The sequence below is a fragment of the Callospermophilus lateralis genome (genome assembly GCF_048772815.1).
Source record: "Callospermophilus lateralis isolate mCalLat2 chromosome 5 unlocalized genomic scaffold, mCalLat2.hap1 SUPER_5_unloc_2, whole genome shotgun sequence".
In the NCBI taxonomy this organism is placed as follows: domain Eukaryota; kingdom Metazoa; phylum Chordata; class Mammalia; order Rodentia; family Sciuridae; genus Callospermophilus; species Callospermophilus lateralis.
In genome coordinates, this window is record NW_027510148.1 from 1,375,993 (window position 1) to 1,501,583 (window position 125,591).

The window sequence follows — 125,591 nt, forward strand, 5'->3', positions numbered from 1 at the left end:
AAACATTCCTTTTAGGGTATGCAGTCAGTACCTTTCTGTACACTTATGATAACTTTAAGAAGACTGGTATATAAAGGGAAATGTCAAAAAGAAAAGGTACAATTATTATCTAGACAAAGGAATCTTCAACTTCATGGTGCTGAGCACTGAGTAAAAATATATTAAGGTAAAAAGTAGAAGTTTTGTAGAATGTCAGTCTCTAAAGACCTTACACTGATCTGTTGGAGAAAAAAATAGCCCCTGGGGGAGCTGAAACAGGTCTGGTGAGCATGTATGAGTTTTTTATGTTCATGATGATAAAGTCTCTGAAACCATACCTAAAAAAATATTTATAAATTATAATGTGAATTATTTAGTGTGTATACAAAGGCAAAATGTGGTGAATTTTTATTTATGAAAGACAATGAGGTAACTAAATTACAGAGCATTAAAGAACGCACTGTCACACAGGTGCTCAAACAACCGAGAAGGTGACCAATGCTTGCTAGTGCTCTGCATGGGAGTCTCAGGAGGATGGAGAACGCCTGATGAGGAGCTGAGGACAAGCTCTGAAGGTCATACACAGACCCTGGGCTTCGGACCTCCACTCCTGCAGTGGGAGTTGCACTATGCTTAAAAATGTTTAAAAATATCAGAAAAAAAAAAGAGTCACCTTTCCTCTGCAGTAAAGCTAATGCAAGATACAAGAAAACAATCTGGACATAAATATGTAAAATAATTGTATTAATTATTTTTTTTCTTCCTCTCTCATCTATTTATCTTACTAGGCAACGAGATTTTCCAGCAAATGGCCAATTCCACCATGGTAACTGAATTTCTCCTCCTGGGCTCTCCTGATGGCTGGAATCTGAGTTTTCTCTACTTCACAGTATTCCCAATGACCTACCTGGGTACCTTGTTAGGAAACCTTCTCATTGTCACTGTCACCACTGTTGACCAGAACCTGCACACACCCATGTACTTCTTCCTCAGGAACCTGTCAATTTTGGACATGTGCTTCATTTCCATCACTGTCCCCAATGCCTTTGTCAACGCTCTCACTATCAACTGGGTCATTTCAGTTACTGGTTGTGCAACGCAGATCTTCTTGGTCCTTTTTTGTGCATATGTAGAGATTTTGATTCTCTCCATCATGGCCTGGGACCGCTATGTTGCTATCTGCCAGCCCCTCCAGTACCCCCTCATCATGAACCGCCAGTTTTGTGTCCGCATGACCCTGGCTTTCCTGCTCAGTGGTCTGCTGTATGCAGGTGTGCACACTGGGAACACATTCCGGCTGTCCTTCTGCCAGTCAAACGTGGTCCACCAGTTCTTCTGTGATGTCCCCTCTCTGCTGAGGCTCTCCTGCTCTGACACCACCAGCAATGTGGTCCTTATTCTTGTCTCTGCTGTGGTCATTTGTGGTGGCTGCTTCCTTTTTATTGCCATGTCATACATTCACATATTTTCTGCTGTGCTGAAATTTCCCACCAGAGCCCCAGGGAAGGCCTTCTCCACCTGCACCCCTCACATCCTCGTGGTGTCCATCTTCCTCAGTTCTGGCTCAGGTGTGTACCTGAGGTCCTCAGCAACCTCTGACACCCTCCAGGACATGGTTCTCTCTGCCTTTTACACCATGATTCCTCCTTTCCTGAATCCTCTCATCTACAGTCTCAGGAATAAACAGGTAAAGGAAGCTGTGAGGAGAGTAATGCAAAGACAGTTGTTGTCAGGGAAATGATAAAGATAACGTTTCAGCATCATGCTAATTTCATTGATCATGCTTCTTAATTAGATACATACTCTTCATATTTGTGCTTTACAAGTTACATTGTCTACCTTTCTATTACATTATTAGGAGCTGAGTTATTTCATAAGGTATATTTCTGTGTCCTTCCATATCATTACCATGGACCTATAATAGAATGTGTAATTTCATCAATGCATCTTTTAATGATTAAATATAATTCAATATATTTGCTGAAATCATTTGTGGTTATATATTTTAAAGAATCATCCCACATGTCAATTACCTATATCAAATACTGACACCAAAGAAAACTCTAGGAGATAATTTATTCTTATGTAATTTGCTCTTATTCAGAACAGTGTAGAACCTACTTGTAAACACTGTGATACATAATTTGTCAATTTATTTACTTTTAAAATTATTTAAAAAATCAAATCCTAAAGAAGTTATAGCCAAAATGTAAAGAATTTAACAGTAATATTTTTCTCCATCTAGACCAGGCAAGAAGAAGAGACTCCTTTCTGTGAAGTAATGAGAGGGCCATGGTTAATGCACCCTGTGTCCCAACATTCACATCTTTCCACAGGAAACAGGAGCCTGTGATTCTTTGGCCATGACAGGGGCCAGTCTTTGATTATTTCCATGAATTGAGATCAGCTTTCTGATGGTTTGTCTTCCACACATCTTACTCCTGTAGTGTTGTGCTAATGACTTAGTCCTAATAATCATGGAGAAATGGACCATAGTTTTGTGGCACATGTGTCTGGGCCATGCCAACTCTTACATTTCTCTCACTTTTCTTGAATTTGTAATGTAAACTTCTATTGACTATTTGAGATAGTCATTTTGTTGTTTTTGTTGTTGGTAGTGTTTTATTTATTTATTTTTTAAAATTTTAATTTGTTATATATGACAGCAGAATTAATTATGATCTATACTGCACATATAGAGCACAAATTTTATTTTTTAATAAATGACAGCAGAATGCATTTTATTTCTTATTACTCATATAGAGCACATTTTTTATATCTCTTTGTATATAAGGTATGTTCGCACCAATTCATGTCTTCATACATGTACTTTGTATAATGATGTCCATCACATTCTGCCAACCTTGCTAACACCCTGCTCCCTCCCTTCCCCTCCCATCCCTTTTTCCTATCTGGAGTTCATCTATTCCTCCAATGCTCCCCCTCCCTACCCACTATGAGTCAGTCTCCTTATGTCAGAGAAAACATTTGGCATTTGTTTTTTGGGATTGGCTAACTTCACTTACCATTATCATCTCCAATGCCATCCATTTATCTGCAAATGCCATGATTTTATTTTCGTTTACTGCTGAGTTATATTCTATTGTGTGTACATGCCACTTTTTTTATACCTTCATCTACTGAAGGGAATCTAGGCTGGTTCCACAGTTTAGTTATTGTGAATTGTGCTACTATAAACATTGATGTGGCTGTGTCCCTGTAGTATGCTATTTTTAAGTCCTTTGGGTATAGTCTGAAAAGAGGGATAGCTGAGTCAAATGGTGGTTCCATTCCAAGTTTTCCAAGGAATATCCATACTGCTTTCCATATTGGCTGCACCAATTTTCAGTTCCACCATCCATGTATGAGTGTGTCTTTTCCCCCACATCCTCACCAACTCTTATTGTTGCTTATCTTCATAATAGCTGGCATTCTTAAAGGAGAGAGATGAAAACTTAGAGTAGGTTTTATTTGCATTTCTCTAATTGCTAGCAGTGATGAACATTTTTTCATAAATGTGTTCATTGATTGTATATCCTCTTCTGAGAAGTGTCTGTTCAAGTCCTTGGCCTATTTTTTGATTGGCTTGTTTGAGTTTTGGTGTTTAGTTTTTTGAGTTCTTTATATGCCCTAGAGATTAGTGTTCTATCTGATGTATGAGGGGTAAAAATTTGCTCCCAAGATGTAGGCTCTCTATTCACCTCACAGATTGTTTCTTTTGCTGAGAAGAAACTCTTCAGTTTGAATCCATCCCATTTATTGATTCTTAGTTTTAATTCTTGTACTATAGAAATCTTATTAAGGAAGTTGGGGCCTAATCCCACGTGAAGAAGATTAGGGCCTACTTTTTCTTCTATTAGTCACAGGGTCTCTGGTTTAATTCCTAGGTCCTTGATCCACTTTGAGTTGAAGTTTTGTGCATGATGAGAGATAGAGGTTTAATTTCATTTTGTTGTGTACGAATTTCCAGTTTTCCCAGCACCATTTTTTGAAGAGGCTATCTTTTCTCTAATTCATGTTTTTGGCACCTTTGTCTAACATAATTGTAATTTTGTGGGTTAGTCTCTATGTCCTCTATTATGTACCATTGGTCTACCAGTTTGTTTTGGTGCCAATACCATGCTGTTTTTGTTACTATTGCTCTGTAGTATAGTTTAAGTTCTGGTATAGTGATGCCACCTGCTTCACACTTCCTGCTAAGGATTACTTTAGCTATTCTGCATCTCTTATTTATCCAGATGAATTTCATGATTGCTTTTTCAATTTTTATGAGGAATACAATTGGGATTTTGATTGGAATTGCATTAAATCTGTATAGTGCTTTTGGTAGTATGGTTATTTTGATATTAATTCTGCCTATCCAAGAGCAAGGTAGATCTTTCCATATTATAAGGTCTTCGTTGATTTTTCTCTTTAGTGTTCTGTAGTTTTCATTGTATAGTTATTTCACCTTTTTCATTAAGTTGATTCCCAAGTATCTCTTTTATTGAGGTTATTGTGAATGGGGTAGTTTTTCTCATTTCCTTCTCAGAGGATTTGTCACGGATATACAGAAATTCCTTTGATTCATGGGTGTTTATTTTATATCCTGCTACTTTTCTGAATTCATTTACTAGTTCTACAAATTTTCTGGTGGAGCTTTGTGCATCTGCTAGGTATAGAATCATATTGTCAGTAAATAGTGCCAATTTGAGTTTTTGTTTTCCCATGTATCTCTTTAATTTCTTTAATCTGTCTAATTGCTCTTACCAGTGCTTCAAGAACAATGTTAAATAGAAGTGGGAAAGAGGGCATCCCTGTCTTGTTTCAGTTTTTAGAGGGAATGCCTTTAATTTCCTCCATTTAGAATGATCTTGGCCTGGGGCTTAAGCTTTGATAGCCTTTATGATGTTGAGATATGTTCCTGTTATCCCTAGTTTTCCTGGTGTTTTGAACATGAAGGAGGTGTATTTTGTCAAATGCTTTTTCTGCATCTATTGAGATGATCATATAATTTTTGCCTTTAAGTCTATTGATATGATGAATTACATTTATTGATTTTCATAGGTTGAACCAACCTTACATCCCTGGGATGAATTCCACTTGATTTTGGTGCACAATCTTTTTGATATGTTTTTGTATTTGATTTGCCAGAATTTTATTGAGAAATTTTGCATCTATGTTCATTAGAGATATTGGTCTGAAGTTTTCTTTCTTTAATGTGTCTTTGCCTGGTTTTGGAATCAAAATGATATTGGCCTCATAGAATAAGTTTGGAAGTGCTCTCTCTTTATCTATTTACTGAAATAAATTGAAGACTATTGGTGTTACTTCTTCTTTAAAGGTCTTGTAGAATTTGGCTTTGTATCCATCCAGTCCTGGGCTTTTCTTGGTTGGTAGTAGATTTCTGATGGTGTCTTCAATTTCATCACTTGATATTGGTCTGTTCAAATTGTGTATATCACCCTACTTCATCCTGGTTGGTAGTAGATTTCTGATGGTGTCTTCAATTTCATCACTTGATATTGGTCTGTTCAAATTGTGTATATCACCCTACTTCATCCTGGGAAAATTGTATGACTTAAGAATTCGTCAATGCCTTCAATATCCTCTACTTTATTGGAGTGTATGTTTTCAAAATAATTTCTAATTATCCTCTGTATTTTTGTAGTATCTGTTGTGATAGTACCTTTTTTATCACATATGCTGATAATTTGATTTTTCTCTCTCCTTCTCCTCATTAGCATGGCTAAGGATCTGTCAATTTTATTTATTTTTTCAAAAAAACAACTTTTTGTTTTGTCAGTTTTTTCAGTTGTTTCTTTTGCTTCAATTTCATCTCTAATTTTGATTATTTCTTGTCTTCTACTGCTTTTGGTGTTGATTTGTTCTTCTATTTCTAGGGCTTTCAGATGTAGTATAAAGTCATTCATTTGTTGACTTTTTCTTCTTTTAAGTAATGAACTTCATGCAATGAACTTTCCTCTTAGTACCACTTTCATTGTTTCCCAGAGATTTTAATATGTTGTTCTTATGTTCTCATTTACCTCTAGGAATTTTTCAATTTCCTCCTTGATATCTTCTGCAACCCATTGTTCATTCAGTAGCATATTGTTCAGTCTCCAGGTGTTGGAGTAATTTTTATTTTTTATTTTGTCATTGATTTCAAATTTCATTCCATTATGATCTGATAAAATGCAGGGTAGTATCTCTACCCTTTTGTATTTGCTAAGAGTTGCTCTGTGACAATTTATATGGTCTATTTTAGAGAAGTATCCATGTGCTGCTGAAAAGAAGGTGTATCCACTTGATGCCAGTTGATATATTCTATATATGTCAGTTAAGTCAAAGTTATTAATTGTATTATTGAGATCTATAATTCTTTTTTTATTCAATTTTTGTTTGGAAGATCTATTCAGGTGTGAGAGAGGTGTGTTAAAGTCATCCAAGATTATTGTGTTTGGGTCAATTTGACTGTTGAACTTGAGAAAAATTTGATGAACATAGCTGCTCAATTGTTTGGGGAATATATATTTATGATTGTTATGGCTTGTTGGTATGGTTCCCTTGAGCAGTATGGAATTTCCATCTTTTTCCCTTTTGATTAACTTTGGCTTGAAGTCTACTTTCCTGACATGAGGATAGAAACCCCTGCTTACTTCCACAGTCCATGTGAGTGGTATGATTTTTCTCAACCTTTCATCGTCAGTCTGTGTATGTCTTTTTCTAACATGAGTCTCCTGGAGGCAGCATATTGTTGATTTTTTTAATCCAATCTGCTAGCTTATATTTTTTGATAGGTGAACTTAAGTCATTAACATTCAGGGTTATTATTGAGACATGTTTTGCATTCCCAGCCATATTTATTTACTTTTGTTATTTAACTTGGCTTGATTTTCTTCTTTGATTAGTTTTTCCTTTAGGGTACTACCTCCTTCTGCTGATTTCATTGTTGTTTTTTGTTTCCTCTTCATGGAATATGTTTCCAAGGATGTATTGTAGTGCCAGTTTTCTAGCTATAAATTCTTCTAACTTTTGTTTAATGAAAGGTTTTTATTTCTTCATCAAATATAAAGCTTAATTTTGCTGGATACAAGATTCTTGGTTGGTATCCATTTTCTTTCAGAGCTTGATATATGTTGTTCCAGGATTTTCTAGCTTTTAGAGTCTGTGTTAAAAAAAATAATCTGCTGTTATTCTAATTGTTTTTCCCCTATTTGTAATCTTATTCTTTTTTTTCATGGCTTTTAAAATTCTCTCCTTATTCTGTATGTTGGGCATTTTTATTATAATGTGCCTTGGTGTGGTTCTTTTGTGATTTTGTATATTTGGTGTTCTGTAGGCTTCTTAAATTTGGATTTCTGATTCATTTTTCATGTTTGGAAAGTTTTCTGACATTATTTCATTAAATAGATTTTTTATTCCTTTGGTTTGGAACTCTATGACTTCTTCTATCCCAATAACTCTTAAATTTGGTCTTTTTATGCTATCCCATATTTCTTGAATGTTCTGCTTGTGGCTCCTTACCAATATTTCTGTGTGTACTTTCAACATTATATATTTTGTCCTACTTCATAGGCTGAGTAGGACCATTGAACTTCACCCTCACTGTGCAATAGCAGCACCCTACCTGTGTCTGGCCACCCACCATCTATCCTGGGAGACACATACATTTCCAGAGGAGCCAAGGCAGGCTTAGCAATAAGGTCATTTTACTAAGGGTGAGTGTGTTTAAGCTGTCAAGATGCTGATAGGGACCCAGGTTAACAGAGCCCTGAGGAGATTATGATGGAGCTGACCTGGGATTGAAGTGGTCTTAACTGTTGAACTATGAGGAAAAACTTCCTTTCAGTGCATTCAGTCAGTATCTTTTTGTATGATTATGATATTGTGAAGAAAGAAATATAGGGCTGGGTTGTGGCTCAGTGGCAGAGTGCTTGCCTCACACATGTGAGGCACTGGGTTCAGTCCTCAGCCCCATATGAAAATGAATAAACAAAATAAAGATGTTAAAAATAAAAAGAAAGAAAGAAAGAAACATGATAGAAGATGTCAATAAGACTAAGGTAAATTAATTTTTAGACAAAGGAATCTTTAACTTCATGGTGCTGAACATGAAAAAAAAACACAACAGGGTAAAGGTAGAAGTTTAGGAGAATGTCAGCTGGAGGCTATGAAGACCTTACTCTGATCTGTTGAAGAAGAAAAGAGAGCCCCAGTAGGAACAGGAATAGGTGCCTGTCTGATGGTGTGTGACCATGAGACAGCACCACTGATGTCCTGAGGAGCAGCAGGTAGTGTAGGGGACTGAACAGAAGCCAGGTGCAGTCAGGTCACTTCAGTTTACTATAACACCAGACCTGTGAGCTTGGAATGGGAAAGATTGGTGGAGAACTTTCCTCATCAGAATTTTTTTTTCATGTTCATGAGAATAAATACTAAAACATTATGAATCATTTCCTACCTATTTTTTTTAAAAAATATGAATTATTAAGTGTGTAAAAAATGAGAAAATAATTTGGACAATTATATTAGTGAAATAAAATGAAGTTGACTAAAATGGAAAACAAGAGGAATGCATTGTGACACACATGGTCATGGGGAAGAGGAGGTGGGCAACCCTGGAAGTGCTCTGCATGGAGTCTCAGTTGTCAGAGGAGGCCTGATGGGGAGCTGAGGACAAGCCCTGCAGGTCACACCCAGACCCTGGGCTGCAGACCTCCACACTTTCACTGGGAGGTGCACTCTGCTCAGAAATAATTAAACATATCAGAAAACCAAGAGTGACCTTCCTCTGCAGGGAAAGCTACTGAAACGTATAAGAAAACACATTAGACATGAATGTGTAAACTAACTGTATTATTTTTCAAATATGTTTTTGTCTATGAGCATTTATATTTTATTTATTTTTTTTTATTTATATGCAGTGCTAAGAGTCGAACCCAGTGGCTCACACATGCTATTCAAATTTCTACCACTGAGCAACAGAACCAGGCCCAAGCACTTGTGTTAATAATATTTTTGCTTCCTCTCTTTAATCTTTTTATCTTCACAGACAACCAGAATTTCCAGTAAATGGCCAATTCCACAATGGTTACTGAATTTCTCCCACTGGGCTCTCCTGATATCTGTAATCTGAGTTTCCTTTACTTCACAGTATTCCCACTAACCTACCTGGGTACCTTGTTAGGGAAACTATTTCTATCACTGTCCCCAGTGCTTGTTTCAACTCTCTCACTGGCAATAGGGCCATTTCAGTGGCTGGCTGTGCAACACAGATCTTCTTGGTCATTTTCTGTGCATGTGTTGAAGTTCTGTTTCTCACCATCATGGCCTGGGAATGCTATGTGGCCATCTGCCAGCCCCTCCAGTACCAGCTTATCATGTTTTGTGTCCACATGACCCTCGAGTCCCTGCTCAGTGGTCTGCTGTATGCAGGTGTGCACACTGGGAACATATTCTGGCTGTCCTTCTGCCATAAAATGTGGTCCCTCAGTTCTTCTGTGATGTTCCCCTCTCTGCTGAGGCTTTCCTGCTCTGACACCACCAGTAACAAGATTCTTCTTCTTGTCTCTGCTGTGGCACTTGGTGGTGGTTGCTTTACTTTTATTGTCATGTCATATATTCACATATTTTCTACATACTAAAATTTCCCACCAAAGAGTCGGGGCGGCTTTCTCCACCTGCACTCCTCACATCTTTGTGTTTTCAGTTTTCCTCAGTCCCATCATGTGTGTCTACAGATGGCCTTCAGAGCCCTCTGACACAGTCCAGGACACAGTTCTCTGCCTTTTACACCAGTGTTCCTCTCTTCTTAAATCGTCTTACATAAAGTCTTAGGAACAAACAAGTAAAGGAAACTGGGAGAGAGTGATGCAAAGACAATTGTTCTCAGGGAAATGATAAAGATGTTTTTCAGCATTAACCTCATTTCATTGAGTGGAGTTAAATGAGGTCAAATGGTCTTCTACCCTGCCTAACCTTACTAGAATCTCAGTGATTTTATAGCATAATTTTTTGTGATTTACCCTATTATTGCCATGGATCCTTCATAAAAGTTTAATTTTAACAATCCATTTTAATATAAAAATATGATCCAATATATTTTCTAAAATAATTTCTGGTAATATATATTAAAGGAAATCTTTACAAATAAAACCTGAAGATAATGTAAAGTCACATAGTCTGCTGTCAAACTGTGATACAAAATTGTGTCAATTTAATTGCTTTGAAAATATATAAAAATCTAATCCTTAAGACTTTATAATAAAAAATGTAGAGAGAATTGCAATGATACCTTTACCCATTTAACATATATAAGAAAAGAGAGACCAAAGGTTACATCCATCATGAACCCACAGTAAAATCCATCCACTTGGGAAGAGCACCTTGGGCTCCCCTGGCTGTTATGGCTACCAATCTTTTATTATGTCTATGAGTGGTCTAGTCTCGGGGACACATACTCGGAGCTGAGTTGCAGGTCAGCTTTCTAAGGGTTTTCATCCCACACATTTAACTTCTATAATAACTATGCTAATGACTCATACCTGATCATTATGAAAAAGTGGCCAGGAATTGTCTAACCTCACTGTCTGACCCATGTAAACTTGAAAATTTCTCTCAGTTTTTTTTTTTTTGGTTTTTTTTTGGTTTTTTTTTTTTTTTTTTTTTGGAATTTGTAAAGTAAACCTCTATGTGCATTTCTAACCATCTTTTTGGTTGTTGTTGCTGTTGCTGTGGTCAGCAGGACTAAACTAAAAAAAGGCTGCATCTTAGACTTTTTTATGTTTTTATTGTGGGATAAACAATATATGCTTTGATAAGACAAACTCCGTTTTACCCTGAGACTCCATTGCATATGAGAAATGCTTCTCATATGAGAAAACCCTGCCTAAGTAACCCACCTCCTGCCAAGCATACCTTGTGTGGCAACATATAAGGTTAAAAAAAAGTTTCAATTATTCTTTTACAGTGTATTATTAGGAAATACATGTGTAAATTGTTCTCATTTTAATTCCTATTTTTCTTAGGCTGCATACTGTATTCTGAACTGGGTAATTCTGACCCACTCTTCATGTTACTATGGTTTTGACTTATTGGTAGCTTGTAGTTTGGGGCTATAAAAATTTACCCTACCTTCTGCAAAAAGTTGAAGGATGCAGAGCTGACTTTTTATCTGCCATTCCCACCCACCATCTAATAAACTTAATATCCTACTTCAAGACTCACCCAATGATTTATTTCTAATGTGCCACATTGTATCACAGAAAACAGGGTCTTGCTAAGTTGCTTATGGACTCCATGAGTTTCTCAGGCTGGCTTCAAACCTGTGATCATTGTTCATCAGCCTCCTCATGTGTGGGATTGCAGGTGTGCACCCCTGTGCCCAGTTTCTGGCAGCTCACCATCTCACATGAGTTATTTCTCTCCAAATATTTTAGTATCCTCATTGTCATGTGCTTTGTTCATAGTTAATTATGACTGACATAGGCTCGACATCAAGTTACCTAGGAGTACTTATATAACAAAATGAGGAAAAAAAATATTTATACAAAAAACAGTCAGTGTATTTAATTCCAAATTCTAAATAATCAATTTTGTTCACCAATACACTAATAGGAAAATGTGGAGAAAAATAAAAATGTATTTATTACCTAGGAAAATATGAAAGCCTAGGTTGATTAATAAAGGCATTTCTTAAATTTTCAGACAAGGGATTACTTGCAGTAGGAGCCAATGAGCACCCCAGTGCTGCCTGATGCAGGAAGGTTTGACTTGCTCTGAAATGAGCCACCTGAGTTGAAGCTCCACCCACACACTATGTCCATGGCTTCTGGTTCTCACTGCTCCAATATTTCCTGCTAGAGCAAAGGACCTTTGGAGAACCCCAGAAAATTCTGCAAACTCCAACTTTACACACATTTCCTCTTCAACTATGGCTTACTAAATCTAAATTTATGAATTTTTCATGAGTTGAAGTGACCACATAACTGAAGTTTAAATTTAATAGGTAAAGTTGGAAAGAAATTGAATTGCAACCACCAGTCATATTAAGAGGTGTCCTTTGGGGTACATTTTTGGATATTTAACTTATATTTTATTTGAAAGACCTTGAGTCAAAGGAGATGAAGAAAGAAATATTGATATAAGTACTTTAATATAGCTCACATTGTGTGAGAAATAATGCAAAGCCCCATAGTTGGTGTGGTATGGAATATATGCAGAAAATGGCAAAAACAAAAATTTACTTTGTGTATTAGTCATGAGCCAAAGAACATATTTTTATAGTAATATCATCATGTCAAAGATATATTTTGAATAGCCAGCTTTTCTGAAATATTAGGTCTATTTAGCCAGTTTGCATGAAATATTAGGTTTACTATAATAAGGACACAATATTTAAGAGTACATATTAGATCCTTTTGTCTGACTATGTGCTACCACCTGCATGGCCATTAATTCAGATACCAGACAGAGATAACCAGAGACTTTTAAAAAAATACACAAACACCTTTACAGAGAATGCCAAAATCAGGCAGGACACTCATCTCTTTTTGAGATTAGTGACCCAGAGCTGGCTCAGCACATTTATTTTATTGGTTTTGTCATCAAAAGGTTATTTGTGGGAAAGTTTTAACAAAGCAGGCAGGCATGAGGCTCACAGCACCAATGAGACATTGTGGTTCTTGTTATCTTTCTATGCTCAGAATCCCCTATCCCTGGGAGATAGTATCTCAGTTTCAAGGTTCAAACTGATATCTGAGCCTTTGCCCTGATTTTTCATAGGCTAGTGTCACCATAGCAACTGGGAAATCTTCAACTCTGTATATGATCAGGGGCTTCCCAGTGCAGCAGCACACCACAACCATGAGGCAATCACAAACCTGATGCACATCACCATCTCCCATGGTTATGTATGTCAGTGTCTATGGGATGAAAGCTGCAGAAGACAAAGCCTTATCCCAGTACAGAGTTAGAAGTATGATGAAAGTTTAGCAATCAACAAGGCAATGTAGTAACTTATTCCATAGAGATTTTTAAGATAATATTCATGACTGAGAGTATTATGCCAGAACCATCAGACTTTTCCCAGCTTCATAAACCTTTAGAATATTTATATCAATGACGTTAGAATATTATATCAACTGCAAGAAAGCAGTTGTCTGTATCAGTAGAGTTAAAAGCCAGATTTGATCAGAATTTTAAACAGATCATTTTAAAAGTTGGATCCAAAGAATGAGTGGTTATAAACAGACTGCAGGCCCTAAAGATATGCTAAGTATTTCATACCTCTTCAATAGGAAAGGAGCTGAGAGCAACTAATAAATTTGTAAGGCCATACCTATTTCACACTCAAGGATGTAGAAAGGAAAATTCCATTGAGAAGTGTCTTGTGGCCACCCTGCTTGCACAAACGGCACAGGAAGTTGTTTTACCATGCTAAGCAAGGAAGACATTCAGAAAACACCATTGTACTAATTTTGGGGACCCAACTATGGTGTGAGGTGTCATCAGACTTTAGCATCATTTACATTGTGCCATCTCTGCAGGAATGCAGGGTGCTCCAATTAATGCCTTCCACCATCAATTCACAGAAAGGCTTGGTAGCCCAAGTAAACTGTAGCATAGTCTGAGGCCCTGCAGGCTTCCCTTGACAGGGTGAATAAGTGAAGCAGTGAATGTGAAGCCAAAGTTGGCATGGAATCCCAAGAAATTAATAGTTACCAGTAGCATAAACCCTCTGCCAATAAAAGGCAAAGAGAACCCCTGTGCTCTGCAACTGGCAAGACCAAAGGGCAGGAATTACCAGTCCTTTTGGAAATATTGTCTTATACTCAAGAGTCCTAATTGCTACATGAGGAATTACAGATGGAGTTGTTTTCTCAGCTGGTTTTGTATTTTCTCTACACCACCCATTCTTTCCACAGCCCTACTAAGTCCTCTTGGAAAAAAAAAGGTTTATGTTCTACAGTGGATATTGATCCATGTAACTTGCTTTTGATTTTTATGGGGGCTCAGAAATAAGATTTTACCTTCAGTTTTAGGTGAGATTTTTGGCTCAAACTTTATGGTAAAGCTGGAATTGTTAATACTAACAGACACTTGGAGATGGGCTAAAATCATTTTGCATTGTGAAATAGATATGAGTTTTGGTGGTCTTGGGTTGAAACATTATGGATGGGATTTGAGGTATCTCAAAAAGTTCCTGAATTGAGGCAAGAATTTTCAAAGGTAGAATGATAGGATTATGAGAGCTGTAACCTAATCAATCCATCTTAATTTGAACGAATTGACTGGGTGGTAGTTTAGGCATTTGGGACATTGCTGGAAAAACTGGCCCACTGGGATTAATCCCTGATAGCTTTCCTCTAATCCTAACCCTAAACTAACCCTCATTCTCCTTCCCTGTCTTTGCTTTCCTGGAGCCATATTCTGAGCATCTTCCCTCTGCTGTGTTGGTCCTCAGTGTGCCACCACCATGGGCACAAAGTCATGAAATTGGACGAAGATAGACTAAATCTCTGAACTCCTGAGACAAAATATGCTTTCCCAAATCTGGGTTGTTTTTTGTTTATTGTGGATGTGCTTTTTGTTTTTTATCCAAGTATTTTGGTCACACCCATGCAAATCTGACACAGTTCTTCATCATAATCACATAGAGTGCAGAGTATATACCAGAGATGACCAAATGGCCAAACTTATGATACACAATAAATCAGTCACATTATATTACCAGACTGAGGAGAAATAAGTCCACAGATGGACATGCTGATTTAAAGATCTGTGGAATGTACACGTAACAGAATGTCCTTTATCCTAAGGAATGTACAAACTATGCCTGTACAGGGTGGACTGATTTTGAAAAAGTTAGGGTAAGTCAAGCCAGAACATATACTGAATGATTTTACTTATAGGAAATTTCCCAAATATATAATTTCAGAGGTACAGAATATAACTAGAGTTTTCTAGTGTCTGTAAGACCATGTGTAACAGATTAGATGGTTCATCTGAAGTAATAAAAGTATCTGGGAACAAGTTGTAGTTGGATGTTCTACAACTTGGTAATGTAGTAAATATCACTACATTTATAATCATGAACTGTCACAAAGGTAAACTTTATGTCATGTGAATTTCATGTCAATGATAAGAAATTTTTCTGCTGAACTACAGTGTGAACTGTTTCCCACTTACAAGTTGGTGAGTGAGAGAGAGTTGCTCACCAGCCTTGATGTTACCTGATCCATACCAACACCCTTAATTCATAATGAGGAGAGCGGGGCAGAGATGAAAACACACAGGGAGAACCATAAGTCTTTTCAGTGTTACTCACTTCTCAGTAATGACTTACAGCCATGTGCGGCAGAGCAGTTCCACTGTCCATGCTGGCACGTGGCCAGGTCCTCTCTCCAGGGCTCAGGAGGAGCTGGTGCCTGGGGATGTGCTCAGGCCTCCTGCTGTCTCTACAGGCTGAGCTCTGGGCTCCCAGGGGCCCTGCTCCCACTGGCCAGGCACCGGGTTCACATAAAGCAGAGATGACTGAGTTCCTCACATCCTACATAGTACTGTGCTGATTGGACAGATTCACCCTGGCTGCAGACATCATTGATGGGAGAAGCAAGGGAAGACACAGTTCTGTTCCATGTTGACAACAAGTGACACTCAGGAGTGAGAAATAAGCAATTACAGTTTGAATACATCTGAGCTTCACTTTTATTCTGTTCAGCAAATTACAGTGTCATCCAAAGAGTCAGCTAGTCCAGGAAAAGGTTTCTTAACTCTGAGAAGAACACAGCAAGCATGGAGTGTCCTTAAAACTGCACTATGGTACTTGGGGTGATTGCCACTGCTGCAATAGGAACACAAGGGCCATGGGGATGTCTGCACAGTGTATGCCAGTATAGTGTGTGAAAATTCTTTATGCTGATTCTGGATGTTTAAAATTTTCTTCTTCAGATTACTATTCCTTATAGCATACTTGCAAAATTCCAGAGAAAAATAAACACATTCACATTAAGACAACAAGCACAAAATGCAAAATATGGTATAGGGTAGGTAGGTAGATAGGAATGTTTTTATACAACTGATAAGCATGCACATATGTCAATAACTGTGGGAAATAAGATATTTAATGTAGAACACAATTTTCATTGGAATATTTTGAACATTAATCTCACCCCTTTCTTTTGATCTCAAATACATTTTTTCACTTATTCATTTTGTTACTTTTTGTTTTGGGGTTTCAGGGATTGAACCCAGGTGTGCTTAACCACTGAGCCACATCCCAGCCCTTTTGATTATTTATTCTGAGACACAGTCTTGACAAGTTGGGATGCTAGCTTTGAGTTTACCGTCCTCCTCTCTCAGCCTCCTGATCTGCTGGATTACAAGCATGTGTCACTGTGCCCAAATTTTCAATTGTATTCTTAACATTTTTTACTGAATATATATTAAGTATGACTATAAGGATGTGTGTGTCTAGTGGTATCAATATAAATATAAAGTCGTGCAACATTTGGAAGCATATTTCAATTTTCAGATTATATGTACCTCAGCATTCCTCAATGGCTTATCAAAGATACTAATCAATTTCCTAATAAGGAAAATGTAATTTAGAAATAATTAATTCTTGAATCTTTCAGACCAAAAAATTTTTATCAGTTTTGAAATGATCTATTTATCATATATTTAATTATTTGGAACACTATTAAGAGAAATGCAAAAAATAAAACTCCTGGCTTTTCACTTGCACAGAAAGCACCTGGGCAGTCCCTCTTCATGTTCCCAGAGTTAAAACATGCTAGCTTCTTCTCACACACATTGTGCTGATTCTCACTTCTACCAATCCTTTTCTGTTATTTATACCTTCATCTTATTGTCTTTAATAGGGAATTTTCTATAGGTATTTTTTGCCCCTTAAATGAGGATGTCATATTGAACCATACTAAAATGTTAAAGTTGACTTATGCAACCTAAGCCATATTTAAAAAAAAAAATCCAGGTTCAAAAAGTCACCATAGAGATTGCAGCTAGACTGAGTAGGGGTCCTTGAAATTAACTGTGAAATTAACACCAATCTACCTGTGTCGGGGCACAAACCCCAGTCCATGGGGGACATGAAAAATTTAAGTAAAGGCCAGACAAACTCATGAGGAAAATTGGTTTTCTAAGGCTGAGTGTGGTTAACCTGACAAAGTGCTGAGGTGGACCCAGGTTTTCAGAGGCTGAAGAAATGACAATTTTGGTGATTTGGGATTGAATCAGTCTGAGCTGCTTCAGAAATGCTATAAATATGAGCAAAATCTTCCTTTTAGGGTATATAGTCAGTATCACTTTGTATAATCATGACATTTGGAGGAAAGGATTAAAATGGAAGGTGTCAACAAGAAAATGACAAATTATTATGTAGACAAAGGAATCTTCAACTTCATGGTGCTGAACACAGAGTAAAACCACATTAAGGTAAAAAATAGAAGTTTAGGAGAATGTCAGCTGTGCTGGAATCTGGAGCTTTAAACACCTCACACTGATGTGTTGGAGAGAAAAAGAGAGCCCCAGTGGGAACAGGACCAGACCCTATCTGAGATTGTGTGGCCTGCATACAATATCACCCCATTCTGGGGAGCAACAGGGAGACTGGGGGACTTCAGGAGAGTCCAAGTGCACTCATATCACCTGGGAGTTTACCACAGCACTCGTCCTGCAGCCCTGAAATGGGAAACTTTGAATACTTTAGATGCTTTCCTCTTGAGTAAAATTTTTTCATGTTCATGGAGATAAATATTCCTACATTAAGAATAGTTTTCTATGTAAAAATATTAGAAAATTAATTACAATTGGAATTATTAATCATGCATTGAATTATTTAGTGTGGAAAAATGGCAAAATAATGTTGAAACTGTATTCATGAAAGAGAATGTAGATAACTATATTACTGATCATTTAGAAAATAAAATAAAATAAAACATTGTCACATGCTCTGCATGGAGTCTCAGGAGGTCAGGGGAGGCCTGATGGGGAGCTGAGGTCAAGCCCTGCAGGACACATACAGACCGTGGGCTGCAGACCTCCACACCTGAACTGAGAGGTACACTCTGCTCTGAAATGAGTAACCATATCAGAAAACCAAGCATGACTTTCCTCTGCAGGGAAACCAACTGCAAAATACAAGAAAAAAATGGTGCATATGAATATATAAAATAATTGCATTCAATCTGTTTTCTTTCCACTTTTATCTCTTTATCATTCCAGTCAACCAGAACTTCCAGTAAATGGCCAATGCCACCCTGGTAACTGAATTTCTCCTCTCGGGCTCTCCTGATGGCTGGAATCTGAGTTTCCTCTATTTCACAATATTCTCAATGACCTACCTGGGTACCTTGTTAGGGAACCTTCTCATCATCAATGTCACCACTGCTGACCAGCACCTACACACACCCATGTACTTCTTCCTCAGGAACCTGTCCATCTTGGACATGTGCTTCATTTCCATCACTGTGCCCAATGCCTGTGTCAACTCTCTCACTGGCAACAGGGCCATTTCAGTGGCTGGCTGTGCAACACAGATCTTCTTGGTCCTTTCTTGTGCATGTGTTGAACTTCTGTTTCTCACCATCATGGCCTGGGACCTCTATGTGGCCATCTGCCAGCCCCCCAGTACCCGCTCATCATGAACCCCAAGGTTTGTGTCCGCATGACCCTGGCTTCCCTGCTCAGTGGTCTGCTGTATGCAGGTGTGACAAGGGAACACATTCTGGCTGTCCTTCTGCCAGTCAAACGTGGTCCACCAGTTCTTCTGTGATGTCCCCTCTCTGCTGAGGCTCTCCTGATCTGACACCACCAGCAACATGGTCCTTCTTTTTGTCTGCTGTGGCAATTGGTGGTGGTTGCTTTACTCTTATTGCCATGTCATACATTCACATATTTTCTGCTGTGCTGAAATTTCCCAGCAGAGAATCAGGGAAAGCCTTCTCCACCCGCACCCCTCACATCCTCGTGGTGTCCATCTTCCTCAGTTATGGCGCAGGTGTGTATCTGAGGCCCTCAGCAACCTCTGACACCCTCCAGAACATGGTTCTCTCTGCCTTTTACACCATGGTTCCTCCCTTCCTGAATCCTCTCATATACAGTCTCAGGAACAAACAGGTAAAGGAAGCTGTGAGGAGACTAATGCAAAGATAGTTGTTCTCAGGGAAATAAGAAAGATGCTTTTCAGTATTATTCTAATTTCTCTGTTTGAGGTTCTTAATTAGAGATCATGCTCTTCATAGCTGGGCTTCAGAAGTCATACTGCCTACTCTAATGTCACCTTATTGGGTCCTGGGCACTTCAACTTATAAAATAATTTTTGTTTTAATTTACACCATCATTTCTATTTATTCTTCATAAAATGCATAATGTTAGCAAATGCATCTTTTATGAATGAGTATAATTCAAGTTGTTTGCTATAATCATTTGAGGTTATATATGTTTATGATTCATCAAATAGTTTGTAGTACTTCTATCAAGTAAAGTCACAGATGGAAACCTTACAAATCAATCATGAGAACACCCTGAAATCATTTGATCACATTTAGTGATTTCATTTAGTGACATGTGAAACAAATATGAAAGGTCTATGGTACAAAATTGTGTCAATTTAAATACATTGGAAATACACAAAAATCAAATCCTAAAGAAATTATGACCAAAAGTGTACAGGGAATCATAGTAACATTTTTCTCCTTCTGGAACATAGAAAAAGAGGAAAGTCCTTGTCCATGAAGTAGACAGAGCATCATGGTTACCAACCCCTGTGTCCTGACAGTCAAATCCATGCCCTGGGGAAACCAAATTGCCTTCCTAGGCCTTGTTGGCTGCCAGTCTTTTTTATGTCCATGATTAACCCAGAGATGGGGACCAAACCTTGGGGCTAAGTTGCAGGTGAGCATTCAGATGGTTGCCTCCACCATGTAACTTAATTCTGTAATATTTAAGACTCTGTCATGTCTGATAAAATGAAATGACAGACACTAATTATCTGACCTAAGTGTCTCCCCTATGTCAACTGTCAACTTTGTATAAGTATGTAATGTAAGCCTGTATCTATACATGCCCTCTAATGCATTTTTGCAGTCTTTCATCCTCTCACACAGGTTATGTCTTTTGAAATATTTTAGTGACCTAACTGGTATGTGTTTTGCTACTTACTAATTGCAACTGACATATACTCACTGTCAAAGTATCTTGAAATTTTAATATAACAAAATAAGAAAAAAAGAGTTCATACATATTGCAGGCAATGCATCAAATTCCAAATTCTAAGAATGATTTTTTCACCAGTTCACTAATAAGAAAAAGTGGACAAAATTATTAATATATGTATTACCTAGGAAAATACAAAAATCTAAATATATGTGTATAATAAATAACAGCATCTCTTAACATTTGTAGACAAGAGAATACTTGTAGTCAGAACCAATGAGCACCCCAGACAATCAGCAGGAAGCCTTGACCTGCTGTAACAGGATCCAACCAGAACACAGACTCCATCCACTGTGTCTGATGACTGGGTCTTCCTGCTCCAATGATCCCTGTTAGAGCAGAAGGCCCTTCAGAGCACCACAGATGACTTCTGAGACCTCCACTTTTACAACAATAACCTACTGAATCCTAATGAGTGGCATTCAAAATCTTACATGAGTTGAGGTGACAAGTAAATTAAGTTTAACTTTAATGTATAAATTTAGAAAAAATTAAATAGAATAACACCATTCCTATTGAGAGATATCCATCTTGTTGAAAGTCGTTGGATGTTTAACATGTATTGTAAGATATTTTACACCAAAAAAAGCTGGTTGCAAAGGAGATGCAAATAACTAAATATTGGTACAAAGACTATATGGAATCCCATATCTGATGTCAAATTATGCAAAGCCATGAAGATAACTTCCCAAGGACAGAAAAAAGAGAACATCAGTTAAAAATAGATAATAGCAGCAGCTAATTAATAAGATATTTCTTTTGCATATAAAATAAAGGATTGTTTTAATCTATTTTCTGTGGTTCTTCTCTTGTTATTTATTAAATTATCTGCATCAAGAGACAATATCACCTTTACAGACATGGACATGGAAGAAGTACTAAGCATGTGGTTTAGTGTGGTCTACTGTTAAATGATTCAAAACAGAATGATAAGTAATGTCATTTTGACTTGGTGAAATTGGCCATGTGAAGGCTCAGACTGGGGTGACATAGGCATAGGTACTGAGTTTGGACTCTTGGGTTCAAAGGGCAAGTCTCAGCAGCATGGCTTGATGAGGCAGTTCCTAGGAGCAGACTGACAGCTGATGAGCTCACAATGGGCCCCAACTTACTGGATCTAATGAGTTTCCTGAGCAAATGCTCAAGTTACTCTGTTTTTTTGATTCTGCTTTCTTTCTTTCTTTCTTTAAATATTTATATTTCTTTTAGTTGTAGTTGCACACAATACCTTTATTTATACGTGGTGTGAGGATTGATCAAACCCAGATGCAAAGCTGGAGTGTAGAATATGACCAGGGATGGAAGTGACCAATTCAGATGTGTCCCAGTGTTCACTGAATCATCTGTGCAGATAGATATTTACATTAAGATCAATTCAAAGTTTTAGATGTTCTTCTAATTTTTGTAATTTTATGGATGCAAACATAGTTGTTCAACATTTAAAAAATCAGAGATATACACAAACTTGAGCAGAGAAGTAGAAGCAGAGTCTAGTAGAAGTGTTGCATCTCCACCTGGTCCAGCAGCCAATCATGCTTGAGTCAAAGATAGAAAGGTTCCTTTCTAATGTTCCAACAAAAGTGGATTTACTATGAGTAAAATTGCTCCTACTTTCATTTCAAGATACTGGTGCCAATACAATGGCATGAAAGGCCACAGACTTCTATAGGACATAAGATTCCCAGTAAGACAGGATGTTCTTCCATCTTAAGAATCCTGCATCATGTCCAGATTTGCTCTGTCAAACTAACATGGGTCCAGCTCAGTCTACTCATCAGGGTGAATATTTTATGGTGTGTGGGGCATCAGTGTCACTTTTCCCCAATTTAGCAAGCCTTATTTAAACTTGGAATTGTATAGGATCTAGGATAAAAGATGGGGTGCAGAGTTTCCTTTCAAAAGTCAAATTGTTGATTTTTAAACTGGAATTGAGCTTTTATCCTACCTTAGTCACATCCCTTATGATGAAAGTGCAATATGCAAGGCCAGTATCAGTCCTGAATAGCTTAAGGGTTGATGTGAGTCTAAGAAGCAATCCCTGAGAACTACCCCTGCCTGGTCTAGGAGTAGGAAGCAACATTTTCTCAGCTGCTGGGACTACATACCAGTCGCTGTGGAAATGCAAATAATTTATTTTTGTTAAAATACCTCTTTAGAATTGTCTAATAGCACAGTGTGGGCCTCACTTCTCAAAGCTGGTATTTAGGTGGAGAAACTTCAGGTAGAAAGATCAGCAAACTGAATTAAACATAAGTAGAAAACTGCAACTAATGAGTTTACTGTGAGGTTCCCAGATAGAAGACTTGAATTTTGCTCACTGACATCCACAGTCCCTCTCTAAGCTTCATTTTTGTGAAATCTGGAGAAGTGCTTCTAGCCCATGACCCATGCTGGCTTCATGAAAGAAGGCTCAAATTGTGAGAAAATGATAAGGAGTTTTAAATTAAAGAGACAAGACTCTAATTACCTTTAAAACCATCTCCATCCTCAAGCCACCAAATGTGGTAGGGAGGTTTACTGAAGAGGATAGCAAGAGAGAGAACATGTCAGGTAGTGGACTTTTATTGGGGAACAAGAAATTTTGGGGAAAATACCATCCAATGGAGAGTAAGGGAGGCAGCATCCCAAGGTCAGGAGTGATGATTGGACCTTCGGGCCTCTGCATGGACAAGCCTTCAGACCTGGAGAAGGGTGGGGAAAGTTCTGCACAGCTGTGTCTAAGTGCCTCTCACCCAGCCAGGGAGCTAACTCAAATCATGTGCGAGGATGGCCTACCACAGTGGCTAAAGTCTACAGAAGGCCCACATGCTATTTCAGCAGTCCCTCTCCATTCTGGCTTTTACTTACTGGGTTTCATGGAATTGCAGTCACATGCACTTAGGGTATTTTCATCTAAAATGCTGTATCCTGTTTAAATGGAGTCAGTTAGGAACATAAATAAATCACCGCCAAATCTTAGTAACAAGTATATCTTGGTGGCACTCAAAGAGAAATATGGACAAGCACAACATTGGCTTGACTGTTTTAGGCAGATCCTGAGTCAAATCAAACCACATGTGTCTTTTTTGTGGAGAAAGTAGGAACATTAAGAATAAGATGACAAGAGTGACAGGAAAGAAGAGCTCCAATTGGTAAAAATACCGTAATGCATCCAGAGTCTTAAACAGGAGGACAGCAAAGCAAAGAGCTCAGACAGGAGAAAGAGCACTCAGTCAAGGAACTGTGATCTGCAACTTCAGCTGGGGAAGGGGCCCGCTTGGTGTCTCAGGACCCTGGAAAGGCTTCCCTCTACATGACAGTGAACACTGGCTCTGCAATTACCTTTACAGAGTACAGTAAAGTACTCCTGGTTTGACAGCCTGTAGTCATTTCCAGGATGACTGCTTAGTTTTAAGTCTGAAGGAGGAGTCCACAGGGCACACGTCAGGATCTTACTGACACACTAGCTAACCACAGTTGATGAAGGCCCTTTTCAAATGGACCCAAAGTCCAGATTTTTCTGCAGCCTCTTCTAAAACTGTAGTCTCTTACCTGTGGGGAGCATTTGTCATTGTCAAGAAGTTTAAAACCATCATATATGAGCTCCTTACTGTCTAACAGCCATTCACTTGGTTTGACTCTCTTCTTTTTGGTGCTAACTATGAGCAAGCAAAAAAAAAAAAAATAAGTGTCATCTTGAAGAGTGATGTGGGTGTCACCCTAGTGGGATCCCCTGTTCTACTTTCCATGTCACTTCAGGAAACCAGTGGCCAAGCTCACAGCCACAGCAGAAGTACCATCCACCTTGTGTCTCCATGCACCTGGGCAGCATCCTCACGGGGAAGCAGGAGGCTGTGTCAATGAGCCCACCTTCACTCACAGGCTGCACCCACACACCCTCACCTCAGAAACACTGTCCTCTGTTGGGTTGGCTCCTGCTGTCCTTGTTTCAGTATCCGCCCATCAGTACCAACTCACAATCATGAGCCCTGACTGAGGGAACAAGTCTCCATGGAACCATGAAACCCCAGAGACCCAGCTTTCCAGCACATTCCTCACATGAGCCAGGATGCAAACCTTGACTCCAAGTGAATCTTAAGATGGGTTCTGTTAGAAAAAGCCATTGAAGTTCTGCCAAAGCTACACAGAAACTGTTAAGTGTTGCCAGCCATCTGGAAAAGACACACAGTCTTCTACCAGCATGACTGTGCACCAAGGAAAATAAAATAATGAGACTTTTTTGGGCTCTCTGACACGGGCAGTTGATTTTTTCCCACTATAATTTAGTACAGGCTACTGGAAGTAAACTTCTTTCACCTGGTAAGACCAAAAACACACCCTCAGTGTCCTGTCAGGTAAATATCGACATTTCAGCCTTACATCAGGATTTTTAGCAGAGACTTGACAACCTGCACCATCTCCAGGACTAGCAATTGTCGATTGTGAAATACTGATTGGACCCACCAAGCAAGAAGCAGGAACTGCTCTTGGCTGGCTGACAATAATTTGTGTGTCAGAAACAGAAAAAAACAATAAAAGCTCAGGGTCTCACATATCAGGAAAACAGCTGGGATATCATAGTCTGGGTCATTAGATTTGCCCTCTTATGTGAAGTATAAGTCATTGTATCTGGTCTCTTCTACAACTGAAAGGAGTCACACTGGGTAGAGAGCTGCTCTGAATTTGCAAGACATCCTACTAGTTGCATGGATATGCTACTTCAGCCCACTGACCAGGTGGCCATGAAGCTTCTGACTCTCAGTGGGAAAGAGAAGAGAGGGCTCTGTGGCAAGTCCAAGCTGGCATGCAAACTTCTCAGTCACTTGAGCCCTAGGCTCCAGCAGAACCAGACATGTCTGAAGTGACAGTGGCTTTCAGTGACACCACTCAAAGCATTTGGAAGGTCCCTGTAGGTGAAGCACACTATGGATACTTCAGTTTTTGTAGCAGATTCTTGCCATATTCTGTGAATACATTTCTTTATTTTAATTGGTATATATTAATTAATTTAAAATGGAGCTTTGTAGAGACACAAAGCACTACAGGAAACCAGCATGAAGAAATGCATGCTGAGCACCAGAGGATGAGTCCTGGAGTGAGGAAAGGAATCTTGAGTTCATGCACCTGCCACAGCCCAGAGGAGAAGAACTACAACCTCTGTTCAGACCAGTAATGTGCAAAGCAAAGGTATCTGTGGGAAGTTATGAAACAGGCATGAAATCATCTTCCTGAAACTTCTACTTAGCAAGGAAGACTTCAGGACAAACAGATGAGATAGAGCAAGAGCATGCATCCAATAGGATCGGGAGAAGAGAAATTGCCATTGTCATTGTCTGATATATAGAACTCACACACGCCTGTGCAAACACACACCCAAAAATAATAATTGCAAAATTGATAGTACATTTAAAATAAAATTTTATTTTATTTACTCTGGCTTGGGGTGGTGTGATATCTTTTAACCACTATTATCAGTCACATGTATCCCTGGTGCACAAAGAAAGTTAAATATATATGGAGAACTTCATCGTCTTTAGATCTGTATCATAAGTAAACATAGTTTTTGTTTGTTTGTTTTTATTGGTTGTACAAAATATTACAAAGCTCTTGACATATCATATTTCATACATTAGATTCAAGTGGGTTATGAACTCCCATTTTTACCCCAAATACAGATTGCAGAATCACATCGGTTACACATCCACATTTTTACATGATGCCATATTAGTGACTGTTGTATTCTGCTACCTTTCCTATCCTCTATTATCCCCCTCCCCTCCCCTCCCATCTTCTCTCTCTACCCCATCTACTGTAATTCATTTCTCTCCTTGTTTTTTTCCATTCCCCTCACAACCTCTTATATGTAATTTTGTATAACAATGAGGGTCTCCTTCCATTTCCATGAAATTTCCCTTTTCTCTCCCCTTCCCTCCCACCTCATGTCTCTGTTTAAGGTTAATCTTTTCCTCCTGCTCTTCCTCCCTGCTCTGTTCTTAGTTGCTCTCATTATATCAAAGAAGACATTTGGCATTTGTATTTAAGGGATTGGCTAGCTTCACTTAGCATAATCTGCTCTAATGCCATCCATTTCCCTGCAAATTCCATCATTTTGTCATTTTTAGTGCTGTGTAATACTCCATTGTGTATAAATGCCACATTTTTTTTTTATCCATTCATCTATTGAAGGGCATCTGGGTTGGTTCCACAGTCTAGGTATTGTGAATTGTGCTGCTATGAACATCGATGTGGCTGTATCCTGTAGTATACTCTTTTAAGGTCTTCAGGGAATAGTCCGAGAAGGGCAATGGCTGGGTCATATTGTTTGAATTGCTTAAGTTTAGGAAGATAAATTTAATACATAGCATCTGCTTTTTATCTCCAATATTTTACAAGGAGAAATTTTTTCAAAATTATAGTTGTATACAAGAGTAACTTTATTGATCAATGTAGATGTTAGATATTTTAAAGAATATGAAGAAAGAACTAAAGTTGAGGAAATTATGCTTCCTCCTGACTAATCATTTTCTTGTAGTGTCAGCTGCCGGTGGGCACCCATTGGCACCACCAATGAGGCCCAACCTGGCCAGCAGGTGGCCTCATACTGCAAGGTACAACACATCTACTTTCTATCTTCTGTGTCTAATAATCTGAAAATTTTCCTCCAAAGAATCTATAATAAATTGCATTTATAACACATTGCATAATACTAATTCATTTTCAAGCAATCCATTTCATGACACCAATGTGAAACTTTGACTTTGCATGCAGCTCAACACTGATTTTGATGTAGACTATCATGTTAATTTGAAGTCTGCTCATGAACAGTTAGATGAAAAAATAAACACTTGATCTTTTGATTTGGTATGCTGACATCTTTTCCCATGTTGCAAAAATCTCTCTTAAATGACTGGAATTTCATTTTGCTTTTTGGAAATCATTTTTAATATTAATGCATGCTATAATTTAACTACCTACACAATGTCTAGCATATAAAGATTGCAGTGAATATGTTAATCTAAGAAAATGAAATAGACCAATACTTTGAACTTCAAATCTAATTTTGACTCATTTCAATTTTTATTTTATTTTTTAGTTGAGATGTAGTGTCTGTATGTGTTAGACAGAACACCATGTTAACGTGATTCCCTGCCAAACGTGTGATGATCAAAACTGAGCAACCTCCTTAGACCTTTGCCTTCCTGTATGCTGGGCATGCAATCCTCCTCTTCTCCAGTCCTTCTGAGACCTCGCCCCACCTGCTCTCTCCAGTAGCTTCCCACTGCCCTAAGGCAAGTCCAGGGCCCAGTCCCCTCTTCTCACTGGCTGGGTGGCCACCCTGACACTTCTTTCTGTCCTCCCTTCCCAGGCCTTCCGTGTCTTAAGTGATACCACCCCGTTCTCTTCTTCCCTCAGATCTGCTTTTCAGCTTTCACAAATGATTTTGAGTGTGTGGTGTCTGCTTTCTGGGTCCACTTTATTCCACACAATGACCTCCCTTCCACCAGTCTGTGTCCAGCATCAAGCGACAACATTTCACGATTTTTCACCCTGAGTACCATTCTTTGTGACCATATTCCACACATTTCTCCATTCACCCACTCAGGGGTATCCAGCTGGAGGCCATGCTTCAGCTTCAAGGATTAGACCATCATGAAACCGTTATCGAGATGATGTTTCTTGCTAGCATTTTTCATACTCAGACTGAATACTGTAAGTAAAACACTGTAATAAATAAGTTCATAAAAAGATGCCTCGATATTTAAGTTTTTCTAATTCATTTTCATTATAAGTAACACATAATAATTTTGCCAGTAATGACATTCATTGTGAAATTGAATAGTAAATGTGGCTGTACCAGAAAACTTCTAGAACTAGTAAATGAATTCAGACAAGTAGCAGCATATAAAATAAACACCCATAAATCAAAGGCATTTCTGTATACCAGTGACAAATCCTCTGAGAAGGAAATGAGGAATACCACCCCATTCACAATAACCTAAAAAAAAAAAAAAAGACACTTGGGAATCACCTTAGCGAAAGAGGTGAAAGACCTATACAGTGAAAACTACAGAACCCTAAGGAGAGAAATCAAAGAAGACCTTAAAAGATGAAAGATCTACCTTGCTTTTGGATAGGCATACTTATTATTATCAAAATAACCATACTACCAAAAGCGCTATACATATTTAATGCAATTCTGATCAAAATCCCAATGGCATTCCTCATAGAAATAGAAAAAAAAGAAATCATGAAATTCATCTGGAAATATAAGAGACCCAGAATAGCTAAAGCAATCTTTAGCAGGAAGAGTGAAGCAGGTGTTATTGCTATACCAGACCTTAAACTATAGTACAGAACAACAATAACAAAAACAGGATGGTACTGGCACCAAAACAGACTGGTAAACCAATGATACAGAATAGAGGACACAGAGATTAACCCACAAAATTACAATTATCTTATATTAGACAAAGGTGCCAAGAATATGCACTGGAGAGAAGATAGCATCTTCAACAAATGGTGCTAGGAAAACTGGAAATCCATATGCAAAAAATGAAATTAAACCTCTATCTCTTACCATGCACAAAAGTTAACTCAAAAATGGATCAAGGACCTAGGAATTAATAGAAGAAAAAGTAGACCCTAATATCCATCAAGTGAGATTAGGCCTCAACTTCCTTAATAAGATGTCTATAGCACAAGAATTAAAACCTAGAATCAATAAATGGGATGGAATCAAACTAAAAATTTCTTCTCAGCAAAGAAACAATCTGTGAGGTGAACAGAGACCTACATCCTGGGAGCAAATTTTTTCCCCTCACACATCAGATAGAGCACTAATCTGTAGGATATATAAGGAAGTCAAACAGCTAAGCACTGAAAAAATAAATAACCCAATCAATAAATGGGCCAAGGACCCGAACAGACACTTCTCAGAAGATGATATACAATCAATCAACAAATATATGAAAAAAAACTGGCCTAGACATTCTTGACTGTCCAAATCTCCACTAAGCAAGTTTCTAAGCAGTGACTTGAGACTATGCAGGTTACTTGTTAAATGTCACCACTTATTTTTGGCCTCTCAATTTACCCAGGGGATCAAGTGATAAGCTCATGCCCCAGTGTTTAGAAACAAGCAAGCACAGTATCTCTGCAAAGCTATATCAATAATGCATGTGCCAGGAAAGGGCCCTCAGCAAATGCTGTTGGTCACCCCTCAACTGTCACTGATGGAGGAAATGAGGCTGAAGCCACCATCACACTGAATAGATTTATGCAGATTCTTCTCTGGGTGGACTCTGTGATTTAACTAATGTCTTCCCACGTAATCTTTCTGAGCAGAAAATAAAAACTAAAGAAAAAGAGAGGCCTCTGGAACACTCCTGTGAGAAAGCATGGTCCCAGGGAGCAGGGGAAGGGGAGGCCCTGTGCTGGGTGCATATGCCCCTACAGGGGGTGGCGCCCTCTACAGGCTGGACTTCAGCCGGCTGGCTTCTTGTGCGCAAGTTTTCACATATGGCCCAGGCCTTAAGTATATATTCCACTTGACACTTATATTTTCAAACAGTGAAATAAACATGGAAAAATCCAAAATTTCAAATGACAGCATTTTATACACTTAAAGAATGTGCAATTAAATATTACCTTTGCAAATGTTCATGAAAATTAAAGGATTAATGGAAAATAAATTTAAAAAAATCATGTGTACCCAAAAGAGTAGAGACAAAAATTCATAGAAGAAAACTACAAAATTGTTCAGGCAAAGATTTTTAAAAAGCAAACTATATTTTTACTGGAAAAACTCCATCTGGTGCAACAACAACTGAAAACAGGAGAAAACAGCAACTAAAGATAATGACTGACAGCCAGAAGTATCCAAGTCCTAAGTCCATGGCTCCATTCCAGTGCTGATAGAGCTTCATCAAATGCTCTTTCTTCAAAATACAGGCACTAGATGTGTTTTTGCACATGACAATAAATTGGAAAGCTTCCTTCAAACATTAAACGTGACTATAGAACTTGATATTCCAATGAAACCAGATGTCACTTAATATATAAAATATACAGAGAAGAAACTCACTTTTGAGCATCAGTAGAACATTCTACAAAATTCTAAATAAAGTGGGGGATGCACAATGACTCATATACAGACACACAAACACACATTCACACACATACACACACGCACACACAATGCAGCAAATTGGAGATTAATTGACAAAAATAAGAGGTGGCAGCTTTATAGAACATGATACAATGTGTACCTGGGCTTCTAAGACAGTGCCTGCCCTCCACATACCCAGTGTCCCTGGACTGAAACAACAATCTCTCTTCACCCTGAGGATGATATCACCAGGAATTACTGAGGGCAAAGACTGAGAAAGATGGCATCTCAGTTCAATTCCCATGCCCTGTGAACATATATGTTAATTCCATAAAACAAAATTTTTTGGATATTTCAACCAAGTAGATGTGTTGTAGGAAGCTATGGGAACATCCAGCAAGCAGTATCAAAGCTCAGACTACAGTCTTCATGTGGGTTTATCTCAGGTTAACTTCCTTATATTCTCTTGCTTTACCTGCTACACACCACAATGACCATTCTTTAATATTCCACAATGAACAAGTAAAATTCTTATATGGAACTTGAGTTATTTTTTAAAAAGTGAAAGAGGATTGGCATATATATGAAATATAATCTATATTGCTGCTGTTTTCATTCATTTTCATATTATAATTAAAAACAACTAATGCTCTGTTTTGAATGTGTTTTGAGTATTTCCTTTAAAATTTTATGTGCTAGAAGAATGGTCCTCAGTTAAACTATAGAGGTGGTGTTTATCCTAAAGAATTAAAGTCAGCATACTGCACTGATACATGCATACCCATGTTCATAGCAGCACAATCCACAATGGCCAAACTATGAAAACAGCCCAGGTGTCTCTCCTTGGACAAATGGATAAAAACTTTTGTGGCAATATATACAAAAATTTATTCATCCATAAAGAAGCATGAAATTATGGTCATTAGGAAAATTAATGGAGCTTGAGAAAATTAGATTAAGTAAAATAAGCCAAACTCAGAAAATCAAGGGCCATATATTTTCTCTCAGATGTGTAAGCTAGAAAGGACAAAAAGGTGTGTGTGGGTGGATCTCATGAAAATCAAAGGGAGATCAGTAGAGTAGAAGAAAGGTGCAGTGGAGGAAGGAGGAGAGGGAAAAGGAAATATTGGGTATGCTATTGACCAAATTATATTGTTGTAGGTACATATGAATCTGTGACCATTTATCCCATCATGTACCACTGTAATGCAACAATGAAAAATAGAAAACAAAACAGTTCTGAGGTGGTGAGGCCTTGGGTGATTCCATCATCTGAGCAGCACCGTCTGACGAGATTGAGGCAGTCCTATAGGACGAGATTCCTTCATGTGAAACCAGGTTTTTATAAAACAGTGAGCTCAGTTCCTTCCTTCCCTCATAATCCCTGGGACACACAGTGTCCCTTCCTGGCCTGACCAATTCTCTTTGTGGTTTTTCATTGTTTTGGCATATCCAGTGGTGATACCATGATGTTTGGACCATGATATCTGGACTTCCCAGCCACCAAAATGGTAAGCCAGTTAGTTTTGTTTCCTTTAGACATTACCCGAAGCTGTATACTCTTACAGCAACACAAGAACCAAGAAAACTCTTCTTTAAACAAAATTATGAGAAGTCAGCAAGATCATGGGCTATGAAGTCAGAAACAATCAATCCACATGGAAATATTGAAAATCTATAGACTGACCAAAATAGACTTTTGAGAATTATGGACACTCTTCAATGACCTATATTAACCCAGTGGATGTCCAGTCACCAAAAACACACATCAAGTAAGTTGGGAATTTTGTAGAGTCTTTTTTTTCTTTCTTTCTTTTTATGTTTTTTAATCTTTATCACATCATGACATAGACAAGAAGAGGTAGTCCAATTCCCAGTTTCCTCCCTTGGAAATAAAGGGACAGAATTTGATGTATTCTTTCATGTTTGTGGAATATCACAGGAGTTACTTCTATATCACTTGGCTCACAGGTCAAATTGTAATAGTGGCAAAGTTGGCTGCCAAAGTGAGAAACCTCCAATTGCTGTGACAGGTACAACAGGAATGAAAGATAAAGAGCTGCAGATATGTGAGGGCAAGAGATCTTAGGCCAAGGAACATAAAAGAACAATCAGTTACTGAGAAGAAAAATAGATAAGAATCTCAGAAAAATGAAGACATTTAAAGCATCCATGAACTTGGGAGGATTGTGGGGAGACATGTGCACAGGGAAGGGAAGACACATGCTGAGAAAAGATGCCCTCAGTGAGCCTTCAATCAAGCAGGTTTCTAGCACACAGAGAGCCAGGCTTCAATGACAGCTGATGTCTTATAGTTGATGTCTTATATAAAGCCCATTTGTCAACAAAAGATCACAAGACACATAAAGAAATAGGGAAATGTGTCCCATTAAAAGAACAAAATTAATCTACAAATACTAATGTAAAGACACTAACTTCAAATTTACTAGACAAAGACTAAATATCCATTGCTTTAAATAATTCAAAAATATAAGGGAAAATACTAAGAGAGTATGAAAGCAAAAAGAAAAATATACATAAAAAATAAGAGTACTAAGAATATTGTAGAAGTTATAAAGTAAAGTAAATGGAAAAATTCTGAAACCAGAACTACGAAATGAATTGAAAAATGTAGTAAAAGTTTCAATGTCAAATTTAAACACATAGGAAGAAAAATCAAGAATTGGAAGATGGTTAAATTGAAATGATCAAGTCTAACAAACAAATAAAAAGAAAATGAAAACAGCAAACATTCTTAGAAACTCACAGGATAATATCAAATTGTAGAGGAAGAAATGAAGACCTTCTAAAAAATAAAAAATTACCTATTTAAAGATATGATATGTACATCCAAGACATTCATGTACTCCAATAAATCCAGAGATGAAGACTAAGAGTCATAAGTATCAAAGCGTCTAAAGCCAAAGGTAAAGAGAATATTGAAAGGCATAAGACAAAAGCAGCTCATCATACAAAACTAATCCTCTATAATATTACTGGTCAGTATCACAGTAGAAACTTTGCACACTAAAGAACAGTGGTTTGATATATTTAGCACAGGAAAATAAAACCCATCAGTTAAGAATTCCCTATATGACAAAACTATCATCTATCTCCTTAAAATAAGAGAGAAATAATGATACTCTATGAAAAAAAGGAATCAACTTAATTAGTACTATACAGATCCAACAAGATATGGTTAAAATAAAAATAAAATGACTCTAGATAGTGATCTCTAGACATAAAAAAATAAAATTCTCTGGTAAAGGAAAATATAAAAACTATTAATATTGATATTTCAGTTTATTACTCCACATTTAACTTTTCTTAGGGATTAGAACACAAAAACAAAAAAATGATTTTAGGTCTGTTAATTGGTAGACCATATGTGACATCAATAATATAGTGTATAAGGTCAAAACTAAGAGAGTAGAACTTTTGTACATGATCAAATTTAAGTTGTTATCTGTTTAAAACATATAGTTATAAATCAAGATAAACTAAGATTGATAGATGTAATTCCCAAAATAACCACACACACACACACACACACACACACACACACACACACAAACAATATCTATATGTATTGCTTCAATACAAATGAGAAGTGAATCAAACATCACTACAAAAATAATCAAACACAAAGGATATAAATAAAGGAATGAATAAAAATGAAAAAAGCTCCAAGACATACAAAAAACAATAAATGGCAAAAAGAAGTCCTTCCTGTCATTAATATCATTAAAATTAACTGGATTTGATTGTCTAATCAAATCGCACACATCAGAAAATAGGATTTTAAATATCATACAACCTTGTTCTGTCTCCTAGAGTATTGACTCAGATCTTAGTCCACACATAGGATAAGACCAAAAGGATGAAGAATGCATAAACAGCAACCCAAAGAGTCCAGGGTGCTACAACAATGTAAGAATGAAATTAATTCAAGGTCAAAAGCTTTTAAAAATACAGTGATCATTACATAATGATAAAAGTGTTAATGTACAGGTGGGATTAACAATCAAGAGAACATACATACCATGTATCAGAGCTTCACAATAAATTAAGAAAGATTAGGCAGGAAGAAAAGAGAGATACAGCTCTGAAATAAAATTCATACACTTCAACATCCAACTCTATTCAACTAGTAGCTCCAACAGACAGAGAAGAAATAGGAACACAGAAACTAGAAGAGCCACCCCAGTCCTACGTACCCAACTCCACCCAGTAATGGGGAAGGCATGGACTTGGGTTCACAATGGATTGCAACTACATAGCGAAGACAGAATGGCAAAATATGGTAAATATACAAATATGTGTAAATTAACATTGTCTCCTACGAAAATAAGAGGTCAGAAAAGAAGCTGCCTTCTTTACCAGAAAATCTCCTTATAAAAATGAAGTAAAAGCACAACACACTGAAATTGAAAGGATGCAGAGAGAACAGTGGGAAAGGGAGATTTGTATTTGAAAATACTCAGACTCATAAAAGAAAGATTTCATATCAGTCACTTAACTTTACACACTGAAGACATAGAACAAGAGAAACAAATTAGACACGAAGTTAGTAGCAAGTGGAGTAATAGAGATAAAATAAAAGGAAAATAAAATACAAAATCCTCAAGAAAAAATCAATAAAACTTAGATTATTGATTCTTCAAAACAAAAATTTAAAGGAATGACACCAATCTTAGCAAATCAGCAAGATTCTCACACAAAAATGATAAAAAATAAAAACATTGAAAAGGCCTGGCGATGGAGCTCAGTGTTAGGGTGTCTTGTGTTCAATTCCTAGTACCACAAAAAAATAACTTTTATAAAACTTATACAAAAACAAAAGGCAGAAAATATATCCTAACACATTTTTTGAGACTAGTATTACCTCATAGAAAGCCAAAGTCAAATTAGGAAAATTAAACCCAAAACAGATAGCCCTTATGAGTATTTTTAAAATCATACACCTTGGTACTTATCCAAAATAACTAAAACCAGTGTACTACAATGAAACAGGTTTATCAATGTTTACAGCAGAGCAATTCACTCTGGCCAGTCAAGGACCCACCCAGAAGCCCACCAACAGATGACTGGATTAAGAAAATGTGGTACAAACACACAGTGGGGTTTGACTCAGCCACAAAGAGTAAGGATATCATGGCCCTTTCAGGTGAATGGATGGAACTGGTGAACATCATGCTAAGTGAAGAAGACAGACTCAGAATTCAAGAGTTGAGTGCTTTCCCTAATGTGTGGAAGAGCAAAATTAGTAAAAAAGTGAGGATATCATGAATGTAGAAGGAAATCTATAGAGTAAAGGTCAGGAGTTGAGGGGAGTGAGGAAGGATGGGAAAAAGATCAAACTATTGTATGTTCATATGTGAATATATCCTAGTGAATTCCACCTTCAAAACATCAAATGAAAAAAAAATGAATGGAAGGAATATCGGAAGAGCAGATGAAAGGGAATGTGGGGAGGGAGGCGAGTAGAGGAAAAGGAGACACTAGGGAGTGGATTAGAAGAAACTATGTCCCATGCTTGTACAACTGTGCCATTATAATCCCCAATATTATGAATAACTAGACTGCACTAATAAAATATTGAAAAATGATATCAAAAAGAGTTTAAAAGCACAATAAAAGTGTTACTCAGCAAAATAAGTGGTGTGTATCCCTAAATTCAAGAGAGTTTCAATACACACAAACACACACACACACACAAACACACACACACACAAATCTCTCAATGTCACAAACAGGCTAGGAGTCATAAGGAAGAGAAATTACTGATGATTCTCTCCACTGGTGGAGAAGAAGCACTCTGTAAAACTCAGTATTTTCATGATCAGATATTAAAATGGAAATTCAAGGAAATAGGAATCCACAAAGAGAAACATTAGGAACAGAGAAAGAATGTGAATCATAAGAAGTAAACACTAAGAAGAAAACTACCTCCAAATAGTTAGAATCTCATAGTAAATACCACAGCAAAGATAATGACCAACTCTGAGCATCTGGGAGGTTCTTTTAAGATAAGAATAAGACAAATTTCCTGCTTTCACTATTTTCACTTAATGAAGTACTGAATGTCACAGACAGAATTATGAATTAAATAAAAATAAATAAAAGACATCTGACAAAGTAACTGACAGAGTAAAATTATCTTAATTTGCCACCATAACATGATCTTTAGTGTTAAAAAAAACAGTTTTAACAACAAACTGTAAGAATTACTAAATCAGTGCAGCTAAGATGCAGAATACAAAACTAATAGAAACAGACATTTATCTCTATAACATAACCATGAGCAATCAGAGGAGATAAAGAATTCCATTGTAGTGCATCCAAAAAATAAACATGATCTTCTTTTGCTCAGATTTCCTTCCAATGTTGACTTGAGGTCTCTCCCTTGACAGTGGCCAGAGGCCAAGGTTGGCACTCCCTGGATGAGCTCTGACTGACATCAGGTTCAAGTGTGTCAGACAGAGGGCAGAGGGGGAAGAGAAAGTCCAGTGCACGACACAGAAGAATTGTACTGCTCTCCTATGCTCATGTCCCAGAGGTGTTATAGGTGCCCACTGAGAGTTGGAAATGACAGGGAGTTGGAGTCAAGTTCTAGGGGAGACACCATGGGATTCTGCCTTTACCAAGGTCAATGGGCAATATCCATAGGCTTCCCCAGGGTACTGGCTAATTAAAAAACATAATAATAATAACACATGCAAATGGCGACATTTGTTCACCTAACTGTGGTGCTGGCCAGTAGGTTGGTAGTTGCAGGGGTGTTGGGTTGGGGCTCAATGTGATGGGAAACCAGCTGCCTCATCTCCACGACAATATGAGGAAAGCTTGTTTCACTCAGGGCAAAGGCAGGGTGCACCTGGGCTTCAAAGTGTTTAAAAAATTAAAAAATGCACACCAAGGCAGCAACTGTACTAAGCAAGGGCACAATAATAAAACATTCAGGAATCAACTTGAACAAGGAGGTTACAGTCTCATGTGCAGAAATCTCCAAAATGCTACAGAAAGTAGTCACAGTAGACATGGATGAATGGAAATGTATTCCACACCCATGTAGTTGAAGACTTGAACAACAACTTTGATAGAAATGTTCAAATTTAATAGAAATTCAGAGAACTTTGATAGAAGTGTTCAAGTGACCTAAAGACATTTCTCTAGATGAGATAAACAAATTGATTATGATAAGTTCAAATTATAATAAATGCTGAAGAGGATATGGGTAAAGGGAACACTTCACACTGTTGGTGGGACTGTAATTTAGGACAACCACTATGGAAATCTGTATGGAGGTTCCACAAAAGACTGGGCATGGAACCACCATTTGACCCAGGAATACCACTCAGTATTTGTCCTAAAGAATTAAATTAATCACTCTACAGTGATACATGCAGACCCATATTTATAGCAGCACAATCCACAACAGCCATACTATGGAACCAAGCCTAGGTGTCAAACCATGGATGAATGGATAAAGAAAATGTGGTGTATGTACATGATGGAGTTTTAGTCAACTATGAAGAAAAATGAGATTATGTCATTTGCAGGAAAATGGATGGAACTTTAGATCATTGTGCTGAAGGAAATAAGCCAAACTCAGAAGGTCAAGGGTGTGTTTCTCTCATGAGTAGAAGTAGATAAAAAGAAAGAAAGAAAGAAAGAAAGAAAGAAAGAAAGAAAGAAAGAAAGAAAGAAAGAAAGAAAGAAAGAAAAGAAAAGAAAGAAAACATGAGGGAATCTCCTGAATATAGAAGGAAGATCAGTAGAGTAGGGCCAATATCATGAGAGGGAGGAGGAGGAAAAGGGAAATACTGAGGAATGATATTTACCAACTTATATTGTTATATTGTGTGTATGTGTGAATATGTAACAATGAATTCCACTAGTATGTAAAACTATAATGCACTAATAAAAACACATACAAAAGAAGATTAAATAATATATCATACAAACTCAATCCCAATTTACAAAATTATATTTAAAATTCTTTATCATGACAAAGATTGATTTATTATTTCAAAACATCAAATGTTGTTTAGTCTTATTTGAGAAGAGACATGTATCATAAGACCTTAGGGCTTCACAAGTCTAAAAATGAAGAAGCATCAAAAACAATAACAGAAGAATGTTTCCCATTTAGAAATATGGGAAAAGATAGATAATTTTGTATTCATAGAGAGTGAAATTCAGAAGTGTTTAAAACATACTTTTGAAAATTTAATTTTTTAAAAAACATGTGATTATACTATACAAGTTCTGAAATATTCATATGAGTATTAACAGTGCTTTATAGACAACCAGATTTCCATATGCAGAACAGCATGAACACCTCCCATCACATCCAATATGTATCAGCTCAACTGTATGAAAGACTTAATGGTTGGATAGTCTAACACTACCACACCAAGAATCTCAATCTCACCACTTCTACCACCCAGGGTATGGAAAGTACTAGGAGGAGGTAGCAGGCAAGAAAAAGGGATAAAAGTCACCCAAATTGAAAAGGAAGATATATAATGATCTCTGTTTACAGATAACATGAATTTATATTTAGTACATTTCAAAGTAACACACACAAAAAAAAAACCCCACAAAACTGTTAAGACTAATAAATACATTCAAGAAAGTCCTTGATACAAAATCAACATTAAAAAGTACATCTTGGCACAGATAATTACCTAGGTAAAAAAGACATAAAGAGAATAATCCCATTTATGATTGCATAAAAATAACTGTAGAACTGAATTAAGCAAGGAAGTGAAAGATTTGTACACTCAAAACTGTGAGAACTGGTAAAAAAATATACAAGGAATATATACATGGAAAGATAACTTATGTTCCTAGATGGGGAGAATATATATGGTAAAATATAAAAATAAAATATAAAATAACCATGCTACCAACAGAAATGTAGATATGGTGTAATCTTTATTAAATCTCAAAAGACATTGTTCACAAAAATAGAAAAGAAAATTCAAAAAAATTGTATGAAACCACAAAAACCTAAAATGTTCACAGACATGCTGGGAAAGAAAAACAAAGTTGGAGGCATTCCACTTTCTCATTTAAGGTATTTTTACAAAGTCATTGCAATCTACAGGACTAGCATAATACTAACAAAGACAAATTGAACAGAGTAGACAAGGTCAGAACTATTCTAAACATATGTAATCAGGTGGATTTCAACAAGGGCACCAAGAAGACACAGTGAGGAAAGAGGAGACTATTCCATACACATTGCTAAGAAAAATATAAATTTCCTGAAGTAAAAGAATGAAACTGGGTGCTCATCTTACTTCACATGTAAAATCAGCTTAAAATGGATAAGTGACATAAAAGTAATGCCTGGAACTACCAACCTTCTGGACAGGAACAAAAGGTAAAAATATCTCAATGCTGATCTTCACAGTGATTTTTTTATTTTTTTGGATTCCAGCCCTGGAATCTTACAAACAGCCTGAACTCAGAAAAAGCACTCCCAACCCACTCTGGGTACAGTTAGAGGGCCACACAGGACAGAGGCAGAATAATGAGCAAAACACAGAGATAATCATTGGCTGGAATCATGAGGGGAAGTTTGGAATCTGGCATATGAAATTTTGAAGAATCGTCATGGGACTCATTAAGCTAACAAGATAGAAGATAACCTCTGGGAGCTCATCAGAGCTCTGTCTCCTGAGCATCCCTCCCACATGAACCCTGGTGCCTCTAACAGACAACACCCAGAGGCATCCCATGTGACCCTCAGGTGTCTGATGCAAGCAGGGACCTTAAGGAAAACTAAGGAGTCAAAAGGACTGAGAAAATTAGTGCCCCAAAGCATGTTGAAAAGTAAATTGCCAAGAAAGAAGAGAGAGGACTGAGATGCTGGGCTAATTATGCTGCTGGAGGAGCACTTGGCTCCTGGCATGAACAGGCAGGACATTCCACGTTTCTGTGAGAGAATACAGTTTACCTTTCTATCACATTTTTTTCAAATAATGTGAAAATAAAACATTGATAGTTTATATTTTTAGAAGGATGATTTTGATTGGCAATTCTTTCTTTGAGAAATGAGATAGAGAGGTGATTTACTAGATAATTCTAACCAATATTTGAAGAATTTACAGCAATCTTTCTCAAACTCTTTTGAAGAACTGAAGAGAAGGTAACACTCTCACTTCATGCTGAGAGGCAAATCATTTCCCTGAAACCTTAACCATGGAAATTAAAAGAAAAGAAAGCAAAAGAGCAATATCCCCAAGTGACTAGTAACTCAAAAATTCTGAAGAATAAAAAAAAAAAAACTAACAGATTGAAGTGGACAGCACCTTTAAAAAAAACCATACTCCTGAGCAGATGGGATTTATACATGGCATGCAAGGATGGTTTAACCTATGTCAATCAATGTAATACAACAAATTTAAAAAAATGAATACAAAAACTATGATCATTAAAATTGATGTAGAAACATTTACCAAAACTGAACAAGATAAAAATGTACATTAAAGTAGGAATAGGAGGCAAATACATCAACATAGTCAAAGGCAGGCATAAAAAGCCCACAGATAACACCAAATGCAATGGAGAGATGAAATCTGTGCATCTAAGAACAGGAATAAGGCAAGGTCCCCTCTCTCAGCACTGTTGCATAACAGAACATAGGATGTTACATTCTATCCAGAGGACACAGATATGTAGAAGCAGCAGGAGGCATTCAGACACATTAGCACACTTACCACTTCACATAGTTATCATTATTTTGGTCTGTGGTGAGAACATTTAGGATCTGCCCTCTTCAACTATCAAGTACACAGTGCCCTGAGTACAGTCTTCATGCTGGGCAGTTGCTGACCAGATCTTACTGACCCCACACAACATCACTCCATTTCAGCCTCACATACTTATGTGGGCTCAAAATTTTCAGATATCACATACAAAAAGTTTAATTATAATTATCATTTTGTGCATACTACACATATGCCTCACAAGTACCTGAAACAGGTATATCTTATATACGTCTATATAACATACACATGTAATATATGTATGTAATAAAACATAGAAAAATTTCTGAAAATTTGTATGAAATCACAAACTTTACATGTTCACAGACATAATGGGAAAGAAAAACAAAGTTGGAGGCATTCCACTTTATCATTTAAGGTATTTTTACAAAGCCATTGCAATCTACAGGATAGCACTGGCATAAAACCAGTAACCCAAGCAAATGGAACAGAGTAGACAGGTCAGAAATATTCTAAATATATGTAATCGGGTTGACAAATTTTCAACAAGGGCATATTTATATAGTAAATGTAAGCAAATTTTGTTGTTTCATTATACATCTATTAGATGGAAAAAATACCACTCTGAATATTCTTTTTAACAGCACTCTTTTTGTTTCCTTTTTCCTACAGCTCAACCGAGGTGTGTTTCACCACTGAACTACGTTCACTGCCATTTTAATTTTTGACCTTGAGGCAGGGTCTTGCTCCATTGCCAGACTGGCCTAGAACTTTTGATCATCCTGCCTTAGGCTCTCAAGTCACTGGGATCACAGGCGTGCACCACTGCACCAGGCCTCAACTATACCCTAAAGAGAAACAATCAATTCTAACTCCTCACAGTTCTACAAAGTCACTGCAAATGCTGGATTCATAAACACTGCCCCGTTGCCATCATGAGAAATGCAGTTTAGGCCCTGAGAACTCTGATTGCAACTGATCACAGCCTTTTCACCAACCAAGTACACACATACCCTGTTCTGTGCATGTTTCTGGGAGAGGACCTGCTGTTCAATGCACCTCATCACTGTCAGCGTTGTGATGCAGGCCACATAAAGCTCATCCAATTGTAAGACGCATCAGAACCTAATAGTGCTCATGGACACTGGAAAGTAGGTGAACACCACACATGGGTGGCCTTCTGGACAGCAAGGCACCAAGAGCATAGTAACTAGAGCAGAGAGCCAGGACCTTGACAGAGAGAGAGGACACTGGTGTATGAATTGAGAGCCCAAATAAGAAGAAGAAGGCAGAGTCCTGCTGCATCCTTCCTAAACCAGGATTATTCATTGGGGTAACTAAAATAGTGCACTGTTCTTGAATTTTAGGAGTGGTCCTTAAGGGCTGCAAGTAGAGAGTCTGGGGTCACATTTGTGGGTAAATCACAACAAGCAAACTCACAAACACAGAATCTGCGAAGAAAGTTCAACTGTATGTGGTTTGATATAAAGAAGTCTAATAAATAAAATTATGAACCTATGACAAGAAATTGCCTCAAATGAAGAAACAACAAAAATTAGGGAAATTGTTTGCATATATCACAAATGTGCCACTAAAATGTTACCTTTAATTAAATTATATATATATATATATATATATATATATATATATATATATATATATATCAGGTGTAAGAATTGAAATTTTAAAAGAACTTAAAATATGTTTAGAGATGACAACATTTTACATGTAAAAAACCCTGAAAATTTACCAAAAAATTTGTTGGAACGGACAATTAATTCCAAGAACTCTAAAGATACAAACTCAACACTCAAAATTTTATAATTTGCATTAACAATAACAAATCACAAAAGGAAATTAAAAAAGTGATCCCATTCAATTATGTATCAAGAAGGATAAAGTACATTTAATCAAATCTTAATGATTTTTACATGAAAGTATAATAAAATCATTGTCCAAATAAATTGAAGTTATACATAAGTACAATAATGTTCCAGGCCTGTGGATAAGAAGTCTTAATGTTATTAAAATAACTTTAGTTTCTAAAATACTCTACAGATTCAATGCAATCATTCTCAAAATTTTTTTATTCATCTTTTTCTTTCAGAAACAAAAAAAGTATTATAAAATTCATATAGAATAAAACTGTCCTGAAAAGCTAAAATTGTCATGAAAAGAAATGAGCAAAATTAAAGGTCTCACACTGAGGTTTCCAAACATACAAGAGGGAGATTATTTATGACAGCACCTGCATCCCTCACACAGTGCAAACAGCAGAAGGTCCAGCCTCACAGCAGCCCTTCCACTCTGGGCCTGGAGATTTTAAATAAGGGTGCTGAGATTACCCAATAGGGAGTCAGGCTTCGCCATTGCATGGTACAGGGACCTCCGCAAAAGAGTGACTTGGGCCTCTATACCACACCTGATCTTAGCTCAAAATGCACAAAGGCCTAAAATGTGAGCCTTAAATCCATTGAATTCCTACAAAAAACACCTGTGATAAAGCTCCAGGACTCAGGACATGATCACAGTTTCATGAATCTGAACCTAAATGCAGAGGAAAAAAATGAAAAATAAACAAATGAAAACTACATCAAACTTAAAACCCTCTGCATATAAAAAATATTGTAAGATTGGAAAGGCAACCTGCCTGTGGAATGGGAAAGAGAAATCTGCATCTGATACAGAATTTTATTCTAGATGTAAGTGACTTCTATATTCAATCACAATGAGCCTGATTAAAAATGGGCAAGTGACAGATATTTTCTCCAGAGATAAAGCAAAGCACATCCCTGTGTGGGTGAACATGCACATGTGTGAGTGTGAGCATGCATGGGGATGTCTATCACTGGGCATTTCCCAGCACTGCTGCTCACTTCACGTGGTTGCTTATGAAATAGAAACATACCACCCTACCCTGCAAAATGTAGAACACATAGCACATGGCAGTTTTATTCAGACACATACAAAATTAACAGGAAGTTCTTCTCCTTCCTAATGACCTCTACCTTGGTAAATAAAAAGTGTTTGAGTGAGTCAATAACTCTAATTTATTTTCTCAGAAACTTTTTTCTAAAATTACTTACCAATTCACAATTTCCCAGTTTTATGGGATTTTATAAAATTACAATAATAGAATACTTCTATCCCAGCTACTTACGCTATCTTTTGTGATATCTTTCCTCCAGGCTCCAGGAGGAAAGACTGTGCTGTTTACTTCACTGTTCTAACTGGAGCAACTAGAATTGCATGTGGATGAAATACAAACATACCAAATAAAGTAATGAATGCTTCCTCCCTTCACCCCAGAACATGGAGTGGGTGCTACCCATTGTTATCATGGTGGACAGAGTTTGGCATAGATACTCACATGTGGGAAATGAAACTTCCACAACCTCAGCCTCTCAACTCTGGGGTAGAATGAAGCCAGTCACAGAGGCCTTGCAGATGAAGAGGGAGGAGAATCAGCCATCTCCACATAGCATAGTAGTCACAGCTGTGACACTGCCATGCATAATGTTTCTTCACTCTTTTCCATTAGATGAAGTAACCCCGATGTAGACAACACCACTTGATCTCAGGTGGTGAGGCATGAACCAGCTAACTCCAGAGCGCTGGGAGCGGTCATCTCTTCAGGGGCCTCCCTTCTTCCTGGACATTAGTGATGCAGAACCTCACAAAATGAAGGAAATCTCACCAAAAACAAGGTACAATTATGAACCTGAATTTTTTGATGTATTTGAGAACTTAATGTGCATGGCACGGATTATAATTTTTTTCCAATACAATTTTTGAATGTCTTACCAAATTAGCAAACCATGTAACCTTTTTAAAATTTTTTTAGTTTGTCCTCAAACACAATGAATTTAATTAATTTTTACTGAGAAACCTGTTTCATATTGTCCAAAATGGTAAACAGAAGATAAGAGATAGAGAAAATATAAAGCAGCCTGTGTACATTTCTATGCACACCTCCATGTAACTAATTAGGTGTCTCCATTTCCTTCCACATATGCAGATATAGCTAGTATACAGGTAATATGCAGATATAGCTCTTTTATCTACATGTACACAAACTATTATGGGGAAGACCACTCAGAAAACATAACATGTCCATTTTGTTCAAATTGAAGAGTGTTTATTTACCTGGCCAGCCAGCAACTGCTCCCTACAGCACCCATAACTTTTTCTGCAAGGAACATCCCCAAGCCTGAGCATTTCAAGTTCTTTAAAGGCAAAAAGTGCCAAAACTACATCTGGGTTGATGTAGCTGCAAGCAAGCAGTGGCACAGAAGCTACACTGAGCAGGTAGCGAGACAATGCAATGGGTACATTGGTATTTCCCATGGGACTTTCCAGGTTGGCATAGCAGCAAGCAAGCACAAGGGAAATGGTTCAAAATGACCCTAGTTGAGTACAATTTAGAGACTGGTTACTAATGTCTAGACAATCAATCTCTGACAGGGTACACTGCCCATGAAAAATGGGAACCAAAGAGAGAACAATTTCAAATTGTTTAAGAATTGCCAATTTATGTTGCAAACTTGCTTTGCTAAGCAACTATTGATAGGTACAGAGGCAGAGTGCTTCCATGGGAGAGGCATTTCTAAAATGACATGGAGTCTTAAGGTAAACTGGAGTCTGTTTGGTCATTGTCCATATAGCCTAACCCATAACACAAACAAAAAGGCACTGCTCTATATTTCCTTTAGCATATTTACAAGTAAATAAAGAAATTTCTTTGTCATTTGTAGTTCATTTTAAATAGTTATTACATTGCAGTTTCTAAATATGCATCAACTTCATTGGAACAATTATATATCTTACTGGATCCTAACTTATCAAATTTCTTCACTGTTGATTGTTACAAAAATTACTTTCAGATTTCACTACAATAACTGCAATTCACAAAGCCCACACTTTATACTTGTTGGTTATTTTCTAAGTTTCTAAAAGTGGAATTTTAATCAATATTGTGATAACCTACTTACACATGTTGCTTGACTTCTTAAAAATTGTGCCAACTTGTGTTCTAGCTAATATGATATGGATTGTTAATTTCATGATGTCATAAATCCTCAATAATCTTAGTATTAACTGATTTTCAAATGAAAAGCACATGGTTTTGTTCATTATGAAACAAAAATGTAGAGCAAAATAATGACAAAAATAATAATGTCCCTGTTTTAGTACATCCTAATTCCTGGACATTCTATATTTATGAATCAACTGACTATTTACTAGGAGAGACAAGTAAGAATGCTGCTTACTATTAATTTAGTAATAAGATCTATAGAATATGCATATTAAGACTGTGATTCATCTGATTCTCCTACTCTGAAGGCACAGGCATGAACTAAGCAAGCTGAAGAAACAATGTCACCAACAAGCAGAAGCTTATTCCAAGGGCTCCCCCAGACTACCCTGTATACATTCACTCTCATATAGCTATTTAATTAGACCAAAATATTACATGGTATTTGTACACAGACTTTCCAGTCATGGAAATGGAAGTACTGAAAACTCTAGTAACATTCTAATGCGAACTTCTGCAGATAATCAAATGGTTCCTTGGGTAGTGCAATGTTCACCTGAACTTTGTGTTATCTTTCTAGCTGTTGTGAGAGATCTCTGGACCCAATGGACTCTGGAGGTTCCTGGTGTTGTCATCTAGGGCTCCTGCATTCACTGGAAGCTCTATGTCAAGTCCTGTTGACCACATCAAAATTGATAAAGATAAACTGAGACCAGTATAATGTAACAAAGTTTATTGCAGAGAGAAAAAGGTCCTAGCACTGGCCAGCATTCCACACAGAAGGACATTGCTAAGGTGCCCCAGGCCTCACAACCAGGAAGACAGGAAATGGCATGCAGGGAGTCCCCAGTGGATGAGGCCTGGTCTTGGCCTCATTTCTGCATCACTGGACAGGCTTAGGCCTAGGATTGGCTGAAGCACAGTTGCTTAGATATAAGGACACACTGATGGGTCATGTTATATCCTGCTTGGAACCCAGCTAGGTGGTAGTTCACTATGTATGGAGGCTGGTATGTGCTTACTCATCATGAACACAGAGGCTTCCCTGATCTCCAGTTCTGCAAGATGGGAGGTATTCCCCTGTGTTACCGCAGGAAGCTGTGAAATGATTGGATCAGGAGAGCTGAGATCTAATCAGACCATCCTAGTTTGAATGGAAAGATATATCTTCCCTGAAGACTCTCCCCCTAACTCCCTCTGCTATGTGGCTGTCATGAGCTTAGCAGCTTTTCTCCACCACACCCTATGACCATGGCCCAAAGCATGGAACTGGTCCACCATGTACTGAACCTCTAAAACCAGAGACCAAACTGAACATTACCCTCTCTAACTTATTCTTGTTGGGTATTTTGGTCACAGCAATGAAAAACTGACTAACACACTACTTTTTGGCCATCCCCTCAAATAATGATAGATTTAACAAAACTACAGATGTGGGCAGTGACAGCACCTACTGCCACCATCACAGGCAAGCTGCCTGATTCCTATGCAGATTATGTCACAATGGCATTCCATTTAGGTGACTGTTATGCTCTCCTTTATTATGCCAGTCACAATAGCACCATGATACATGAGAGATAACTGCCTCTAGGTGTTCAACAGCTCTGGGTGATTACAACACAACCCAATATCCAGAGAAAAAATACTGAAAAATACACACTTCCTCATTAAGGAGAGTCTCCAGGATGCAAGCTAGTCAGTTTTCAAATTCCTTTTCATTACAGCCTTTTCTTGTTTAAATGTTAAACTTCTCTAAAAAGGAAGAAAACTGGCATCAAAAATATCATTCCAAAAGGAGAAGAAAAGCAAATCTGCTTCCACAGCTGGACAGTTGCTTGAGGTCAACTGCACTGGCCAACCAGGTTCCTGGAGCACCTCTCAGGTTTAAGGCTCAGAATATCTCCTCATGCCAATCCACACTCAGTCTTCAGAAATTCATCAGCATTGTCCTGTAAGTGTGCCACAGTTTATGGCCCCAGCAGCTCTGCACCAGGCAGCTGCTCTTGGCTGCCTATCTACTCTCCCCTATTGTATCCTCCATAGTCCAGGGAGGGGCAGCAGCTCTGCAGCCTTTAAACAAAACACTCAGGAAACTCCATTAGAAGCAAGTGACAGACGGGCACCCAGCTTCAGTGATTTATCATTTGACAAAACTCTGAATAAAGACAAGGCAAGCTTCCGTTGGACACTCTCCTCACCTGCAGAAGGCTTCCTGGGTCTGGTCTCACTTTTGGTTTTTCTCCTTGTCTTGCTTGTTGCTGTTGTGTTTCTATAGGTAACTCAGAAAATCTGTTGGTTACAAACAAAAGATATTTCAAGGGAGGAAATCTACAGACCAATGTCCCTGATGAACATAGATGCAAAAATTCCCAATCTTTTTCAGAAAACACATTTAAAAATACATAAAGAAAATAATAAACCATGATCAAGTTATTTTATCCCAGGGATACATGGGTGGCTAAATAAATGCAAATTAGTTAATGCAATACACCACATAAATAGAATAAATAGATTTAGAGCTATGGTAACAAAAAGGGCATGGTTATGGCACTAAAATAGACATGAAGTCCAATGGAACTGAAAGTAGCAGAGACAAACCCATGCACAATCGTCTGACTCTTGACAAAAGGGTCAAAAATATTTGTTGGAGAAATGATTGCTGTGTAAACATGGTGCTGGGAAAACTGAGTATCCACATGTAGAAGAATAAAATTATGTCCTTATATCCCACTCTGCACAACAGTCAGATCAAAATGGATTTAAGATGTAGAAATCCAGTCAGAAACGTGCAACTTCTAGAAGAAAGAATAGGGTCAGCAAGTATTGGTGCATCCACTGACTTCCTTAGCAAGACCGCTGAAGCTCAAGAAATAAAACCAATGATAAGTGAGGTAGCGTTAAATTAAAAAGCTTCTGCATAGCCAAGGAAATCATAAAGAGTGTGAAGAGAGCACAACTTCAGAGTGAGAGAAAATCCATGTCAGCTATTCTTCTGACAAGAAATTTATATCTAGAATATATAAAAAAGTAAACAATCTGAATACCAAAAAAAAAAAAATCAAATAACCCAATAAAAATTAAAAGAACTAAACAGATATTTATTTAGAAAAGAAATACAAATGGTCAGAAAATATATGAAAAAATGTTCAACATCTCTAGCAATCAAGGAAATGCAAGTCAAAATTACCTACAGATTTCATCTCATACTAGTCAGAATGGCAATTGTCAAGAATAAAAATAATGAATGTGGGCAGGATATATGGGGAGGAAAGGACCCTAGTGGGACTGCAAATTAATATAAGCATTGTAGGAAGCAGTATGGAAATTCTAGGAATGGGATCATGATATAACCCAGCTTTACCATTTCTTGGTATTTATCCAAAAAACTAAAATAAATATACTATAGAGATACAGCCATATCAATGTTTATGGAAGCACAGTTCACAATCGGCAGTTATAGAACTAGCTCAGATGGTTGTCAACAGATGCATGAATAAAGAAAATGTGATATATGTACACAGTAAATTTTATTCATTCAAAAGGAATAATTAAATTGTGGCATTTTCTGGTTAATGGATGGAAGAATAAAACATCATGCTAAGTAAAATAAGACAGACTCAGAAAGTCAAGGATCAAAAGTTTTCTCCCAAATGCAGACTCTAGAGTAAAGTAAGGGGAGAAATGGAGTTGGATATCATAAAGATATATGGAAGACCAGTGGAATTGAGGAAGGAGATCCAGAGAAAGGGAGAGGGATTGGAAATGGTCATGTGCATGTATAAATATACAACAGTGGATTTCAACTGTATGTGGATCTGTAAAGCACTAATTATTAATTTAATATAAGCATTAATTAAAAATAAAGATAAGGCAGACCAGTCGAATAGAAGATGGGGAATCAGGGGAGGAAGAAGAGGAGAGAAAATAGGGGAAATCAAGAACTATAATGCAGTAAAATAAGTTCAATGTACATATGATTATGTGAAAATTAGTCTTTACCTACAACTATAAAGCACTAATAAAAGAAAGATAAGTAAATAAAATAAAAAGATTCCCATAAAGTAATTCTGAGATAAGCAGTTACTACGTTTGGAAATGTAGCATATCAAGTAAATGCTGGGTACTAGGGGAGAGATGACCCCTCAAATCTTCAGAAGAGACTCCGGAAAGGAGCGTCTACTAGTGAACTTGACATTGGGGGTTCTGAGCTGGATCTCGCAGTGGCAGGATGTAGAATTCTAGTAGGGAACTGTGCCTGGCCAATGCAGGTATCCCTGAAGAGTTCAAGGAGGCTGGTTCTCAATATGACCTGAGTTAAAGAAGAATAACCCAATGACTGTTATTAACCACTGTTCATTACACACAGGGGAAACTGTAAAAAGAGACTCTCTAATACACTCCCTTCTCAGAAATTAATGGTGAAAACATATAGAGGATTGATATTCATTGAATTACAGAAGAGGGTGTGATAGAGGAGAAATTTTTGTGTTGGTGAATATGCCTACAGTGGCATTTCTGTTCATTATAATGTACTATCAAAAATCAATTAAGAAAAAATCATATTTACATTAGCATCAAAACTATGTATACACTTCACAATACTGTGATCCTGATTAGAATAAGATGTACTCCATGTTTCTATAAATATGTCAAAATATACTCTACTGACATGCAAAACTAAAGAAAATTAAACTATAGATCAACTATTTATGGAAAATTTAACCTAAGAGTGAACTATCTGTGGACCTAAACTACACAATATTGATGAGTGAAATTGAAAAAAAAATTAAAAAATGGTCTCAGGTCTCTGGACCAGGTGGTGTGAGCTGCTGTGTGTACAGCTTGGCCAGGCACTGAGGGCAAAGGGCCACCAAAGCTTGAGTGGCAGCATTCATGTCTGTTTAGGGACCCTGGGTCAGGCAGAGAAAAGCTGTAGACAGAGCAAAAGAGACAGTGGAGGAGATAAGATCCCAGAAGATATGCAACATAGTAGATTGGATATTCCTGCTTTAATACCCAGTGTGAGGACTCACAGTGAAAGGGGAGTCTCTGAGCCACTGTGAGGAGAGAGGAACGTCCCCTCAAGGTTGGTGACTGAAGGTGTGGGTCGTATTCAACATGAATAAATTAAATAAATAGCAAAGGAGAGTAAAATGATATTTACTAGCCATATACTTAGGTCAGTTTGTGAAACTCTTGTAGCTATAGTTGAGAGAAATCAGTGTACTCACATATTGCTGAAAAGAACAAAATTAGCTCAACATAATATGCACAAATTTGTCCACCAAATATTGGCATAAATGCATACTGAAACAATGCACAGAAATGTTGCCTGATCTGGGTACTTTGTATGTATTTTGTATGCGTGAAAATGCGTGCCATTTTATATTGATTGATCATTCTTCCATACTTCTGAAGCTGGGAAAATTTTTGTTTATGGACTTTTTTCTGATGATCAACTTCCTTTGCAAAAATAAAAAGTAAACTAACTTTAGAGACATTTGAAGACATTAGAAAATATTCATTTTACTAAAACTATTAATGAAAATGCAACCATAACATAGCAAAACCTATGACATTCATGAAGCACTACTAAGGGAAAAGGTGTAATACTAAATGCCTACATCAAAAAAGCAGAAAGTCTAAGAACAGATCCTACAATGACAGTAAAAAAGCAAACACAAACGACACTTAAAGTAAGCAGTTGAAAAATCAATGATAGATATTGGAGAAGAAATAAATAAATTAACACTAAATAGCAATACAAAAAGTATCAATGAAAGCAAAAGTTGTTTATGAAAATACAAACAAAATCAACACACCTTTAGACCTTTAGAACTTTAGACCTTCTACACTAACAATAAAAAACCCAAGGTAAATAAAATATCACAGAATAAAAGAAACCTTATAGCTGGTGTCACAGAAATGCCAAGATCATTAGCAACACTTTTGAACAACCACATCTCAACATATTGTAAAATATACAAGAAAAGGATAAATTTGGGACAAATATAGCATACAACATCTGAATTATGAGAAAATATATGACCTGGACATCCATAATGACCAGGAAATTTGAATCAGTATTAAATATTTCCGAGTAAAACAAACAAAAACAAAAACATAAAAACCTCCAATAGCTCATGGCTTCACTACTGTTCTATACTAAACATTCAAAGAGAGGTGACCCCACATGTCTCGAAACCACTCCAGGGAATTGAGATGAATTTCAACTCCTCAAGTCACGTTCCACAAAAAAACATCATTTCCCTAGTATAAGATCCAGAAAATTACACAAAAATCACAAAAAAGAGGATTACAGGCCCTTATCCTTCATCAAGACCCATGCAAGCATTCTCAGCAAAACATAGAAAATGAATTCCAACAGCACATCAAAAATATAGCACCCTTTGTACATATGGAATCTTTCCCAGAAGGGGAGAAGCTCAAAGACAATGACAAGCAATGCCACACTATGATAACAGAACAAAGGACCAAATGCTTATAGAAGGATATATAGACCTTTAAAGTTGCTGGTATACATATATAAAATGTTCATTCTCTAAAAGAATTAAATTGTAATAAACACTACAATGTGGATTAATTTGAAAAACATTTGACTGACCCAAGTCATAAAAAAGAACCCATACTAAATGATTCTACTTAACCAAACCTGCAAGACATAAATTTAAACATGGAGATTATACTTAGTGTCTTCAAGTGACTGTAAGTAAGGATACGTAGGGACAATGGATAGTGTTTCACTGAAAGTGATAAAAATATCTGGGAACAAGATGTATTTGGAAGTTGCACAATTTGTAATGTGGTAGATAACACTGAATTGATAACCATGAACTTTTACAAAGGTTAACATGATGTCATGTGAATTTTATCTCAATGATAAGAAATTTTTGCAGCAAAACTGCAGATAGTGTTAGAGGTTTCCCATTTACAGGTTGGTGAGTGAATGAGAGTTGCCCACTACTCTTAATATTATCTGACTCCCAAATACCCCTAATTCACACTGAGGTGAAGGAGGGCAGAGATGGAAACACACAGTGAGAAGCATCAGTCTCTCCTCAGTGTTTCTCATTTCTCCACTGATGTCCAGCAGAGGAATTCCACTGCTTCGTCCACTGTCCATGCTGGCATGTGGCCAGGTCCTTTCTCCTGGGCTAAGGAGGGATGATACCTGGTGGTGTGCTCAGGCCTCCTGCTGTCTCTGCAGGCTGAGCTCTGGGCTCCCTGGGGTCCTGCTACCACTGGGCAGGCACCAGGTTCACATAAAGCAGAGGGGAATGAGCCTCCCACATCCCACATAGCATTGAGCTGACTGCACACATGAACCCTGGCTGCAGACAGAGTTGATGGGAAAAACCAAGGAGAGATGCAGCTCTGCTCCCCCCAGAAAACAGGAGACACTCAGGAGTGAGTACTTGGCAGTTAGAGTCCAGGCACTTCTGAGCCTTATTTTCATGCTGCTCAACAAATTGCAGTTTCATCCAGATTGTCAACCACCCCAGGAAAAAAAATGGTTAATTCTTCAAAGAATTATAGGAACAATGAAGTCTTGTAAACACAGTACTATTTTCTGATTTCCAGTGGACTGGACGCCTGCACAGTGTTTGCAAGTAATACATGTGATAGTTCTTCATGTTACTTCTTATTGGTTTAAAATTCTTCTGTTCAAATAGCTTTTATTTACCACACACTTAGAAAATGCACAAAATTATCTGCACAGTTTTGATGGCTGACAAAGAAATATATTCAGATTAAGGCACAGGGACAAAATGCCAAATACATTGCAGATGACAGGGAGGTAGATATGAATTCATTTATGCAAATTACATACATTCATATTTTCCAGTAGCTGTTGGAAATAAAAACATCCAATATGGTATATAATTTTCATTGAAATATTTTGAATTCATCAACCTCACCTTTTTGTCCTAATCACAAATATGTTCTCATTTTCAATAATTGTTCACATTTTAGAATGAAAGCATATCATTTAATGAGGATGTGAGTTTAGTGGTAAAAATATAACTATAGGGTCATGCAGCTTTGGAAGCACAGTATGAGGGTCAGAAGTGCTAAAGTGCTCCTCAGCATCACTCAGTAACTGATCAATAAAACTAAACCATAATTGCTAATATAAAAATATGTAATTTAGAAAATAATTAAAACCTGTATTTTATAACACAAACAATCCGCTGCATTTTTTAATGCAATCTACTTATTTGATAGTTAAGAACTGTCAGAGAAGTACCAAAAGGAAAAACTCCCAGCTTTCTCCACTAACAGACAAAAGTATTTGCAGAAGCCCTTCTTCAAATTACTGGCATTAAAAATATGCTAATTTATCTTTATGATTCTATTCTTGACCTTTTTGTTTCCTGACCTTTGTTTTATTTATGTCACCAACTTTTGGTGTTTATGGGAATTTTCAATAAGCATTTAATTCCTTAGAGGACAATGTAGTTCTAAACATGCTAAAATTATGAGGTCAAACTAGAAAATTGAAGGCTTATTTCTTATTTTTAAAAAAATCTAGGTGAAGAAATTAATCACATTTTGAAGATCTACAAGAATACTTGGAGGACCCCAGGAAATAAGGTAGTGGTCCCATATTTATTTTGTCATATCCATAATCTGAAGTTTCCTGTGAGACTGATCCATGAAAAAAGTAAGTCAAATATAGAGAAGAATTTTTCAAGAAGTAGTTAAACACATAAGCAATGAAGGACATCAATTAAATTCATATGATTCAAACTGATTACTAGAAAATTTACTGAGTTCTATTGGAAAAAATAAAAATAGTACATGGTTTAGTATAAAAAGTGGAAACAAAAAAAGTCTCTGTAGTTTATGCCAACTTCCAGATCCTGAGCACATATTTATTTATCTTATATTTGACACAAATGTCTAGGGGTGGTGAGAAAGGACTCCTGTAGTGTCTGGAAGTCAGTATAAAAGGATGAAAACCTGCAAAGTTTTTAATATGCATTTGTCTCATCACCCATAACCTTCTGAATTTTTCATATGCATTTATATTTTCACATAATGTATTATTGTATTATTTCTCTTAGGGTAATCAATTTACTTGAAAATACCAATATTTTTCTTCTTTCCAAAACTTAACCATCAAAAATAGCTGTAGCCATAGTTGTGTCATTGGTTATGCTTCTTGAGCAATTACTGCTATAAAGACATCTTACCTTGCAAGTGCACAGGACACCTTCGATTGCATGACCTCCCACCATCCTGCACTGTGTGTGCTATAGTAGTGTAGAAGGGGCAGAGCCTGCTTGGGAGCTCTTCATCTGTAAGTCAGTAGCATAAAGAAATCCAGTCCAGGGGAGTGATCCGTCAACAAAGCCACCAGGCATTAGTTCATTACCACTGTGAATGAAGTCATGCACAAGCTACTAAAAAAGATGAACAATACAAGGTCCCAAATCAAGAAATTTGCACCAGTGATCTGAGTGATGAATACATACAGATTTAATTCAAGGCAATACAATATGTCTGTTTCTAACACTGTACAGAAGGGGGAAAAGTTTAAGATTGTAAAGCAGTTTCCAGAGGAAAAGTTTCATTTGAGCCTTCTTTAAAGCCCAATACACAGTAATGGAGAAAAGTATATCAAACTATGTCACAGTTAGAAAAGGCTTCTGTCAGCAAGTTCCAAGGTATGCTATAAACAAAGGGGTCATGTGGGAGTGAGTCAGGGAGGAATGGGGGATGAAGCAAGACAGTGTTCAGGTAGACAGAGTAGGACTCCTTGAACTTCACCCTCACTGTAAAATTAACACCAACCTACATGTGTCTGGCTACCCACCCCTGACCCTGGGGGACACACATTTCCAGAGGAACCCAGGGAGGCTCAATAGGAAGATCACTTTTCTAAGGGTAAGTGTGGTTAACCTAGAAGGTACTGAGAAGGACCAGGTTTGCAGAGGGCAGAGGAAATGACAATATGAGTGATTCTGGATTGAGTCACCTATGGGTGGTCTGAGCTGCTGTAGAAGTGTTGTAACTAACCATGGGAAAAACATTCTTTTAGCATATATATTCAGTACTTTTTGTATAATTATGATGCCATTGAGATGAAAGAAAAATAATGGAAGTGTAAACAAAAAAAGTATAAGTTATTGTCTAGACAAAGGAAATTTCAACTTCATGGTGCTGAACACAGAGTGAGAACATATAAATATACAGAGTAGAGGTTCAGGAGAATGTCAGCTGGACAGGGACCCAGAGGCTCTGAAGACCTTACCCTGATCACCTGGAGAGTAATAAAGAGCCCCAGCAGGAGCTGGAACAGGTCTGGCTGAGGGTGTGTGTCCATGAGACAGCACCACCTTTGTCCTGGGGAGCACCAGGGAGAGTGGGGGACTTCAGCAGAGTTCAAGGGCACTCAGGTCACCTCAGTTTTCCACAACACTGTACTTGTGATGCTGGAAGGGGAAAATTTGAAATCTTGAGATGGTTTTCTCATGAGTAAAATGTTTTCATGTTCGTAGTGATCAGTACTCCACATGATATATATAGATCTTTAAAAAAAAACAAAAAAATACAATATACAGTATAAGTTGAATTATTAGGTATGGACATAATGGCAAAATAATATTGAATTTTGTCTATGGAGAAGGATGAAGGTAAATAAACTACAGATCATTAAACAATGAACTGTCACACAGGTGGGCATGCAGGCGAGGAGGTGGGCAACCCTGGAAGTACTCTGCATGGAGTCTCTGGAGGTCAGGGGAGGCCTTATGGGGAGCTGAGCACAACCCGTGCAGGTCAGGCCCAGACCCTGTGCTGCAGACTTCAACACCAGCACTGGGAGGTTCACTCTGCTCAGAAATGAGTAAACATATCATAAAAACAAGAGTGATGTTTCTATGCAGAGAAAGTGACTATAAAATATAAGAAAATTATTTGGACATGAATGTGTGAACTAATTGCATTAATGAGGTTTTTTACTTTCTCTTTTTAACTCTTCATCATCTCAAACAACCAGAATTTCTAGTAAATGGCCAATTCCACCATGGTAACTGAATTTCTCCTTATGGGCTCTCCTGATGGCTGGGATCTGAGTTTCCTCTATTTCACAGTATTCCCAATGACCTACCTGGGTACCCTGTTAGGGAACCTTCTCATCGTCACTGTCACCACTGCTGACCAGAACCTGCACACACCCATGTACTTCTTCCTCAGGAACCTGTCCATCTTGGACATGTGCTACATTTCAGTCACTGTCCCCAATGCCTGTGTCAACTCTCTCACTGGCAACAGGGCCATTTCAGTGGCTGGCTGTGCAACACAGACCTTCCTAGTCTTTTTTTGTGCATATGTGGAGATGCTATTTCTTACCATCATGGCCTGGGACCGCTATTTGGCCATCTGCCAGCCCCTTCAGTACCTCTTCATCATGAACCCCCAGATTTGTGTCCGCATGACCCTGGCCACCCTGATCAGTGGTGTGCTGTATGCAGGTGTGCACACTGGGAACACATTCCGGCTGTCATTCTGCCAGTCAAACGTGGTCTATCAGTTCTTCTGTGATGTCTCCTCTCTGCTGAGGCTCTCCTGCTCTGACACCACCAGCAACATGATTCTTATTCTTGTCTCTATTATAGTTGTTGGTGGTGGCTGCTTTGCTATAATAATCATGTCATATATTCACATATTTTCTGCTGTGCTGAAATTTCCCACCAGAGCCCCAGGGAAGGCCTTCTCCACCTGCACCCCTCACATCCTCGTGGTGTCCATCTTCCTCAGTTCTGGCACAGCTGTGTACCTGAGGTCCTCAGCAACCTCTGACACTCTCCAGGACATGGTTCTCTCTGCCTTTTACATCATGGTTCCTCCCTTCTTGAATCCTCTCATCTACAGTCTCAGGAACAAGCAGGTAAAGGAAGCTGTGAGGAGAGTTATGCAAAGACAGTTGTTCTCAGGGAAATGATAAAGTTGCATTTCAAGATTATCCTCATTTCCCTGTTTGTGGTTCTTAGATAAAGCTCTTCACATTTGGGCTTTCCATCTAACCCTGCCTACACTGGGATTACATCATTAGGAGCTGATTTATTTTATAAGGTATATTTTGTGATTTACCATATTTTTCCATGGATACTTCATAAAATGTGTAATTTTGTCATTGTATACATTTTTATTTTTAATTATTTGTTTTAATTTGTTATACATGACAGCAGAATGCATTTTAACTCATTATTCTAATTGGAGTATAATTTCTTATTTCTCTGGCGGTATATGATACAGAGTTTTACGGTTTGTGCAACCATACATGTGTGTACATAGGGTGATAACGACTGCCTCATTTTGCCAGCCTTGTCCACCCACATCCTTCCTCCCCTCACTCCCTTTTGCTCAATCTAAAGTTCCTCCATACTTCCCTATGTTCCCCCCTTTTATGGATCAAAACTGCATATCAGAGAAAACATTTAACCTTTGGTGTTTGGGGATTGGCTTATTTCACTTAGCATGATATTCTCCAACTCCATCCATTACCCGAGAATGCCATAATTTTATTTTTTGAGGCTGAGTAATATTCAATTGTGTACATACTACATTTTTGTTGTCCATTCATCTGTTGAAGGGCATCTAGTTTGGTTCTATAGTTTAGCTCTTGTGACTTGAGCTGCTATAAACATTGATGTGGCTGTGTCATTATAGCATGTTGTCTTTAAGTTCTTTGGGTACAAACCAAGAAGTGAGATAGCTGGGTCATATGGTGGTTCCATTCAAAGTTTTCTAAGAAATCTCCATACTGCTTTCCAGAGTGGTTGCACCAATTTTCGGTCCCACCAGCAATTTATGAGTGTACCTTTCCCCCACATGCTCACCAACAGGTATTGTTGATTTTTGTTGATAATTTCCATTCTGACTGGAGTGAGATGAAATATTAGAGTAGTTCTGATTTGCATTTCTCTAATTGCTAGAGATGTTGAAAATTTTTTCATATACTTGTTGATCAATAGTATATCCTCCTCTGTGAAGTGTCTGTTCAGTTTCTAAATCTATTCATTGATTGGGTTATTTGTTGCTTTGGTAATAAGTTTTTTGAAGATATATATATATCCTGGAGATTAGTGTTCATTCATGTACATGTGGTAAAGACTTTCTCCTATTCTGTAGGCTCTCTCTTTATGTTCTTGATTTTTTCCTTTGTTGTGAAGAAATGTTTTAGTTGATATCATCCCATTTATTGATCTTTGATTTTATTTCTGGTGTTGTGGGAATCTTTTTAAGGAAATCATGTCCTAAGCCAACATAATGAAGATGTGGTTCTAATTTTTCTTCTACTAGGCACAAGGTCTTGGGTCTACTGCCTAGGTCTTTGATCCACTTTAAGTTGAGTTTTGTGCAGGGTGAGAGATGGGGGTTTAGTTTCATTTTGCCACATATAGATTTCCAGTTTTTACAGTACTATTTGTTTAAAAAGCTATCCTTTATCTGAAATATTTTTGGCACCATTGTTTAGTATGTGATAATTGATATTTATGTGGGTTGGTCTCTATGTCTTGTATTCTGAACCATTGGTCTACAAGTGTATTTTGGTGCCAAAACCATGTTGTTTTTGTTACTATAGCTCTGTAGTATAGTATACATTTCTGTATTGTGATGCTTCCTGCTTTACTTTTCTTGCTAAGTATTGCTCTTGCTATTCTGGATCTCTTATTTTTCCAAATGCATTTCAAAATTGCTTTTTTCTATTTCTATAAAGAATAACAATGGGATTTAATAGAAATTGCATTAAATCTGTATAAAGATATTGGAAATATGGTCATTTTGACAACATTAATTCTGCCTATCCAAGATCATGGAGGTTTTCCATTTTCTAAGGTCATCAATTTCCTTCTTGTTTTTTGTTGTTTTCATTGTAGAGGTCTTCTACCTCTTTTGTAAGATTGGTTCCCAAGTATTTTTTATCAATACATAATTTAATAAAAAGTATAATTCAACATATTTGCTGAAATTCTTTGAGGATATATATATATATATATATATATATATATATATATATATATATATATATATATATATATATAATTCATCCAATTCATCCAATATGTCCTCTTACCGATATCAAATACTGTGAAAGAGGAAAATTTTACCAATTTAAACTACAGATAACTTATACTCCATAATCTATTCTTACTCAGAGCCAGTGTCAAATATGCAAGAACTGTGATATATACCTTTGTCAATTAATTATTTGAAAAAATACAAAATCAAATCCTAAAGAATTTGTGACCAAAAATCCAGAGAGAAACACAATAATATTTCTCTCCATCTAGAACATTAAAAAAGAAGAATTTCTTCGTCCATGATGTATTCAGAGGACCATTGTTACCACCCCCTGAGTCCTGATAATAAATCCAACTGCTGGGAAATAGACCCCACCTTTCTTAGCTGTTCATGAGTGACCCAGTGTCAGGGACCAAACCCCAAGGCTGAAATGCAGGTCATCTTTTGGACAGTTTTCCTCCCACAATGTAATTGTCTGGCCTCAGTGTCTGATTCCATGAACACTTAAATTTCTCTCACTTTACTAGACTTTTAATTTCTCTCTGTACTTGTTTCCTAAAACCTTGGGGCAGTTTATTTAATTATTTATTTTTTCCAGAGCAGCAATTGAATCCAGGGGAGCATCTTCATACTTTTATGTGTTTAATATAGAAACAGGGTCTTAGTAAATTGTTTACTGTCTCATTATGTTCCTGATGCTGGCTTGGAAACTCTTCTTCTCCTGCCTTAGCCCTGATGCACTGGAATTGCATGGATGGGCCACTTCCAAGTCTTGTGGCAATCTTTCATCATCTCACAAAAGTTATTACTCTCCAAACATTCTAGTGTCCTCACTGACGTATGCTTTGCCAACTATTAATTATAGCTGACATATGCTCATATCAAGTTACCTAGGAATACTTACATAACAAAAAGAGAAAAAACATGTATATATATATATATATATATATATATATATATATATATATATATGAAAATAATTACATCAAATTCTAACTTTTGAGAAACAATTTTATTCAGCAGTACACTAATAGGAAAAAATTGAAAAAAACAAAACCTATGTAATTATTACCTAGGTAAATTTAAAAGCCTGAACATATTTGATTGATTAGTAAAGGCATTTCTTAAAGTTTGCAGATAGGGGAATGCTTGTAATAGGAACCAGTGAACACCTCAGCACTGGCTGCGACAGGAAGCCTTGACTTGCTTAACAGGATCCAAACAGAACACAAGCTCCATCCACACACTGTGTCTATGGTTTCTGTTTCCCACTGCTCCAATGTTCCCTGCTAGAGCAAAAAGACCTTCAGAGTATCCCAGATGAATTCTGCAAACCCCACATTTACATGCATTTCCTCCAGAACTATAGCTTATTGAACCTCTATGGGTGACTTGTATCAACAATTTTTAAGTTAAGTTAGGTGGGTAAAGTTTATACTTAATATATGAATTAAGAATGAAATTAAATTGCAAAACCATCCCTAATGATATGTATCTATCTTGATGAAGACTTTGGATGTTTTCCTTATGTTATAAGATGTTTTATATTGAAAGATTTGGTGATGAAGGAAACCAAAAAAGAAAATATTGATATAATAACTTCATGATATTTCATATCTTATGTCAAATTACACAAAAACACTGTAGGTGTGTGGGTGTGATATGAAACTTCTTCAGAATTTAGAAAAAACTTTACTTTGTGTGCAAGTTTTGTACAAGGAAACAAATTTTTATAGTAAGATAAATAGTGTGATAATATCTATTGTAAAGAGAGCCACCAACAAGACATTATGGTAACATAATATACTGAGTGCTTTCAGGTAATATTCATGACTGACAATATTATGCCATAACCATTACATTTTTCCATGTTTTAAATAGCCTTTACAATATTCATATTAATACCAGAGACATATACCATTGTAAGAAAGCAGTTGCTTATTTTAGTAGAGTTAAAATCCATATTTGATAAGAGTTTTAACATGATCATTGAGAAAATGAGGGCCAAGGAAGGTGTGGTGGTAAAGTCATTGCAGTCCCTTAAGAGATGTCAACTATTTCAAACTGACAAAATACAGAAGCAGCTTAGGACATGTAAGGAATTTGCAAGACCACCTCTGTTGTACGCTCATGGATGTAGAAGACAAATTCCGTTCCAAACTGCCTTGGGGCCACCCCAATAGCACAGGGGCCCAGAAAGTGAGTTTTCCCTGCTCAGCAAGGAAGACATTCAGAAATATTCACAGCAGTAATTTCAGGTACCCAACTGTAGCGCAAGCTGTCAACAGACTTTGGCATTATATGCATTGTGCTGGCTCTGCAGGAATGCAGGGTGCTCAAGTTAAGGGGTCATGCTGCCTTTCACCACCATCTTTAAAAAAGGCCTCATATGCCAATCATACTGTAGCAAGGTCTGAGGCCCTGCAGGCTTCCCCTGACCAGGTGATAGATGAAACTCTGAAGGTGAAGCCAAAGTTTGAATGGAATTTCCAGAAATTAGAGGTTACCAAAAGCATGAACTGCAGGCCAAGAAAAGCTGCTGGCTACAGAGATAGCTAAAGGAAAATAGAGCATTTGCCTTTGCTCTGCAAATGGCAAAGCCAAAGAGCAGGAATACCTAAGCACTTTGGAAATATCTTCTTGTAGTCAAGGGTCTTAGATGCTACATGAGGAATTATAGGCGGAGTTGAGGGACATATTTGTTCAACAGGGTTTTGCATTTCCTCATCCCTAATCCATTCTTTATATGCCCCTATTACTGCCTTTTGCTATTGGAAGATTTACTCTCTGCTAGTGAATACTGGATGTATGTAACTTCTTTTGATGTTTTATAGGGGTTCACAGCCAATAGTTCACCTACAGTTTTGGGAAAGATTTTGGACTTCCACTTTGGGGCAATGCTGGAATTATTAAGACTATGAAACACTTGGAGATGGACTAAATTAATTTTGCATTGTGAAACGGACATGGGGTTTGAGGGGTCAGCAGTAAATGTTATTAATGGGATGTGAGGTGTCTCCCAGTAGTTCCTCTGTTAAAGCAGAAGTTTTTGTCATTTGTCTCTGTGTCTTCTATTCTGTACCATTGGTCTACATGTCTCCTTTGGTGCCAAGACCAGGCCATTTTTGTTACTATAGCGCTGTAGTATAGTTTAAGGTCTGGTATTGGGATGTCTCCTGCTTCACTCTTCTTGCTAAGAATTGCTTTGGCTATTCTGGGTCTTTTATTTTTTCCAAATAAATTTTATAATTGCTTTTTCTAGTTCTATGAGGAATGTCATTGGGATTTTAATTGAAATAGCATTAAATCTGTTTAATGCTCCTGGTAGTACAGCCATTTTCACAATATTAGCAGAAGCATCCTATGACCCAGCTATCCCATCCCATTATTTATGCAAAAGAACTAAAATCAATAACTACAGTGATACAGCCATATCAAAGTTTATGGAAGCACAATTCACTATATCCAGTTATGAAACTAGTCCAGATGATGGTAAACAGATGAATGAATAAGGAAAATGTGATATATGTACACAGTAAAGTTTTATTCATTTAAAAGAAATAATTAAACTGTGACATTTTCTGGTTAATGGGTGGAGAAAAAATCATCATGCTAAATGAAATAAGACAGACTCAGAAAATAAAAGGTCAAATGATTTCTTTCATATGCAGAATCTAGAGGAAAGTAAGGAGGCAAATTGGGTTGGATATTATAAAGACATAGGGAAGATATGTGGAATAGAAGAAGAAGATCCAGAGAAAGGGAGAAGGGATAGGAAAGGGTCATGAGTGTGTGTAAATGTACTACAGTGGATTCCACCTCTATGTGCATCTATAAATTCCAATAAAAATAGACAAACAGAGGCTGGGGTTGGGGCTCAGTGGTAGAGTGTTCACTTAGCATGTGTGAGGCCCTGGGTTTGATCCTCAGCACCACATAAAAATAAATAAATGCAATAAAGGTATTGTGTGCAACTACAATGAAAACATAAATTTTAAAAATAAATAAACAGATGAGGATAAGATAGACTAGTAAAATAGAACAGGGGAATCGGGGGAATGAGGAGGGGAAGGAGGGGATCCAAGGAGTATAATAGAATAAATTAAGTTCCATGTGTGTATAATTATATTAAAGTGAATCTTTATGTACAATTAAAAATAAACAATAAAGGCAAAATAAGTAAAGAGTTCCATGAATAAATTCAGAGATAAACAGTTACTACCATTGGAAATGTAGCACATCAGGTAAATGCTGGGAACCAGGGGAGAGATGACCCCTCAAAGCTCAGAAGAGACCTCTGAAAGGAGGATCTGCTAGTGACCTTGGTATTGAGGGTTCTGAGCTGGATCTCACAGTGCCAGGATGTGAACTTCTGGTAGGGAACTGTGCCTGGCCAATACAAGCATCCCTGAAGCCTTCAAAGCAACTGGTTCTGAATATGACCTGTGATAAAACAGAAGGACCCAGTGACTGGTATTAACTACTGCTTCTTACACACAGGGGAAACTTTAAAAAAAAACAATGTATAATATGACCAATTCTCAGATATTAATGAGGAACAACTATAGAGGGTTTATATGCAATGAACTACAGAAGAGGTTGAGATAAAGAAGAAATTTTTATTTTGATAAATTTGTCACCAGTGGCTTTTCTGTTCATTTTAATGTACTACCAAAAAATCAATTAAGAAAAACCATCATATTTACAATAGCATCAACCTATGTATATGCTTCAAAAGACTGGGATTCTCATTAGAATACGATGTATTCCATGTTTGTATAAATCTGTCAAAATACACTCTACTGTCATTGGTAATTAAAACAGAACACATTTTTAAAAAATATAAACTAATTAGACTAAATTTAACCCAGGAAATGAACAATCTGTGCACTTAAAATTACAAAATATTGATGAGTGAAATTAAGACATAAAAAAAAATGGACTCAGCCCTCTGGACCTCAATGCACACAGCTGGACCAGGTGCTGAAGGCAAAAGGCCACCCAGCCTGGAGTTGCAGCTCCCCTGGTCTGTTTGGGGACACTAGGCCAGGCAGAGAAAAGATGTGGAAAGAACAAAAGAGATAGTAGAGGAGGTAAGAGCCCAGAAGACATGATACACAGTAGACTGGATTTTCCTTTCTTCATACCCACTGTAAGGGGAGCCTCTGAACCACTGTGAGGAGAAAGGAATGTCCCCTCACGTGTGTGACTGAAAGTGTGGGTTGTGTTAAAAGTGGATAAATCAAATTTTTAAAAAGAGAGTATATGTCTTGATCAAGGATCCATATACAAGCATTCTCAGCAACACCTAGAATACCAAATCCAATGGCACAATGACTAGTCATAAACTTCAAGTCAGTTGGTGGATCTCTTGTAGCTAAAGTTGAGAAAAATCAGTGTGCTCACATACTGCTGACAAGAACAAGAGTTAGTCCAACATCATATGCACAAACTTGTCCATCAAATATTGGCAAAAGTGCATTCCATGGTCAACCCACCTAACCCTAACCCTAACTTTAAATGAGAGATATTAGAAGCCACTGGAAAACACAGCTTTTACTAAGACTATTAATGAAAATAGAACAATACAAGAAAAAACGTGTGACATTCATGAAAAACCTATGGCATTCACTACTAAGGGAGAAGGTGTTGCACTAAATGCCTGCATCAAAGAAACAGAAAGAATAAGTGCAGACCCTACCATGACAATAGAAAACAGACACCCACACGTGTAAAAGGCAGTTGGAAAAGAAATGATAAACATTAAATCAGAAATAAGCAATTAACACTAAATATCAACAGAAAATATCAAGAAAACAAAAATTTGTTTGTAAAAATAAAAACAAAATTAGCAAACCTTTAGCTATGCTAACAATAAAAAAGACCCAAATAAATAAAATATCAAAGAATAAAAAGAAGACCTTTTCACTAATATTACAGAAATGATAAGACCTATTAGCAACTCATATAAACAAATACATACCAACATATTGGAAAATCTATACAAAAGGAATAAATATGGGACAGATGTAACACACCTGAACTCAATTATGAGAAAATAAAAGACCCAGACATTAATGTGACCAATAAATTTGAATCAGTAATAAAAGATTCCTAGTAAAGAAACCTCCAGCAGCTCATGGCTTCACTACTGTTTTACCAAACCTTCAAAAAGAAGAGAAACCACGTCTCCTGAAACCACTCCAGGGAACTGAAATGAACCTCAACTCCTCAAGTCACATTCCACAAAACCATCATTTTCCTAATATAAGATCCAGAAAACTACACAGAAACCACCAAAAAAGAGGATTATAGACCCATATCCTTGATCAAGGCATATACAAGCATTCTCAGCAAAACTTAAAAACCAAATCCAACGGCACATGAAAACAATAGCACTCTATATATATGAATGTACCCCAGGAGGCAACAAAATCCAACAGACAGTGATTGACAAGTCACACACTATTTAAAAGAACAAAGTACCAAAATGGCTATAGGTAGATATATGGATTTTAAAAATGCTGATATAAATATATAATGGAAACTTATTCATTCACTAAAAGAATAAAATAGTAATAGATGTTATAATGTGAAACAATTGTGAAAATATCAGGCTTAGTGAAGTCATAAAAAAGATCACATACTGAATGATCTACTTATACAAAATCTCCAGGACATAAATTCAAACATGGAGATTATACTTAGTGCCTTCAAGTGACAGTAAGTAAAGATAAGTTGGGACAATGGATAGATGTTTCATTAAGACTGAAGCAAATACTTGGGAATAAGATGTACTTGGATGTTGTACAATTGCATATTTTTGTACATAACACTGAATTGATAATAACAAATTGTTACAAAGGCTAAATTCATGACATGTGCCTTTCATCTCCATGACAAAAAAATTTGCAGCTAAACGGCAGATAGTGTTAGATTTTTCCCACTTTCAGGTTTTGGAGTGAGTGAGAGCTGCCCACCACTCTTGATGTTAACTGATCACCATAAACACCCCTAGATCACACTGAGGTCAAGGAGGGCAGAGATGAAAACACACAGAGAAACATCAGTCTCTCCTCAGTGTTACTCATTCCTCAATAATGACTTAGAGTGATGTCCAGCAGAGGAGTTTCTAAGTGTCATCCACTGTCCATGCTGGTACATGGCCAGGTCCTCTCTCCTGGGCTCAGGAGGGCTGCTGCCTGGTGGTGTGCTCAGGCCTCCTGCTGTCTCTGCAGGCTGAGCTCTGGGCTCCCTGGGGCCCTGTTCCCACTGACCAGGCACCAGGTTCACTTAAAGCAGAGGTGACCTAGCTCCCCACATCCTACATACCATGTGCTGATGACCCAGATGCACCCTGACTGCAGACAGAGTGGATAGGAGAAGCCAAGGAGAGACTCAGTTCTGCTCCCACCTGGAGAACAGGATACATTCAGGAGTGAATTCTTGGCATTATACTCCAAAGGCATCTGAGCCTCATCTTTATCCTGCTCAGCAATCTGCAATCTCATCCAGATTATCATATAGACCAGAAAATTAATTCTGCAAAGAATAACTGGCACACAGAAGTCTTGTAAACACTGTAGTTTTTGTGATGATTTCTGTTCTTCACTGATAGTGTACCTGGAGTGTGGTGGAGATCTGCACAGTGTTGGCAAATACCACATGTGATATTTCTTCATGGTGCCTCTTGTGGGTTAAAATTCTTCTTTTCAATTCACTTTTACTTACCACACACACACAAATGCACAAACTTATCTGCACAGATTTGAGAGATGACAGAGAAATATATCCAGATTAAGGCAACAAGGACCAAGTACCAAATACATTGCAGGTGACAGGGAGGTAGATGAATGAATTCATTTATACAAAGTACATACTTACATATTTTTCAGTAGCTATGGGAAATAAAAACATCTAATATTGTATACAATTTTCATTGAAACATTTTTAATTTATCAACCATACTTTTTTGTCCTGATCACAAATCCATTCTCCTTTTCAATAATTTTCACACTTTATACTAAAGGTATATCAGATGTGATGAGGATGTGTGTCCATTGGTAGAAATATAAAAAATACAGTTGTGCAGTCTTTGCAAGTACATTAAGAAGGTCAGGATGTAATAAAGTACTCCTCAGTATTCCTCTATGGCTGATCCATAGCACTACCATAATTACTAATATAGAAAGATATAATTTAGAAAATAATGAATTCCTGTATCTTACAACTCAAGAAATCTTTGCATATTTACATGCAATCTGTGTGCCATACCTTTCCTCATGTTAAGCACTATCAAGGGAATTACCAAAAGGGAAATCTCCCAGCTGTCCCTACTTTAGGAGAAAAGCACTTGGAGCCGTCCCTCTTATACTTCTGGCATTAAACCCATGCTAACTTCTCCTCCTACTTCTGTTCCTGATGCTCATGCTACCTGACATTTGCTTTATTAATGTCCTCATACTTTGGATTTTATTAGGAAATTTTAATAATCATTTCACCCTTTAAAAAAGATGTAGTTCTGAACACTCTAAAATTATTGAGGTCAAGGTAAACAAACTAAAGATGATTTCTTAGATTAAAGAATCTAGGTTCTAAAGTACTCATATTTTGTAGTTCTGCAGGAATACTTTGAGTGCTTATGAATGTTAGATGGTGATGCATATATTTATTGTATCATATCCATAATCTGAACTTTTCTATGAGACTAATCCATGAAAACAGTAAATTCAATTCAAAAACGTTTTCAAGTTGTAATTAAATCACATAAGCAAAGAATAACATCAATTAGGATGATATAATTCAATCTACTTCATGGAGAATTAATTAATTTCTTTTGGAGAAACAAAAACAGTATATATTTTAGTAGAAAAAAACTAGAAACAAAGAAAATGTCTGCAGTTCTACATCAGCCTCCAGATCCCAAACACATATTCAATTGTCCATCTCATATTTGCCACAAATGTCTAGAGGTTTTCACCAAGGACTACTGGAGAGCCCAGAAGTCAGTATGGAAGAATGAAAACCTGCAAGGGTTTTTAATATGGATTTATCTCATCACCCAACATCTTCTGAACTTGTCATATGTATTTACTTTCTTACACTCTGTATCATTGTATTATTTTTTCATCTTAATCAAATTATATAAAAATACCAATACTTTTTTTCTTTCCAAAACCTCAGGATCTGAAACACCTGTAGTTATATTTGTATCATTAGTAAACACATGTTGACAAATTTTTGCTTTAAAGAGACCTTACCTTGCAAATGCACAAGCCCCTGGGCTTGCATGAACTAACATCAGTGTGCACTGTGTGTGCTACAGCCATGTAGAAGGGACAGAGCGTGTTTGGGAGCTCTTCATCTGTAAATCAGTAGAATACAGAAAGCTATTGCAGGTGAGTAGTTAGTCAACATAGGCACCAGGCTTTAGTTCACTAACCACTGTGTAGGAAGTCATGCACTTGCTACTGAAAGGAGAAAAACATGAATGATACAATATCCAAATCAAGGAATTTGTACCAATGATTGTATTATTGATTACATAGTGATTTAGTAAAAAATAGTATAACACACTGATTTTTAACAGTACACAAAAGTGGAAAAAATTTGAAATTCTACAGAGTTCCCAGAAAAATTATTTTTACCTGAGCCTCCTGTGTAGCCCAATACACAGTAATGGAGAAAATTAAATCAGCATGTCAAGTAGAAAAGGGACTCTGTCTCAAAGTACAAGGAGCATGCTGTGAACAAGGATGTCACTCAGGTGTGAACTTCAGGTTTGTGTCCAGGAGGAACTAGGCTGGGGAGAAACAGAAAGCAGGTAGACTGAATGGGACTACTGGAAAATTCATGCCCATTGTGAAATAAACATCAACCTCCCTGATTCTGACCACCATCCCTGACACTGGATGACACAAAATTTCCAGTGTAGCCCAGGCAGGCTCAGTAGGAAGGTCATTTTTCTAAGGGTGAATGTGGTTAACAAGGTTCTGAGGAAGACCCAGTTTTCAGAGATCAGAGAAAATGACTGTGTAGGTGACTCAACATTAAACTGGTCTGAGCTACTGCAGAAGTAATTTAAGCATGAGCAAAACCTTCCCTTAGGGAGAACAGTATCATTTTGTACACTTAGGATGACTTTGAGAAGAAAGGAATATAATGGTAGGTGTCAAGAAGAAGTAAGCAAATTATTGTCAACTTCATGGTGCTGAAAAAAGAGTAAAAACATATTAAGGTAAAAAGTAAACATTTAAGAGAATGTCAGCTGGGCTGGAATAAATCTGGAGGCTTTAAAGTCTTCACATGGATCTTTTGGAAAGAAAAAGAGAGCCCCAGTGGGAGGTGGGATGGGTCCAGGTCTGAAGGCCTGTGGCCTGGAGACAGCACCATCCCCTTCCTGGGGCAGCAGCAGGGTGAATGGGGAACAGCAGGAGAGTCTATGTGGTGTCAGGTCACCTCAGTTCTCCACAAACTGATCCTGTGAGCCTGGAATGGGAAAGTTTGAATTCTACATGGTTTCCCATGAGTGAAAGTTTTTCATGTTCATGGTGTTAAGCACTTCAAGATTATGAACATATTCCAACATAGAAATGTTAAAAAATAATTATAATGTGAATTATTATTCATGATTTAAATTGTTAAGTGTTGATACAATGGCAAAATAATGTTGAAATTGTATTTATGGAAGAGGACAAAAGTAACTTATTAATTAGCTAAAGAGAGAATTAAAGAACACACTGTCAAACAGTTGGTCACAGAGGAGAGGAGGTGGGCAACCCTGGAAGTGCTCTGCATGGGAGTCTCAGGAGGTCAGGGGAAGCCTGATGGGGAGCTGAGGACAAGCCCTACAGGTCAGGCCCAGACCCTAGGCTGCAGACCTCCACACCTGCACTGGGAGATGCACTCTGATCAGAAATGAGTAAACATATCAGAAAACCAAGAGTGAGCTTTCCTCTGCAGGGAAGCAATGGCCAAATAAAAGAAAGCACCATGCACACCAGTATGTAATGCAATTCTATTGATTACATTTTTGCTTCTCATCTCTTATCTCTTTACCTTCCTAGACAACCAGAATTTCACAGCAATGCCATACTGACACAGTTACTACATAATCACATAGAGTATAAAGTGTTCACCAGAGATGTGAAATATGGCAAAACATATGATAACAAGTCATTCACAGTATAATAGAGAATGAAAAAAATATGTCCACAAGTAGATGTGGATGAATCTCAATGATGTTAGGCTAACTTCAGTCAGAATAGAGACCATACACTGAGTGATTTTATTTTTATAAAATTTCAAAAATATGTACATTCAAATATACAGAATATCTGTAGTGTTTTCTAGTGACTGATATTAGGGATAATGTGGGCAATGTGTATAATGGATTAAGGGGTTAATTTGAAGTAAAAATTAAAAAGTAGGGGAGTGAGTGAGAGTTGCTCACCACCCTAAGTGTTAACTGATTGCCATAAACACCCCTCAATCACACTGAGGTGAAGGAGGGCAGAGATGAAAATACACACAGTGAGCACCATCAGTCTCTCCTCAGTGTCAATAGTTTCTCCATAACGACTTAGGGCGATGCCCAGCAGAGAAGTTCCCATGTGTCATCCACTGTCCATGCTGGCAAGTGACCAGGTCCTCTATCCTGGGCTCAGGAGGGCTGCTGCCTGGTGGTGTGCTCAGACCCCCTGCTGTCTCTGCAGGCTGAGCTCTGGGCTCCAGGGGCCCTGCTTCCACTGACCAGGCACCAGGTTCACATAAAGCAGTGGTGACTGAGCTCCCCACATCCCACATGTCATTGTGCTGACTGCACAGATTCACCAAGGCTGCACATACATTGGATGGGAAAAGCCAAGGACAGATGGGGTTCTGTTCACAAACAGAGAATAGGAAACACTCAGGAGGGAGTACTTGGCAGAGTAGAGTCCAAATACATCCGAAGCCTCATTTTTATTCACTCAGCAAATTGCCATCCCATCCTTCATTTATTGCTAGTCCAGGGAGTGAAGTGTTAATTATGCAAAAGTAACAGGCACAGAGAAGTCTTGTGAAAACTGTAGTATTTGCCATGATTTCTAGTGCTTCAATAGTAATATGCATGGAGTGTGTGAGAGGTCTGCACAGTGTTTGCAAGTACTGCATGTGATAGTTCTTCATCCTGCCACTTATGGGTTTGAAATTATTTTTTTCAAATTAATTTTTCTTACTATACTCAGAACTTGTCATATATATTTACTTTTTATGTATTTTATTATTGTATTTGTCTTCTAATAGTAATACAATTATTTTAAAATTATATTAATTTACAAAACCTGAAGATCTGAAATATTTGTGGCCCTATTTGTATCCTCAGTAATACTTGTTGAGCAAGCACTGATCTAAATAGACTTACATTGCAACTTCACAGGGGCCCAAGGCTTGAATGACCTCATGGTAGCCTACTCTGTATGCTACAAAAATGCAGAAAGGGCAGAACGTGCTTAGTAGCTCTTCATCTGTAAATCAGTAGAATGAAGAAGCCAATCTAGGTGAGTTGTCAACAATGCCACCACGCATTATTAGTTTAAGGTCTTTAACCACTGTGCAGTTTAAGGTCTGGAATAGTAATGCCACCAGCTTCACTTGTTAAGGATTACTTTGACTATTCTGGGTCTCTTATTTTTCCAAATGAATTTCATGACTGCCTTTTCTATTTCTGAGAGGAAAGTCATTGGTATTTTGATTGGGATTGCATTGAATCTGTATACTGCTTTTGGTAGTATGATCATTTTGACAATATTAATTCTGCCTATCTAAGAACAAGGTAGAGTTTTCCATATTCTAAGGTCTTCTTCAAATTCTTTCTTTAATGTTCTGTAGTTTTTACTGTACAGATGTTTCACCTCTTTCATTAAGTAGATTCTCAAGTATTTTATTATTTTTTGAGGCTATCATAAATGGGGTGGTTTTCCTAGTTTCTCTTTCTGAGGATTTGTCATTGATCTACAGAATGTCTTGGATTTATGAGTGTTGATTTTATATCCTGCTACTTTACTGAATTTATTTATTAGTTTTAGAAAATTTCTGGTGGAATTTTTTGGGTCTACTAGGTATAGAATCATATATCATTGGCAAATAGTGCTAGTTTGAGTTCTTCTTTTCCTATCTGTATGGCTTCATTTCTTTTGTCTGTCTAATTGCTCTGGCTAGATTTTCAAGAACTATGTTGGATATAAGTGGTGAAAGAGGGCATCCCTGTCTTGTTCCAGTTTTTAGAGGAAGTGCTTTCAATTTTTTTTCCATTTAGAATGATGTTGGCCTAGGGCTTAACATAGATAGGTTTTACAATGCTGAGATATGTTCCTGTTATCCCTAGTTTTTCTAGTGTTTTGAACATGAAGAGGTGCTGTATGTTGTTAAATGTTTCCTCTGCATCAATTGAGATGATCACATGGTTTTTATCTTTGAGCCTATTGATGTGATGATTACATTTATTGATTTCCATATGTCAAACCAACCTTGCATCCTTGGGATGAACCCTACTTGATCTTGGTGTACTATCTTTTTAATAGTTTTTGTATTCAACTTGCCAGAATTTTATTGAGAATTTTTGCATCTATATTCATTAGTGACATTTATCTGAAGTTTTCTTTCTTTGGTATATCTTTGTCTGGTTTTGGAATCCGGGTGATATTAGCATCATAGAATGAGTTTGAATGTGTTCCCTTTTTTCTATTTCATTAAATACTTTGAGGAGTATTGGTGTTAGTTCTTCTGTAAAGGTCTTGTAGAACTCAGCTGTGTGTCCATTTAGTCCTGGGCTTTTCTTGGTTGGTAGGCTTCTGATGGTGTCCTCTATTTCCTTGCTTAAAATTGATCTGTTTAAATTGTCTATATCATCCTGACTTAGTTTGGGCATAGCATAAGCCTCTAGAAATTTGTGAATGCCTTCAATATTTTCTATTTTATTGGAGTAAAAATTTTCAAAATAATTTCTAATTATCTTCTATAGTTCTATAGTGTCTGTCCTGATATTTTCTTTTTCATCACATATTTTAGTGATTTGAGTTTTCTCTCTCCTCTTTGTCAGCATAGCTAAGGGTCTGTCAATTTTATTATTTTTTCAAAGAACCAATTTTGGTTTTATCAATTTTTTCAATTGTTCAAATTTCATTGATTTCAGCTCTGATTTTAATTATTTACCATCTTCTACTGCTTTGGGGGGGATGATGTGTTCTTCTTTTTCTAGGGCTTTGAGATGTAATGTTAAGTCATTTATTTGTTGACTTTTTCTTATTTGAAGGAATAAACTCCATGCAATGAACTTTCCTCGTAGAACTGCCTTCATAGTGTCCCAGAGATTTCTATATATTGTATCAGTGTTCTCATTTACTCTAAGAATTTTTTAATCTCCTCCTTGATATCTTTTGCAACCCATTGTTAATTCAATTGCATATTATTTAGTTTCCAAGTGATGAAATAGCTTTTATTTTATATTTTGTTATTGATTTCTAATTTTATTCTATTATGATCTGATATAATTCAGGGCAGTATCTCTACTTTTTTGTATTTGCTAAGAGTTGCTCTGTGGCATAATATATAATCTATTTTAAAGAAGGAACTATGTGCTTCTGAGAAGAAAGTGTATTCGCTCCTTGATGAATAATATACTCTATATATGTCAATTATGTCTAAGTTATTGATAATATTATTGAATTCTATAGTTTCTTTGTTCGGCTTTTGTTTGAAAGATCTATCCAGTGGTGAAAGAGATGTGTTAGAGTCTCCCAGATTTATTGTGTTGTGGTATATTTGACTCTTGAACTTGAGAACAGTTTGACTGATAAACACAAATGCTCCATTTTGGGGGGCATATATATTTATAATTGTTATATATTTTTGATGTATGTTCCCCTTAATCAGTATGAAATGTCCATCTTTATTCCTTTTGATTAACTTTGGCTTGAAGTTATTTTGTTTGAGACAAGGATGGAAATCGCTGCTTGTTTATACAGACCATGTGAATAATACATTTTACCTCAAACTTTCATTTTCAGTCTGTGGATGTCTTTTCCTATGAGATGAGTCTCTTGAAGGAAACATATTATTGGGTCTTTTTTTTTAATCTAATCTACCAGTCTAAGACTTTTGATTGGTGAGCTTAGGCCATTAATATTCAGAGTTATTATTGAGACATGATTTGTATTTCTGGTCAATCTTATTTGTTTAAATTGACTTGGTTTCTCCTTTGGTTTGTGTTTCCTTTATTATAGTTCTTCCCTTTGCAGATTTTTATTGTTGTTTTTTATTTCCTCCTTGTAGAATATTCTGCCAAGAATTTTCTATAGGGCAGGCTTTCTTGGTGTAAATTCTTTTAGCTTTTGTTTATCATGGAAAGTTTCTATTTTGTCATCAAATATGAAGCTTAATTTTGCTGGCTATAAGATTCTTGATTGGCATCCATTATCTTTTAGAACTTGGTATGTGTGTTGTTCTAGGATCTCCGCCCACTCCAGCGCTCTGTGGCCCAGCAACCTGGAGAGAGAGAGGCACCCCATGCTAGGTTTCTTTTTTACCAAAGTGTGGCTCCACAGCCCTACATCAGGGTACATATAGGCTTGAGGGTGCCATCACCATGAAACTGGAATATCACTGCTTCTATCAAGGGACAACAATAAGGACCTGGTAAGATATCACCAAGGTCCCTGTGGTCCTGGTTGCACCAGAGTTATCTCTACTAGGGTTGGTAACAGTTATCCTGTTGCTGAGGTGACAGGGAGTCTTGCATGGGTTTATCTATCTCTTGTTTCTCCTTTTAACAACAAACTTCTTATGATTACCCTCTCATTAGTCATATAATCTAATACCTCCATACTCTCACATTCTACCTCATAAACATCTCAGCCAAGCCCCCAGGCCCCCCTTCTACAATTAGAAACTGCAAACCATTACATAAACCTATTGACTCTATGGTATAAGATAACCAAACTCATTTATGATTATAGTGACAAAAGTGTAAATGTAAAAATGGAAGCTCACTGATCTATGGCTGCATGTTGGGTACAGTGAATGCTGTGATATTGATCTCCCCCTTAAAGGTGAGGTATTGGTAACCTATAGAGACATTATAAGACAATAGGGCAGAAACTGTAATACATCGGATCTATGCTGCAAGAGAGGAAGTCACATAGACATCATGAAAACACAAGGGAGGAAAGTGCCCCAACAAACCAAGATACTACAATAATAGAATCCATAGATAGCACCATAGATGATGTATCAGAGAAGGAGTTTGGAATATACATAACTAAAATGATCTGGGAATTAAAGAACAACTTAAGTGAGCAGTTACAGGCAAAAATTGATCACTCCAGCAAAGAGATAAGAGAGAAAATACATGCAACCATCAATCACACCAACAAAGAGATAAGAGAGCAAATACAGGTAGCAAGAGATTACTTCAAGAAAGAGATAGAGATTCTGAAAAACAAACAAACAAACAGAAAGTTTTGAAATGAAAGCAACAATAAGCCAAATAAAAAACACAATAGAGAGCATCAACAACAGACTAGATCACTTGGAAGACAGAACCTCAGAAAATAAAGAAAAAATATACAATCTTGAAAATTGGCCTCACAGTGAAGATGGTAAAAAAAAAACCATGAACAGAATACTCAAGAATTATGAGATACCATCAAAAGACCAAATTTAAGATTTATTGAGAGAGAGGAAGGTTCAGAGATTCAAATCAAAGGAATGCACAATCTCTTTAAAGAAATAATAGCAGAAAATTTCCCAAGCATAAAAATGAATTAGAAAATCAAATACAAGAGGCCAAATGTACAAAATTACAATATATCTACACCAAGAAACATTACAATGAAAATGCCCAGCCTACAGAATAAGGATAGAATTTTAGAGGCCACAAGAGAAAAAAAATAAAATTACATATAAGGAAGACCAATTCAGATCACAGCAGATTTTTCAACCCAGATCCTCAAAGGCAGGATATCCTGGAACAACATATTATCAGTTTTTAACTTGATTTAGTTTCTCCTTTGATTGGCATTTTCTTTAGTGTATTTCTGCCCTATGCTGGTTTTCACTTTTTTTATTTCATCCTCATGGTATATTTTGCTGAGAATATTCTGTAGTGCAGGCTTTCTAGTTGTGTATTATTTTAACTTTTGTTTATCATGGGCAGTTTTTATTTTATCTTCACATCTGAAGCTTAATTGTTTTGAATATAAGATTCTTGCTGGCATCCATTTTCTTTTGGAGTTGGTATATGTTGTTCCAGGAGCTCCTAGCATTGAGGGTGTGGGTTGAGAAATTAAATGAGATCCAAAATAGTTTCCCCATAGGTAATCTCATAATTTTCTCTTGCGGCTATTAAAATTTTATCCTAATTCTCTGTGTTAGGCATTTGTGCATTCATGTAGGTCTGTTGTAATTTTGTTCGTTTGGGGATCCTGAAAGACTCTTGTATTTTACTTTCCATTTCATTTCTCAGTTTGAGGAAATTTTCTGTATTATTTCACTGAAAAGATCATGCATTCCTTTGACTTGTATATCTGTGCCTTCTTCTATACTGATAAATCTTACATTTTGTTTTTTCATATTGTCCCATAATTCTTGGAATTTTGGTTTGTGGTTTCTTACCATCATCTCTTTGTGGTCAACTTTATTTTCAAGTGCCGCAGTCTGGCTGGGCACAAAATAACCGAGCCGCCATGAGGCACTTGTAGGTTCAAAACAGGAACTCCTTTATTGCCCAAACGCCCATGAATGCCACCCACAGGGCCCTTCCAGGAACACCACCAACCAGAAATCCCTCCCCAGGAACTTCTCCAACCAATGTGAACTCCCCAGACATCCCTGCAAGAACTCCAAAGTAGTGGGGGCCAGAGGCAAACATCAGGGGTCTAATATACAATTGAATACACAGCTTAACATAACCATCATCATCTCAATGGCTTCCTGGCATCACCTCTCAACCACTCCCTTCTGGCAAAAATGCCATGCATCCTTCCAACTCGGCTGTGGCTCTCAGCATTCAAGATTATAGAATTTTCTTTTTTTTTTTTTTTGAATTTTTTAACATATATTTTTTTAGTTTTCGGCAGACACAACATCTTTGTTTGTATGTGGTGCTGAGGATCGAACCCGGGCCACATGCATGCCAGGCGAGCACGCTACCACTTGAGCCACATCCCCAGCCCAAGAGATTATAGAATTTCTGTTTGATTTCATTTCATAATCTGTCTTTATTGAAGTTATATTTTACCTCCTAAAATTTGCCTCTGATTTCACTCTTTCCATCATACTTTATGTGACAGATCAGCTTAACTACACACATTCTGAACTTCTCTGATATTTCTTCCACTGTTTCGTCAATGGATTCTATTGTTCTAGCATCTTTCTTTCTCTGGGGCACTTTGTTCCCTTGTTTTTTCATGTTGTTCATGTGGCTTCTCATACTGTGGATCTGAGGCAGCACAGTTTCTACCCTATAGACTTATATTGTCCCCTAAAGTCTTCAATATCTCACCTTTAAGAAGAAGATCAATATTAACAGCACCCAATGCAAACAATATATAGCCTTAAACTTAATAGCTCTTACTAAACATCCACAGTTTTGTCACAATAAACAGAAATGGTGTGATCAATTGTAGTTTAACATATAAATAGTATGTTTGCAAAAGGGTTTACACCTCTTTTGCAGAGAGATTCTGTTTAGGAGACTGTGTGCATGTCATTAATAAGCTTCCTTTTTGATTCAAATCCTCCACTATTTGCTTTTCCTTGGGCTCACCCACTTTCCCAGCTGTCTCAGCCAAGCGTCCTGTACCTCTTGGTTCCTCAGGGTGTAGATGAGAGGGTTCAACAAGGGTGTGACCACAGTGTAGAAGAAGGTGAAAAACTTGCCATTCTTTGAAGCAAAGTTGCTCTTAGGGTCAGTGTACACCATGGCCACTGTCCCATAAAACATGAAGACCACGAGGAGGTGAGAGGAGCAGGTGGAAATGGCTTTCTTCCTGCCTTCCTCACAGCCTGAGCTATGCAGCCATAGGAAGCCAGGATCAGCCCCACAGGGACCATGGTGAAGATGACAGCTGTGATGGTCATCTGCCACTCATTGGCAGTGGTGTCTCCACAGGCAAGGCGCATGAGGACAGGCACCTCACACAGAAAGCCATCCAGGAGGTGATGGGGGAAGAAGGGCAACTGGAAGGTGGTGAAAGATTGGAACAGAGACACTATCAGACCAGACAGCCAGGCTAGGAAAACCAGCTTCCAACAGAGTGGACGGTGCATGAGGACAGTATAGCGCAGGGGCTGGCAGACAGCAATGTAGCGGTCAAAGGCCATCTCCACCAGCAGCACGCCTTCTGTCGCTCCAACACAGAGGAACACACTCAGCTGGATGACACACCCTGTGTAGGTGATGCTCTTGTCTGCCCCCCACAGGTGGGACAACATCTGGGGCACAGAGGCTGTGGTTAAGCAGAGATCCAAGAAGGAAAGATTGCCAAGAAAGAAGTACATGGGGGTGTGGAGATGGGGGTCCATGCAGGACAGCAGGACGATGCTGGAGTTGCCGAGGATGGTCACGGAGAACAAGAGGATCACAACCCAGAAGAGCATCCTTTCCAGCTGGGGCCACTCAGAGATCCCGAGCAGGACGAAGCCCACAGTGAAGCTCTGGTTGATCCTCCCTGTGGTTTTTGGCATCGGGGCTCGAACATAATGGTAAGCAAAATTTTGTGTATGAAATTTGGAGAAAGACTCTACTGCCATTTATTTGGAGAGGATAATTGGATGCAATGACTTTCTTATAAATGTCTGTTTAAAGGTGGTTTTGCAACCCTTCTTGTAACTGTTCTGTAAAATCTGCAGGCCCTGCATTCCCAGATGAAAACCTTACATGGTTACCTTAGAATACTTACACACTCCTTCCAGATTATACACTCAGCCATGCTTATACATGGAATTAAAAGTGGAAAAAGCTTAACTTTCATTTATCTATGTTTTCCTCCAAAAGAAGCAGATATTATTTAGCATTATTTGGTGATATTAATAGAAATGCATGGGCTATAGATTATCCCAGAACCAATAGTCCTGTGCCCCCAGTGTAATCTTCAATACCGTTCTCTGAGTGATTGAAGCAGTACCTGGGCATAGAAGAGATACCAATGTTTAAGGAGTGTAAAGTGGGTTGGGCACCACTTCCTTGGCCTTAAGCAACTTAAATTAAAGAACCAAGCATAGCAACCACATTACTGTTCTTACCTGATGAATGGCTACAACAACCATTGCCATAGAGGATTCTGTTCCAGAAGAAAGGGGGCGACAGGTTCCTTCCAGAAACAAGTGCTGACATTCCCAGAACTGGTGAAACTGAAATCACTATAACTGCTGTTTGATTCTACCCTATACATGTCCATCATCGTAATCCTCAAAAACCAACTAGGAATAACGTATAAATATCAAGAAATTACCATTCCTGAAAAATAGAGATAGACCGGGTGCAGGGAGCTCAGGTGACTTCAAATCCAGCCTTGGCTATTTCTTGAGGATTAAGCAACTCATTGAGTCCCTGTCTCCAAACAAAAAATAAAAAAGAGCTGGGTATGTGGTTCAGTGGTTAAGTGCTCTTGGGTCCAATCCCCAGTACCAAAACAGAGAGAGAGAGAGAGAGAGAGAGAGAGAGAGAGAGAGAGAAATTTTTCTACTTGGCAAGGTGGAAAAGGTTTGGCAGAGGCATTGGTTAAATAAACTAACTAGGTCACAGAACTTAGCACCAGAATACTGATTTTTTTTTTTTTTTGTCTTCCCAGAAATGTAGAAATCTTCCAAAGAAATCAGGAACGTGAGAGGCAGAGGACATAAAACTTGTGTTAGGTGAAAGGGAATTGTAGTTGTTCATTTGGAAATTAGCCTTTGAATGTGGCCAAATAGTGTAAAATCTTATGGAACATTCTAGAAACCTATCACTGTTCTTCAGTAATTGATTCTCATGAGCCAGGTGCTTTGCTCTGATCGGTGGACATACTGCGAACAAGAGATGAAATTCTTGCTTTGGTGCAGCTCAGAAGCCCATGGAGAAAGTAAGTACATTGATGAACAAATAAATCATAAGCGTCCCATTTTTTGAAACAATGTGTTCTACAAAAGCAAACAAGGCTGGCTGTCATAACTGCAGATGGTGGTGAAGGGGGCTAGAAGTGGAGATGGCTGCTGCCATTAGGACTGGAAGCCAAGCACTGAACAGGGCACAGCCTGAGAGCCCAGCAAGGAGGGCAAGGATGCAGGAGCAGAGGCCACAGGCCTGCAGCTGAACTCGCCCCTCTCCTGGGATGCCCACCACGTCTCAGGACTGACCTGCACTGTGTTATGTTAGGAGTTCCCCCTCCTCCGGGTGCCCCATCCCCTGAGTCTCACGTGACCACTTACTTATGCTGACTCTGGCACTGGACTCTGGCACTGGACTAGAGCTTGCAGGTTATGCACTGGGATTTGACTTTTGAAATGACTTCAACAGGTTCTGGTTCTTCATACAAAAGGGAAAAGTAAGTTGAGGTCAGTGATATTATGTGTTTACTTTTAAAAAAATGTATTGAATTATATTTGTAAAAGATTATATGCTTTCTTTATAAATGAATTTTGTGAATACTACAAATAAAGATACATTAAAAAGAAGCAATAAAATCAACTGTAATCCCACTGTAACTTCAATAAAATATTTACTATAGAGGTTTGATTTCTTATTTTCATAATACATTTTATTAGGTGTGATGTGTAAATATACGTAACTGTTTTTCATAAAGGATGCCAGATATGGATTAGAATCCCAAGTCCAGGAGCATTACAGTTGTGCATGCAGCCTCACGTCTTTAAACTCCTTCATAAGTGTCAATCCTTGAGTGTGATTCAGAGCTTCATACTACTTGACCTTAGTGCCAGACTTTGTGTAATTATTTTAATCATATTTTGGATGTATTTTCTATTCATGTTTTTCTTATCTAAGCACTGAGAAAAATATCGGTGTAAATAATTCCTCCATTCTTGCCATGAGTGCATTTTTTATGAGAGCAACCCATCTCTTTCCAAAATCTATAATGACAGAGCTTCCAAGCAGGGATGGGAGATGCCCTCCCCCTGCCCCACGTGCAGGGTTGATTTTTACCTAACTCATCACACCACCAATAAATAACCTCTGTATCTCCTACCTGTAATTCAGAACTAAGATGGTAAGGCCCTAGTGGGCATGTGATTTACATTTTCATTACAAATCTATTATTTTGTATTCAGGATCATCTGGGAATTCTTCCTCACTAAAATAAAATATTTATGATTCTATTTAAATTTATGTAGTTTATTTTTCTAAAGTTAATAGTGCTCATTCCCTGATAATAGGAATTAACCTTTGAGCTTATACCTATATTTAAATATGTTTTAGCTTATTTGATATTTTAGCCTTCATGCTTAGCCTTGGATTATTATATAAACAACACAAATCCCCTGCATGTGAGAGGATACAAATGTATAAATTCAAATGGAAACTCTTGGGAGAGCAGCCAGGAGGTCTCTTGAGGACTCAGAAACTTGACACAGAAACCACTGACCATACCTGGGGTGCATGGTGGACATGACTCTGAGCATGCTCAGGGATATGCATGGAGCAGATGGGCTGCTGTTGGCTGCCAGGATCAGTATGGCTCCAGCCTCTGCTGAGAAAACCCTGTTTTCACACTGTGCTTGCTGTAGATTAGAGACTTAATGCATCCCTCTAAAGAAAAAGCCCACAGGACAACTGGATTTGCTCCAGCCCTGAGCACAGGCCTCCCACCTCCACAGAGGCCATTGTGCCTAGGAGGGGCAGGCCCCAAACTCACTTGCCCCTCACTCTGAAGAATGTTTGATGAGTGTTGTGTTCATGAGAAGTCTGCAGCTGGCTCTGCCCTGAGCAATGCTGCTGGCCTCTCTGAGGTCCTGAGGATGGGAGGAAAAACAATTCCAATAGTCCAGGGACAGTCCAAGGCCAAGAAGGACAGGATTCCATGGAAGGTCATAGAGCTCCTCTCCCTCCATGGTGAGCACTATGACTCCCGGACCCCTCTGGGGAACCAAGAAGCAGATTCCTCTTCTTCATTATTCTTAACTTTCTTTCCTGATTTCCTAATCATTCCTTCTCATAAATATAAAAACAGAGGAGTCCTTTTTACCTGGGATACCTCACTTGTGGAACACTGCTGATGGATTGAAGAGAAGGTATCTATCTACATCATTCTTTCTCCATTAAACTTCTTTCTAGGCATCTGACTTAGTATTCTTTTATAATGCTTTTTGCATTTTGTACTTTCTTCCTAGACATAGGGAAGGTTATACTAGAAATGATAGATAACCTGTGAAAGCTAGACTGATCATCAGTACACCTGAGATTGTTCTTATTTTAGAAACTACATTGCTCTGATGACCAATGCCAGGTCCTGCTCACTATGTCTCACATGAAATGTCCATAAAGGAGTGGAGGCTGCTGGCCTTGGCCCAGGGTCTGCTGAAGATCATGAATGAGACAAGGAGACGATGCTCACGGGTCATTCTGTGACAGTCCTTCATTAGCTTTCCCTCTGTGGCTCATCATAATCAGAGTTCCTTCCCTGTGCCGGGCTCTGGAGCTTAGTTTGGTCTGTACCAATACAAGTACAAAAGGTTAAAGATTCCTTTGTAACTTTTGAATTTTCAGGAATGTAGGATCACCCTTTAGCTATACAATGGTGACCAAGTCAAATACTGAATCCTGTTCCTGGACATTTCCCTTCTTTTCATTGTCCATGGGACTCAAAGTCAAATAAGGTGTATAGACATAATAAGTAATGTTGTCTCTACTGCAGATGAAGTCACTTACATTGTATTCTTTTCCTAGCCTCGGAGTCCCCTGGGACCGTACAGTAACATGCCTGCTTATTGGGTCTTTCAATCTCACAGACCTAGTGGCCTAAAGACCAAGGTTGCCATCATTCCTATGGCTATAGATACATGGTCTTTGTTCTCTCTTTTTCTGGATCAACACAGATTTATTTTCTTCCTTATTTTTTCTTTAGGACGGGCACAAGGTTGGGGATGAGTAGTTAAAGACAATATGGAAAATGGCAGCACAATGTGGGGTCAAATGAATGGAGTTCTGCATACAAGGCATACGGTAAGGGCATCTGAGTGGCAAACCATCCCCCATGCAAGGTGTGTGAGCGGCAAACCTCTTAACCCATAGGCACAGACCTGGGCATGAGGCATGAGGCCCTGTGTTGCAGTCCCTGTTTTTACTCCAAGGCCTGCTCCTCAATTGGTCACTGCAAAGACAGTTGGCCAAAAATTGTATTGGTGGTGACATGTAATCTGCTTGGCTACTGCCTGAATATATATACATGGTAACTGCAAATAAAATCAGACCTGTTTCCTGCTTGGTCACTGGAGGTCTTCAATAGTGACTCCACAGCCACATTCTTCTCTACCCTGTTCTGTGGACCTCCTCACTGGAGAAGAGAGCGACCACAAAGTACAAGAAAAGAAGATTACATAATAATGCTTTAATCAGAATATAGACTAACATTCTCAATAAAACCTAGCAAAAAAGTCCAGCAACACATCAGATGGATTATAGACCACATTCATGTGTACTTTCTCCCAGGATGCAAAGAAGCCCCTATAGAAGATCACCATCAAATCCCACATTGTGTTAAAAGAGTGAAGGGAAAAACATCTATCAGTGGACATGGATTTTTTAAATGCCAGTGTAAATATATAATGGACTCTTATCCATTGACTTAAAGAAATGAAATAGTGGTAAATACTACAATGTGGACTAATTTTGAAAACACCAGGAATAGTTAAGACATAAAAGCAACACATATTGAATTATTCCAGTCAAACAAAAAGTCTAGGACATATAAATTAAAAACTGGAGATTATACACAGTGGTTTCCAGTGACTGTAATTAATGATAAGCAGATATAGTGTGTGTAATATATTAGATGGTTCATTTGAAGAAATAGAAATATTTGGTAACAAGATATAGTTGGATGTTGTGCAATTTTGAAATATAGTATATAACACTGAATTGATAACCATAGACTGTTACCAATGTTAACTTTATATCATGTGGATTTCATCTCAAGGATAAGAAATGATGCTGCTGACCTGGAGATACTGTTAGAGGTTTCCCACTTACAGGTGGGTGGGTGAGAGAGAGTTACCCACCACCCTTAATGTTAACTGATCCCTTGTAAACACCCCTCACTCACACTAAGGGCAGAGACTAAAACTCACAGTGAGCACCATCAGTCTCTCCTCAGTGTTACTTGATTTCCAATAATGACTTAGGGCTATGCTCAGCAGAGGAGTTCCACTGTGATATCCACTGTCCACCCTGGCACATGGCCAGGTCCTCTCTCTTGGGCTCAGGAGGGCTGCTGCCTGGTGGTGTGCTCAGGCCTCCTGCTGTCTCTGTAGGCTGAGCTCTGGGCTCCCCGGGGCCCTGCTCCCACTGGCCAGGCACCAGGTTCACATAAAGCAGAGATGACTGAGCTCCCCAAATCCCACATGGTACAGAGCTGGCTGGACTGACCCATCTGGCTGCAGACACAGTGGATGGGAGATGCCAAGGAGAGACAGAGCTCTGCTCCCAGGTCAAAAACGGGCAAAACTCAGGAGTGAGTACTTGGCAATTAGAGTTCAAACTCATCTGAGCCTCATTTTGATGCTGCTCAGCAAATTTTCATCTCATTCATATTGTGAGGTATCCCAGGAAATGCTTGGTTAATTGTGCAAGAATAACAGGCACAGAGAAGTCTTGTAAACAGTGTAGTATTTGCTATATTTTCTACTGCTATATCTATAGAATATAGAATATAAGCTGTCCCCACTTACAAAGGGAAGCACTTGGAGCAGTCTCTCTACATACTTCCGCCGTTAAACATTTTCTAACATTTCCTTATACTTATTTTTTGAACCCTCAAAATATCTGGTCATGGTTTTTTTCTTTTATTTATGTTTTTTGTGTTTTCAAAGGGATTTTCAATAAGAATTTTTCACCCATTAAAGGAGAATGTAGTTCTGAACACTCTAAAAATATGGAGGTCAAACTATAAAAATTAAAGCCTATTTCTTATTTCTCAAAATCTAGGTTCATAAAGTAATAATATTTTGGAGATCTTCAGAATCCTCTGAGGACCTATGAAAGTTAGGTGGTGATTCATATATTTACTCTATTACATCCATAGTCTGAAGTTTTCTAGGAGACTCACCCATGAGAAAATTAAGTTAAATTTAGAGAAGTTTTCAAGTTGTAATTAAACCACATAAGCAAAGAAGGACATCAAATAAGTTGATATAATGCAAAATACTTACTAGAGAAATTACTAAATTCTGTTGCAAAAACAAAAACAGTAAATGGATTAGTATAAAAAAGGTGAAACAAAGAAAATGTCTCAAGTGGTTCTATGTCAGCTTCCAAATCCTAAAAGATAGTTGATTTTCCAACTAATATTTGTCACAAATGGCGGGGGTTGGTCAGCAATCACCCATGAAGTGCCTAGAAGTCAGTATAGAAGTGGGGAAAGCTGTTGGGTTTTTAACATGGAATTATCTCATCACTCATCACATTCTCAATTTGTCATATATATTTACACCTTAGATATTGTATTATTATATTTGTCCTCCAATGGTAACCAATTTATTTTAAAATACCAATATTTTTTATCTTTTCAAATACTCAATGTCTGAAATACCTGTCACCATATTTATGTCCTTAGTAATATTTGTTGGGCGAGTACTGCTTTAAAGACATCTCGATTTGCAAGTGCACTTGACCTCACACCACCCTGCACTGTGTGTTTCTACAGCACTGCAGACTGGGAAGAGCCTGCTTGGGAGCTTTTCAGCTGTAAATCAGGGGCATAAAGAAAACCAATCTAAATGAGTAGTCTGAACAATGCCACCAGGTGCTAGGTTATTAACCATTGCACAGGAAGTCATGCACTGCTACTGAAAGGTAAAATGATGGATAATACAAGGTCCCAAATCAAGGAATTTGTACCAATGACTTGGGGTGATGAATATATATTGATTGGCTGAAAGGTTGTATACCATGTTGATTTCTAATACTTAACAAAATTGGAAGAAAAATTAGAGATTATGAAGGTTTCAGAGGAAAGATTCCAGTGGAGTCTCCTTTAAAGCCCAATACCTACTAAAGGGAAAAGGAAATTAATACATCACAGTAAAAAAGTCAGCAGTGAACAAGAGGGTCCCTCAGGATGAATGTCAGGTGTGTGTCAGGAGGAACAGATTCCAGGTAGACTGACTGCTTGAACTTCACACTCACCACCAAATTAACAGCAACCTACCTGAATCTGACCACCCCACCTATTGCCCTGGAAGACACACAGACTTCCAGAAGAGCTCAGGCAGAATGAGAAGGAAGGTCTTTTTTCTAAGAACATGTGTGGTTAACCTGGCAAGGCACTGAGGAGGACCATGGTTTTCAGAGGGCTGAAAAGATGAAGATGCAGGTAACTCAGGAGTGAACTGATCTGAACTGTTGAAGAAGTGTTGAAACTATGAGCAAAACCTTCCTTTTAGGGTTTACAGCCAGTTTCAGTTTGTGGGATTGTGATGTGGATAAGAAATCAATATAATAGAAGGTGTCACCAAGACTAAGGCAAATTATGTGTTGGACAAAAGAAGCTTCAACTTCATGGTGCTGAACATGAAATAAAAATAGAAGAAGGTAAAGGTAGAAGTTAGGTCAATGTCAGCTGGGCTGGTACCAGGAGGTTGAAAAGACCTAACCCTGATCAGTTGGGAGAGGAAAGAGCCTCAGTGGGGGCTGGGACTGGTCTGGCTGAGGTCCTGTGGCCATAAGACAGCACCATGCATGTTCTGGGGGAGCAGCAGGGAGAGTGGGGGACTGCAGGCAAGTCTAAGTCCAGTCAGGTCACCTCAGTTTTCACAACACTGGACCTGTGAGCCTGGGTGGGAAAGTGAATTCTTGAGACGCTTTCCAAATGAGACCAATTTTTTCGTGTTCATGGAGATATATTCTCCACCATTATGAATAGTTTCCTATATATTAAAAAAGTAGAAAGTAATTATTATATGCATTATTAAGGGTGAATACAATGGCACAATAATGTGGAAATTATATTCATGGAATAAATTAAAGGTAAATACATCTGAGAATATTAAAGAATGCACTGTCAGACAGGTGGTCATGCAGAAGAGGGGAAAACCCCTGGAAATGCTCCACATGGGTGTCTCATTAGGTCAGGGAGGTCTGATGGGGAGCTTAGGACAAGCCCTGTAGGTCACACCCAGACCCTGTTCTTTTTTTCTTCCTTTCTCTTCTCTCTTTATCATCCCAGACAACCAGAATTTCCAGCAAATGGCCAATGCCACCATGGTAACTGAATTTCTCTTCTTGGGCTCTCCTGATGGCTGGGATCTGAGTTTCCTCTATTTCACAGTATTCACAATGACCTACCTGGGCACCTTATTAGGAAACCTTCTCATTGTCACTGTCACCACTGCTGACAAGCACCTGCACACACCCATGTACTTCTTCCTCAGGAACCTGTCCATCTTGGACATGTGTTACATTTCCATCACTGTCCCCAATGCCTGTGTCAACTCTCTCACTGGCAACAGGGCCATTTCAGTGGCTGGCTGTGCAACACAGATCTTCTTGGTCATTTTCTGTGCATGTGTTGAACTTCTGTTTCTCACCATCATGGCCTGGGACCGCTATGTGGCCATCTGCCAGCCCCTGCAGTACCCCCTCATCATGAACCCTCAGATTTGTGTTCGCATGACCTTGGCTTCCCTGCTAAGTGGTCTGCTGTATGCAGGTGTGCACACAGGGAACACATTCCGGCTGTCCTACTGCCAGTCAAACGTGGTCCACCAGTTCTTCTATGATGTCCCCTCTCTGCTGAGGCTCTCCTGCTCTGACACCACCAGCAACATGGTCCTCCTTCTTGTCTCTGCTGTGGCAGTTGGTGGGGGATCCTTTGGTATAATAACCATGTCATATTTTCACATATTTTCTACTGTGCTGAAATTTCCCACCAGAGCCCCAGGGAAGGCCTTCTCTACCTGCACCCCTCACATCCTCGTGTTTTCCCTATTCCTTAGTTCTGGCTCAGGTGTGTACCTGAGGTCCTCAGCAACCTCTGACACCCTCCAGGACATGGTTCTCTCTGCCTTCTATACAATGGTTCCTCCCTTCCTGAATCCTCTCATCTACAGTCTCAGGAACAAACAGGTAAAGGATGCTGTGGGGAGAGTAATGGGACACAGTTGTTCTCAGGGAAATGATAAAGATGTGTTATCATAATATTACTTAGTGGAGTCAATGAGATTAAGGGATCTTCCTATGTGGGCTTTACAGGTTACACTGCCTACCCTAAAGTCACCTTATTATAAGCTAGGTTATTTCATAAATTCATTTTTTATGATTTAACATATCATTTCCATGGATCCTTCATGAAATGTGTAATTTTATGAATGCATTTAAAATATAAATATAATTCAGTGTGTTTTCTGAAATTATTTGTAAATATATACATTACAGTTTCATTATATATAAACAGTACCTGTTTCAGTTGCTGTCACAGAGGAAAGCTTTACAAAAAAAACATGGAGATAACACATAGTCAAATAGTCTGCTTTTGCAGAGAGAAATGGAAAGTGTATTTTAAGCACTGTGATACATAATTGTGTCAGTTTAATATGAAAGTCAAATCCTAAAGAAGATTTTACCAAATACTTAGAGATCATCACAATAATATTTCTCTCCATCTGGAATATGAAAAAGGAAGACACTCTTTGTCCATGAAGTAAACAGAGAGTGATGGTTACCACCCCCTTTGTCCCTCTGTCAAATATGTCCTCTGGGGAAGAGCACCTGCCTTCCTCAGGCACTTTGGCTGCCAGGATTTTAGTGTGTCCTCGAGTGACCCAGTGTCAGGGAGCTAATTTGGGGGTTGAGTTGAGGTCAGCCTTCTGATCATTCCTCCCCCAATGTTTACTTCTGTAATGTCTATGGGGATGTGTCCTGCCTGAAATGACCAAAGATGGAATGTAAGTGTCTGACCAAAGAGTGTGTCTTCCGTCGACTCCAAAATTCCCCCCAGTTTCCTGGAATTTGGAAAGCAACCCTGTCTCAGTCTTGTGGCTGTCTTTATGTTGTTTCTGCTGTTGTTTTCAGCAGGGTTGAACCCAAGGGGCCAGCCCCAGCCCTTTTTCTGTTTAATCACAGAAAACAGGGTCTGGCTAAGTTGTTCAGGTACATTATAAGTTGCTGAGGCTGGCTTAGAAATTAAAATTCTCATTCCTCAGAATCCTGAGCCACTGGGATTGCAGGTGTACACCCCTGAGCCCACTTATGGCAACACGTCATCTCACACAGATATTCCTCTCCAAACATTTTAGTGTCCTCCCTGGCATATGTTTTGCTAATCATTAATTATAACTGACATAGGCTCAAAGTCAAGTTACCTAGGAATGCTTATATAACAAAATGAGCCAAATTGCTTATGCAATATCACAATCATTATATTAAATTCCAAATTTTAAAAAACAATTTTGTTCACCAGTACACTATTAGGATAAAAGTGGAGAAAAGCATAAGTATATTTATTACCAAGGAAAATAAAAAATCTTCAATATGTGTGATTAATTATCTAAGGCATTACTTAAAGTCTGCCAACAAGGGAATACTTGTAATAGGAACCAGAGAAATGCCCAGCACTGGCTGATGCAGGTAATCTTGATCTGCTGTAACATATCCAACCAGAACACAAGCTCCACCCACACACTGTGTCCCAGAGCTTCTGGTTCTCACTGCTCCAATGTTCTCTTCTAGAACAGAAGGACCTTCAGGGAACCCAAGATGAATTCTGCCAACTCCATCTTTACATGCATTTTCTCTGCAACAAAACTAACTGAATCACAACCACCAGTCCTATTGAGAGGTGTCCATTTGATACACACCTTTGGGCATTTAATTATGTTTTATATTGAAAGGCTGATGGTAGAGGAGATGAAAAAAGGAAATATTGATATAAGGATTTCATGATATCTCACATATTACATCAAATAATGCAAAACCCTCTAAGTGTGTGGATGTGGTATGGAAATTCTGCAGAATTTGGCAAAAGCATTTACTTTGGGTACTAGTTGTGAATCCAGGGAACAATTTTTTATAGTAATATTAATTATGTCAAAGATATATTTTGGTAAGCCAGGTTTTCTGAAATATCATGTCTCCCCTTATAAGGACACTATATTTAGGAGTCCTTGGTAGAGCCTTTTTTTGTGTTTCTGTTTGTCAGTGCTTTATAGAATCAAAACTATGGAAGACAAAGACTTAGCACAGCCAATAGTTAGAAATCTTTTGAGAGTTTAGCTACCAAAAAGACACAGTAACTTAATTTAAAGAGTGTTTTAAGGTAGTATCCAAGACTGAGAATATTTTGCCAGAAGCAATAGACTTTTCCAAGTTTTATAAAGGCTTTAGAATGTTTATATCAATACTATAGACATATAGCATTTTAAGAAAGAATTTGTTTATATTAATAAAGTTAGATACCAGATTTGATCAGAATTTTAAAGTGATCATTTAAAAGTAATGCCAAGGAAGGTGTAGTTGTAGAGAGATGGCAGTCCCTTACAGATGGTAAATATTTCACAAAGAGACTAGGAAAGAAACTGAAGGAATGTAAGGAATTTGCAAGACCACACATCTTGCAGACTCAAAGATATATAAGGGAAAATTCCCTTGAGAAGTGCCTTAGGGGCACCCTGCTTGCACAGGGGGCCCAGGAAATTATCTTTCCATGCTCAGCAAGGAAGATATCAGAGACCACCATGGTAGTAATTTCAGGGACCCAACAATGGTGTGATCTGGCAGCAGGCTTTATCATCATTTGTGTGGTGCTTGCTCTGCAGGAATGCAGGGTGCTCAAGGTAAAAGGTTCTGGAGGCTTCCACCATCATTTCAAAAAAGTGTCTGAGAAGCCAGGCAAACTATAACAGGGCATGAGGTCCTACAGGCTGCCCCTAATAGGGTAATAAGTGAAGTTGTGAAGGTGAAGCCAAAGTTGGAATAATACCCAGAAATTAACAGATGCAGTACAAAGAACTCTTAGCCAAGAAAAACTGCTATCTGAAAAGATGGTCAAAGCCAAGGAGAGCCCTTGGGCTCTGCAACTGGGAATTTTAAAAAGGCAGGAATTTGCAAGTGAAAAGCCAGCCTCTACCTGAGAGCAAAGCCTGTCCAAGGAAGGGGGCACAACCTTGGAAAGATCTGCAGAGCACTCCTAGGCCAATACCCACCCTGCTGATTTTTTATCTACAAATAACAGGAGAGATCTGCTGTGCCAGGTTTCTGATTCAGTCAGGCTAGGTGGGAACCCATAGCAACCCCCTAGCAGCCACCAATCAGCATGAGACAGGGAAATACCTAGGATGCCAGATGACCCCCAGTAGTTTATGGTGGGGTGTTGGGAAACCATGTAGTTCAGCACATACTCTGGGCTTGGGGCCTCTCAGTGACACCAGTTGCTGTGTGCACAAGCTAGTTTTCAATAAACACCTCTTTGCTGCTTACATCTATCTTGATCTCTGGTGGTCTTTTGGGGGTCCCAAATTCGAGCATAACATAAGCCCTTTTAATTTGCCTTCAGTTTCAGGTGAGAATGTGGACTTGGAATTTGGGGCAGCACTGTAACTGACCCTTGGAGATGGACTAAGTTGATTTTGTGTTGTGAAATGGACATGAGATTAAAGGACCAGCAGTGAATGTTATGGGTGGAATGTGAGGGTGTTTCACAAAAGTTCTGGAGTTGAGGCAGGAAATTTCAAAGGTCAAATAATGGGTGGTGAGAGCTACAAGCTATTTAGTCTATTCTGGTTTGCATAATGTGACTGTGTAGTAGCTTCAGATATGTGGGAACATTGCTGGAGGAGATGGGACACAGAGTTAGCCCTGGAACTATTCATCTTCCTGCATCACCTTTCCCTTTCCCTGTCTTTGCTTCCATGAAGCCATAAATTGAGCAGCTTTCATCTGCTGTGTCCTTCCCCAATGTGCCTTCACCATGGGCACAAAACCATGGAATTGGCCAATTATGGAATAAAACTCTGAACCCATGAGCTGAAATATGCTTTGGCTCATCATACGTGGTATTTGTTTATTGTGGGGTTTTTGTTTCTTTGTTTTTTTGTTATGAAGGCATTTTGGTCACCACAATGCAAAGCTGATTGACACAATTATTCAACATCATCATAGAGAATGCAGAATGTGAACCAGAAATATCAAGGATAGCAAAACATATAACAACCAATAAATCAGTCACATTATGTTAAGAGAAAGAAGAAGGATATGTCCACAAATGGATATGCTGATTAAAATATTTCTGCCATATACATATAATAATGTTACCACTGTTGACCGGTGACAAGTTCTTGCTTCCCCAATGTTGAAGAATAACACCAGAGAAGCACACCGAGGCAAGGTCAGAGTGGAAAGTAGAAGTTTATTAAAGGACAGCATAAAAGACTTATCCCAGAGGAAGAAGGGGACCCAAGAGATGGAATCCATTGAAGGGAAATGTGTTCCACTTATTATAGTTTTCAGTGATGGAATGTAGGTGGGAAGGCCCCAGGTGGGCCAAAGAAGTGATCTGGGCAGGAAGGACTTCTGAGTCAGCATCTTCAAGTTTGCTGGGGGCTGTTCATTAACACTTCTTTGGGATGGGCTCTGGTCTTGGGCTTTTCCAGGACTTCATTAACATTCCAAGAGTTGTTTAACTTTTCCCAGAATTCATTCTCAACATGGCCTCCATTTTAGATCTTACTGGATATTAGACCTGATTTACCTAACTACACTGACTACCTAACTTTAAATCTGGCTTCAAGAACAACAAGTCATTCATCCTAAAGGAATAATCAAATGATACATGCTACGCGGTAAATCAATTTTGAAAATATTAGGCTAAGTTAAACCAGAAAAAAATAGCATATATTGAATGAGTCTATTTATATGAAGTTTCAGAAATATATAAATTCAAAGATACAGTATATACCTAGTATTTTCCAGTGACAGCAAGCAGGAATAAGGACAGTGTGTGTAATGGATTATGTGGGTCATCTGAACTAATAACAGGACTACAGGACAAGATAGTGTCAAAAGTTGTGCAATTGTGAAGTGTGGTAAATAACACTGAATAGTAACTGTGAACTGTTACAAACGTTAATTTTATGTCATGTGGATTTCATCTCAGAGTAAGAGATTTTGCTGCTGAACTTCAGAGAGTGTTAGATGTTTCCCACTTACATGTTGGGGAGTGTGAGAGTTGCCCACCACCCTCAGTGTTAATTGATCCCCATAAACACCCCTAACTCACACTGAGGTGGAGGAGGGCAGAGATGAAAACACAAAGAGAAACATCAGTCTCTCCTCAGTTTTACTCAATTTTCAATAATGACTTAGGGTGATGCCCAGCAGAGGAGTTCCACTGTGTCATCCACTGTCCATGCTGGCATGTGGCCATGTCCTCTCTCCTGGGCTCTGGAGGTGTTGCTGCGTGGTGATGTGCTCAGGCCTCCTGCTGTCGCTGCAGGCTGAGCTCTGGGCTCCCTGGGACCCTGCTCTCACTGGCCAGGCACCAGGTTCACACAAAGCAGAGATGATTGAGGTTCCCACATCACTCATGGCACTGTGCTGGCTGGACAGATCCATGCTGGCTGCAGACACAGTTGATGGGAGACACAAAGGAGAGACATGGTTTGCTCCCATGTAGAGAACTCAGGAGTGAGTATTTGGCAGAGTTCAAATGCATCTGAACCTCATTTTTATTTTGCTCAGCAATTGCAATATCATCCAGAGAATCATCTAGCCCAGGGAATGAATTAAGAGTTAAATCTGTGTTGAATAGCAGGCACAGACAGGTCTTGTAAACATTGTAGTGTCTGCTAGGATTTCAGGTACTTGAGTAGTAATACCTCTCGAGTGTGATGAGTGCACAGTGTTTGCACACGTCATGCTGCCTCTTATGGGTTTGAAATTCTTCTTTTCAAATTTCTTTTACTTACCAGAAACTTAGAAAATATACAGAATTATCTGCACAGATTAGAGAGGTGACAAAGAAATATATTCTGATTAAGGAAACATGGGGTCAGAATGCCAAATATTTTGCAGGTGACAGGTAGATAGATGAAAATTCATTGATGCAAATGACATACATTCATAATTTTCAGTAGCTGTGGGAAATAAAAACATGCAACATTCTATGCAGTTTTTATTGAAGCTTTTAAAATTCATCAATCTCAACCTTTTTGAATTCATCAATCTCAGCTTTTACTGATCAGTTATGTCCTCCTTTTTAATAATTTTTTTACATTTTATACTAAAGGTATATCAGGTGTGATGAGGATATGTGTCCAGTGGTAAATATATTAAAAAAGAGTGGTGTAGTCTTTGGAAGCACATTGTGAAGGCCAGGATGTGATAAGTGCCTCTCAGCATTCCTCAGTGACTGATCAACAGTGCTAAACCATAATTGCTAATACAAAAAACTATGATTTAGAAAATGATTAATTCCTGTCACTTACAACCCAAGCAATGCTTTGCATTTTTACTTGTAATCTGTTTCCCATACACTTCCTTATTTTAAGCACTATCAAAAGAAATACCCAAAGGGAAAAATCTTTCAGAGGTGGTCATGCAGGAGAGGAGGTGGGCAACCCTGGAAATGCTCTGCATGGAGTCTCAGGAGGTCAGGGGAGGACTTATGGGTATAGCTGAGGACAAGCCCTGCAGGTCACACCCAGACCCTGGGCTGCAGACCTCCACACCTGCACTGGGAGGTACACTCTGTTCAGAAATGAGTAAACATATCAGAAAACCAAGAGTGACCTTTCTTATATTTCAAAATATAAGAAAACATTTTGGAAATGAATATGTAAAGTAATTGTATTAATTATTCTTTGCTTCCTCTCTATTATCTCCTTATCTTCTCAGGAAAATGAGAATTTTCAGTAAATGGCCAATTTCACCAGGGTAACTGAATTTGTCCTTTTCTGTCCTCCTTATGGTTGGAATCTGAGTTTCCTCTATTTTACAGTATTCCCAATGACCTACCTGGGTACCTTGTTAGGAAAACTTCTCATAACCACTCTCACCACTGCTTACCAGAACCTACAAATGCCTATGTAAGAATAGTATAAGGAGTTAAATCAAAGGACACATACAGGAGGTAAAAGATCACTTCAATAAAAACTTAGAGATTGTGAAAAAAGCAAAAATCCTTGAAATGAAGTAATCAATAGACCTAATTATAATCTCAATTGAAAGCATCACCAACAGACTAGACCATTTGGAAGACAGAACCTTGGACAATGAAGACAAAATACATAATCTTGAGTGTAGAGTTGACCATGCAGAGAAGATGGTAAGAAACCATCAACAGGACATCCAGGAATTATGGGATAACATGAAAAGACCAAATGTAAGAGTTATCAGAATAGATGAAGAAGCAGTAATACAAACCAAAGGAATGCACACTCTTTTCAATTATATAGTAGCAGAAATTTTCCCAAACCTAAAGAATGAAATGGAAAATCAAATACAAAAAGCTCACAAGACCCCAAATACACAAAATTACAGCAGATCCTCACCAAGACACATTATAATGAGAATGACTAACACATAGAATAAAGATAAAATCTTAAAGTCCATGAGAGGAAAAAAAACAAATTATATATAGGCGGAAACCAATTCAAATCTCAATTGATTTCTCAACCCAGACCCTCAAAGCTAAGACATCCTGTAATATAATATATTTCAAGCTCTGAAAATTATTAGATACCAATCAAGAATTTTTTTTCCAACAAAATTGGGTTTCAGATTTAAAGATGAAATTAAAACCTTCCATGACAAATAAAAATTAAAAGAATTCACAACTAGAAAGCATAAACTATAGAATATTCTCAACAAAATATTTCATGAGGATGAAGTGAAAATAAAAGTGAAAACCAGTAAAGGGAGGATCTACACTAAAGGAATATTTAACCAAAGGAGAAACTAAGTCAAATTAAAAACCAGAAGTAAGTCAAATGACAGGAAAAACAAATCATCTCAATAATTACCTTGAATCTTAACAGTCTAAACTCAGCAATCAAAAGACATAGAGTGGCAGATTGGATTAAAAAGCAAGAACCAACAATATGCTGTCTTCAAGAGAGTCACCCCATGGGCAAAGACATCCACAGGCTGAAAGTGAAAGGATGGGAAAAACTTATCATCGTATGGATTTCAACAAACACCTAGGAGTTTCCATTCTTTTCTCAGAAAAAGTAGGCTTCAAACCAAAGCTAGTCAGAAAAGACAAAGAAGGATAGTCCATACTTGTCAAGGGAACTTATATTTATAAGTTTTATGTCTTCAGCAAGACATAAAACTTATAAATATTTATGCCCCAAACAATGGAGCATCTACATACATCAAACAAACCCTTCTCAATTTCAAGAATCAAATAGACCATAACACAATAACACTGGGTGACCTCTCTCACTATTGGACAGATCTTCCAAACAAAAACTAAATAAAGAAACTATAAAACTCCATAATACAATCAATAATTTAGACTTAACAGACATATATAGAATATTCCATCCATCAACAGGCAAATATACTTTCTTCTCAGCAACACATGGCTCCTTCTCTAAAATAGACCATATTTAAATGATAAATAAATGAAAAAGTAAAAAATTAAAGTTTCTTTAACAAATGGAGACTAAGTAATACAAAATTGAATGATGAATGGATACTAGAAGAAATCAAGGATGAAATAAAAAATTCTTAGAGGTAAATGAGAACACTGATATAACATTACAAAATCTCTGGGACACTATGAAGGCAGTATTAAGAGGAAATTTATTGCATTGAGCTCATTCATTAAAAGAATAAAAAGTCAACAAATAAATGACCTAACATTACACCTCAAATCCCTAGAAAAATAAGAACTAATCAACACCAAAAGCAAAGGAAGACAGGAAATAATTAAAATTATAGATGAAATCGAAACAAAAGAAACAATTGAAAAATTGACAAAACAAAAAGTTGGTGGTTCCTTGAAAAAAAATAGATAAAACCCTAGCCATGCTAATGAAGAGAAAAGGAGAGAAAATTCAAATTACTAAAATACAAGATGAAGAAGGAAATATCACAACAGACATGTCTGAAATACAGAAGAGAATTAGAAACTATTTTGAAAATTTATAATCCAATAAAATATAAAATATAGAAGAAATCAACAAATTTCTAGAGACATATGACCTACCCAAACTGAAGGAGGAGGTCACACACAATATAAAGAGATCAATTTCAAGTAATGAAATAGAAAATGTCATCAAAAACCTACCAACCTAGAAAAGCCCAGGACTAGAGAGATTCTTAGCTGAATTCTACAAGACCTTCAAAGAAGAATTAATACCAATACTCCTCAAATTATTTTATGAAATAGAAATAGAGGGAACACTTCCAAACTCATTCTATGAGGCCAATATCACCCTGATTCCAAAATCAGACAAAAACACACCAAGGAAAGAAAACTTTAGAACAATATCTCTAATAACATATATGTAAAAATTCTCAATAAAATTCTGGCAAATCAAATAAAAAAATATATTAAAAAGATAGTGCACCACGATGAAATGGGGTTCGTCCCAGGAATACAAAATTGGTTCAACATTTGGAAATCAATAAATGTAATCCATCACATCAATATGATCATCTCAATAGATGTAGAAAAAGAATTTGATAAACGATAGCACCCCTTCATGTTCAAAACTCAAGAGATTTCTAACTATTGCCTGTGCTAAGTCTTTGTCTTCCATAGTTTTGATTCTACAAAACAGTGACAAACAGAAACACACACACAAAAAGGCTCTACCAAGGACTCCTAAATATAGTGTCCGTATAAGGGGAGACATGATATTTCAGAAAATCTGGCTTACCAAAATATAACTTTGACATAATTAATATTACTATAAAAAATTGTTTCCTGGATTCACAACTAGTACCCAAAGTAAATGCTTTTGCCAAATTCTGCAGAATTTCCATACCACATCCACACACTTAGAGGGTTTTGCATTATTTGATGTAATATGTGAGATATCATGGTATCCTTATATCAATATTTCCTTTTTTCGTCTCCTTTACCATCAGCCTTTCAATATAAAACATAGTTAAATGTCCAAAAGTGTGTTTCAAATGGACACTTCTCAATAGGACTGGTGGTTGCAATTCAATATCTTTCCAATTTTATCCATTAAATTTAAACTTCATTTACATGGCCACCTCAACTCATGAAAAACTCATGAATTAAGATTCAGTAAGCTTTTGTTGTAGAGGAAATGTGTGTAAAGGTGGAGTTCGCATATATAATTGTGTGTAGAATTCATCTGGGGTACTCCTTTTACTCTAGCAGGGAACATTGGAGCATTGAGGACCTGAAGATATGGACACAGTGTGTGGACGGAGCTTGTGTGGATCATGTTACAGCAGATCAAGGCTTTCTGCATCAGCCAGTGCTGGGGTGCTCACTGGTTCCCATTACAAGTACTCCCTTGTCTGCACAAATTAAGAAATGCTTTAGATAATTAATTGCACTTATTTAAGCTTTTTATTTTATTTAGTAATAAATGCATTAACACTTTTCTCCATTTTTTTCCTACTAGTGTACTTGTAAACAAAATTGTTTTTTTAAAATTTGGAATTTAATATAATGATTGTGATATTGCATAAGAAATTTGGCGCATTTTGAATATAAGCATTCCTAGGTAACTTGACATTGATCCTATGTCAGTTATAATTAATGGTTAGCAAAGCATATGCCAGGGAAGACACTAAAATGATTGGAGAGGAATATCTGTGTGAGATGATGTGTTGCCACAAGCGGGCTCAGGGGTGTACATCTGCAATCCCAGTGGCTCAGGACTCTGAGGAATGAGAATCTCAGGTTCTAAGCCAGCCTCAGCAACTTAGAATGTACCTGAACAACTTAGCCAGACCCTGTTTTCTGTGATTAAATAGAAAAAAAGGGCTGGGGCTGGGCCCTTGGGTTCAACCCTGCTGAAAACAATAGCAACAACAACTTAAAGACGGCCACAAGACAGATACAGGGTTGCTTTCCAAATTCCAGGAAACTGGGGGGAATTTTGGAGTCCACAGAAGACACACTCTAGGTCAGACACTTAAACATTCCGTCTTTGGTCATTATCAGGCATGACACATCCCCATAGACATTACAGAATAAACCCTGGGGGAGGAACAATCAGAAGGCTGACCTCAACTCAATCCCCAAATTAGCTCCCTGACACTGGGTCACTCGTGGACATACTAAAATCCTGGCAGCCAATGTGCCTGAGGAAGGCAGGTGCTCTTCCCTAGTGGACATATTTGACTGTGGGATAAAGTGGGTGGTAACTATCACTCTGTTTACTTCATGGACAAAGAGTGTCTTCCTTTTTCATATTCCAGATGGAGAAAAATATTATTGTGATTATCTCTAAGTATTTGGTAAAAAGTTCTTTAGGATTTGACTTTCGTATGTTTTCAAATTAAACTGACACAATTATGTATTGTTATGGTTAAAGCTTCATCCCAGGATTTCATAAACTGACTTCCAGACCACTCACTTATAATTGATCAAGCCTTTATTGAAGCACACCGGTGGCAGCTGACCAGAACATAAAGCTGTTCCCCTGATCAGCCCAGAACAATTGCAAGGGCACTCCTTATAAGCCTGAAAACTGCAAAAGGGATGTTCAGGGGGTCTAGCCAATGCAAGCAAGCCAGGTTACAGAAGCGGGACAGTGCAGTCAAGCAGAGGGAAGCCTAACCAATCACAGTTAGCCCAGTCACACCAGTTACAGAAACAGAGCCCCATTACCCAAGTGGTTAAAATCTGCTTTACATTTCTCTGTGCAAGAACAGGCTATTTGACTATATGTTATCTCCATGTTTTATTTGTAAATCTTTCCTCTGTGACAGCATCTGAAACAGGTACTTTTTATATATAATGAAAATTTATATATTTACAAATGATTTCAGAAAACACAGTGAATTATATTTATATTTTAAATGCATTAATAAAGTTACACATTTTATGAAGGATCCATGGAAATGATATGGTAAATTACAAAAATATACCTTATAAAATAACTCAGCTTCTAATGATGTAATAGAACGGTAGACAGTGTAACTTGTAAAGCTCAAATATAAAGAGTATTGTGTCTAATTAAGAACCATGATCAATGAAATTAAGATGATTCTGAAATGCAATCTTTATCATTTCCCAGAGAACAACTGTCTTTGCATTACTCTCCTCACAGCTTCCTTTACCTGTTTGTTCCTGAGACTGTAGATGAGAGGATTCAAGAAGGGAGGTACCATGGTATAAAAGGCAGAGAGAAGTAGGTCCTGGAGTGTGTCAGAGGTTGCTGAAGGCTTCAGGTACACACCTGCACCAGAACTGAGGAACAGGGAAAACACGAGGATGTGAGGGGTGCAGGTAGAGAAGGCCTTCCCTGGGGCTCTGGTGGGAAATTTCAGCACAGTAGAAAATATGTGAAAATATGACATGGTTATTATACCAAAGGATCCCCCACCAACTGCCACAGCAGAGACAAGAAGGAGGACCATGTTGCTGGTGGTGTCAGAGCAGGAGAGCCTCAGCAGAGAGGGGACGTCACAGAAGAACTGGTGGACCACATTTGACTGGCAGAAGGACAGCCAGAATGTGTTCCCAGTGTGCACACCTGCATACAGCAGACCACTGAGTAGGGAAGCCAGGGTCATGCGGACACAAATCTGAGGGTTCATGATGATGGGATATTGGAGAGGCTGGCAGATGGCCACATAGCGGTCCCAGGCCATGATGGAGAGAAACAGAAGTTCAACACATGCACAGAAAATGACCAGGAAAATCTGTGTTGCACAGCCAGCCACTGAAATGGCCCTGTTGCCAGTGAGAGAATTGACACAGGCATTGGGAACAGTGATGGAAATGTAGCACATGTCCAAGATGGACAGGTTCCTGAGGAAGAAGTACATAGGTGTGTGTAGGTGCTGGTCAGCAGTGGTGACAGTGACAATGAGAAGGTATCCTAACAAGGTACCCAGGTAGGTCATTGGGAATACTGTGAAATAGAGGAAACTCAGATCCCAGCCATCAGGAGAGCCCAGGAGGAGAAATTCAGTTACCATGGTGGAATTGGCCATTTGCTGGAAATTCTAGTTGTCTGGGAAGATAAATAGATGAGAGATAGAAAGGAAAAAATAAAAACATGATTAATACAATTGCTTGGGGCTGGGGTTGTTGCTCAGTCATACAGCACTTGTCTAGCATATGTTAAAAAACATCCATTGACAATGACAATTATTTGAAAAAATAAAATTATTTTATATATTCTTATTCAAAGTATTTCTTCTATTTCTGTTGCTTTCCTGCAGAGGAAAGTCACTCTTTGTTTTCTGATATGTTTACTCATTTCTGAGCAGAGTGCACCTCCCAGGGCAGGTGTGAAGGTCTGCAGCCCAGAGTCTGGGCGTGACCTGCAGGGCATGTCCTCAGCTCTCCATCAGGCCTCCCCTGACACCTGAGACTCACATGTGGATCATTTTCAGGGGTTTTCCCCTCTTCTCCTGCATGGCCACCTGTCTGACAGTGCATTCTTTAATATTCTCAGATTTATTTACCTTTAATTTATTCCTTGGATATAATTTCCACATTATTTTGCCATTATATCCACAATTAATAATTGAATAATCACTTTTTTACTTTTTTAATATAAAGGAAAATATTCATAATGGTGGAGAACATATCTCCATAAACACACACACACAAAAAAAAAATTGGGCTCATTTGGAAAGTTTCTCAAGAATTCACTTTCCCACCCAGGCTCACAGGTTCAGTGTTGTGAAAACTGAGGTGACCTGACTTGCACTTGGACTTGCCTGCAGTCCCCCACTCTAACTGCTGCTCCCCAGGACAAGCATGATGCTGTCTTATGGCCACAGGACCTCAGCCAGACCAGTCCCAGCCCCCACTGAGGCTTTTTCCTCTCCAACTGAGCAGCATAAGGTCTTTTCAACCTCCTGGTCCCAGCCCAGCTGACACTGACCTAACTTCTACTTTTACCTTGTTCTATTTTTTTTTCATGTTCAGCAACATGAAGTTGAAGCTTCTTTTGTCCAACACATAATTTGCCTTAGTCTTGGTGACACCTTCTATTATATTGCTTTCTTATCCATGTTACAATCCCACAAACTGAAACTAGCTGTAAACCCTAAAAGGAAGGTTTGGTTCATAGTTTGAACATTTCTGTAGCAGTTCAGACCCGTTCATTCCGAGTCACCTGCATCTTCATCTCCTCAGCCCTCTGCAAACTGGGGTCCTCCTCAGCCCCTTGCCAGGTTAACCACACATGCTCTTAGAAAAAAAGACCTTCCTTCTCATCCTGCCTGGGCTCCTCTGGAAGTGTGTGTGTCTCCCAGAGAAATAGGTGGGTGGTCAGACTCAGCTAGGTTGCTGTTAATTTGCTGGTGAGTGTGAAGTTCAAGGGGTCAGTCTAGCTGCAATCTGTTCCTCCTGGCACACACATGACATTCAGCCTGAGGGACCCTCTTGTTCACTGCTGACTTTTTACTGTGATGTATTAATTTCCTTTTCCCTTTAGTAGGTATTGGGCTTTAAAGGAGACTCTACTGGAATTCTTTCCTCTGAAACCTTCTTTATAATCTCTAATTTTTCTTCCAATTTTGTTGAGTGTTAATAATCAATGTGGTATACCACTTTTCAGTCAATCAATATATATTCATCACCCCAAGTCACTGGTGCAAATTCCTTGATTTGGGATCTTGTATTATCCATCATTTTACCTTTCAGTAGCAGTGCATGACTTCCTGTGCAGTGGTTAATAACCTAGCGCCTGGTTCATTGTTCAGACCACTCACTTAGACTGGAAGACAAACCATTAGAAAGCTGACATCAATTCATGAACATAATCAAAGACTGGCCCCTCTCATGGCCAAAGAAGCACAGGCTGCTGTTCCCTGTGGAAAGTTGTGAATGTTGGGACACAGTGTGCATTAACAATTGCCCTCTCTTTAATTCACAGAAAGGAGTCTATTCTTCTTGCCTGGTCCAGATGGAGAAAAATATTACTGTTAAATTCTCTACATTTTGGCTATAATTTCTTTAGGATTTGATTTTTATATGTTTTAAAAGTAAGTAAATTGACAAAATTATGGATCACAGTGATTACAAGTAGGTTCTACACTGTTCTGAATAAGAGCAAATTATGTAAGAATAAGCTATCTCCAGATTTGATAGCTAGAGTTTTCTTTGGTGTCAGTATTTGATATAGGGAATTGATATATGGGATGATTCTTTAAAATATATAACCACAACTGATTTCAGCAAATACATTGAATTATATTTAATCATTAAAAGATGCATTGATGAAATTACACATTCTATTATGGGTCCATGGAAATGATATGGTAAGTCACAGAAATATACCTTATGAAATAACTCAGCTTCTAACAATGTAATACAAATGTAGACACTATAACTTGTAAAGTTCAAACATGAAGAGTATTGTATCTAAATAAGAACCATGATCCATGAAATTAGGATGAAGCTGAAAGGCATCTTCATAATTTCCCTGAGAACAACTCTCTTCCCATTACTCTCCTCACAGCTTCCTTTACCTGTTTGTTCCTGAGACTGTATATGAGAGGATTCAGGAAGGGAGAAACCATGGTGTAAAAGGCAGAGAGATTCAGGATCTGGAGTGTGTCAGAGGTTGCTGAGGACCTCAGGTACACACCTGTGCAAGAACTGAGGAAGACGGACACCACGAGGATGTGAGGGGTGCAGGTCGATAAGGCCTTCCCTGGGGCTCTGGTGGGAAATTTCAGCACAGCAGAAAATATGGAAATATATGATATGGCGATAAAAGGAAGCAACCACCACAAATGTCCACAGAAGGGACAAAAATATGGACTTTGTTGCTGGTGGTATCAGAGCAGGAGAGCCTCAGCAGATAGGGGACATCACAGAAGAACTGAGGGACCATGTTTGACTGGTAGATGGACAGCCAGAATGTGTTCCCTTGTCACACCTCCATACAGCAGACCACTGAACAGGGAAGCCAGGGTCATGCGGACACAAATCTGAGGGTTCATAATGAGGGGGTACTGGAGGGGCTGGCAGATGGTCACATTGCAGTCCCAGGCCATGACGGAGAGAATCAAATCTCTACCTATGCACAAAGAGACCAAGAAGATCTGTGTTGCACAGCCATTCACTGAAATGACCCAGTTGAGAGTGAGAGAGTTGACACAGGCATTGAGGACAGTGATGGAAATGAAGCACATGTCCAAGATGGACAGGTTGCTGTGGAAGAAGTACATGGGCGAATGCAGATTCTGGTCAGCAGTGGTGACAATGATGATGAGATGGTTGCCAAACAAGGTACCCAGGTAGGTAATTGGGAATACTGTGAAATAAAGGAAATTCAGATCCCGGGCATCAGGAGAGCCCAGGAGGAGAAGTTCAGTTACCATGGTGGCATTGGCCATTTGCTGCATACCCTAAAAAGAATGTTTTGCTCATAGTTCTAGCACTCCTGCAGCACCTCAGACTGGTTCAATCCTTTGTCACCAAAATTATTATCTCCTTAGCCCTCTGCAACCTGGGTCCGCCTCAGCACCTTGCCAAGTTAACCATACTCACCCTTGGAAAAGAAACCTACCTGATGAGCCTGCTTGGGCTCCTCTGAAAATGTGAATGTCCCCCAAGGTCATTATTGGGTCACCAGACTCGTGAACATTACTGTTAATTTCACAGTGTAGGTGGCGTTCAAGGGGTCCTACTTAGTCTACTTGCAATCTTTTGCTAGTCCCATCCACCATTCCTCCCTGACACAAACCTAAACTCACATTTCAGTGACCTCCTTGTTCACACCATATCCTGGATCTTGTTGACAGAGCCCCTTTTCTACCAAGACATAATTGATTTAATTTTCACCATTAGTATATACTGCTCTTTAAAGAGACTGAAATGCAACTTTTTCTCTGAGACCCTTTTTTAGCCTCTAATTTTTCTTATACATTTCTGTTAGTGTTAGATGTTGACATGTTATTTTACCTTTTAGTAAATCTATATGTACTAATCACCAAAATCACTGGTATAGAAATTCCTTGATTTTGGACCTTGTATCATTCATCTTTTTATTCTCTTAGTAGAAAGTAAGTGACTTCATGCATAGTAGTTAATGAAAAATGCAATGTAACACAATTGTCTAACTGCTAACATGATCTAAGTTTCTTTATTCCACTAATTTATAAGTGAATACATTCTAAATCAGTGATGTCCTTTCTTCACTTCTGTAAGAAATACAGTGTGTTCATTTGAAATAACATACCCCACAACTGTGCAGAAAGAAAGGTTGTTTCAAAGCAGGCAATCTTGACAAATATTTACTAATGATTTATAATATGGGAAAATCTGCTGCAGATACTGAGTTTTAGTAAAAGATTGTTTTTTAAAAGAACGTGATTTCAGTACTGTGAAGCAAAAAATAAAATGGTACATATATAAAATTCAAATTAATATGAATAATTCTGAATTGATATATGATGATACTAACTAATGAGGAAATCTGCCAGATGTTTTACCCTTTTATCTGGATTCCAGGAGTTACAGGAGCTCATGTTGATCACCCCAGGACATCCTGTCACAAACAGATGGGATGTCAACATGGGTTCAAATCCAGAAGGTGTATAGGACTACAGAGACATTTTCTTTCTTTATTATTGTTTTCTAAAGTAAGCCAAATACTGCCTTTCCTTCTCCAATAGAACTTAGCACATTCTCCACAAACTAGTTTGAATTACATTAACTTAATTGATGTCCTCCTTTGTGTGATTTAGCTATGGTTTGATAAATTCTTCTGAATTTGACTTTCTTTTTTCATGTATCAATCTTCAAAAACTTCCATTTATGGAGCACCAATCCAAAGTCATGTGTATAAATACAATAAAATAAATATACAAAGCACCATCTATTTTTTACAGAAGGCCTCAAATAATTTCAGTTAATTCTAAACATAGGATGTCTTTCTAACCCTGCATTTAAAAAATAAAAGTATGGCTTAGGTTGCATAGATTGACCTTAATATTTTGGTGTGATTCAATACTACATTCTTATTTAAGGGGCAAAAATGCCTATAGAGAATTCTCTCATAAAGACAATAAGATGAAGGTGTAAATAACAGAAAGGGTTGGTAGAAGTGAGAGTCAGCAAAATGTGTGTGAGGAGAACTAGCATGTTTTAACTCCAGGAACATGAAGAGGAACTACCCAAGTTCTTTCTCTGTAAGTGGTAAAACCTGAGAGTTTTCTCTTTTTAATTTCTCTTGATAGTGTTTCAAATAATGATTTATATAATGAATAGAGCACTTCAAAACTGCAAATATTATTTGGTTTGGAAGACACAAAATAAAGTATTTTCTAAATTATATTTTCCATATTAGGAATTATTGATTAGTGTCTCTGATAAGCCATTAAAATGCTAAGTCACATATATTCTGAAAATAAAAATATGCTTCCAAATGTTGCACAACATTATTTTTATATTTATACCACTGAACACACACATCCTCTTAGTCATACATAATATATATTTACTATAAAAACTTAAGGATATAATTGAAAACTTGGGCATGGTGGTATATGCCTGTAATCCCAGCAGCTTAAGAGGCTGAGACAGAGAGATTTCAAGTTCAAAGCTAGCCTCAGCAACTTTTCAAGATCCTATCTCAGAATAAATAATCAAAAGTGGTGGAATGTTGCCCAATAATTGAGCAGCCCTGGGTTTAATCCTTGACACCAAACAAACAAGCAATGGAATAATTGAAAAATGTATTTTTGAACAAAACAAAGGAAGGAGATTAATATTCAAAATATTTCAGTGAATCTTTCCTACATGATTAAATATATTTCCTACAGTAATTGACTTATGTGCATGTGTATCAGCTATATAACATCATTCCTATCTACCTACATATCCTATTCCATGTTTTGCATTTTATTCTTGTTGTCTTAATTTGAATTTATTTGTTAGTATTCTATGGAATTTCTGTGCAAACTACTTTGGGTGTTATCTAAGTAAAAGTTAAAGTAATCTGAAAAAAAGAACTTTAAACCAACAAGAAGCAACACAAAGAACTATTACACACTTTACTTTCATACACCATGCAGATGTCCCCAAGGTCCCTGTGTTCCTATTGCAGCAGTCGCAATCACAGCAAATATCATAATGCAGTTATAAGGACTCTATGTGCTTCCTGTGTTCTTCTCAGAATTCACCAAACTCTTCCTGGGCTAGCTGACTCTTTGGATGAAATTGCAATTGACAGAGCAGAATAATTATGAATCTTAGATGCATTTGGACTCTAAATGCCAAGTACTCACTCCAGAGTGTCACCTGTTCTCCATGATAGGTGCAGTACTGCATCTCTCCTTGGCTTCTCCCATCCACTGTGTGTGCGGCCAGGGTGGATCTTTCCAGTCAACCCAGTGCCATGTGGGATGTGGAGAGTTCAGTCACCATTGTTTTATGTGAGCATGGTGCCTAGCCAGTGGGAGTAGGGCCCCAGGGAGCCCAGATCTCAGCCTGCAGAGACAGCAGGAGGCCTGAGCCCACCACCAGGAAGTGTAATCTGCAGAGCCCAGGAGAGAGGACCTGGCCATGTGCCAGCATGGACAGTGGATGACACATGGGAACTCCTCTGCTGGGCATTGACTTTAGTCATTATTGATAAACTAATGACACTGAGGAGAGAATGATGGTGCTCACTATGTGTTTTCATCTCTGCCCTCCTTCACCTCAGTGTGAGTTAGCTGTATGTGTTTGTATGGATTAGTTAACATTAAGAGTGGTGGACAACTCTAACTCATTCACCAACCTGTAAGAGGGAAACATCTAAAACTACCTTCAGTTCAGCAGCAAAAGTTTCTTATCATTAAGATGAAATCCACATGATTTAAAATTAACCTTTGTAAGAGTTTATGGTTCTCAAGTCAGTGTGAGTTACCACATTGAATAATTGTACAATTTCCAGCTACATCTTTCTCCAAAATACTTTTTACTTCAAATTCGCCACTTAACCCATTACACACATCGTCCCTGATTTCAGTCACTGGAGAACACTAAATGTATTCTGTATCTTTGAATTTAAATATTTGTGAAATTGCATATAAATAAGTCACTCAGTGTATGATGTTTATTCTGGCTGAAGTGAGTATAACATTATTGAAATGAGTCCACCTTGTAGCTTGTATCATTTGTTTATTTCTGAAAGATGAATGAAAAACCATTATTTGCATATGCCAGAAATATTTTAATCAACATATCTAATTGTGGACATTTTTTTCATTCTCTAGTATAATTTGACTGAATGTTTGATTATGTTATATTTTGCTATATTTGACTTCTCTAGTAAACACTCTACACTCTGTAAGATTATGTTTAGAACCTGTTTCGGTGAGCTTTGCATTGCTGTGACAAAAATACCTGAACAAAAACAAAAAACAGCCAGGCACTATGGTACATGCATATCACCCCAACAGCTCCTGAGGCTGAGGCAGGAGAATTGCGAGTTCAAAGCCAGTCTCAGAACAGCAAAGTACTAAGCAGCTCAGTGAGACCCTGTCTCTAACTAAAATAAAAAATAGGGCTGGGGATATGCCTCAGTGGTTGAATGATCCTCAGTTCAATCCCCAGTACCTCAAAAAGAATAATAAAATTCCTTAGATGCTCTCAGCCACTTTCCTGATGTCTCTGTGTGAAATGCTTAGCATCTCTTTAGGTGCTAGTATCTACTACAATTACACCTTTCTTGTCCCTAGTTTCTTAAACAATCCCTTTAAAACTCTGATCCAATTAGTTTTTTAACTCTACTAATATAAAACTGCTTTTTTACAATGCAATATATCTCTGGTATTAATTTAAATATTCTAAAGTCTTTATAAAACTTAGAAAAGTCTGAGTATTCTGGCATAATAGTCTCAGTCATGAATATTACCATAAAACACATAGAATAAGTTACTACATTTTCTTGTTGGTTGCTAAACTCTCACCAAATTTCTAACTATGTGTTGTTCTAAGTCTTTTGTCTTCTGAAGTTTTGATTCTACAAAGCACTGAAAAACATAATCACAATAAAGTCTCTAACAATTACTCTTAAACATTGTTTCCTTAAAGGGTAGAGTTGATATTTCAGGAGAGCTCACTTTCCAATATATATCTTTCACATAATTTATATTCCTATAAAAATATATTTCTTTGTTCATGACTAATACACAAAGAAAATGTTTTTGTAAATTCTGCAAAAATTTTGTAACATTCTCATGCACCTCCAGGGTTTTGTGTTATTTTACAAAAGATTTGAGATGTCCCAAAGTTCTTACACCAATGTTTCCATTTTTCATATCTTTTGGTACCAGATCTTATGATACAAAACATCTTAAAACAGGTGTTAAATACCCAACAGATTTTATCAAGAGGGACACCTTTCAATACAACAGGTGTTTGCTTCTTAGTTTGAGTCCATGCCACTTGTTCAGTCTTGATTTTTTTTTTTATGAGTCTTGTTAAGGAAGTCCAGTGCTAAGCTGACATGATAAAAATTTGGGCCGACGTTTAGAATGGAGTCAAACTAAAAAGCTTTTTCTCAGAAAAGAAAAAACCTATAACATAAAGAGACATCCTATATAATGAGAGATAATCTTTACCACATGCAAGTCAGGTAGAGCACTAATCTCCAGGATATATAAAGAACTCAAAAAACTTAACTCAAAAAAATGAGAGAAAAAAAAACCCACAATAATCCAATCAACAAATAGGCTAATTTTCTGAACAGACACTGTACAGAAGAAGAAATACAATTGATAAACAAATATATGAAAAATGATCAACATCTGTAGCCATTAGAGAAATTTAAATTAAAATTATTCTAAGATTTTATCTCACTCCAATCAGAATGGAAATTATCATAATACAAATAAGCATTGGTGAGGAGGTGAGTAAAAAGGTACACTCATTCAATGCAGGTGGGACTGAAAATTGGTGCAATACTCTGAACAGTATGGATATTCTGCAGAAAATTTAGAATGGAACCACTGTAAATAATCTCAAAGAAAGGAGACAACAAGGTGCAGAGCAGGAAAGGAGGCAGAGTGGCTCCTTGTGCAAGCGGCCACATTTATTTATAACAATAGGTTAAAATTAGATCATTAGTACCATAACCAGATTATTGTTTAGAGTATCAAGAATGTTGCTTATTCTGCAGTTACATTTCACAGTTACAATATGCCATGTCAGGAGCTTTGTGCAGTTCTCAAGAAAGTTTGTTGTCTGAAGTTACTATTAGGTGGGCAGCTCCAGGAGCACTGGAGCTTGATGAAACATGGTAGTTATCTAGCCAACAAATTTTTCTATTCCCAGGATTTATGTGCCTAAGATCAAGATGGAAACCCTTGGGAAGAGCATTGCTACAGTCGCCAGACATCCCGTGGCTTTAACATGCAAGTTTTCTAGCAGCCAGGCATTCTGCACCTTTGCACAGAAACTTCCTAGCCACCAAAGTGCCACAGTCATGAAGTTTATCAGAAACCCAATCTCAAACACAGAATTTCTACAAATCGCCACTTGACCCAGCTATCCCACTCTTTGGTTTATATCCAAAGGACAATGTCAGAAAACTATTGTGACACAGCCACATCAATATTTATGGCGGCTCAATTCACAGTTGCTAAACTATGGAACAAACCTAGGTGCCCTTCAACAAAATGGATAAAGGAAATGTGATATATATAAATGGAATATTACTGAGCATTAAAGAAGAATGAAATAATGGCATTTGCATGTAAATGGACAAAGCTGCAGAATATCATGCTGATGGAAATAAGCCAATTCCTAAAAACCAAAAGCCCAATGTTTTTTTTCTGATAGATGCTGATCTGTAATGGTGGGAGGGCTAGGGAAGAATGGAGAAACTATAAACTGGACAGAGGGGAGTGAGTGTTGGGGAGTTGGGGTGGGAAGACAGTAGAATGAGGACATTATTATTCTATATACATGTGTGATTGCTCCATACATGACTCTGCCTCATGTACAGCCAAAGAATGAGAAGTTGTGTTCCAATTATGTATAATGTGTCAAAATGCCTTCTGCTGCCATGTAAAATGAATTAATTAGAACAAATTAAAAAATTACCATCTATACAAAAAAGAATTGGTGTATATAATTTAATTTCTTTTTAATTTTTTACATTCATTTAAAATCAATTTAACTAGCCTTCTCATCTATATAAAATGTCCAATGCCACTCACTAGGATTTAGTAAGTTATATTTGTACAGGAAATGCATGTAAATGTGGAGTGTACAGAATTTATCTGGGGTTCTTTGAAGGTCTTTTTTTCTGGCAGGGAACATTGGAGCAGTGAGAACCAGAAGCCATGGGACACAGTGTGGGGATGTTTGGATCCTGTTAAGCAATTCAAGGCTTCCTGCAGCAGTCAGTGTTGGGGTGCTCATCTGCTCCTACCACAAGAATTTCCTTGCCTAAAAACTTTAATAAGTGTATTCATCAATTAGTCATATATGTTTATTATTTTGTATTTCCTTAGGTAATAAGTATATTTATGTTTTTCTTTATATTTTCATATTAGTGTAATGGTGAACAAATTGGTTTTCAGAATTTGTAATTTAAAATCTTGAATGTGATATTATATAAATATTTTTTTCATTGTGTTATATAAGTAATCCTAGATAAACTTGTTCTTAAGAATATGTCAGTTATTATTGATAATTATCAAAGTATATACCTGTGAGGACATTAGAATACTTGGGGAGAAATAACTTGTGGGAGGTGATGAAAGACTGCCCCAAGACAGGTGTGGTGGTGCAAGCCTGCAATCACAGTGCCTCAGGAGGCTAAGGCAGGAGAATCAGAGGTTCCAAGACAGCATTAGCAATGGAGCAAGGCCTGAAGCCACTTAGCAAAACCCCATTCTAAGTAAAACACACAAAAAAAGGGGCTGGGGATGAGGCCTTAAGTTCAATATTTGGTTAAAAAAAGAATAATGATAATAATAATAATAATAATAATAATAATAATAATAATAAAAAACAACAGAGCACATACACTGCCATAAGGTTTTAGGGAACAAGTACAGACAGATGTACTTTAAGGAGTACAGTAAACTGGGGGAGATTTAAGAGTTGACCCAGGTCAGACATTTAGGCCAAAGAATAATGGTCCACCATGTCATAATTTTCAGGCATGACACGTTAGCATAGATGTCACAAAAGTAAGATGTGTGGGAGGTAAACCATCAGAGCTGACCTGCAAGTCATGCTGCAGGCTTTGTCCCCCACGCTGAGTCACTCATGGACATAATAACAGACTGGCAGCAGCCACTGCCAAGGAAGCACTGGGTGCTCTTCCTTGTGGATGGATTTGACTGTTGGGACACAGGGTGTGGTACACATGGCCCTGTTTATTCATAGACAAGAAATTACTCTTCTCATATTCCAAATAGATTGGTTATAACTTCTTTAGGATTTAATTATTGCATATATTCAAAGTAGTTAAATTGATACAGTTAGGTACCACAGTGCCTAGAAATTTGCTTGACACTTGTCTGAATAATAGCAGATTATGAGTGTAAGTTTTCTTCAGATTTGATTGGTAATGTTTTCTTTGTGACAGTACTTGATACAGGTACTCTAATGTATTTGATAAATCTTTAATGCATGGCTCCACAAATGATTTCAATAAATATATTAAATTATATTTAGTAATTAAAAGACTCATTGATTAAATTACACATTTTATAAAGGATTCATGAATTAATAAGGTAAATGAAAATATAAATTAATAAAAAAATTCATATTCAAACAAAGTGACCTCAGAGTAGGCAGTTTAACTTGTGTCACCCCAATATGAAGAGCATTCGACCTAATCTTGAACCTTCACTCACAGAAATTAGGATGATGCTGAAACACATCTTTATCATTTCCCTGAGAACAACTGTCTTTGCATTATTCTCCTCATAGCTTCCTTTACCTGTTTGTTCCTGAGACTGTAGATGAGAGGATTCAGGAAGGGAGGAACCATGGTGTAAAAGGTAGAGAGAACCATGTCCTGGAGTGTGTGAGACTCTTCTGAAGGCCTCAGGTACACACCTGCACCAGAACTGAGGAAGATGGAAAAAACAAGGATATGAGGGGTGCAGGGGGAGAAGGCCTTCGATGAGTTCCCAGTGGGAAATTTTAGCACAGCAGAAAGTATGCGAATATATGACATCACAATAAAAAGGAAGCAACCACCACAAATCAATACAGCAGAGACAAGAAGGAGGACCAGGTTACTGGTGGTGTCAGAGCAGGAGAGCTTCAGCAGAGAGGGGACATCACAGAAGAACTGGTGCACCACGTTTGACTGGCAGAAGGACAGCCGGAATGTGTTCCCCGTGTGCACAACTGCATACAGCAGACCACTGAACAGGGAAGCCAGGGTCACGTGGACACAAAACTGGGGGTTCATGATGAGCGGGTACTGGAGGGGCTGGCAGATGGCCACATAGCGGTCCCAGGCCATGATGGTGAGAAATAGCATCTCCACATATGCACAGAAAATGACCAAGAAGATCTGTGTTGCACAGCCAGCCACTGAAATGGCCCTGTTGCCAGTGAAAGAGTTGACACAGGCATTGGGGACAGTGATGGAAATGTAGCACATGTCCAAGATGGACAGGTTCCTGAGGAAGAAGTACATGGGTGTGTGCAGGTTCTGGTCAGCAGTGGTGACAGTGACGATGAGAAGGTTCCCTAACAAGGTACCCAGGTAGGTAATTGGGAATACTGTGAAATAGAGGAAACTCAGATCCCAGCCATCAGGAGAGGCCAGGAGGAGAAATTCAGTTACCATGGTGGCATTGGCCATTTGCTGGAAATTCTGGTTTTCTGAGAAGAAGAAGAGATAAGAGGGAGGAAGAAAAAAAATAACGCAATGAATACAATTACTTGGGGCTGGGATTGTTGCTCAGTCAGAGCACTTGTCTAACATGTGTTAAAAAACATCCATTGACAATAATGATCATTTGAAAAAATGCAATTACTTTACATATTCTTATTCAAAGTATTTTTCGTATATTTGGCAGTTGCTTTCCCTGCAGAGGAAGGTCACTCTTGGTTTTCTGATATGTTTACTCATTTCTGAGCAGAGTGCACCTCCCAGTGCAGATGTGGAGGTCTGCTGCCCAGGGTCTGGGTGTTACCTGCAGGGCTTGTCCTCAGCTCCCCATCAGGCCTTTGCTGACCTCCTGAGACTCCCATGTGGATCATTTCCAGGGGTTTTCCCCTCTTCTCCTTCATGGCCACCTGCCTGACAGTGCACTCTTTAATATTCTCCAATTTATTTACCTTCATTTTAGTGCATGAATATAATTTCCACATTAATTTGCTATTGTATTCACACTTAATAATGTAAATAATAATTACTTTCTACTTTTTTTAATATATAGGAAACTATTCATAATGGTGGAGAATATATCTCCATGAACACGAAAAAATTGGGCTTATTTGGAAAGCATTTCAAGAATTCACTTTCCCACCCAGGCTCACAGGTCCAGTGTTGTGAAAACTGAGGTGACCTGACTGCACTTGGACTTGCCTGCAGTCCCCCACTCTCCCTGCTGCTCCCCCAGGACATGTATGGTGCTGTCTTATGGCCACATGAGCACAGCCAGACCAGTTCCAGCCCCCACTGAGGCTTTTTCCTCTCCAACTGAGCAGCATAATGTCTTTTCAACCTCTAGGTTCCAGCACAACTGACATTGACCTAAGCTTCTACCTTTACCTTGTTATATTTTTATATCATGTTCAGCACCATGAAGTTGAAGCTTCTTTTGTCCAAAACATAATTTGCCTTAGTCTTGGTGACACCTTCTATTATATTGCTTTCTTAGCAATGTCACAATCCCACAAACTGAAACTGGCTGTAAACCCTAGAAGGAAGGTTTTGCTCATAGTTTCAACACTTCTGATAGCAGTTCAGTCCAGTTCACTTCTGAGTCACCTGAGTCATCTCCTCAACCCTCTGCAAACTGGGGTCCTCCTCAGCACCTTGTCAGGTTAACCACACATGCTCTTAGAAAAAAGACCTTCCTTCTAATCCTGCCTGAGCTCTTCTGGAAGTCTGTGTGTCTCCCAGGGTAATAGGTGGGTGGTCAGACTTAGCTAGGTTGCTATTAATTTGTGGTGAGTGTGAAGTTCAAGTGGTCAGTCTACCTGCAATCTGTTCCTCCTGACACACACCTGACATTCATCCTGAGGGACCCTCTTGTTCACTGCTGACTTTTTTTTACTATGATGTATTAATTTCCTATTTCCCTTTAGTAGGTACTGGGCTTTAAAGGATACTCCACTGGAATCTTTACTCTGAAACCTTCTTTATAATCTCTAATTATTCTTCCAATTTTGTTGAGTTTTAGAAATCAACATGGTATACAACCTTTCAGCCAATCAATATATATTCATCACCCCAAGTCAACTGGTGCAAATTCCTTGATTTGGGACCTTGTATTATCCATCATTTTACCTTTCAGTAGCAGTGCATGACTTCCTGCACAGTGGTTAATAACCTATCACCTGGTGGCATTGTTCAGACCACTCACTTAGGTTGACTTTCTTTATGCCACAGATTTACAGGTGAAGAGCTCCCAAGCAGGCTCTGCCCCTTCTGCACTGCTGTAGCACACACAGTGCAAGGTGGTGTGAGGTCAAGTGCACTTGCAAATTTGGATGTCTTTAAAGCAGTACTACCCATCAAATATTACTAAGGACATAAATATGGTGACAGGAATTTCAGACCTTGAGGATTTGAAAAGAAGAAAAATTATTGTTATTTTAAAATGAATTGATTACCATTAGAGGACAAATATAGTAACACAATATATAAGGTGTAAATATATATGACAAATTGAGAATGTGATGAGTGATGAGATAATTCCATATTAAAAACCTAGCAGCTTTTTCCCCTTCTATACTGACTTCTGGGCACTTCATGGGTGATTGCTGACCAACCCCAGGCATTAGTGACAAATATTAGTTGGAAAATCAACTATCTGTTAGGATTTGGAAGCTGGTGTAGAATCACTTGAGACATTTTCTTTGTTTCACTTTTTTAATACTAACCCATTCACTGTCTTTGTTTTTGCAACAGAATTTAGTAATTTCTGTAGTAAGTAGTTTGAATTATATCAACTTAATTGATGTCCTTCTTTGCTTATGTGGTTTAACTACAACTTGAAAACTTCTCTAAATTTAACTTAATTTTCTCATGGATGAGTCTCCTAGAAAACTTCAGACAATGGATGTGATACAGTAAATACATGAATCATCACCTAACTTTCATAGGTCCTCAGAGTATTCCTTCAGATCTTGAAAATATGAATACTTTATGAGCCTATATTTTGAGAAATAACAAATAGGCATTAATTTTTGTAGTTTGACCTCCATAATTTTAGAGTGTTCAGAACTACATTCTCCCTTTTGGGTGAAAAATGCTTGTTGAAACTTCCCTTAGAAAACCCAAAAGGTGGGAGCATAAAGAAAACCAAGATCAAATATCTTGAGGGTCTGAAAAATAAGTAAAAGGTAATATTAGCATATGGTTAATGCCAGAAGTATGTAGAGAGACTGCTCCAAGTGCTTCCCTCTGTAAGTGGGGACAGCTGACATTTTTCCCTTTGGGTATTTCTCTTGATAGTGCTTAAAATAAAGAAGTGTATGGGAAATGGATTGCAAGTAAAAATGCAAAGCATTGTTTGGGTTGTAAGAGATAGGAATTGATCATTTTCTAAATTACATTTTTCTGTATTAGCAATTATGAATTAATGCTGTTGATCAGTCATTGGGGAATGCTAAGAAGCACTTATCACATCCTGAGCTTGAAAATGTGCTTTCAAAGGCTGCACCACTGTATTTTTATATTTTTACCACTAACACACAATCCTCATCACACCTGATATACCTTTAGTATAAAATGAGAAAAATTATTGAAAAGGAATCATAATTGTCATTATGACAGAAAGGTGAAGTTGGTGAATTCAAAATGTTTCAATGACAATTTTATAGGATATTAAAAGTTTTATTTTCAATGCTACTGAAAAATAAGAATATCATTTGCTAAATGAATTCAACTATTTGGCAATTTTCTTTCTGTCATGATATGAATGTATTCCTGGCCACCTCTCTTATCTGTGCAGATAATTCTGTGCATTTTCTAAGTGTGAGGTCAATAAAATAATTTGAAAAGCATAACTTTAAACCAAAAAGAGGCATCATGAAGAGAGATGACATTATATACTTGAAAACAACGTTCATACATCTACAGCACTCCAGTTACACTAATAGGAAAGCACTAGAAAACACGGCAAATACTACACTGTTTACAAGACTTCTCTGTGCCTGTTCTTGCAGAATTGACCAAGCATTTCCTGGGATACCTCACAATATGAATAAGATGGCAATTTGCTGAGTAGAATCAAAATGAGGCTCAGAAGAGTTTGGACTCTAACTGCCAAGTACTCACTCCTGAGTGTCGCCCATTTTCGAACTGGGAGCAGAACTCTGTCTCTCCTTGGCATCTCCCATCCACTATGTCTGCAACCAGATGGGTCAGTCCAGCCAGCTCCGTACCATGTGGGATGTGGGAACCTCAGTCATCTCTGCTTTATGTGAACCTGGTGCCTGGCCAGTGGGAGCAGGGCCCCTGGGAGCCCAGAGCTCAGCCTGCAGAGACAGCAGGAGGCCTGAGCACACCACCAGGCAGCAGCACCTCCAGAGCCCAAGAGAGAGGACCTGGCCATGTGCCAGGGTGGACAGTGAATGGCACAGTGGGACTCCTCTGCTGGGCATCACCGTAAGTCATTACTGAAAATCAAGTAACACTGAGGAGAGACTGATGGTGCTCATTGTGTGTGTTTTTATCTATGCCCTCCTTCACCTCAGTGTGCGTGAGAGGTGTTCACGGGGATCAGTTAACATTAAGAGTGGTAGGCAACTCTCACTCACTCACCAACCTGTAAGTGGGAAACCTCTAACAGTATCTGCAGGTCAGCAGCAACATTTCTTATCCTTGAGATGAAATCCACATGACATAAAGTTAACATTGGTAACTTCCATAGTTATCAATTCAGTGTTATATACTATATTTCAAAATTGCACAGCATCCAACTACATCTTGTTACCAAATATTTGTATTTCTTCAAATGAACCATCTAATCCATTAAAAACACTATCTCTGCTTATCATTAATTACAGTCACTGGAAACCACTGTGTATAATCTCCATTTTTTTAAATTTATAGGTCCCAAGCATTTTGTTTGACTAGAATAAATCAATATGTGTTGTTTTTATCACATGATTCAGCCTGATGTTTTCAAAATTATTTCACATTGTAGCATTTACCACTATATCATTTTTAAGGGATGAATAACTGTCCATTATATGTATACACCAGCACTTTAAAAATCCATGCGTCCACTGATGGATGTTTTGCCCTTTGCTGTGTTAAAATGACGTGGGATTTGTTGGTGATCTTCTGTAGGGGCTTATTTGTATCCTGGGAGAGATTCCACACGAATGTGTTCTATAATCCATCGGAAGAGCTGCTGGATTTGCTTTGCTAGATTTTATAGAGAATGTTGGCCTATATTCTGATCAGAGCTATTATCCTGTGGTCTTCATTTCAATATGGACTTTTCCAAGTTGTCTTTAGCTAGTCATCCCCCAACTTGTGCCTGTCCTAAAGGAAAAATAAGGAAGAAAATAAATCTGTGTTTATCCAGAAAAAGAGAGAACAAAGACCCTGTATCTACAGCCATCAGTAATGATGGGCACCTTGGTCTTTTGGCCACTAGGTCTGTGAGATTGAAAGACCCAATAAGCAGGCATGTTACTTTATGGTTCCAGGGGGCTCCGAGGCTAGGAAAAGAGTACAATGTAAGTGACTTCATCTGCAGTAGAGATAACATTACTTATTATGTCTATACACCTTATTTGACTTTAAGTCCCACGGACAATGAAAAGAAGGGAAATGTCCAGGAACAGGATTGAGTATTTGACTTGGTCACCATTGTGCAGCTAGAGAATGATCCTAAATTCCTCAAAATTCAAAAGTTACAAAGGGATCTTTTACCTTTTGTATTCATATTGGTACAGACCAAACTAAGGTCCAGAGCCCAGCACAGGGAAGGAACACTGATTATGATAAGCCACAGAGGAAAGCCTAATGAAGGACGGTCTAGAGTGACCCATGAGCATCATCCCCCTGTCTCACTCATGATCTTCAGCAGACCCTGGCCAAGGCCAGCAGCCTCCACTCCACTATGTACATTTCACCTGAGACGTACTGAGCAGGACTTGGCGTTGGTCATCAGAACAATGTAGCTTCTAAAATAAGACCAATCTCAGGTGTACTGGTGATCAGTCTAGTTTTCACAGGTTAACTGTCATTTCTAGTATAACCTTCCCTATGTCTAGGAAGAAAGTACAGAATATAAAAAGTATTATGAAAGAATACCAAGTCAGATGCCTAGAAACAAATTTAATGGAGAAAGAATGTTGTGGATGGACACCTTCTCTTCAATCCATCAGCAGTGTTCCACAGGCGAGGGATCCCAGATAAAAAGGACTCCTCTGTTTTTATATTTATGAAGGAATGATTAAGAAATCAGGAAAGAAAGTTAAGAATAATGAGGAAGAGGAATCTGCTTCTTGGAGCCCCAGAGGGGTCCAGGGGTCACAGTGCTGACCTCCATGCAGGCCATGGAGGGAGAGGAGCACTATCACCTGCCATGGAATCCTGTCCTTCTTGGCCTTGGACTGTCCATGGACTCTTGGAATTGTTTTTCCTCCCATCCCTCAGGACTTCAGAGAGGCCAGCAGCATCATTCAGGGCAGAGCCAGCCGCAGACTCCTCATGAACACAACATTCATCAAGCACTCTCCAGAGTGGGGCAAGTGAGGTGGGGGCCTGCCCCTCCTAGTCATGATGGCTTCTGTGGAGGTGGGAGGCCTGTGTTCAGGGCTGGAGCAAATCCAGTTGTCCAGTGGGCTTTTTCCTTGGAGGGATGCATTGAGTTTCTTGGCTACCTAAGCACAGTGTGAAAACAGGGTTTTCTACAGCAGAGGCTGGAGCCATACTGATCCTGGCAGCCAACAGCAGCCTGTCTGCTCCAGAGCATGCTCAGAGTCTTCTCCACCATGCACTGCAGGCATGGTCAGTGGTTTCTGTATCAAGTTTCTTCAATACAAACCTCAAGAGACCTCCTGGCTGCTCCCCCTAGAGTGTCCGTTTGAATTTATACATTTGTACCCTCTCTCATGCAGAGGGACACAGAGAAAAAACACCTTTTATTCAGAATGGTCTTTATTATTTATATTTGTGCCTGGAATAAAATGTATTATTGCCAAAATGTGGGTGTTGTTTTCATAGCTCAGCAGGTAGTCTCATATCTGAAGTAAGTCTTAAATATGTCACTGCTTTCTCTTTTTCTACAGTTCAACCTAATGTCATTTTATGAAGGTTGAATAGAAATAATAGTGTAAATCACAAAATTATTATACTATAATATTCTATACATGGGTCTTAATTTCTGTCCTCCTGTTTAAAACTTTGGATGCATTACGGTGTTTTTACCAATTGGAGCTCTTCTTTCCTGTCACTCTTACCATCTTGTTCTTAATGTTCCTACTTTCTCCATGAAAAAGACACATGTGGTTTGATTTGACTCAGGATCTGTCTAAAACTGTCAAGCCAATGTTGTGCTTGTCCATATTTCTGTTTGAGTTCCATCAAGATCCATTTGTTACCAGGACCTTGGGGGGAATTATGTATTTCCCTCAATAACTCCATTCAAACATGAAACAGCGTTTTAGGTGAAAATGCCCCGGGTGGAAGTGACCACAATTCTGTAAGGCCCAGTAAGTAAAAGCCAGAATGGAGTGTGACGGCTGAAATAACACGTGGGCCTTTTGTAGAGTTTAGCCACTTCTCCAGATTTTCACAATAATGGGGCTTAGGGAAGGACTCTGGATGTCAGTGTACAAAATTCAAATCTTCCATCTGGGAACCTCACAGTAAACTCCTTAGTTGGAGTTTCCTGCTTATCTGTAGTTCAGTTTGTTGATCTTTCTACTTGAAGTCTCTCCTTCTAGTAAAACACCAGCCCTGAGAAGTGAGGCCCACACTGTGGGAACATGTTCCAGACAATTCCAAAGAGGTATTTTTCCAAAAATAAATTACTTGCATTTCCACATGGACTGGTATGTGTTCCCAGCCACTGAGCAAATGTTGCTTCCTGCTCCTAGGCCAGGCAGGGGTAGTTCCCAGGGATTCCTTCTTACATTCACATCAACCCTTAAAACATCCAGGACTGATACTGGCCTTGCATTTTCCATTCTCATCATAAAAGAAGTGACTCTGGGAGGAGAAAAGTCACTCCCAGGTTAAACATCACCAAAAGTTTAATTTCTGAAAGGAAGTTTTGCACCCCATCTTATACCCTAGATCGTATTCAATTCCAATGTAAATAAGGCATGCTACATTAAGAAAAAGTGCTACATGCCATGATTTAGAGTTCTGATGTCCCAAGACTATAAGACTTACACCCTGATGAGTAGACAGAGCTGGACACAGGCTCACCTGACAGACCAAACTCTGGACATGATGCCTGACTCCTAGAGTGGAAGAGCATCTTGTCTTGGGGGAATCTTCTACAGAAGTCTGTGGTCTTTCATGCTATTACACTGGACCAAACAGTGTGTGTCTCCATTTTTTTTAAATGTTGAACAACTGTATCATCATCCATAGAATCACAAAAATTAGAAGAAAATTTTTGAATTGACCTTCATGTAAATATCGATATGCACACATGATTCAGCGAACAGTGGTGCACATCTAATTGGGATGCTTCTATCCCTGGGCATATTCTATACTCCAGCTTCACATCACTAGCTGCACTAACAAATCGTGAGGTCCTGTAAGTTCTTACTCAGAAAGCAGAACCAAAAAACTAGAGTAACTTGACCATTGGCTCAGGAAACTCATTTGATCCAGTAAGTCGGGGCCCATGGTGAGGTCACCTGCTGTCAGCCTGCTCCTAGGAACTGGCTCATCAAGCCATGCTGTCGAGACTTGTCCCTTGCACCCAAGAGTACAAACTCAGAAGCTGTGCCTTCACATAGTCACAATGACATTAATGTTTTAAAACATTTAACTGTAGGTCCCCCAAATTCATATTCTTAGTAAAATCTTCCATATCCTTGTCTGTGAAGGAGATATTGTCCCTTGAGGCAGAGAATTTATATGTGAAAAAAATCTTTTTTTTTTTTTTTGATACCAAGGATTGAACTCAAGGGCACTAGTCCACTCAGCCATATCTCCAACCCTATTTTTTTTATTTTATTTAGAGACAAGGTCTCAGTGAGTTGAAGAGCTCCTTACTGTTGCTAAGACTGGCTTTGAACTCAGTGTCCTCCTGCCTCCCAAGCCCTTGGGATTACAGGTGTGCATCACCACACCTGGCTAGCAATATCTTAATATTTGCTGCTCTATTCTGTTTTTAACTGAAGGTCACTTTCTTTGTCTAGAGGGCCATTGCATCACCAGCCTTGTCATGGGAACAACTTCTGAGCTCCTACCTCCTGGTAAAGAGTTAATAGTTCCTATCATCTTAATGATATTCATGATCATGTTCCAGATTTATTTTGTACCAATCTCATTCCAATTCTCATGTGTTCTTGTTTCTCTCATAGAAGCACCCACCCCCAGATGGTTTTATAACCTGTTCCCTCTGAACCAAAAATTATCCACAGACCCTTTGACTGTCCCATGGCTTCTGGTTCTCACTGCTCCAATGTTCCCTGCTAGATCAAAGGACACTCAGAGGACCCCAGATGAATTCTGCAAACTCCACCTTCACATGCATTTACTCCCCAGCTATAGCTCACTGAATCCTAATGGATGGTATTGAAGTTTTACATGATGCAGGTGGCTAGATAACTTAATTTTAAATTTAATGTAAAAAGCTGGAAAGTAATTAAATAATAAACAACATTTTTTGTATATATTGTATTTTTTATTTGTTCTAATTAGTTATACATGACAACTCAATGCATCTTGACACATTTTACACAAATGGAGCACAACTTCTCATTGCTCTGGCTATACAAGATGCAGAGTCACACCAGTCATGCAATCATACATGTATCTAGAATAATAATGTTCATATCATTCCATCACCCTTCACATCCCACATCCCCTCTCCTCCTTTTACTCCTTTCTGTGCAATTCAAAGTTCCTCCATTCTTCCCTAGCCCTACCACCATTATGGATCAGGATCTGCATATCAGAGAAAATATTTGAGTTATTTTGATTAGAATGATATTCTGCAGCTCCATCTATTTACCTGCATATACCAAAATTTCATTCTTCTTTAAGGCTGAGTGATATTCCATTGTGTATATATGTTATATTTTCTTTATCCATTCATTTGTTTAAGGGCATTTATGTTGGTTCCATAGTTTAGCTATTGTGAATTGAGCTGCTATAAATATTGATGTGGCTGTGTCACTGTAGTATGCTGATTTTAAGTCCTTTGGGTATAAACCAAGGAGTGGAACAGCTGGGTCAAATGATGATTCTATTCCAAGTTTTCTGAAGTATCTCCATACTGCTTTCCAGAGTGGTTACACCAGTTTGCAGTCGCACTAGCAATGTATAAGTATATCATTTTACCCACATCCTTGCCAAAACTTATCGTTTCTTGTATTCTTTATAATTTACATTCTTACTAGAGTGAGATAAAATCTTAGAGTAGTTTTGATTTGCATTTCTCTAATTGCTAGAGATGTTGAAAATTTTTTCATATATTTGTTGATTAATTCTATTTCTTCTTCTGTGAAGTATCTGTTCAGTTCCTTAGTCCCTTTACTGATTAGATTATTATTATGATGATGATTGGTGTTAAGTTTTTTGAGTTCTTTATATATCCTAGAGATCAGTGCTCTATCTGAGGTGCATGTGGCAAAGATTTTCTCCCATTCTGAAGGCTGCCACTACATTTTTTGTTTGTTTCTTTTACAAAGAAGAAGTTTTTAGTTTGACTCCATCCAAAAAGCAGGCCCAAATCTTTATCCTGTTGGCTTGGGACCTGATTTCCTTAACAAGAATCCTAAAGTGCAAAAAGTAAAATCAAGAATCAACGAGT

General features: G+C 38.0%; 5 protein-coding genes and 1 pseudogene across 5 annotated transcripts; 3 read left to right on the top strand and 3 right to left on the bottom strand.

Moving 5' to 3' along the window:
- The first annotated feature begins 787 nt into the window (after positions 1-787).
- Positions 788-1,720, top strand: LOC143639845 (olfactory receptor 14C36-like). The gene has a single exon (XM_077107884.1). It carries the CDS (start codon positions 788-790, stop codon positions 1,718-1,720), a length of 933 nt encoding a protein of 310 aa, XP_076963999.1.
- A 55,381-nt stretch (positions 1,721-57,101) lies between these two features.
- LOC143400273 (olfactory receptor 14C36-like) lies at positions 57,102-58,034 on the top strand. The gene has a single exon (XM_076857566.2). It carries the CDS (start codon positions 57,102-57,104, stop codon positions 58,032-58,034), a length of 933 nt encoding a protein of 310 aa, XP_076713681.2.
- A 20,865-nt stretch (positions 58,035-78,899) lies between these two features.
- Positions 78,900-79,843, bottom strand: LOC143639846 (olfactory receptor 2H2-like; annotated as a pseudogene).
- Positions 79,844-88,553: 8,710 nt separating this feature from the next.
- On the top strand, positions 88,554-89,504 carry LOC143400272 (olfactory receptor 14C36-like). The gene has a single exon (XM_076857565.1). It carries the CDS (start codon positions 88,554-88,556, stop codon positions 89,502-89,504), a length of 951 nt encoding a protein of 316 aa, XP_076713680.1.
- A 12,021-nt stretch (positions 89,505-101,525) lies between these two features.
- On the bottom strand, positions 101,526-102,458 carry LOC143400271 (olfactory receptor 14C36-like). Its single transcript, XM_076857564.1, has one exon. The coding sequence runs from the start codon at positions 102,456-102,458 to the stop codon at positions 101,526-101,528; it is 933 nt and encodes a 310-aa protein (XP_076713679.1).
- Positions 102,459-114,325: 11,867 nt separating this feature from the next.
- On the bottom strand, positions 114,326-115,258 carry LOC143400270 (olfactory receptor 14C36-like). The gene has a single exon (XM_076857563.2). The coding sequence runs from the start codon at positions 115,256-115,258 to the stop codon at positions 114,326-114,328; it is 933 nt and encodes a 310-aa protein (XP_076713678.2).
- Positions 115,259-125,591: the final 10,333 nt, after the last annotated feature.

What these genes read in the sequence shown, in the direction of transcription:
- LOC143639845 (XM_077107884.1), top strand. Translation starts at nt 788, where the DNA reads ATGGCCAATTCCACCATGGTAACTGAATTTCTCCTCCTGGGCTCTCCT.
- LOC143400273 (XM_076857566.2), top strand. Translation starts at nt 57,102, where the DNA reads ATGGCCAATTCCACCATGGTAACTGAATTTCTCCTTATGGGCTCTCCT.
- LOC143400272 (XM_076857565.1), top strand. Translation starts at nt 88,554, where the DNA reads ATGGCCAATGCCACCATGGTAACTGAATTTCTCTTCTTGGGCTCTCCT.
- LOC143400271 (XM_076857564.1), bottom strand. Translation starts at nt 102,458, where the DNA reads ATGGCCAATTCCACCATGGTAACTGAATTTCTCCTCCTGGGCTCTCCT.
- LOC143400270 (XM_076857563.2), bottom strand. Translation starts at nt 115,258, where the DNA reads ATGGCCAATGCCACCATGGTAACTGAATTTCTCCTCCTGGCCTCTCCT.